Source organism: Caretta caretta, chromosome 8 (assembly GCF_965140235.1).
Source record: "Caretta caretta isolate rCarCar2 chromosome 8, rCarCar1.hap1, whole genome shotgun sequence".
Lineage (NCBI taxonomy): Eukaryota > Metazoa > Chordata > Testudines > Cheloniidae > Caretta > Caretta caretta.
In genome coordinates, this window is record NC_134213.1 from 23,628,627 (window position 1) to 23,748,762 (window position 120,136).

At 42.4% G+C, this 120,136-nt stretch overlaps 3 protein-coding genes across 11 annotated transcripts; 1 reads left to right on the plus strand and 2 right to left on the minus strand.

Moving 5' to 3' along the window:
• Nucleotides 1-11,423: 11,423 nt before the first annotated feature.
• C1QTNF2 (C1q and TNF related 2) lies at nt 11,424-26,498 on the minus strand. Of its 3 annotated transcripts, XM_075131359.1 has the most exons (5): nt 26,226-26,498; nt 18,828-18,898; nt 18,447-18,527; nt 16,118-16,369; nt 11,424-13,891 (listed from the first exon to the last, which is right to left on the minus strand). In XM_075131359.1, exons 4-5 carry the CDS (start codon nt 16,359-16,361, stop codon nt 13,278-13,280), a joined length of 858 nt encoding a protein of 285 aa, XP_074987460.1. In that variant the 5' UTR covers nt 16,362-16,369; nt 18,447-18,527; nt 18,828-18,898; nt 26,226-26,498; the 3' UTR covers nt 11,424-13,277. The 3 variants fall into 3 exon arrangements, with proteins under 3 accessions (XP_074987460.1, XP_048717869.1, XP_048717868.1); XM_048861912.2 differs by lacking the exon at nt 18,828-18,898; XM_048861911.2 differs by lacking the exons at nt 18,447-18,527; nt 18,828-18,898 and having other exon boundaries at nt 26,226-26,497.
• Nucleotides 26,499-41,778: 15,280 nt separating this feature from the next.
• SLU7 (spliceosome associated SLU7) lies at nt 41,779-58,649 on the minus strand. 2 transcript variants are annotated; one of them, XM_048860566.2, is made up of 16 exons: nt 58,512-58,649; nt 57,052-57,234; nt 56,229-56,382; nt 54,988-55,068; nt 52,980-53,144; nt 51,912-51,980; nt 49,361-49,408; nt 48,606-48,737; nt 48,042-48,139; nt 47,100-47,167; nt 46,389-46,528; nt 45,247-45,408; nt 44,677-44,781; nt 44,465-44,539; nt 44,023-44,136; nt 41,779-43,067 (listed from the first exon to the last, which is right to left on the minus strand). In XM_048860566.2, the coding sequence occupies exons 2-16, from the start codon at nt 57,219-57,221 to the stop codon at nt 42,888-42,890; spliced, it is 1,761 nt and encodes a 586-aa protein (XP_048716523.1). In that variant the 5' UTR covers nt 57,222-57,234; nt 58,512-58,649; the 3' UTR covers nt 41,779-42,887. The 2 variants fall into 2 exon arrangements, with proteins under 2 accessions (XP_048716523.1, XP_048716524.1); XM_048860567.2 differs by having other exon boundaries at nt 57,052-57,231; nt 58,512-58,604.
• Nucleotides 58,650-58,769: 120 nt separating this feature from the next.
• Nucleotides 58,770-66,546, plus strand: PTTG1 (PTTG1 regulator of sister chromatid separation, securin). 6 transcript variants are annotated; one of them, XM_048860568.2, is made up of 8 exons: nt 58,770-59,069; nt 59,669-59,820; nt 60,631-60,722; nt 61,883-61,989; nt 62,681-62,859; nt 63,511-63,604; nt 65,329-65,481; nt 66,371-66,546. In XM_048860568.2, exons 4-8 carry the CDS (start codon nt 61,893-61,895, stop codon nt 66,439-66,441), a joined length of 594 nt encoding a protein of 197 aa, XP_048716525.2. In that variant the 5' UTR covers nt 58,770-59,069; nt 59,669-59,820; nt 60,631-60,722; nt 61,883-61,892; the 3' UTR covers nt 66,442-66,546. The 6 variants fall into 6 exon arrangements, with proteins under 6 accessions (XP_048716525.2, XP_048716528.2, XP_048716527.2 ...); XM_048860571.2 differs by having other exon boundaries at nt 60,648-60,722; XM_048860570.2 differs by lacking the exon at nt 59,669-59,820.
• Nucleotides 66,547-120,136: the final 53,590 nt, after the last annotated feature.

The following is a 120,136-nucleotide window of genomic DNA, read 5'->3' on the forward strand; positions in this document are numbered from 1 at the left end:
AACTGTTGTTCTTATTAATGTAGGATTCTTTGTACTTGTTAAAGGATCATCAAGGTGATTCTCAGCTCCATAATATGAGTTAAATAACTCTTGAAATAGAACAGCATACAACTTGGCTTTAAATATTATCCGGTGTCTCAAAGTGTTTACAAATTAGAGCCATTGTGTGCTTGATACTAGTTCATGCCATTGCCTCGCCTTGAATGCTACAGCTGTTTTTAGTGGAAAAAGACAAGAGGCACTTGGGTAAAATAACAGAGAATTTGCTTAGATCTTTTGAAATATTGAGCAATCCCAGCAGTTCATTTCCATATGCTAGTAGTTTAGCCAGTCAAACAATATCCATGCATAGTATTTTGGTCCATGTTTTTTACTATAAATGTACTGCATTTATGGGATTATATTTTCCATCAGAGTGTTTAACTGAAAGAGTCATCAACTTTTTGTGTGTGGTCTAAGTAACATAAGACAACATGAATAGTTTGAATATTAAAAATGCCTTTGTTTTAACCCAAAGTTGAACTAGTTTAACTTTACATCAACTTAAAAATCGACTTGGTTGGTGCAAAACCCTGTGTGGACAGGCCTAAATGGATTTAAACCTGGGTTTTATTAATGTGTATTGCAGTGGTGTCTAGAAAACAGAATCATTGTATGCTAAGTCAGTATAAACCAGGTGAAAAGTGAATGAGTAGTGCCCACACTATCTTTAACAAATTTAACTAAATCAGGTTTTTTTTTTTTAAAAAAACAACAACATTGTTTAACCAGTGCAACTGAGAGCATAGACAAAACCAGCATTTTATATGGTGCTCTGGAAAGGCCCTTACAGCAACTCTTCCCCAAAGTTATTCTGAAACTTCCTTCAGTTCCCACTCTGAGAAATACAGGCTGCATCCACACAACAGTCCCCTGATCTTGCTCTCCCAGATCCCAACTTCCTTATTATTTCCTGTAAATGCTTCTCCTCAGACCATCCATTTTTTTTACTGATGTTGACTGACCAATCCTACTTTTACCATTGAAACAACACTTTATTTAAGTCAATGTGTCAGATTCCTGATATGCACATTGCTTTGCAAAGGTATTACAGGAAAACTTGTACTCAAAATGTGCTGAAAGCAGCAGAGAAGGAAAAAATGCTCATGCCTTGAGGATAGAGTACTGGACTGGGACTTTATTCCTGGCTCTGCAACTAGCCTTCTGGGTGGCCTTGGGCAAATCACTTCACCTCTCTGTGCCTCAGTTACACCATGTGTAAAAGGAGAATGATACTGACCTTGGTAAAGCACTATATAACAGCCAAGTGCAATCATCAAGAAAAGACCTGAGTTGTGCTGCGGATTCCCCATTGAATGAGCATACTTCATATTTGGCACAAAAAAGAATTATCTGTATTAATAGAACTGGCAGAATACTGCAAAACAACATGAACATAAAAATCAGTTTGGACATGCTAGCACAAATATTTATAGAAAGTGATTTTGCTTTCCCAGGACACTTGCACCAGAAACCTGATTCCAAGGCTGTCTACTCTGCACTGTCATTGGTAAAACTTTTGTCAGTAAGGGGCGTGGGGGGGAAAAAAACACATTCCTGATCAACAGAAGTTTTACCGATGACAAGCACCAGTGTGGCCAGCACCATGGTAGTAGGAGATGCTCTCCCGTCCACAAAGCTACCGCCCCTGTTTTATTTTGTCAGCAGGAGAGTGTGGGGGAAAATTAGGTTTAGGTTTTGGTTCATTTTGGTCATTACAAAACCTAAACCTAACTTCCCCCTGCTATTACTTCCCCCTACTATTACTTTTTGTCAACTGTTTGAAATGGGCCACTCTCATTACCTACAAAAATTATTTTTCCTTCCTACTGTTAATTCAATTGTCTTGTTAGATTGACCTCACACTTGGTAAGGCAACTCCCATCTTGTCATGTATTTATACCTGCTCCTGTATTTTCCACTTCATGCATCTGATGAAGTGGGTTCTAGCCCATGAAAGCTTATGCCCAAATAAATGTTAGTCTTGAAGGTGCCACAAGGACTCCTCTTTGTTTTTACCTCTCAGCTGAATGTGAGAGGGCGGCTGGGCACCAGAGAAAGAGACCAGAAAGGTGGCTGGGAGCTGCCTGAGAAGAAGAGACTAACCTCATCTAACTTACAAACATAGGTTGAGGCAAGGAGACTTGCATTGCCCTATTTGTTCATGTGCCTACACCCAAATCTGTCTCTGGGCATTTGTCAGCCATTATAGCAGTGCAGTAAAACTACCTCCCCGAATGGCATGGAGCCATAGTCAACCTATTGAGGTTAACACGGTTCATGCATAGACACTGCATGACTTGTTATTTCTATTAAACAACACCTTACTAGAATCTCCTGAAAGGCACTGCACCAGGTGGGAGTGTGTAGCACACTAGGATACCTTCCACCACACTTTGTATTGATGCAAGCTCTCCTGGTATGCTGAGCACTGATGCAAGCAGCCAACTACGCCTGCACCCCAGTGAGAGTCACATTTTGATAGCTATGTGCGCTGACAAAACTTGCATTGACCAAAGGCTGTAGTGTAGCCATGGCCACAGAGAGACAGAAAACTTCAGCAGAAGGATAGAGTGACTAGAGAGGGAGAACGGGTAAGTTTAGAGAGCTATTGAGAAGAACAGAAGCTGAAGAAAGTTGTTGGAGAGCTCTGGTCAGAGCTGGCGAACCCAGCTGGGGCCTGGTCTACACTACAGAGTTAGGTTGACATAAGGCAGCTTAAGTCAACCTAATTATGTCAGTGTCTATACTACATCCTTATTCCCGCCGACGTATGTGCCCTACTACCCCAACATATGCAAGAGGTGCAAGGCTTCTGTTGGCGCAATCAGAGTGATGCAGTGTCCATGTAGGCACTGTAAGTTACTACATTGGCTATTGGCTGTCATTCTTGTCAATTTCATGGCTACCTGCTGGAACCGTGAACCTCTCCTGGCTTCCCACTAAGAGCTGAAAGTCGGCAACTCATGGGAGGGACACTAAGGGGAGGACATGTGACCTCCCCATGTGACTCCTCCATGCCCCTCCCCCAGCCCAGGCCCCCTGCACTCTCCCTATTCCATGTTACCTACAGGGGGCTCTGTCCTCCTGCTGCGCCGGCTCCCCCCGGCACGTTCAGCTGCTCTTCCTGGCAGCCGGGCCCTGGAGCAGCTCCCGGATGCTGCCCAGTGCAGCACAGCAGCTGCCTGGGAGAGTGCCTGGCTGCGGCAGCAACGGGCTGCCTTGTGCTCGGGCTTGGCTTCTAGGACAGCAGCTGAACAAGTCAGAGCCCCCTAGGCTCCCCAGCATGCTCGGAGTCGGCTCCTGTCCTCAGAAGCTGAGCCTGGGGGCAGCCTGCTGCTGCAGCCACATGCTCTCCCAGTCAGCCACTGCGCCGTCCCAGGCAGCGTGGCTGGAAGAGGAAAGGCTCTTACCCCAGCCCTTCCTCTCCCTATCCAGGCATAGGCATGCCAACTGGGGGTGCTGCAGTATAAGGCTTAACTCTGCAGGGATGTTCCCTGAACAGGGTAGGACTCATGAGCAGGAGCCCTGAGGAGCAGAACCATGTGGGGAACTCTTCTGCAGGAGATGGGACTTGCTGTCTGCGGTAACAGAGTTGCACGAGAGAAGTGACTCTAGCAACCCTCTGGTCAGAGCTGGGAGAGAGGGGCCCTGGAGGAGCAGAAAGGAATTGGGAACAGCTGGACACTGACTCTCGAGTAGGTGACCTGGAAACTATGTCCCTGGAGGTGGCCTGGAAACCTGTTGTGACTGTACCTGTTGTACTCTGGGGGTTTGGGAGAATGCTTGTTTCATGGGGGTTTTACAGATTACTGTGCAAGTATATGAATAAATTATGCCAAAGACAGGTCTTTGAATAGGACACAGACTATTCCTTTCTGTAGGCAAATGAAGGGGAAACTGAGGCAGGCACACTGCTTTTTTTCCACAGCCTGCTGCAGGAGGGAGTTCCAGGAGGGGTGGCCCAGCCACTGGTAGGTTATGTGAAGTGCTTTGGTGTTCTCAGTGCAGTTGCTACCAGAGGAGAGTCCATCTCACATGAAAATATACCAACAGACCACTAGCAATCTCAATAGAGAAGCCAAGATATGGGTGGGAATGGAGAGTGAACCCACTCCTAGAAGTGGTGCCTATGGGTTACTGTGGAGGCTCGTGGATGGGGTTAGGATGGGAAGTTTGCATTGTTACTGCCCAAGCTATAAATTGCTCTGGGACTTAGTTGTCGGGGGGCTAACAAATAAACTAGACTACGTTTCCAACTTCATATTGCACACACTAAGGGCTTCTTACATCCATCTATTTCCCTCCCCCCCGCCCAACCACCCAGGGTGCCCCCTTCCCATCCCTTTCTTTCTCAGGGGCTTCATGCAATCCTCCCCCTGCCAGAGATTCTGTGTGCCCTCATTCTCCTGTACCAGGCCTCCCTTCTTCGCCATACAAGAGCTCTGTGCACCCCCATTCCTACTTCCCTCATGTCCTCCATTTCCCCAAGGAACGGACAAAATCATACTCTTGTAGACATTATCGTTCAGAAAGAACCACTCTCTATGAGCAGTGTAATACATTCCTCTCAGAGTTCAGGGGGCATTTTCCCATCACCCTCAGTTGTTTGTAACCATATCTATTTGACTTTCACCCCACTTTGCCATGCACCCTCATTGCCTGTGCATCACCTCTTGTGCAGAGTTTCTGATACGAGACACTGTTTTCCCTTGAACCTGTTGTTTGTGTTGTAGTGGAATCGCCTGGTTTGCATCAAACCTCTCCTTTTTACGTTGGCCGTTCAGTTAGAACAGACATTTGGCAGGAATCCAGTTGTCTAGTATGTTTGTCAGGATGCCAACTTGCAGGAGCTTTTAGCAATGACTGGACTGAGGGATTGCATACAGGCAGATAAAGATCCTTTTGTATCCGTTACTCAGGATTCCTGGGTTGCTCTCCTGCCTGTGCTAAGCTGTCAAGTGTTAAATAACTTACACTGAAGGTGCACTAACCCTGGTGCCTGTTAAATAATATATAAAGCATCACCCTTAGGCCTTGTCTACAAGGGCAAGTTTCTGCGCAGTAAAGCAGCTTTCTGCGCTGTAACTCCCGAGGTGCACACACTGCCAAGCCACTCAGTGTGTAGACACCGTGCAGCTGCAGCGCTGTAAAAAAACCCACCCTGACGAGAGGCATAGAGCTTCCTGGGCCAGGGCTACAGCGGCATGGTGCCAATGTAGAAACCCTGCTCGATTACAGCGCTGTGATTGGTCTCCGGGAGATGTCCCCCAATGCCTGTCCTTGCCTCTCTGGTCATCGGTTTGAACTCTAGCCCTGCCTGCAGGTGACCAACTGTGAGCCCCACTCCATAAATTCCTTGGGAATTTTCAAAGTTCCCCTTCCTGTTTGCTCCGTGATGTGTGCAGTGGTCTCAGTGCATATTTCCAGGTGACCATGTCTGCTCCATGCACCAGGTGATTTCCCCACTTGGAGCAATGCCGAGCTGCTGGACCTCATCAGTATTTGGGGAGAGGAGGCTGCCCAGTCCCAGCTGTGCTCCAGCCGTAGGAATTACAATACCGACGGACAGATTTCACGATGCATGACAGAAAGGGGCCATGACCGGAATGCACTGCAGTGCAGGGTCAGAGTGAAGGAGCTGCAGAACACCTACCACAAGATGCAGGAGGCAAACCGATTCTTGCCTCTGTCAAGGTGCCCCATTTATAGCTACATAAGCCAAAGCATTAAGGGGTAGTCAGGGTCTCTGAGGATCACAATGGGCACTTTGGCTTCCCCTATGGTAATCTTCTGATCCGGGAAGAAAATCCCGGCTTGCAGCTTCCTGAATAGGCCAGTGTAATGAAACATGCGTGCATCATGCACCTTTTCAGACCAGCCTGTGTTAATGTCTGTGAAATGCTCACAGTGATCCACAAGCACCTGGAAAACCATTGAGAAATATCCCTTCTGATTAATGTACTTGGTGGCTAGGTGGTCTTGTGCCAAAATTGGAATTGCCCCTCTGCAGTTAGGGAAGCCCATTTGTGCACAGCTGTCCAGAATTTCACGCACACTGCCCAGAGTCATGGTCTTTCGGAGCAGGATATGATTAATGGCCCTGCAGAGTGTGCAGTACTCAAAACATTGAAAGATGGTGTCAAATGCAGACAGAACCACAGGGATTGCTGGGATGCAAAGCAATGCATCACGGGGCATTGGGACAGGACCCAGGATGCCCTGTGACCCCCCCCCCCCCCCGCCTTCCCACAACTCTTAGCAGCAGAAGAGGAAGAGATGCTCTGTGGGATAGCTTCCCAGAGAGCACCACTCTGAATACCACTGCAAGTGTGAACATGCTATTATGCAGGCAGCTGACAGTGTGAACACACAACAGCAATTTCCCTTCAGCGCTCTCTGAGTGGCGATGTAACTTCCGGTGATTGTAACTCTGCCAGTGTAGACATACTCTTAGCGATCCATGTCCTTTTTTCTCTTGAAGGACGATTGTCCGAGATTGAGATAGTAAGTCCACACATCAACCTGTTAATTAGCAGCAACATTCTCTAGTGTGAAGTTTTAGTGCAGAGGTTCTCTGAATGTGGTGGACTGTGGAGACCTGACTGGCTGGGTTGCTCCAGTTTCCTCTTGTTTCCAGCTGTTACATTTCAACATTATGTTCAAAACTGCCAACATACATTAGATACTTAGCTTACATGCAAAAGTAATACTAGCAATCACTATAGTTTTTCATGTTTATTTCATATTTAAGTGAATAAGAGCATAACAAATAGACATTGAAATGTCAAAATCCTTTTGGTGTAGAATAGTTTTTGGGAGGAAGGGAGCATGGAACTTGGGGAGATGGGCTGAATATTAGGGTCACTGATTTGGGCTAGGCAATGGGGATGAGGACAGGTCTGCATTCCATTGGGTGTTGATCACCCTTAACTCCCATTCATGTCATGCTGCTTGTGGGTGTCAATACCACACAGGCTCAGACTCCAGGGGAGGCATCAGGAAGATCTGTTTTCCAGTCCTGCACCCCTATCAATCTCTCTACTTTCTAACCATCTAGGCCCTGGTCCTTGGAGATGTTAAGCTTCACAAGCAAGAGTCCAAGTCTCATAGAACTGCTAAGTCTTGTCAGACTGAGGCTCCCCCAGGTCACCAGATGGAGACACTACCTCTAGCAGAGGAGCGCTCTTCAGGCAACTCTGGGTCCAGGTATTCCCTACCTTTGCCCTCTGTGTGTTGCTGATAGGCGCTAGGATATGGTGGGAGGAGAAAGTTGAAGCCAAAGCTGTCTGAGAAGTGGAGTTTCTCTGGTGACCCTACTGTGGTCACCAGATGTGAATTGCCTTACCAAGTGTGAGGTTAGTCTAACAAGACAATTCAATTGACAGCAGGATACCAAGGGAGGAAAAATAACTTTTGTGGTGGTAATGAGTGGCCCATTTCAGAGAGTTGATAAGAAGGTGTGAGTAAGAGTAGGGGGACATTAATATTGGGCAAATTAGGTTTAGGTTTTACAATGACCCAACCACTCCCAGTCTTTATTCAGGCCTAATCTGATGGTGTCCATTTTGCAAATTAATTCCAGTTCTGTAGTTTCACGTTGGAGTCTGTTTTTTGAAGTTTTTTTTGTTGAAGAATTGCCACTTTTAGGTCTGTTATTGAGTGACCAGGGAGACAGAAGTGTTCTGCTACTGGTTTTTGAATGTTATGATTCCTGATGTCAGATTTGTGTCCATTTTATTCTTTTGTGTAGAGACTGTCCAGTTTGGCCAATGTACATGGCAGAGGGGCATTGCTGGCACATGATGGCATATATCACATTGGTAGATGTGCAGGTGAATGAGCCCCTGATGATGTGGCTGATGTGGTTAGGTCCTATGATGGTGTCCCTTGAATAGATATGTGGACAGAGTTGTCAACGGGCTTTGTTGCAGGGTTTGGTTCCTGGGTTAGTTTTTTTGTTATGTGGTGCGTAGTTGCTGATGAGTATTTGCTTCAGGTTGGGGGGCTGTCTGTAAGGGAGGCCTGGCCTGTCCCTCAAGGTCTGTGAGAGTGATGGATCATCCTTCAAGATAGGGTTGTAGATCGCTGATGATGCGCTGGAGAGGTTTTAATTGGGGGCTGAAGGTGATGGCTAGTGGCGTTCTGTTACCTTCTTTGTTGGGCCTGTCCTGTAGTAGGTGACTTCTGGGTACTCTTCTGGCTCTGTCAGACCAGGAAGCAGTGCATACAGCATTAGCAGCCAGGACCAGGGAAACTATGGAGCGGATAATAGTGAACCAGATGAGACTTTCATCAGGCGAGAACAGATCCTTATGGAGGCAAAAGTTGATCAGAGTAACTGACATGGATGGAGGCAAGGGTTACAACTCCCTCTCCAACTCCTTTCCCCCAGTGACAACATAAAAGCAGGACCCTCATCCACCCCAGAACTCAATTCAGAAGACTGGAGGGAGGGACATCTCTAACAGATGCAGCACTGCCAACTCTTGTGATTTTTATGTGTGTCTCATGATATTTGGTGTTTTTTCTTAAAGGTCCAGTGGCCAAAATCAAGAGATGGCATTGCAAATCTCAGGCTTCATTTATTATTTGGCCTGGCTCATGCCTTTTGAAATAATGGGGGTTGGCATTGCTGCAGGTACCTTTGCCACTATGCCAACTGCCTCTCCACGCCCAGTGACAGGTGGAAAAGTGAGGGGGGGAAGAACACCCCTGGTCAGCAGCCACTCCTTATTAAATGCTGCTGCCTATTGGTTTTTCTGTGTGTCTGAATCCCCTGTGACAAGCTTTGTAAATAAGTTTTTTCAACAGGTGAGATAGTATGATCATGCTTAAGCCATTGTAGGTAAAATTCTCCCTGTTAAGAGGAAACCACACAAGACCAATACAACACTGAAGTGCATGCATCTGTCTGTCTCAGGAACATTTCACAGAAACAATTAATGGTTCAAAGGCTTTTGGTGGACCCTCAGCCAAGGGGTGAATTTCCTCCTGTGTGAATAGATAATTTCTCCCATTTTGCCGTCTTCAGTTGGCTAGTTTCTGGGTTTTCCACTTCCCTTCTGTAACTCTCCAAGTTCCGTACTTGCCTTAAGTTCATTGAGCTGTGGCTTATGTCATTCAAACAAGCCCTGGAAATAACTTCTCTGTGGTATATAGCAGTGGTTCTCAAACATTTTTTTTCATGGACCACTTGAAAATTTCTGAGGGTCTCGGCGGACCATTTCATGATCTTTCCAAATGTTGTTTGTACTGTTAGCTAACTATTGTAAAGTGCTTTGGATAAAAGCACTATATAAAAAAAACTTAATAATAAACGTTTTTTGTTCTAAAAATAAAAGCACACAACTCATATTTTAATATCAGTAGTCTCACCTTTCTAAAGCGATGGATGTGTCCTCTCTTCCCCACCATGGCAGCCGTCAAGCTGGGGCTGGGAAGGTGGGGAGTCTTTCCCCTTCCACAGAGCTGAGGCTGGGAAGGAAGGAGGTCTCTTCCCCTGCAGCCACAGCCCTGGAGTTGGGGAAAGTTGCTGTGATGGGTTCAGTCAGAGAGATCCCCTTGGGAGTGTCACCTAATGTGCTGAAATGACCTCTGAGCCCATTTTCCCTGTCAGCTTGGGACTCCAGAACCCTGCCTTGTTGAGCCAGACACGCTAACCTGTGTGGCTCCACTAATTAGGTGGGTGGCCCTTCATTCTCTCATGTGCAGCCACCCAGGCATGCACCTTAGAGGGAACTATCCACGGACCACCTTAATGGAGCTCGTGGACTACTGGTGGTCCATGGACCACAGTTTGAGAACCTTTGGTATCTACGAAGGCCTGCAGACCTGAACTGGTGGGCATGGAATTGTTATTGAAACATGATTCTGTGCTATTTGAAAGAAAGAACTCCTGCTCCCATTCCTTGGATGAGAACATGGGAGCTCAAATTTGTTCTTAAAGTTGAAAGCAAAACCTAGAGTACTGTACTAATGCCATTGATCTGTCTTTCATTATAGATCAGGGATTGGCAACCTTTTGCACGTGGCCCGCCAGGGTAAGCCCCCTGGTGGGCCGGGCTGGTTTGTTTACCTGCCATGTCCTCAGGTTTGGCTGATTGCAGCTCCCACTGGTCGTGGTTCGCCGTCCCAGGCCAACGGGGGCTGTGGAAAGCGGCGGCTAGCACATCCCTTGGCCCGCGCCACGTCCCGCAGCCCCCCTTGGCTTGGAGCAGTGAACCGTGGCCAGTGGGAGTTGAGATTGGCCGAACCTGTGGACGCAGTAGGTAAACAAACTGGCCTGGCCCGCCAGGGGGCTTACCCTGGTGGGTTGAGTGCCAAAGTTTGCCGATCCCTGTTATAGATCAGTTGCACTTGGCGAGCCTGATCTAAATATTTGCATTCATTTTTCTCATTTTATTAGAGAAAAAATAATGAAGTACCTTACAGGTAATCTCCCATCTCTTCCACGCCAAAAGATGTAGAGATAGGTATGTATGAGATGTCCCAGGCAGAGTCACTGTTGTTTTGAGATGAGAGCTGGGGACTGGGAGTTAATTCTTAGATTGTGTATGACCTTGATCTAATCACTTTCTCTCTCCATGCCTTAGTCTCCCGCACATTAAACATAATACCTCCTACCTCACAGCAGTGTTAAGGCTTAAATAATTAGTGCCTGTAAAGCACTGCAAGATCGCAGATGAACGGCACTTGAGAAGCGAAAATTATTTGGGCACCCACTGAAAATATGAGTACACTGGCCCTTTAAGTGATAAGTCCCGGGGGGAAATATGAAGCTGTGTTCCCCTGCCTCACGAGAATTCCTGCATAGAGAATCGAAAACTTATAGAGTTATATACAATATATATATTGTATATATATGCATACAATATATTGTTTATAACTCTTATAAACAATAGAGTTTTCACTTGCAGAGTTTCCTGCTCTCTCTTCTGCTGAGGGAACCCTCCCTCTGCCTCCTACTGGAGAATGGGCAAGAGGTTCAACCACCTCAACGTATAGATCGCCCAAAATACCCAGGCCTCTGTGTGCCCTGAAATAAAGTGCTACCATTGGCACAGTCCCCTCAATGAGTGTACAGCAGCAAGTGTGGAAGGCAGCCTACAGGAATAGGTGCTTGCTTCAGGCAAATGGCTTTTCCTATGGGAATTCCACTGGGTGTGGAGGAGAAAATGCTAAACCCTCCTCTGCTCCATTTTATTTTTTTGCAAGGCTCCAGCCAGGTGGAAGAGACCAAGGAAAAGGGGGCGTGTGCTGTGGAGTCGGTATTCCCCCTTCCTTCCAGGTCTCCTCTTCTTCTTGTTCTCCACTCGGGGGATCCGATTGCCTATGGTCAGTGAGTCTGGTTCAGTGATTCAAGCTGCACACCAGTCCAGAGATACTTTCTAACTGGAAGACTTTATTATAAAACCAAGATAATTCCAGCAGTGTTTGAATTCAGTTTTATGTTTTTAAAAAGCAATGTAATGGTCTTGCAAGAGACAGCACAGTTACTGTAGTTAATAGTCATGCAAATATTCCGACTTCTAAAAGTAACATAAACATGTTTCCAGCCTTGTGGGATTTCCTTTCAATGCATGTAAATTAAAAGAACTGGAACTTCATGTGAATTTTCATCTAAAGTGATAGAATAAAGGAGACTAAAGAAATGACTGGGGAGACATGAGTACATATCTGAGAAAAGAATTTGGCCAACGTTTAATGGGAAAAAGGTGAAGGGTTTCTCTTATTTGGCTGTCAAGATAGATATCTATGTTAGGAGTGTTTTACAAAGGGGAGTTTGTAATAGACATTTCTGGGGCTCAGAGCCAGATTGCAGCAGCTTTATAGCAGGATTGCTTTGGACTCTGCTACAGTCCTTCTAACGTTAGAGAACCATACCTCTGTTATCACCAGCTGATAGGCTTAGATAAAGGAAGAATGCTAAAAAATATGTTATAACTCTTGACCTTTCTATCACCAATACAAAGCTGAATGTGGCTGATTCCAGAACATCAGTAATGTTTTACCATAGTACGCTGAAAACAAATATCTTGTAGCAGTGGGTCACCATGCTTAGGAATTGGATATGTGTGTATGCATTAAAGCCCTAGAAAAGAGCCTTAGCAGCAGCAGCACAGATCCTGCACAGCAAAAGCTAGGGAGAGAAGTTCATGGAATAAAAGTTTGTCCTCAGCTTGAGGCATGAGCCCAAATGCCAGATTTGGATCAGAATCTCACTGGGCCATTTGGCCCATGCAGTCCTGAGATGTGACACTTGGGTCCAGATCCAGATACCAACTTTACCAAAACTTGTGTGGAATCAGATCCAGGATTCCAGTTCAGGTCTCTCTTAAAATCTGATTTTGTGAATATTGGATGCATTCTGAAAGGTACTGAGTGCCATTAATTCCCATTGAATGGGAGTGGAGAGCAGCCAGCATCTTACAGGAAGCTGTACCATTGACTATGAAGGGGCTAAGATGAGGTCTTTGTACCAGTGCTTTTTTGGCCAGACCGCTTTGCCCATTGATAATGCACTTACGAAGCTGCTGTTAGAATCTTAACAGAGAACTGCCTGACTCTTTAGTGGTTACTGAACTTTGACTTTGCATTAATGAAGATCCTTTCTGCAGGGGGATAGATATTGTCTATAACAGTGCTTCCGATATGAGGCTGCAGAAAATGGATGTTTTGGCTCATTTTTTGTAATTTAAAAAAAATAAAGATATAGATTCTGCATTGGTGTTAAAGTTATAGTGATCTGACCACAGCGTATCTGCTTGGTAAAGGAAAATATAACAGACAACTTCAAGGACTGTAAAAAAACAATCATTAAGGGCACTTTAAAGTGGTCCGACTGATCCTACGTCTATTTGTATTACTGTAGCACCTCGGAGCCCATTATGCTATGGGCTGTACAAACCCAATAAAAGGACAATCCTGGTGGGAAACACCTGATATCAACCAAGTGATAATTGCTCCCCACCTCCAAGTAAACTGTATGCTGAGTATCTTCCCTTTATAGCTAGGTAAAGGTTCTAGGAAAGCACAGCAACTAAAGAGCTTCTGCTAAAACTTAAATGACATTCAAATACAATGCTTTAATGGTATGGGAGACTTCCAACTAGCCAATGCAGCGTTACAGCTCTAAGAATGCAGAGTCCTATGATTATCCCACACATACGCACTTAAAGCTGTACTTTGCTTGTATAAGCTCCCAAACTCGCTTCCTATTTTTTGACAGTCTCTTCTTATATTTCATTGAGATAATCCTGGTCAGCATATATAAGAAAGCCGGTAAATAAACTGTCTGTCCAGTAGGGATCATAAAAGAGCCCGTTTTGTTCCGAGTAGAAGATCTGCAACCACACCTCATCGTCCTGCTTCAGGGCAATAATGGTTGATCCAGAGGCCACATCATGGTTACCAGTATTGGCATCAAAAGTCTTTATTCGGTATTGCCCATTGTGGACCAACCCAATGGCCAAGTGTTTATTGGCCAAAGTGATGTCGTAAGTGAAGTAGTAAATACCAGGAATGCTGCATATAAATTTCCCACTGGAAGCATTGTAGTGCTCTCCTTCATTCATAAGGATCTTGTCAAATTTGATGGGCAGCCTTTCTCTCGGGTAGCTTTTGGTGACTGCGACGGAAAAGGCAGATTTGGCCTTTTTGGTGTCACAGCTGCATGGTCCTGGCATCCCAGTGTCACCCTTTTTCCCTTTGGGTCCTTTCTTTCCTTGCACTCCATTATTCCCATGATTCCCCTTAATGCCCTTTGGACCTCGTGGTCCTGCTTTGCCTATGGCGCCTGCTTTCCCCTTTGGTCCTGGTTTGCCTGGGTTTCCGGTTCTGCCTTGGGGACCTAGAAGACAAATTGCCTTCAGTGAGGTTTTTAGTGAAAAATGTGATCAGGTGTGAGGGTGGTGTTATCATTATAACATGAAATTATCGTATGGGAAGAAACCAGCCAGGATCTCCATCTACAGGCGATTTTAATGAAACAATACCTGAGGCTGGATGGGTCCTGAGATGACAATCATGTTGTCTTTTCTAACACGTACATTATGAATGTTTGTGTTAGAAAAGACATTATAACAAAGGAACCTCTGTCCTGCTTGCATTTTGCAACACATGCTGGAAGGGTGCAGAGTGAGCCTGACAGTGTTAGAAAGTGACTTCCTCCATTTATCCATGGACAACACAGACAGAAATAGTGCAAGTTTCTCCCCCGCCCCCCACCATCCTCTCTTGGTGCCTCGATCCTCAGTTGCAGGGACCACCTGGAGGAGCAGGAAGAGAGTTCAGTTCACATGTCCGTTTGCCCTTGGCATCTCTGCTGAAACTGCCAGTTAATCCTGACTGTGATGGGAGTTTATGTGCTATAGACATTTGTTCAAAGAAGCAGGATGTAAACCTCCAAACACCTGTCAGGGACGGTCTAGGTATACTTGGTCCTGCCTCAATGCAGGACTAGATGACTTTCAGGGTTACTCTCTAACTCTCAGGGTAGTTAAGCTCTGGAATACGCTTCCAAGGGAGGCTGCAGAATCCCCATCAGTAGAGGTTTTTAAGAACAGGTTGGACAAACCATTATCAGGGATGGTCCTGCCGCAGCATAGGGGGGCTGGACTTGATGACTTTTTGAGGTCCCTTCCAGCCCTACATTTCTATGATTCTATGAGAAGGGTCCTGCTGAGCAGATAATGTGAGAGAGCAGAGCCTAATTTTAAGACAGGATTTGCGATGTGGTGTAAGAAGCAAAAGGAAGTCGTGAAGGTGACAGTGAGAGACAAGAATCTGGCCTTCATTACCATAATATCTGAATACCTTGCAGTCGAATGTATTGATCCTCACAGCACACCTGTGAGGTAGGGCACTGCTATTATCCCCATTTTACAGATGGGGAACTGAGGCAGAGTAAGGCTAGGTGACTTGCCCAAGGTCACAGAGGAAGTCTGGCAGAGCAGGGAAATGAATATAGTCCTGAGTCCCACGCGAGCCCCTTAAACACTGGCCCATCCTTCCTCTCCAACCACTAAACATGCTGTCTCATGAAGAGAAGACTTTACAAAAATGAAATGCTCCTGCAGCCACTTGGCTATGTTGGAGTAATAACAAGCTATGAGATAATATAGCAAAATCTCACTTTGGGAAGGGTCAGCGATAAGAGATGTCACCGAGGACTTTCTAGGTAGGCATGAAAGAAAAGAATCATGGATCTAAATTACTGAGAATTAATTAGTGTGAAATAAAATTCCACCAGTTGTTTAACATGACCGGTTTGGAACAGGGTACCTCACTTAATTCAATCACAGTTTTATCTGTGCCTCCATTTGATTTGCTCAGAACCTGCGGAATCAGATCATCTGTATGTAACATAAAAAGAAAAGGAGTACTTGTGGCACCTTAGAGACTAACCAATTTATTTGAGCATGAGCTTTCGTGAGCTACAGCTCACTTCATCTGATGAAGTGAGCTGTAGCTCACGAAAGCTCATGCTCAAATAAATTGGTTAGTCTCTAAGGTGCCACAAGTACTCCTTTTCTTTTTGCGAATACAGACTAACACGGCTGTTCCTCTGAAACCTGTCTGTATGTAACATAGAATTACTTCCACCTTCACTGTGATCAGCTTTGATTGCTTTAGGCAGGAATGCCTGAATTACCCTGTCTCTGAGTACAGAAAGATAGTACCGAATTCGTGTCAGTCCTGGGCCCCATTTCTGGGGGCTGCTAGATGTGAGACTGAGCTGGGAGCAGGGCTGGAACTGCTAGACAAGACAGTTGCATGACAGGCGAGAAACTTCAGGTGAAACCCAGAACTGGGACAATGGCCCAAGTATGGGTTTGGGAGCATAGGTGCTGGAACTAGGGCTGCTGGGGGTGTGGCAGCACCCCATCGCTTGAAGTGGTTTCCATCGTATAGAAGGTTTACAGTTTGGTTCAATGGCTCTCAGCACCCCCACTATATGCTCAGCACCTATGTTTGGGAGCAGCTGCTTTGGATCTCTCTGTATTTTCTGAACCTCTACTCTTCACCAGGATAATCTGAAGTGTTAACAAATCTCTAAGAGGCAGTTCCCTCTTACCTTCCTCTCCATGCTCTCCTTTCTCCCCGTCCTCACCATCTTTTCCATCCTTTCCTGGAAACCCCATTCGCCCAATTGTTCCTGGAGACCCTGGTGCTCCAGGGGGACCAGGAGGGCCCTGTGGCCCTGGCATGCTGCATATGAGCTGGTGGGAACCTTTCTGAAATTCTCCTTTAACAAAGCCACTGAGAAGCTGATTAGCTACACAAGGCACGGTCCAGATGAGCAGAACCACAGAGATCATGGTGAAACCTGTCATAATGAAACAAAGGGATTTACTGACATGTACCATGGCAGGCCAGTATACACACAAAAGTATCCCTACCCTACCTTGGGATGGGGGGAGGCGGAGAGGGAGTGTTTCAGGTTCCTCTTCAAAAATTGGGGCTAGTTGTATTGTTTTGGTGGCTGGAGGAGTCAAGTGAACCACCCCATTTGAATCTGGGATCCTCTGTATTGGACAGTTGCATTTTCATCCTTACCTACACATCCACTTTCCTCTTCTCCTCATTGAGAATACCCCTGGCTTAACCCCTCTCTCTTGTTCTCTTATGATCTCTGCATTGAAATCAACTGGGCAGCTGAACCTTATCTACTCTAGGATCATCCTCAAATTGGGGTTTGCCAGTCTGGTTACCAGAAACAAAGAGGGGAGAAGCAAAGGGATGGGAAAGCAGGTTTGAGGATAACAAAAAGGGCCTTTGTTTCCTCAGACCCCTTTTTCCCCAACCCGTATCATTTTATCTCCTTCTTTCTTTGCTATTTCTTCTTTTTACTCTTGATCCCTGAAAGCTGTGAAATGCAGAGTAGAAGTAACGGTGGTGGGGTGCAGGGAGTGATTTGCTGCATATTAACAGAGCTAAAATCCTTACTGCTGGACTCCCATGTTTCTCATTACTCAGGGATCTAAAGAGGTAGCTCCTGAATACTCCCAGTGATTCCTGAACTGTCAGCAGCACTTGTCAAGTGTGGTTGAGAACTCTACCTACTTTCACGTGGAAACTGGTTTTTCAGATCCATTCATTTTCCAGTTTGCCAAAATCTCAGCTAAGATTTTTTTTTTTTTAAACTTGCTTTTGCCCAAGGGCTACAAAACCAACATCCACCTCTCTTCACTCTTAGACTTGCTGAGCAAAGATGTCTGTCTGCCCTTCTGATTCTTTATCATGTCTCCATCAATTCCAGTCCACAGCAAGCAGCACACTCTGCAGCCTAATAACACACATCAGAGTCTCTCTAACTCTGAATATAGGCTGCAGCTGTTATCTCCTCACAGCTGTCAGAGCTGGCAGGAGATCACTGACATTCTTCAGTACTTTCTTCTCTGCCTCTTCACTTCCCCCTCCAGGATCCCCCATCTTGCTTTGCCTCCGTTATACTGTATTCTCATCCCCTAATGTTTTCCTAACCTCACACCAAGTCAGCTCATTTTCCCTCCCTCTGGTTTTTGTGCCTCCGTGTTTTTTGGTTAAGAATTCTAGCTCAAGCCTTGCTGGAAATGTGTACAATTAACTAAATCCAAATCTTGTTGTGTCTGTTTCCTGTTGTAGTTCCTCTCTCTCCCTGACTGTTACACTGAGGCAAATTCTGCTCTTAGTTGCACCTCTGTAATCCCATTCACTTCCATGGTGTTTCATGGAAGTTAGCCCATTAGCATGTAAAATAAACTGATTTAAATGTAACCGCAGAGGAGACTATTTACTGATATACTTAATCTGGTTTCAGAGTATTCCAGATTCTGATACCCTTTACACCTATTCAGTGATACCACTCATGGAGTGAGGAGCAAGATACTGTGAGTGAGGGTGACAGAAGAGGGACCTAATCATATAATTTGGAGACAATTATGCCAATGTGTGAATTAGGGGACTGATCCTGAGAGGTGCAGAATGAGGGCATTGAGCATCATGTAGGACTGACTCCTTCATTGTGCTTATATCTCCCTCAGTAAAATTCTTTACATTAAAAAAAGTGGAAGCTGAATGAATATGTATATGCGGTGGGATTTGCAGAAGCATGTAAACCTCTGCAAAATTTCCAGCATGGTTGTGAGTTTAAATCTCTACAGAGGAGAGGAGTTAGACCATCCCTTATTCAAAAACTTTAGAAAATGTCATTTCACTGCATACTTATTGTCTCCTTCTGTGCTAAGAGTAGGTTGAATGTCACAGAAGTAGAACTGGGGACAAAATATCTACATTCAGCATGGTGTTTACAAGAGTGCCATCTGTAGTGACTGGGAGCTATGTCACAGGCCGTCAGAATCCACAGTACCTCATTTCAGAATGCCAATTTACCTCTGCCCCATACAAATCTCTAGTTATCTCACCTTTACCATTGCAGATTATTGACAGCAGAGAAGCCAAGCCTCAACGGTTGGTGTCTAACTCCCATTGAAATCAGGAGGTGCCTAAAAATTGAAGGCAGTTAGGTGCCTAAATATCTTTGTGAATCCTACCCAATGAAATTAAAAAGATATCACTTTAATAATCCTGAACTATGGTATTTCTTGTGTCTGCCAGGTTAAAAGGTTTAGTATGTTTAATTAATGGACAAAGAGAGAGGTACATATAAGAACCCGACCCCTTCCCTTATCAAAGAGCTTCCTTCCCCAGCTGTGACAGATACCCCTCTTTCTAAATATATATCAAATAAAAGATTCATCAATCATCCCACTTGGATTTTTATCAGATGTTTATGTTCTACTAACTTAATATAAGATGAGTTTTTGTTCAATCTAACCAGCTTCCAGACAGTTCTCTAGCACTCTTCTCTGAATATCTGTAGGTAGGCAAAGCAAGTGTAGTTAAATGAACACAGATACAAGGTAGAGCATTAATTGTGACAGTATGAACTCTGTTATCTGTTACCAGGCATTTCTAGTCCATAAGAACACAGCTGTCTCTGGGGCCTATATCCGAAGCCTACTGAAGTAAAGAGAAAGATTCTCATTGACTTAAAGGGGCTTTGGATCAGGTTACAGATGTTCTAATTAGCCCATACATTAGAAACTGAGATTATTAATAAAAGTATTGTGCAAAACACACATCTAACATCCTTCCCTGCTCACACTCTCTGAAGGGAATGGAATATGTAGTACTATGTCCTCCAAGAGCCACGTAACTTGCTATTTCAAATCCATTGGAAAAATATGCTACAAATTAACATTGTATCGAGTGCCCCACACTTTTTCAATGTATATAATTAAGAACATGCAGAGGAGCAAGAGACATAAAACAGATCTCGAGAAAGGGTTCAGTTCCTGAGCTATTTTGATCATCTCATTCCTGGGTTCTCTCTTGCTTTATACATATGTAAGTTAAATTATGGCTGGTGAAAAGTGTCAGTTTAATAGCGTTGGAGATCGAAACCACAGAACAGGTATCACTGTGGGCAGATGAATAAAGACCTTTGCTCAGTGTCCAGCAACAACAATAATAATAATAAAGGCAAATAGAATAGTAGGATACCTAAGGAATGCAATGGAGAATTATAATACTACTGGTATGCCCTGAAATTTTGTGTTCAGTTCTGTTCACCCATCACAAATAGGGCTTAATAGAAATAGAGGGCAGAGCAGAGCTGGGCAGTGAAATGGTTTTCCTATCTTGCAAAAGTTCCTGAGATTTCAAAAATGTTCTCATCCTATTTTGGGGCAACCCCAAAACTTTCTGAGAGAGAGAAACCCTCCCAAACAGCTGAGTCGTTAGGGAACTCACCAGGCCTGTGGGAGAGCCAAATTCAAGTCTCTGCTCTGCCTGATGCAGAACTTGAGGGCATGGCTACACTTGCAAATGTAGAGCGTTTTGAGTTAAACCACCCCTCGGAGAGCGCAGTAGGGAAAGCATTGCAGTCCACACTGACAGGAACAAGCGCAATGGCGTAGCCACATTTGAGGCACTTGCAGCAGCATTGGGAGCGGAGCATTATGGACAACTATCCCACAGAGCACCTCTTCCCATTCTGGTGCTGTGGCTTGTGGGAAGGGGGCAGGGGTTGTGGGGCATTCTGGGTCCTGTCCCAATACCCCGTGATGCATCGGTTCGCATCCCAGCAATCCCTGTGCTTCCGTCCACGCTTGGCGCCATCTTTCAACGTTTTTTGTACTGCACGCTCTATGTTCCCTTTCGGTCTGCGGGAATGGAGCCCAAACTGCTGAGGAGTATGCTGACAACTCTCGCCAGCACTTCACGTTTGGCAGTCGAGTTACTCCTTAAGATCCAAACTGACGGTGAAGACTCCGACTATGATATCAACTCAAGTAACTCATACGACACGAGATTGCTTGTGGCATTCACAGACATGCTCACCACCGTGGAACGCCATTTATGGGCTCGGGAAACAAGCACCGAGTGGTGGGATCACATCGTCATGCAAGTCTGGGATGACGAGCAGTGGCTGCAGAAATTTCGGATGAGGAAAGCTACTTTCATGGGACTGTGTGATGAGCTTGCCCCCACACTGCAGTGTAAGGACACAAGATTGAGAGCTGCCCTGGGGGTGGAGAAGTGGGTGGCTATTGCAATCTGGAAGCTGGCAACTCCAGACAGCTACCGATTGGTTGCTAACCAGTTTGGAGTGGGAAAATCGACTGTTGGAATCGTGTTGATGCAAGTTTGCAGGGCCATTAGTCGCATCCTGCTCAGAAGAGCCGTGACTCTGGGTAACGTGCATGACATTGTGGCCGGCTTTGCACAAATGGGTTTCCCTAACTGCGAGGGGCGATAGACGGCACATATTCCAATTCTGGCACCAGCCCACCTAGCCTCCAAGTATGTTAATCGGAAGGGGTATTTCTCTATGGTTCTCCAGGCGCTTGTGGATCACCGTAGGCGTTTCATTGACATTAACGCAGGCTGACCTGGAAAGGTGCATAATGCACACATCTTTCAGAACACTGGTCTGTTCAGGAAGCTGCAAGCTGGGACTTTTTTCCCAGACCAGAAGATCACCACAGGGGAAGTCGAAATGCCCACTGTGATCCTTGGAGACCCCGCTTACCCTTTAATGGCATGGCTCATGAAACCCTACACAGGGAGCCTTGACAGCAGCAAGGAGCAGTTCAACAACAGGCTGAGCCAGTGCAGAATGACTGTGGAGTGTGCTTTTGGCCATTTAAAGGGCCGCTGGAGTTGTCTGTATGGGAAGCTCGACCTGGCCGATGACAGCATCCCCGCGGTTATATCCGCGTGCTGTACCCTCCATAACATTTGTGAAAGAAAGGGTGAAAGATTCACTCAGGCATGGAACTTGGAGGTTCAACACCTGGAGGCTGAATTTGAACAGCCAGAGAGCAGGGCTATTAGAGGGGCCCAGCACGGGGCTGCAAGGATTAGGGATGCCTTGAGGGAGCAATTTGAGGCTGAAAGCCACCAGTAATGTCTGGTGCCCTGCACGGGAGTGGTTCCAATGTTAGTAGGAATCTGTGTTTGCTACACTGACTTGCAGTGCCTGTTGCTTTCCTGGGCTAAGGTATCTTTTACTTTATGCAATAATAAAGAACGTTTTCCAAGCCAAAAAAATCCATTTATTGAAAATAAAATTCATTTATTGCAAAGAAACACAACTACTTGGGAAACAGAAAGGGCAAGCGGGTGCGGTGGGGAATGGTACAACCAAAGATTTGCGTATGTCCTGTTATACTCAGCCTTCCTGTCTGGAGTGCTGTGCAATGAGTGCTGCACTTCAGGATGGCTACATTGCATGGTGATGGGGGTTGAGTGCAGGAGATCAGGGTCGTAGTTTTCAGGGCTGGGTGGTGAAGCTACAGGTGTTGGAGGCAGCTGGTGACGGTAAGAACCCGGATGTTGGGGAAAGTGGGTTGGAGGTGACATGGGGGCACAAGGGAAAGAGTTTTGGGACAAGGGCTGCAGGGGGGGGCGGGCTTGGTAGTGCTCCGCCTGCCTGGCTACGAGCGCCTGGATCGAGTTCGCATGGCGCTCCATGATGCTTATCAGCCACTCTGTGCTTTGCTGCCGGAGCACTGCGCTTTTGTGCTGGCATGCCTCATTCTGCTGGCAGATCCTCCTTTCACTCTCCCTCCATTCCTGCAATTTTAGATTCTTGTTAAGGGACTGCTGCATGACTTCATGTAGCATGTCATCTTTGCTTTTACGTGGCCTCTTCCTAATTCATTGAAGTTGATAACACGGACGGCTGAGATCTCAAGGTTGCATCTGTAAGGGCAAAATGCAACACTTAACAGAGGCAGCATTGTTCACACCAGACAGAGACAGGATTCCCCCATACATAAGGGCAAGCACAGTCTACACAATAGCATAATTTGCCCATCCCAAAGCGAGCACACATAACCCATGGGATCCCCAAAATGGTGAGTAAGCACAGGGTCAAGCGTGACTGATTGATTGTTTCATGGCTGTACTGTCCTCCAGGTTTCTGTGCATTGGGGAGAGCCAACAGCTGCAGGGGGCCCCTCTACTGAACACTGTCCCCACATTTTCCACAGGAGTTCGTCCTAGAAGATATCTCGCTGCTGAGGGTGACCTGGGAAGCAAGGGAGGGTCTTCTACTGCAAGACGGATTCCGCCCTGGCCCATATGCAGCTTGCCTGTGTGCAGCAATGGTCCCCTCGCCCCTCATGGCACAGTGGCGCTGACATGTTAGCCTTACTGGGACAAGGAACACAGTGGCTCTCCCAAGAAACCTGCACAAGTGCATTGCCCAAGTTCTGGATGAGACCTTCGAAGAGATCACTGAGGCCGATTACCGCAATTTGAGAGAGCACGTCAACGCCCTATTCCACATCTAGGCATGCATGCAGCCCTAACCCTCCTCACTCCAAGAGCCCGCACCGAATAACTTCCTTCCCAAAATAAAAGCCACTTACTGGGAACCTCCTCTGGTGTTTGTCCTTCCCCAAGCACCGGCCACTGCGACTGGCTACCTTCCTTCTGGCTTGAGAACAGCTCCTGGCTGCATGCATCTAGGGATGCCAGTGTATGTCCCTCCTCCTCAGCATCCTCGCTCCTCCTCCTCCTCCTGCCTTGTTGAACTGGGCTCTGAAGTGTCCAGGGTGGTACTTGGAATGGTGGTGGGGTTGCCCTCCAGTATTGTGTCCAGCTCTTTGTAGAAACGGCCGGTTGCAGGGGCAGCACCAGAGTGGCTGTTTGCCTTGCAGGCTTTGTGGTAGGCATTCCGCAGCTCCTTCACTTTAACCCTGTACTGCAGAGCATCCCAGTCATGGCCCCTTTCCATCATGTCCCTTGGTATCTGCCCGAAGGTATCGTAATTCCTATGGCTGGAGCGCAGTTTGGACTGGACCACTTCCTCCCCTCAAACCCTGATGAGGTCCAGCACCTCGCCATTGCTCCATACTGGGGATCGCCTGGCGCGTGGAGGTATGGTCACCTGGAAAGATTCGCTGCGAGCACTCCACGCCTGGCTGAGCAAACAGGAAGGGGATTTTCAAAATTCCCAGAGAATTTAAAGGGCGGGTCTGACGGTTGTCACCTGAGGGCAGGGCAGTAGAGTTCAACGTGATGAGCAAAGTGGCTAAAACAGGCATTGTGGGACACTTCTGGAGGCCGATCAGAGCGCACTAACAGACCAGGGTGTCCACACTGGTGCTGCGGCGCTCCAGCGGGGGTGCACAAAACGTTATTCCACTCGCTGAGGTGGAGTACCAGGAGCGCTCTAGCCACGGAGTCAGAGCGCTCTACGTGCCTTGTCAGTGTGGACTTGTCATGAGGTTGGGCGCCCGAGGCTGCTTTAATGTGCTCTAACTCTCAAATGTAGCCAAGCCCTGAGTCTTTCACATCCCAGATGCCCTAACCACCACGCTTTTGCTCAGATGGGGCAGGTATCTTGTTCAATAGATCCTAGACCCAAGAACTTTCTGTGAAAAGTTTCAGTTTTGTTGAAAAATTCCCAACCAGCCCTAATTCTCAGACCGGCAACAGAAATAGAGGCATGGATAAAATGCCTTATGAAGAGAGATTGAAAAGAGGAGGGCTGTTTGGTTTATAGAAGAGATGAATAAAAGGGAACAATATGGAGTTGTACAAAATAACAAATGGCATAGAGAAAGTAAATTGAACTCTTTGGTTTACTTTGTCATAATCCTAGAATAAGGGCACAGTGGATGATGAAAGGCAGCCAATTTAAAACTGATAAATGCTTAATTATCCTGTGGAACTCATTGCAACAAGGTATCCTTTATAGTAGTAATTAGGAAAGAAAAACAGAACTTTTGGAAGGGATATAATGCCTTGTGCTCCAGGACACAAGCCAGTCACTATCTTGTTAAGTTTAGGAAGAAAGCCTCCCTGGGGCGGGATAGATGCCCATTGTGGGATTCCAATTCTCTCTCTCTTGCTCTGGCTCTCTCAGCCTCAAAAAGCATATTGGAACCAGATCAGCATATGTCCCTGGCCTCTCCAAACTACAGGCAATGGTCCCAGTAGCAAAGGTCAGAAAGAAAAAGTTAGGCATACTGCAAGATTTCAGTGGAGATATTACAGTCTGAATAACATTCAATGAGAATGTTTTCTATATTCAGGGTGTTGTTGAATGTTTGATCAAAAATATATCCCTTGTGCAATAATACTCAGCACTTCCATAGTGTTTGACAAACATCAGCTAATTATTGTAAGCTCTTCAGGGCAGGGACTGTCTTTGTTCTGTGTTCACCCAGCACCGAGCACAAATGGGTCCTGGTCTGAGAGTGTGGCTCCCAGCTGTTCCCACAATATTGGTAGTAAATAATAATAATCCTCCCATTAGCCCTTCAGTTTAGTAATGTCATTTTAATACACTGACTTTTCTGGGGGAAAATGAGCAGTGACTTGCCTAAGACTCTGGAAGGGGTCAGTATCAGAACTCGGGTATTCTTGCTGTCTGTTGTGGGGCACACTGTTAGGGAATCCGATACGGCAAGTGTAAATTAAAATAAAAAATAGGACGGGAAAAGAGAATCCAGGCAAGGAAAAGGTTTGGCCAGGACACCACAAATGAGCCATGGATGAATGGTTGGAAGAGCACCCTTTTTGTTGTCATGTACCATAGTATACATTCTTTGTTGCATTTCAGCTGCCTTGGAAATGTAAAGTCAGAGTAAAAATCCTAGAGCGGTTTATCCAAGTAGGAAAGTGGTTGTGTGGTGACAGATGACCTGACTCAATGGTACATTTCCTTTAAGGAAGCTAAAAAGTACAAGCTGGAGGTGCGGGGTGTTTGAAGGGGATGAGTGGGAGGGAACCTTCACCACACAGTAATTGACAAATGAGGCTAAAAATATATGGTGTTCTGTATTGCCTGAATAGGGACTGTAAGCTTTGACCATGCAGTCTATTAACTGATGTTGCCTGAATTATATTTCCTCCCTGCTGCCTTATAACCTTACAGTGTTTTCTAACACCGATTTGCAAATTAAAGATTAGTTAAATCCTTGCATTCCAATGTTTCCCATAAATATTTGGACATCTGTTAAATAAAACAACAACCTCCTCACCCCAGATTCTTGCAGTATAATTCAAAAGGTCCTAATATTCTTAAAATGACGGATTTCCCTTTTATTATAATTAATAAAGTATCACCCTAATGATAGCAGCAAAGCACTTGTCCACACACAGCTAAACAATTATTTGATTTAAACAAGGTGTGCTATTAATAACTACAGTGGCATGTTTAAAATGGATGCATTTAATTGCTTGTGTAGCTCAGTGAAAGTCAATAGATTTACATCAGGTCTGAATTTGGCCCATTGTCTGTTGTTAGGCAAAATGCTGATAACATTACACTTCAAAAAAAGGAGAACAATATCTCTTACGCTTTGGGTTGCATTACTGTCCCTGCCATTAAGCAATCAGCTGATGCCCGTGCCAATCCCCCAGTAGCGTTGTGTAGAAAACCTTATTATACAAGTCACCAGTTAAAGAACAGAGAAAAAACTTCCCTGGGCTGACTGAGCCCAGAAAACTCTCTCTGATAAGCATTTTCTCACTGTAATATTTCTTTTAATTCAAGACTGTTGCCATTAAGGATTCCTTTGCGTAACTTGGAAACCTGAGTGCTCAGTAATTTAGACCTTATTTAGCCAGTGTTTCAAAGTTAAGGTTAAAAAAAAGGGGGGGGGGGGAATTCTACTTACCAGGACTAATCTCTTTCTTTCTTGACCCTGCACTGGAAAATCTACTGAATCTTAAGCAGATGTTTCATTGCAAATCGTTGTCACACAGTTTAGCATGAATCCCAGTTATTTCTGCAGACAACTTCCTTTCTGAGGGTAGCTTGAAAATTCAAGTCTTCAAACGGCGTTTTAAAAAGTTTATTCCTTTCGCTGCTGTTCCCAGCTTCCTGCAGCAGCTTCAGGTTTTGGCTCAACTTTGCCAAAGGCATATTTTTATGATTGTGTAATGGGTTTGAGCCTCTTCCTTGTGTCACGTGATATGGAAAGAGAATTTTTACACACATATGGCTGAAAAGCTCTTGATGCTTGGGATTGCCCCCACCCGCCTTTCCTCTCTCTGTTTCTCCTTTACAGACAAGTCTAAAAGGTTCAGACCTTGACTGATTCATGGGTAAATGGTTGAGAGTTGGCCTGATGCAGTCTGTCTGTCTGTGCAAGGAGTGTTTGTAGGGAGATAGATTAGCTTAGCTTGACCCAGGGGGAAAAAACCACACTTGATCCTTAGCCCGTTGGCAGAAGAGGAAGATCTTATCCTGGGGACTGAAACCGTTATCAATTCTAAAACGATTTAGGCAGATTGGTGGCAGAAGATTAGTCCCAAGCCTGAAAGTGAAATAAGTTATTCCATTGCCATCATTAATCATTGACATCATCGTTAACCAGACAGTACAACTCAACAGCTCTACAAACCTTACTTTAGTTGTGTAGACTCATGTTCTCTTACTCACCTCTGCTGCATATACACACATGCTACAAGAACGATGACACTAATTCTCTAATGATAGGTTTCAGAGTAGCAGCCCTGTTAGTCTGTAACAGCAAAAAGAACAGAATTACTTGTGGCACCTTAAAGACTAACAAATTTATTTGAGCATAAGCTTTCGTGGGCTACAGCTCACTTCATTGGATGCATAGAATGGACCATATAGGAAGAAGATATTTATACATACAGAGAACATGAAAAGGTGGAATGTTCTCTGTATGTATAAATATCTCATTACCAACTGTAAGAGGCTAATTAATTAAGAAGAGCTATTATCAGCAGGAGGAAAAAAAACTTTTGAAGTGATAATCAAGATGGATACTTCCACCTTTTCATGTTCTCTGTATGTATAAATATCTTCTTACTATATGGTCCATTCTATGCATCCGATGAAGTGGGCTGTAGCCCACGAAAGCTTATGCTCAAATAAATTTGTTAGTCTCTAAGGTGCCACAAATACTCCTGTTCTTTTTACTAATTCTCTAGTTATTACTGTATGATGTATTCATATTTTGAAGTTGATACAGTGATTATAGGATTGGAATTTTCTTGGCAACTCTCTCTCTCTCTCTCTCTCTCTCTCTGAAAATTAGAAAGCAAAAATAAACTTTTAAAAGTATTCACAAGGAAAAGAAAACAGAAACTGTATGGTGGATAAGGAAGAAAATACTAACAGCAGTGTAGCTTCCTTAATTTATAGATCTCAAAATGCATTACAGAGGTAAGTATTTTCATCATCCATTTGTTTCACTAAAGAGAGGTGAAGTGACTTACTTATGGTCACACAACAAGTCAATAACAGGCAAGAATAGAATAGTTGGACCTCAAGTATCTGCCAGTGGCCAGTGTCTGGAATGACTAGGGCTGGTCTACACATAAAACTTAAGTCAACCTAGCTATGTTGCTCAGGGGTGTGAAAATTTTTGCACCTTGAGCACTGTAATTAGGTTAGGTCAACCTAGCCCATGGTGTAGTCACAGCTAGACTGACTAAAGGATTTTTCTGTTGACCTTGTGACTGCCTCTCAGAGAGATGGAATAACTGCAATGATGTTTCAAGAGCTTTTTTGCTGGAATCAGGGTGAGTAAGATGTTCCTCCCCAGTGAACACGGTAATCTCATGCATCCGATGGCAGGAGCTGACACTCAACCTTTAAACAGGCATCGGATATGAATTATTTTCTGGCTTGTTCATCTTTAGCATGGAGACAGAAGGGTGGCTTTAAGGGAAAGCATATGAAGACCTTTTTCTCATCCATGCATCCTAGGTACTTATATGGCACACATTACCAGAGTAACTGAGCACCTCACACTATTTGATGTATAGATTGACCCAACAATCCTGTGAGGCACGGCAGTGCTAGAGACCCTATTTTACAGATGGGGAACTGAGGCACAGAGAGACTAAGTGACTTCCCCAAGGAAGTGTGTTACAGAGTAGAGACTTGAATCCAGGTCTCCTAAAGTACCAGGCTGACACCCTAGCCACTGGGCTATAAGCCCAATGCAGCTTCCTAGTACGTCATGTGTGTCGAGAAATTCCTCTCCCCAAGCAGCTGGAATTCCATGTTTTGTCTAATACAGGACTTTCCGAGTCTTCTGCTGGTGGCCATTGATAGAATGACACTCCATAGCGACAGCTGGCAGCATGTGTACCCACAAGTATCAGACTTGTTTCATTGCTTCCCAGTGTTGATTTAACAAATCAGGAAAACGGAACTGTTTACATTTCACAGGCAACTGGGGCCCTTCTTCCGGGGTGATAATGTGAAACTGATGTTCAAGATGAAGATAAGAGTGAAAAAGGAAATCCACAAACACAATCTGTTCTTTGCTTTCAGCCTCTTTCTCCCTTTGACCCCATTGCTCAAAGTTAATCATCTGGTGGACATATGGTGTGCAATAATACTATTAAATTTTGGTATGAGTCCATCAAATACTGTTTGTGATGAGGACCTAGGTTTGCTAGGGACAATGAGGGAAATTCATATAGCCACGTAGATAGCTTGACTAATTATTTGATTTTTTTTCATGATAAAGAGAAAATATAGCCTTTTGATCTTACACAGGAACTGATCTTTCTCCCTAGCCTCCGTTTGCCAGAAGCTGGGAATGGGTGACAGGGGATGGATCACTTGATGATTACCTGTTCTGTTCATTCCCTCTGGGGCATCTGATGTTGGCCATTGTCGGAAGACAGGATACTGGGCTAGATGGACCTTTGGTCTGACCCAGTATGGCCGTTCTTATGGTGTTATGTGAGCATTTTCAATTCGAGGAAAACAGAGCTGAGCAATTATGGCAGCTAAACTGGGCTGGTGGGAGTCCTTTTATTTAATAAGATGTGATCCACAACCTGTATGAATTGATTCCGATTCATATGGGGCAGGGGGATGTGTCACCTTATAGTTTTCATTTAATGGGAACCACACATGACAGCCCCTCTAATAAGTATTCAAGAATCCCATGAATGTTCCATGCCCATACAGTACCTTTTTCTGCAATCAAATGCCTTTTTTAAAAAGTAAGGATTTTTTTTTTTAATGGAAGGGATCATCGTCTAGCATCTAGAAAACATGGAGCCAGGACTCTTGGGTTATAGTCCAAGTTTCCCTTGTGTGACCTTCAGCAACTTCTGGGGACATTTCTGTGCCTTTTCTGTAAAATACTTGCATACCCAGGGATGTCATGAGCCTTCGTTAATTAAGGTTAGTAAGGTTTCCTTAGAAGTGCAAAATATAACTGTTTTCTTTTTGTAAAGAAAATAAACACAGCTGGACCAAATCTCAGTGTGTTCCAAGAGCAGTAGGAGGTGAAAGTTATGAAAAGTTATGAAAATCAGAGCGCTTTGGGGAAAATGATTCTAGCCAAGGGCTCACAACTCACTGATAATCTCCACTGGGTAGAAAACATCTCAAGGTTAATCATACAAACAGAAAAGTGCAGCAGATTTACCCCAATGTTTTGACTGAAGTGATTTCAAGTAAATGAGACACATTTGTCTGAAGTAAACAGATTCCTCCACCATCAAGCTAAAACTGAGAAGTGTGGGTCCACCAAACTAGGGACATAGATATTATGACACTGACAAGCTAAAGTCCCCTGAAATACAAAAGCCTTCATTCTGCCATTAAAGAACAGGTTTCAAGCACTTGCAGATCTTGATGAAGAGGAATGAAGATGAGGAGATCAACAAGAAGTGGGACAAAGTAACAGCAATTTATAAACAGAGCAGTGAAGCTTGTCTAGGCTACAGGCAAAAGAGAAGGAAGAAGTGGATTACATCCAGCACATGGAATGCCTTAGAAACCAGACAAGCCCTGAAGAAAAAAGTTTTTAGACAGAAAATCCCAGAAGCTAAAGGACAAATACTGCAAGCAGTATAGCAAGGCACACTGGGAGGTCAAATGATGACTTGTGAGAGCGGATAAATGACATTATATTGATAATCTGGCAACACAAGCAGAGGATGCTGCTGCTCGTGGTGAACAAGGAACCATGTACAAAATGACGTGGCTTATCAGTGGTAAACAGCGGACACCAAGAAACACTCTCATCAGGGGCAAACAAGGCCACCTACTAACAACAGAAAAAGAACAAGAAATGTGCTAGACAAAGCATTTCAAAGAATTGCTGAACAGGGAGCTACCTAAAGAGGAAGCAAACGTCCAGGAGGCAGAAGAAGATCTTGATATCAACACAGACACCCCAGCTAAGAAAGAGATCACTGAAGCCATCAAATCTTTAAAAAATGGGAAAGCTCCTGACAAGGATAACTTGAATGCAGAATTGTTCAAGGTAAATCCTGAGTTAGCAGCATCTATCCTGGCCCCTCTAGTTACATCAATCTGGGAAAGGGAAAAAGTGCCAGATGAGTGAACCGATGAGGTTATAGTGAAGATAACAAAAAAAGGAACTCTCAGTGACTGTAATAACTGGCGTGGTATAACACCTTTGTTAAGGTGCCAAGCAAAGTATTGTGTAAGATCATAGTCCAGTGTATATCAGAGGCAGTTGATAGCGTTCTCAGAAAAGAGCAAGCTGGTTTTCGGAAAGGGTGTGGATGCACAGACCAGATATCCACTCTATGAAATATAATAGAACAATGCTTAGAATGGCAACGGCAACTCTACATAAATAGACTTTAAGAAGGCTTTTGATAGCATTGACAGGACCAGCCTCTGGCGCATTCTGTGGGCATATGGAATCTCTCTCCGTATAATTAACATCATCAAAAGCTTTTATTTCAACTTTACATGCAGTGTTGATCACAGTGAGCTCAGTTTTGAAGTCAAAATAGGAGTACGTCAGGGGTGTATCATGTCTACAATCCTCTTCAACATTGCCGTCGACTGGGTAATGCAGCGTACAACAGAAGACATGCCAAGAGGCATTAAAAGGACACCCTTCTCATTCCTTGAAGACCTGGACTTTGCAGATGATCTCGCTCTCTTAATACACACCCTATGCCATATACAAGAAAAAACAACTCAACTCAATGCATTCAGCCAGCAAATTGGATTGAAAATCAACCACAATAAGACAGATATCATGACCTTTAATATTGCCTCACCATCACCAGTACGGATAGAGGATTATGTTCTCACCAATGTAGAAACATTCACATACTTGGGCAGCAACCATCAACCAGGACAGTGGAACAAGCCAGGACATCCGGAACAAAATCAATAAAGCTAGGAACACCTTCAGGAGCTTAAATACAGTCTGGAAATCATCAAGATACAAAACCAAAACCAAACTCAAGATTTATCAGAGTTGCGTACTTTCAACATTACTTTATAGTGCAGAATGCTCGGGAATGAGAAAGTCCCACATGTCAAACTATCTTCATTCTATACAACCTGCCTCAGAAAAATCCTCAATATCTTTTGGCACAGAACAATCTCAAATGAAGATCTATTGACACAGTGCAGCCAAGAGGATATGATATTGCCAGGAGGCGTTGGAGATGAATTGGCCATGTGCTTCGGATGGAAACTGATTCCATCACCAGAGTAGCAATAAGATGGGCACCTGAAGGCAAGTGAAAATGAGGCCATCCAAAAACAACATGGCGAAGAGCTGTGGAAGCCAAGCTGAAATACCTGAGCTGGGGAACTATTGAAAGACTTGCCAGAAACAGACAGGAATGGAGGAGCTTCGTCACTGCCCTAAACGCCAGAGGTGTAATGGGAACATGATGACGATGCTCCTTTCTATTTTCCTCACTAGGATTTAACTTCCACTTTTTAAAATATACCTTTTTGCCTCTCACTGCTTCTTTTACTTTGTTGTTTAGCCACAGTGGCTCTTTTTTGGTTCTCTTACTATGTTGTTTTAATTTGGAGTATACATTTAAGTTGAGCCTCTATTATGGTCTCTTTAAAAAGTTTCCATGCAGCTTGCAGGGATTTCACTTTTGGTGCTGTACCTTTTTAATTTCTGTTTAACTAACCTCCTCATTTTTGTGTTTGTTCCCCTTTCTGAAATTAAATGCTACAGTGTTGAGCTGCAGTGGTGTTTTCCCTGCCACAGGGATGTTAAATTTAATTATATTATGGTCACTATTACCAAGCGGTCCAGCTATATTCATCTCTTGGACCAGATCCTGTGCTCCACTTAGAACTAAATCAAGAATTGCCTCTCCTCTTGTGGGTTCCGGGACTAGCTGCTCCAAGAAGCAGTGATTTAAGGTGTCAAGAAACTTTATCTCTGCATCCTGTCCTGAAGTGACATGTACCCCATCAATATGGGGATAATTGAAATCCCCCATTATTGTTGAGTTTTTTATTTTAATAGCCTCTCTAATCTCTCTGAGCATTTTGCAGTCACTATCACCATCCTGGTCAGGTGATTGGTAATATATCCCCACTGCTAACGTCTTATTATTAGAGCATGGGGTTACTAATCATAGAGATTCTATGATACAGTTTGGTTCATTTAAGATTTTTACTTCATTTGATTCTACACTTTCTTTCACATATAGTGCCACTCCCCCACCAGCACGACCTGTTCTGTCCTTCCGATATCATTACTTCAAGGCTCAGAAGACCCATGCCAAGCTCTTGCTTTGTGGGTGGGATTTGTACGTATGGCTCAGGAGCATGAATGTGGCTGCTTTATGAACTAAAAGTCGTCTTTGGAATGAGGAAAGTGATCCCTTGTGTTAATTAATTAAGGTGAGAATGCACATTTATAACCTGCTTTGAAGTCACTTAGACTTGAGTCAGGCACTAAAATACCACAGCGATGTATGTGGAATAGATGTCTGCATAGATAGCACCTCCTGAAGAGATCAAGGCAGTGAAATAAAGCTGAGAAGGTAAAAAGATAAAGCTAAAGACATCTTCACAGAGCCAGATGAGACAGAGAATTTCAGTCTGCCTTGTCGTTGTCTAGGACTAAAACACTGGGTTTCTGTGCACACCTGAGATGGATTCCAACTACTTATTACCCACTTTTCTTTGACTGCTGTAGCTCAGGGTTCCTTCTCAGAAAGGACTTCGAAAAAAATGCTATATACGAAGACGGTTTCTAGATTGTACTAATAACACTGAGTTTGTAAGCTCTTAGGGGCAGGGACCAATCAACCATTTTTCTATTCTGCGTTTGTATAGCACCTAGTACAGTGGGCCACTGCAGCATGACTGAAGCTATTAGGTGCCATCACAATACAAATAAATCATAATAAAATGCTAAGGGATATTAAAAAGCCATTAAAATGATATAATTTTTTGTGGGGATCATTTTTTCTCCTAAAATCCAAATTAAAAGATGTCCCCACTGTAAACTACTTTGAAAGTCCTTATTCTTCTTGACCTTCCTCCAAATATTGCATCGATGCAGAGGGTGTCAAAATGTTGTAAACTATTTATTTCTAAAACATGCCTTAACTCACGCCCCTCCCCGCAGCAATTGTGAGCTCATACCAGATGTGAGCTAACGATCAAGGCAGCAGAGTATATTTGGCTATTCCGACTGGATAATTATTATAGCTAAAGCCTTCCACTTTGTTCCAAGCATGAAGCAGGCCAAGGGCACAGTGTACAAGGGAGGTAGAAACATACACAAAGGAGATAAAAGTAATTCTGGATAATTCAAAATGCTCAACTTGAGGAAAAAGTAAAGTACAGTGTGGAGATGGGTGCTGTAATATTTGACCCAGGATATTGTTAACTATCAGTAGTTGATTAGTTCATGTTCAGATCTGCTGTACATCAGATGCAGACAGCGAGAGAGAGAGAGTTGAATTCTGCCCTACTTAGACTATGTGCATAGAAAGGAAACCGTTTTGAGTAGTCATGCCTTTCTCTAGTGCTTTTATCTGCAGATGGAAAATATGTCTGTACTGTAATGCTGAGCCTAGGATCACCGCATTTTGACTTACAGGATTTCAGAAAGTTCTGCTGGAGCACATATTTGGCAATGTCCTTGTATTAAATAAATAAACTAGCCTTTCATAATATGAAACAGAATAAACATGAGAGTTAGTTTTATGAATTTTTAGCCAAAGTTGTTGTTTAACAGTTACATGGGGAGATCAAGGCTTTGTCTATGCAAGGGACATTTTAGAAAAAAATCCCACCACTGCTAATACTGGTTCAGTTGGTGGGGCTTTGGCTGCTGACACAGTTTTCAACACCGTATCACTGAGAGCAAATCTAATTCATACAGAGCTGAAAATTGCATCAACAGCTAAGACCCCATCTACACTAGGGTTCCCAATACAGTTAACTTTGCAACATTGCTAAAGAAGTGTTAGCAAGGCTGGTAAATATCCCTAGTGTAGACAGTGCCCTAGAGACCAGTAACCTTGAATTTGTAACTTTTTAGTGAGATTACAACTTTTAATGTGTATACAGACTAAGTGTATGACAAGAAGCAGGGACGCAACCTGGGGCAGGGTTAACTCTAATTCAGTTTAAACATACTCAGGGGAAGGGCTAGAAGTGGCTGCTTGGGAGACAGATGTGATAGAATTCTGGGCTCCCTACCCAGAGAGAATAGGATTGGACTGAGTTGGGGTGTTTTTTGCTTTGTTTTTTCCCTATTTGCTCTATGATTGTTAATATATTTTACTGTCTTGTTAGAAACACCCGCATGGTGGGAAAGACCGTGTTGACTGCCGTTCTTTTTCTTCTGCTGAGTCATTTCACTAGCTTACAGATGGATTGCAGCTAGCCTAACATATAGATGCATGGCATAGAATGGGAAACAGAAAAGGAAGTGGGGAAGTGTGTGTGTGTTTTCAGAGATAAATGATGGGATGTGGGAGACTGACTTTTTAACTGCAGGACTCAGCATTGAGTCATTTTTATTGCCCTAACTAAAAGGAGTTTAGAGGTCCCTGAGCTGTCTTTAGTGAATGATTGTCTCTGTCCAAAAACCGCGACAAAGTGAGCTGACTCTCTGCTTTAACTTAAAAGATGCCACTGACAATAGTATCAGCTCTGCTATTTAAGAACTGCAATCTTAACACATACAGGCTATGTCTACACCACTAGCGAGGGATGTGTGGTTCCCAGCTCAAGCAAACACACCTGCGCTCGCTCTCAGTGAGCAAGCATGCTGAAAATAGCAGGGTAGCCGTGGTAGCATGGACAGCCGCCGTGGCAGTACTGGCTTGCCACCCCAAGTACATACCGACAATGTTGAGGTGGGTTCGTACTCGGGGTGGCTAGTCTGTGCTGCCCCTGCCTGTGCTATTGTGACTACACTCCTACTCTTAGAGTGCTTGCTCGATGACAGCTAGTGCGAGTATGTCTACCCAAGTGGGAATCACACCCCTCGCTCCTAGTGTAGACACAATCTGTAGTCGCAAAATACAGACTTGTGAATACAGACTAACACGGCTGCTACTCTGAAAATAATCTGTAGTGTAGACAAGCATTTAGGCTATGTTTGTGTAACTTGTGCCATTCGGGGGTGTGCATAAGCCACCCCTGAGCGGCGTAAGTTATGCCGACCTAAGCGCTGGTGTGCGGACAGTGCTATGTTGGCAGGAGAGCTTTTCCCGCCAACATAACTATTGCCTCTTGGAGAGGTGGTTTTATTACGCTGACGGGAGAGTTCTCTCCCGTCGGCAGACAGCATCTTCTCCAGATGCACGACAGCAGCACAGCTGCATCAGTGGAGAAATGATAGTGGGGGAGAAATGGTAGTGGAAAACCAGACCAACAAATGAGTGAGACAAGGCAAGCAGGGAATGCAGAGGAAAATGAGCGTTAGGTGTGTATTTTTTAAATTGTCTCTCTATGCCTTTTCTCTATACTTCAAAGTGATTAAAATGATTTATTGCCACCTGCCAAGGTGAGGCACATATCAGATATCTAATCAAACAACTAAAGACAAAGCTGTAAGAAAATGCCCACATTCTCCGCCCTCGCTTCGAAAAGATTGTTGAAAATTGGAAAACATTCAAAAATTGCTACAAGAATGATTCAAGGTCTGGAATATCTGCTTGATAGTGAGAGACTAAAGAAGCTCAGTCTATTTAGTTTATCCAAGAAAAGGTAGATTGTCATTAAGTCATATTTTAACAAGTACCTATATGGGAATAGGTCTGCTAACTCTTTAATCTAACAGAAAAAGGCATAATGGGATCTAGTAGAAGGAAACTGAAGCTAGACAAATTCAGATTAGCAATAAGGTGCAAGTCTTTAATAGTGAGGATAATTGGCTAGAGGAATAAATTTAGTTAAGGATGTGGTAGATTCTCCATCATTCAACATCCTTAAATCAAGACTGGATGTCCTTCCAAAAGATATTCTATAGCTCAAACAAGTTATGGGCTTAATGCAGAAATTACTGGGTGAGGTTCTATGGCTTGTGTTATGCAGTAGGTCAGATTAGATGATCATAACGGTCCCTTCTGGACTTAAAATCTATGAAGACGAAATTTGTTTGGAGTGAATTAGGGATGTTTGTCCCTGTTGTGTCACCATCACGGTGTTTATGGAGAGATGGTACAAATAAAGTCAGCTGCAAAACTCTGTAGGGAAATTAGTTCTATAGGGTGCCACACTTCAACTAAATAGTCGCTGCTGAGCAGAGGCACAATATTATTTTTTAAAGATAATTTTTGTACCGTATTCCATACCATCCCCTAAATGTCAGGAGTTGGGATGACCTCAGACTGGCTGCTAATGCAAATTTAATCATCAACTGCTGATGTAAATAGAAAAGGGTCAGTTTTTCCTTGTAGTACTCAAGGAGTTTTATAAACAGCTCCCAGTATTATCAGAGAGTTACACATTCCAGTGGGAAAACAGATGTCTTATAGTGAAGTGGAGCCAAAGTTAAGAAACGTATAAACCTATTAACTAGAGCATTTGACGTGGCTGGTGAAAACTCAGTCAGTTGTAGAAAGATGAAGAATTCCTCAATACACGGTGTGGATGAGTCCAGTTACAATGGTAGCATTTGCCCAGGCCAGTAAACCCTGTTAACTCATGTCACTAGTCCAATGTTATGGTAGAATCTCTCGGCCCTTCAGGCAACAGTGGAGTCTCCAGATTTCAAGAAGACATTTGAAAAGTCCCAGTTAAACAGGTAAAGGAAGGCCTGACAGATAATAAATGGACAGTCACAAGTGGAAGGTCTTTGCTCCAGTTGCTGTTCTCTCTCTGTGGAACTCCGCACTCCCCTCAAGTTCATCACAACCCTGATTTCATTTAGGGGCACTCCGCTGTTTGTCCTGACACAGAGGCTAAAAGGCCAGAACCCTCTCCAGACTAAGCTTACACTGTGACCACTGTTGTATGTAGATAAAGCCTAGGAGACTCCCTCTCTTCCTGCACTACTATGACAGCTGACAAGGGCCTCGGTTTGCATATGCATTGCAGGGGGAATTTTCAGTCAAAGGTCTTTGACTCTGGCACTAATTTTTCTTGGTCTGACAGACCTCTGCAGACAGTGTAAAGGCTTTTGATTAAAGAGTGATTGTGGGTTACATCGCTACCTCTAGTTGTTTGTGGAATCCAATCTCTGTATTCATTTGAAATTGGCTAATTTTGTATTTGTTAAATATAAACTTTCATACATGTAATACTGATACAGACAAGTCTGAAAATAGCCTAATTAGGAGTAAAGCTGTGTGTGGTTACAGAGCTGTAAGCCAATGACTATGTTCAGATATTAAATGCACAGTATAAATAAGAATCTGGGTGGCTGTTTCTGAGGGTTGTTGTGAGCTACCAGAGAGTCCTAGTGGCTGGATGTGTTTGGTCTCCTTAATCTGCCCACAAAAACTTTAGTCAGCTATCATTAGGCAGAGTGAGGTTTTTACAGTTCCACTGAGGCTTAAACTGTGGTAATATTTGGCACCACCAAGAAAACATCTGTGCCTAATATTTCTAGTGGGATTTCTGGTTGGATTATGTAAGGGAAGTGTAAAAATAAAAAATAGAATACAACTATTTCCCTCTATTTCATAGAATCATAGAATATAAGGGTTGGAAGGGACCCCAGAAGGTCATCTAGTCCAACCCCCTGCTCGAAGCAGGACCAATTCCCAGTTAAATCATCACCAGTTAAATCATTTCTCTACGTTACGTCTAACAAAACTAATCCAAAAGGAAGTGTTAATGCAGCAAAATGGCAATTCTTGCTTCAAAGCCCAGACCAAGATGTCGTGGCTTGCCCCCAACCTAATAATGCAGATAATTAAAGCAGTAGCAAGAAGGGTATAGAGAATTGGAGCAATAGAGTTAAGCTAGAGAAATCTCTTGCTTTATAAGGCAGAGAAAGGAATGCTTTTGCAGGCTTTGTGTACTTTTGTTTCTCTCTTTCTTAGGGCTTGTCTACATTACCGGCAGGATTGATGGGCAGCGATCGATGCAGTGGGGGGAGGAGGGGGGTCGATTTATCGCATCTAGTCTAGACACGATAAGTCGACTGCCGAGTGCTCTCGTCGACTCCAGTATGCAGGCAGAGTTGATGGAGGAGCGTCAGCTGTCAACTCACTGCAGTTAAGACACCGTGGTGAGTATATCTAAGTACTTGCATAACTTAGATCGATCTTCCCCCACCCCCCAGTGTAGACCAGACCTTAGAGGGCTAACCCCATTTCATCATTAATTATCCTACTACTCCCTTTCCTGGTACCAAGGCTCTCATGGCTTACCCAGAACTGGGTTTCACCCATCCAGCTCTGACTGATTAGATATCATATGAAGATCACCACACCTCATACTTTAATTTCAAAGCAACATGGGACACTGTTATCTGGTGACCCTCACTGAAGGCTTTGAAGAGGTTCCACATTGTACTAGATTCTGCAGTTTTGTTTTGGCAAAAAATTAATCCAACAACATTTTTGCCTGGGTGTTATGCATTCCCCTTTAAACGAACCAGCAAGCTTCCTATCTCCAGCATTAAATCTGGCAGACTAAAGAGAAGGAAATTGACAGAATGTATCTGTGACACTGGCAGACCAGGTGCTAGCTCTTGCCAAGATTGAAGGCACTAGCTAAGAACTGACAAACTCATAGTTGGACACCAGACCAGTATTAAACCAGTAGGTATTAGTCTTATAAGAATGTATTTAGTGTTTAGACTCTATGAAATGCTTGTAAATTGCTGCATCCATTACTTGTAATGTCTGTATTCCAGGCTATAAGGAAATATGTAAGTTTTGCTTTATAACTTGATGGGAAGAGTGTTGCTCCTCCCCCTCCACCTCCAAGAACTATCAAAATCAGATGGGCCTCAAGGAACATTGCAATATAAAGGATTGGTTAATAGCCCTATTACACCCATGAAGAAGTGCAGAATGCCTTGTTCTATCACTCTGAATGATGGCAGAAGAAAATAAAAATAGTTGAAGATTGTTCATCTCTTTGCTGTTTGAACTCTAATGGGGCCAGAGAAGCCAAGCTAAAGCCAGAGGTCTCCAGGGGTTACCCCCTGGGTCTACCTTGAAAGACACTTTAAATTGACAGATCACAACTGTTGTGCTTCAGATTTAGATGGTAACTCATTTGTGTGTATGTTTGCTTGCTTTAACCTGCAAATAACTCATTTCTCTTTCCTACTTTATACTTTAGTGTATTACAAGATTAGTTACAGATCTGCTCAAAGATCTAGGACAGCGGTGGGCAGCCTGCCAGGGTAATCCACTGGCAGGCTGTGAGACAGTTTGTTTATATTGACCGTCCACAGGCATGGGTGCCCGCAGCTCCTAGGGGCTGTGGTTTGCCATTCCTGGCCAATGGGAGCTGCAGGAAGCGGCATGGGCCATAGGGATGTGCTGGCCACTGCTTCCTGCAGCTCCCATGCGATGGGAACAGTGAACCGCGGCCCCTGGCAGCTGCAGGCAGCCATGCCAATGTAAACGAACTGTCTCTTGGCTCGCCAGCAGATTACCCTGACGGGCCACGTGCAATCCCTAGGCCACAGGTAGCCCAACACTGATCTAGGATATTAACTGATCTGGGGTAAGTGACTGGTGTCTTGGGATTAGAAGTAGCCTGAACATAGTGATAAATAGTCACACCAAAAATCACACCAAGTCCAGTCTGTCTGGATGGCAATGTAGACTGGAGCCTCTAAGGGGACCTTCTGTGCCTCCATGATGAGACTATCACAATGAGCCAGGACTTCACATTTCTTACCAGTGTAGTAAAATTGAATTATAGAATCTACTACCAGTTTAGGTATATGCACTGTTTCTGACAGTCTGCCCAAAGGCAGGCACTCACAATCATGACTCACTCCTGGACCCACACCAGACAGTATTACAGTATCAAAGGAAATTGAGGGAGGTGGTCCAAAGGGAATTGAGAAATTATGCTGCTAGTCTTAAGAGTTTTGTGTAGAGCCACATTCTATTCTGATAGGTGCATCTTACTCTAAACTCTAGCTGATGTGCTAAATCAGTGTTGTGTTTTTTTTTAAATTAAACAACTCACAAAACCAGAACACTAGTCGTTAAAGCTTTTCTTTTCTCTTGCGTGCATTATGTGGTAGATAGATGTAGCTTATTTTATTTTTTATTGAAGTTTTTGTATTAGTCAGAATGGTCTGAAAGTAAAAGATGCTCCAGAGCAGACAGGAGCGTTAAAAACAGGGACAAGACAAATGCAATACAAAATGGAGGGACAAGAAATCAACTTAACTGTATACTGTAACATGCTGGATTTTAACTGATAATGATACCATACCATTTCAAATAACTAGGAAAGTTATGTCAGTATTTTTTCCACATTGAAATTGGGCTTCTATTTATAAAAGATTTAAAAAAATAAGAAAAATATGGTTATGGTAGAAAAAATATTAGCATAGGAGGAGGACTCCCAGCTGTATGACTTTGCTGTTCAGGGATGACCTGCATAACTCAAACAAGCTAATAAAGCTTCCTATATCACACCACTAGAAATTGATATCCCATATATTTAAGAGAAAAAAAATTACATGTTTTAAAAACACTATTAGGACTACTTTCTTAATCCTTCTAGCTGTAAAGCTAGGTTCTGTTAATATTAATTCACCCATACAGCCTTTTGAGGGGGAGAGAGAGAGAGTTTATAATATTTCTTATAAATGTTTAGAAGTTTATACTGAAAGTGTCATATCCAATATCTCAGCCATCCAGGGACAGAACCAAAAGCTGCATCTCTGCCTCTTTGGAAATCTGGGAATCACAACTTTCCAATGGTGTAGACAGCATGTTTTTAACTAAGATACCATAAGATATTGGACCTTAAACTTGTCACTTAATATTGCAAGATGGAGTTTTGGTAGGAGCAAAGGGTTAAAGAAATATGGTAATTTTTTATTTTTAAAATACATAATTGTAATGTTGGCTGTTTAAACTGCTCAAATGTTTAGATTATGAGATTGAATTTTGTTGGACATGTATGAGTACGGACAGAGCAGGTAAACCAGTCAAACTTTCATGATAAATGCAATTTATCTCACTGGATGTCAGCATTGCATATCGGGGTGTATGCATAAGGCTACACTGTTAGCTAAAACACAGGAAGAATTTCAAAGCTCTGTGTAGCATATCAACTTCTTGCAACCTCTTCAGGACAAGAGTAAAATATTCCCAGTTACCAGACAGCATTAACATTTATATTACATTCAACCAAGTCTGTCCATCAAATCACATCAGTTTTTACACATTTTTGCATTCCTAAAATTACCAAAATGATAAAGAATGACTATTTCCCTCCTACTAAGCCACACATAAGAGAAGTCTTAAGATCTTAGTCATCCAACCCTACCACTTTTAAGGCTTTGTTTACATAAGCACTTTTGTCGGTCAGGAGTGTGAAAAAAAATACCCCCCCCCCCCACCAACCAACAGAAGTTTCACTGACAAAAGTGCCTCCCCCCAACATAGCTACCACTGCTTGTTGGGGGTGATTTAGTTTATGCCATCTGTAGAGCTTTCTCCTGCTGGCAGAGAGCGGCTACACAGGAGATCTTACAGTGGCGCAGCTGCGCCACTGTAAGGTCCCTAGTGTAGACAGAGTCTGTGTTACATTCATCAGTTTTTACATAACAGTGACACCTGCTGGCCAACTGGTTTAGATGCAGTTTGTTTTCCTGAATTTATAGGTTCCTCTCTCCCGTTACTTGTTACGATGAATTTTAGAAGGTATCAACTTACCCTTTCAGTAATACAAGTCTGTACCAAGTATACTTTTCAAAAAAAGGAAAGCGCTACTATGCTTATAGCACCAGCCGTTAACTTCATTCATAGACTTCTTTTCCCTGGCAAAAGCCAGGCCATTTCTGCAAAGCAGACTTGTGCAGTTTTTTTACAGAAACGTGGAAAGAAAAGCTCCAGTTACTGGTTTACCAAGTATCATATACAATAGCCAAGAACTGTATGCTGGAATGTCTTTCACATAATTACTGTCCAAGAAAGGAGGCCATAGGATCATCAGGTCTTTGGCGTTTCATTCTATAAGCCTCCATTTCCTCTTCTGTAGGCTCCCTTGTTTCATACATGCTGTTATATGGCCTCTTCCTCTCATCTAACTGCATGATTTCTTTAACCTGGAGGAGACGAGCCTCTTCTGCATTTAATGCCTGAAGTAAAAGCAAAAATGAGGTTAAGAATCAGGACAGATTCTAGTACTTTAACTAAAAGCACCAGCAGCAGACAGAACAGTGGGATTCTATAATCCACACAAAACAGCCAATGCTAGCTCTCATTTTACACATACAAGCCTTAAGTGTTTAACCTCCAACTACTGTGCCACATTAGAATTTGTCACGCTTAATGTTTTAATTTTGCTGTCAGTTTTCTCTGTTCACACTATTATTTAATTTAGCCATTTTAAAATTTGTGTAAATGTAGGATGTTAGGGTGTGGTAATTTTAAGGATTCCTGAATTTTCAGCTAAGTTTACATAAAGGGTGAAATTCTCTAATGCGTTTTAGTGACTTAAGAACTTTTGAGAATTTCATCCAGACTGAATAAGGATAGCTTTTCCCGCCCCCTTTTGTTTTTTAAAAGACATTAAATATTCCTTCCCTACTGTAATGCTACTGTTTGCTATTCAGCAGAAGCTGTGGTTTATCCAAAAGATCGCTAAAGTATATCAGTGTAAGACTCCCATGCTGTAACTGATAGTACACGGGCAGACTGCTGTACTTCTGTGGAGCCCCATTCAATTACTTCATTGGGACTTTGTACAGTTGCCATAATCTACTCATGCACACCATCAATTGCAGGATAGGGCCAGTTTTCTCCTTGGGATAAAAGGCACTTTAAGGAGAGAGGAGTTTTGCTGGTTTGTTCCCCACCTCGCTTCACACAATTAATTAGTTTGGTGTTCCATTTTTCTGCTATCACCCACTGTTCTAACCATTTACTTCAAAGCAGCTATACAACTCTGTCTAAAAGTCACTTCAACTCAGAGTCAACAGCAGAGAAACCCTATATACAACACCACAAGAACCATGATTTTGGGACCTTCATACTACTGACCAAATATTTCTTAAGAAGAACAAGAACTCTGTTTGAAAAAGCACAGTGCACCTTTTTCAGTTTTTCATGTTTCTTTTTCTCTTCACCCTCACTATCTGAATTTGGACTCTTCTTTTGCTTCTTCTTTTTCTTCTTTTTCTCATCTTTCTGTTTTTCTTGATGTATCTGGAGGTAGGAAAGCAGGAGTTTTAGACATATGCCATGGGTTATGAACATGCATGTCCAAGGAACTTATCTCTAGGGTCTATCAACTCTGTATCTCAGGAGTTTAGTTTGGGAACATTGAGAGATGAGACATTAATGATCCAATACTTTATAAATCTCCTAGTCAAGCTCAGAAGAGTTGGCCCATGCATCTTTGTAGTACAGTCACTACACCACTCCACCTTTTAAAACTCCAGATTAACAGAATGCAAAAATCTTCCTTCCCATAATCTTTTAAAGTAGTTATCCTTTTCTAAAGGGAAGACACGTGGGAGGGGAGGTAACCTACCTCCATCAATGTTTTGGATTTTGCCATATACTCTTCCTCTGTAGGTTTTTCCTCTGGTAAGTCTAATGCAGTATTCTGCGCAATGAAGATAAAAGAAAAGGCATGAAAACTCACTATGCATGTACCAAAATGGAAAGACAAGTTGAATTATTAGCCTTATTTTTATAGCAGCATCCCATTGTTCTAATGTCTAAAAATGAAGTGATACTTACAGCGATTTCTTTCCCAGCTTCTCCTGTACAATAGGAATACTTGACAAATGAGTGGCAGCATTTATATCCCCATCTGCCTTCCTTCCAATATGAACCCCATATACACTGCAAGACAGACACAGTACTGAAGCAATCACATAATAGGAACATTGCAAATCATACATGATTTTTGTTTAACTCTTTTCAGAAAAGTAGTAGTTCATCCAAAAATCTTCAAAGTTCATCAGTTTTCCCTCCTAAGATCTACAAGAATTAGCACATGGGGGAGATTTTCAAAGGCAAAGGACAGCTAGGTGCCCAACTCCCATTACAACTCAAGGGGAGTTGGAAGCATGACTGCCATTTGTGCCTTTGAAAGTTCCCCACATACGCTCCACTTGATTCACACACAGCTCCTATTAGCAATAAATTCTCCTGCTTGGAGGGAGAGACTTAAGCAAGCAACTTATCCAAAAAGATAAGTTCACTACTTTAGTGACAGTGCATCAGTTCCCATGGCACTTTGTCATATTTCCTCTGCTTTACCAGGAAATTTAGCTCTTGCTATTGTTTTTCAACTTAGGTGCTTACTGTGTGGTTGTTGATAGTTACATCCTCTTCATACTTAGAACGGACAATAGCTTTTTCTTGTCCTTTGATGACTGTTCCATGCCTAGAATACTCCACATAGTCTTCTGTCTGGGCTAACAGCAGTTCAGCTGGTGGAGCATCTAGATGTTCTTGTCCTCCATACTACAACAACAATACAAGCAACATTTTTGAAGATCTATAGCAAAAAAAAAAGTCATTTAGACTTGCAACTGCATTTCAAACTCATCACCTCACTACCTTCCCTGGGCTTTGGGTGCTATGCAAGCACTTAGAACATTAAAATGTAAACTGTGATCCATTTTTTGTGCTTCTGATTTACTAGCTAAAGATTCAAATTTCTGCTACAGCGGTAACACTTCATATTTTTTTTGTTTGAAGAAATATTACCAGCTCCAGTGCTATATCCCAATTTACATATAGAACATCTCGTTTAACCCACTACAAGTTTTCAAAGCAAAACAAAGTTAGAAAAACAATCCAAGTATAGAACAATTAGACAATATAGTTTGTCAACAACTTGTGCTTAACAAATGTTAGCACCTTTATGATTTATTTTTACCACGTGGTCTAAGTAAAACTGATCGTAATACAGCAAAATAGAAAAATGTTTATCTAAAAAACTGCACTAATTATGGCAATCCCAAAGTCTGAAAATTAAGATTTTGAAAAGCACTTATGTTGTGTGTGTTGTGAAATGTTTGCAAATACTTAGTCTAAACTATCCCAAGTTATCTTCTTCCTAAAAGATCAATTTTAACAATGCAAAAACTATTTTCCACCACTTGTATGTATTTTAAAACATAAATCCAGACCCCCACATTTTGCACTGCCAAGTTTTCACCAGAGGTACATTCTGACAGCTGAGGGATGAGGCTCGTGACCACGGAAAATGCTAACAGACCTTCAGCTATACTAATGTGTCTATATTAAATAACTTACCAGACACAACAGGTATAAAGACTACATAATTTTAGAGTTTGATCAGAAAGGTTAACAGGTGGTTTGGCCCGCACTAATAATGTGGGTTTTTTTGTTTGTTTTTTTTAAATGAAAAAAGAAAAAACCCAAGCTGGACCCGCTCTTAACAGCATTCTTGTTCGTTGGGCATTTGTTTTTGTTACCTTCTCTAGGATGCTTTCTTTCTGCTGTTCCTTAAAATCTTCTTTTTTCACCTTGAAGGATTTGTACAGGAGTTCCAGTTTTGTAGGGTCTGCTTGAAGATGAACTTCGGAGCCTTTGTCATAAGCCTCCCAAGCAAACACTATATATAAAACAAAGAGCCATCACTTAATTAAAATGATCATTTTGAATCCTATACATGCTTTTCAAATAGCACCTTTAACCTATTCTTTGTCTAAGAGTCATCATGCAGTCAAAAAGAAAAGGAGTACTTGTGGCACCTTAGAGACTAACCAATTTATTTGAGCATGAGCTTTCGTGAGCTACAGCTCACTTCATCAGATGTTTACCGTGGAAACTGCAGCAGACTTTATATACACACAGAAATCATGAAACAATACCTCCTCCCACCCCACTGAGGAGGTATTGTTTCATGATTTCTGTGTGTATATAAAGTCTGCTGCAGTTTCCACGGTAAACATCTGATGAAGTGAGCTGTAGCTCACGAAAGCTCATGCTCAAATAAATTGGTTAGTCTCTAAGGTGCCACAAGTACTCCTTTTCTTTTTGCGAATACAGACTAACACGGCTGTTCCTCTGAAACCTATCATGCAGTCAAGTTTACCTGTAACAAGAGACCTTTCTTCCTTGGCACAGAAATATGGAACTTCAATTTTTAAGGTATGGTTTTTCTGATTTAATGAAATACTTACACTGAGTTTGTGCCATTGAAATGGTATCACCAGTGTAACGAACAAAGTTGTCACCTGCATAACCAACTCTACAAAAAAAAACAACCCAAAAAACAATTATTTAAGTGATGTGCAACACCCTTACTCTCTGTTAAGCACATAAATTCCTTCATCCATTTTTGGCATCGTTACTTTTGTTAACTGTGAATCTCTCTTGCTTGAAAAGAACAGTCACCCCAAGACTCCCAAAATGGTAAGACCCTCCTGCAACATTGTTTCTATTCCCTACCTGGGCCACAGAAAAACATACACAAATGTAATTCACATCACTACTCCTCTGCTTTCTCCCTGAGAGTTAACCCATTAGCTCTGCAACATTCTGAATGCTTGCTGGTTTGGGGAGCAAGAGGCCAACCTATGGATTCTAACAAGTATTTGACAGGGAAGCATGAAGTTCAAATTCTGGACAGTGGGCTATCTGAATTTGGCAGTTATTTCTGGTGTGATAATTGCAGGTAAAGAGGAGAATAGCTGCAAACATCCAACTACTGAAATACATTTACATATACATCACTGTGGTCTAGAGATACCATCTCTACTATAGAGGGGTTCTGCTGTAACCTGCAATTTGCTGTTCTGCCCACTTTACAATTTGTACTCAAAAAATTAGTATCAATCCTATGGTAATTATATTGACAAGATCACTTTAAAGTATCAACTCTCAACAAAATGATCCTCATCAGCACTGTGTGTGCTTCTTGTAAGTTAGAAGAAAAAAACAAAATAAGCAGAAGAATGTAACCAAGAAAGTATTAAAAGGTTCCCTCCTCCATAACTGACTAGTCGCTCATTGGTAGCAAGATACACAGGACAGCAAAGAGAAACAAGGTTAATATTAAGACAATTTTAACTCTATCTAGTTTTGTTATAGATGTGTAGCCAAAATCCCAGTTTCAAACTTACTCATCTGGATTCTTGCCTGCATTGGCATATGGGTTCTCCCTCATTGCTCTCGTTTTGGGATCATAGTAGGCAGAATTTGGATCTAGATTCCTCAAGTACTAAAATAAGGAGACATACAAAATGTTTACTTAGAAATTTGGGATGCTAACAGAACTGAAAATATTACTGTAATCCCTTCATAGATACTTTAAAGTGTTAGCTGACATGCCTCCAACTGGTATTACAACAGCTTCCTTTAAGTTGGGATAACCATGATAGGTTGCCTACCTTTGTAAAGCACTTGACGCTCTGTAGGTGAAAAGCGCTATCTAAAGGTCAGAATTTTTATATTTTGACAAAAGGGAAATGGGTAAAGGAAGGTCATGAGTTACCCAAGGTGCCATACGAAGATCAGTGGCAAAGCTAGGAACAGAAACTAAGTCTACAGGCTCCAAGCCCCATACTGAATCCACTAGTCAGAACTACTAGTTAAGAGAACACAACCTTAGAAACAACAGGTAATAAACTTTTTTTTTTATTAAGAGAAAAGTCATAATATAACCCAGTTCATTTGTTGTGGCTTACTTTAGCAATGTCTTCCCGAATACGCAAGTTTCGGACTGTAATACGTCTTTTGGAGTCAAAGTTCTGTCCAGGCATGTCAATATCATCTGCATATTTATCTTCATCCTCACCTTCACTGTTATGATCTCTTTCCTGAAAACAGAGTCAGAAAACTACTAAGTAAAATGATGGGCGTTCAATCTAGAAATAAATACAACAACCCGATTATTCGTTTAAATTGATTAGTTAAAAAAAAAATCTTTTAAGAACCCCTCAGCCCATCCCCCAGTCTCTCTAATTAGGCATTTGCAATGTAAATTCTGGGTTAAGTGTTAGAATCTATTCTACAGTTACACTGAAAAAAATTAGAAATAAATCTGTTAGAGGATTTCCATTTCTACTTATGAAACCCAAGAGTTAAAATACACTTAAAATAAAACTGCAATTAAAAAAATATGGCCACTGTTCTTGATATGGCCTGGATTTTCTTTAAAAGTCAGTTATTCTCCAGCCTGACAACTTGTTTCTAAGAGTTAGTACCACAATAAGATTCAAAGACAAAGAGCCAGATCCTGGAACCCAACTCCAGCTACTTTGCACCACTCTGGCAGCACAAAGCAGCTGCAAAGCCAGTAACTCCAGGCCTTGCCCCTGCTGAGCTTCCATTGCTCAGGGAATCCATAGATGGCATGAAGCCACCACAGCAGGTCCTATGCCAACCCCATCCAGCATCTGGTTTTCCTTCCTTTGAGTGAATCATTTGGTAAGTGTCTTACGGTCTGTGAATTTGATTCCTCCTCTTCCCAGTGGTGTCTTGGGGAGTTCTACAGCAAAAAAAAAGAGCACGTGAGCAGAGAATACAAAACTTTAGGGTGGGAAGATATTTGGGAGGGGAAAGTAGAGGAAATTGTTGGACAATCAAAGCAGGGCTTACCCCAAAAGCAGTGGAAGACAAATGTGATAACCATGGAACAAACTGCAGAACAGATCATTGTGATATACATTTTTTGCTTGAAAGTTTACAAGCCTCTCACAGCACAGAAACCTTTTTGAGAAATATTTTAATTATTTTCACATCAAACCACTATATATCTCGCAAGAGTGATGAGTCCCTGAACTGTGAGAGTGTTGCATAAAGTCAGTTCTACTGTCTATCAACACGGATAGTTCCAAATTAATGTCTCATTAGACCTTAACATTTCAGAAGTATTTTGGAATTGATGATTTAACAGGGTTGCAAAGTACCTTAGTCATTTTTGTTTAGAGACCAGAACCCTTGGTTTAACCCAGAGGAAGTCAGCTGAAGTGTTTTAAGAGGGACCAATTAATTTCCAGGTTGAGGTGACCTCTGGAGTGGAGGAGAAGGGAAGATCCACGGGGACACTGGAGGAAGGACAAGGAGTCCTAGGAGAAACTCATCTAATCCCACTCCACATTCTCTCTCCCAGAAATCTTTCCCTGCATTCTTCACATGCTCCAAGTCTGCCACCTCCCTCATGCCCAGAGTCACCGGGGGAGGCTGAAGGTGATCTGGCATTTGGATGAAACTATGGAGAGAGTGTCTGACCACTTAATGAAGGGAAATAAAGAGCATGAAGTTCTTCACCCCCAGAGAATGGCTTGTTGTGGAGAGCGAAAGGGCCTTCCTTTTGGCTCTGGGAGGGAGATGGAGGTTCCTGCTGGGGCAGGTAGAAGGAAAGAGATGGGTGCTATCTTTAATTAGCTCTGATTGTTCTGTTTAGTCCTTAGGAAGAAGAGTATATCCTGTGTCAGGATTAGAGACCAAGTTTACTCGGCCATCTAGGGACAAAATTTGTGGTTACATTCCCTAGAAAATAGAGGACAAATGGCATAAATTCTTTGTTTTGTTGTTGATCAGAGTAAACACAGTATACTATATTCTGAGAACTACCCCTCACTTATAGCCATCTCTTTATGTTTAATTTTTTTGAAGACATGCAAAGTTACCATTAAACCCTCTTACAAGAATATTTAGTTAATTTAATTACTAAGGCCCTAATTATAATCCAAGAGCCACTAGTGAGAAGGAAAATGAAAACTACAGCCACAGCAAAGAGATCTGCAAGCCAAGAGGAATGTGTGTTGATATTCCCCAACCTCAAAATAAAGGTTAACCAAGAAACGACAAATAGTAGCACAAAAATCTGAACAAGATGTGAAGTGTGGAATTCAGATATTGAACCAAGTTCATACTAACCATTGACAAATCAATCCATGGGAAGATTTCATAGTTAGAAAGTTAGTAAAAAGAAAAGGAGTACTTGTGGCACCTTAGAGACTAACCAGTTTATTTGAGCATAAGCTTTTGTGAGCTACAGCTCACTTCATCGGATGCATACTGTGGAAAGTGTAGAAGATCTTTTTATACACACAAAGCATGAAAAAATGGGTGTTTACCACTACAAAAGGTTCTCTCTCCCCCCACCCCACTCTCCTGCTGGTAATAGCTTATCTAAAGTGATCACTTTAGATAAGCTATTACCAGCAGGAGAGCGGGGTGGGGGGAGAGAAAACCTTTTGTAGTGGTAAACACCCATTTTTTCATGCTTTGTGTGTATAAAAAGATCTTCTACACTTTCCACAGTATGCATCCGATGAAGTGAGCTGTAGCTCACAAAAGCTTATGCTCAAATAAACTGGTTAGTCTCTAAGGTGCCACAAGTACTCCTTTTCTTTTTGCGAATACAGACTAACACGGCTGTTACTCTGAAAGTTAGTAAAATTATACAAAACCTCTCAAGCCTAAGTATTTCACTCCCTGAATAAAAATTACTAACAGACAGCATGATTCTCTAAACGCTGTTTTCCATGCCTTGGCAAGGCCATCAATTGTCAGGACTGGAAAATGGGAGCCTAACTATGAAGCAAAGATTAACCCCTTTTCACTTAATTCAGAGTATTTTAAAGTACTTCCTGATACAAGTACATTTTTCTTGTTACTGTACTTACTTTATAAAAAGGATTAGAGTACTGGACAATATAGGATAAACAGGCTTTATAAAAATGCCCAACAGACAAAAAAAAAAAAAAAATCACTGCTCTACCACTTGCCCCAGTGCTAGGTGCTACTCCTATCAACGGCATGTGCTGAAAAGCAAGCAGTTGCAAAACAGAAGCTTCAGATCTGCACACACAAAAAAAAGATAAGACAGCAAATGAAGCACATATATGTTAAAATGTCCTCTACTAGTTATTTGGGCTACCAGCATCTGAAGGCAGAGATGACCTGTTCTATTCAGAAAAGGAAAAAAGGCACTTTTTTTGTTTCAGTTTGAAGTAAAATATGCCAGGTTTTAGCTTACTTACCACCTGCTCCATCAGTTTTCCTGAAGCCAACTCTTCCTGCAACTTCTGGGCTTTCAGAGTACGTTTAGCCTAAATATAGAAAGACGGTGTTTTTATTTTATTTTGCTAAATAAAAGTGATCTATCAAAAACACTCATCATAAGCACCTCTGGGTGCATTTAGAACTTTAAATGCACTAGTTAGGACCCGAATTTGTTGCTACCAACCAACTGCTACCACTCAAGGTATGCCTACACTGCAACGAAACACAAGCTGACTCAGGCTTGCAGGGCTTGGCTTGTGGGGCTAAAAAATTGCAATGCAGATGTTAACAGTTTAGGCTGGAGCAGAGGCTCTGAGACCTGAAAAGGAAAAGGGTCTCAGAGCCCAGGGTCCAGCCGGAGCCCAAAACCTCCACTGCAGTTTTATAGCCCCGCAAGCCTGAGTCAACTGACTCGGGCCAGCCTTAGGTGTTTGATTGCAGTGTAGACTTATCCAACGGACCCAGTGCCCCAATGTCCGTTTTTATACTGCTCTTCCAAATCCCTACCTACTGGCTACATCACGCTAGTCTCTTGATTACTAGAGGGAGGGAAGAGTACCTAAAGGCTATCTTCCTGTCAGAACCAGTTTACTTAATATGAGCAAGTTTACAGGTCCATACTCTCTAAAATACTCTGGCTCATTGGGCTGACACAGTAAGGCATGTCAGTTTCACTGAGTTAAAATTTGAAGTGTCTGCTTTCAGCATTGGCATTCATATCTGCTATAGAAAACATTAAAAGTCCAGCTAAGCTCAAATATTTTAATTCCGTGGTCAATCATTATCAATATTTACTGTTGGTGATTATACATACAGAAAAATTAAGTCAATTTAAGAAGTGCTTGCAATAGTGTGTATGCAACTCTGATCTGCAGTTCATTTAAAGGGTGAATCCTTCTGCAATTCCATTTTTATTTTTTAGTTTTTAGTTCAACAAGTAAAGAAATCTAAATAACCAAAGAGAAAATCCACATATCTTTTGCATTATGAATACAGCACATGTTGAAGAATGTTTAGTAAGTCTATTCACCTAAATACCTACATACCAAGTCAACTTTGGAATATTCTTCTACAATCTTCATGTGCTCTTCCGGGTTATAACCATTCCAACGATCTCTCTTCCCATCGTAATCAAACATTAGCGTAGGCTGCATATGTTCATCTGGTGCAATATTAAGGCCTGTGAATTTTGCTCCAACTTTCCTAGGTCTCTGAAAAAGGGAAGCCACCGTTACCTTTGCATTATTTTAGTCTAAAGGACAGCCACATTACTCACTTATACACATCTCTTTAAAAAAATGAATTCCTCTTAGATACCTTGACAATACAGCAACCTACAGCTCTACATATATGTCCACTGTTACTTCTAGATTTTATATACTGAAGTCAGCTTAAAAAGACATTGACTTAAAACAACTAACAAAAGCGTAGCTGCTTTTATTTTATCTACTGCTGCCAACACCACCTAAAACAGAGGCAGGCAACCTATGGCATGCGTGCCAAAGGCGGCATGCGAGCTGATTTTCAGTGGCACTCATGCTGCCCAGGTCTTGGCCACCGGTCTAGGGGGCTCTGCATTTTAATTTAATTTTAAATGAAGCTTCTTAAACATTTTAAAAACCTTATTTACTTTACATACAACAATAGTTTGGTTATATATTATAGGCTTATGGAAAGAGACCTTCTAAAAATGTTAAAATGAATTACTGGCATGCAAAACCTTAAATTAGAGTGAATAAATGAAGACTCGGCACACTACTTCTGAAAGGCTGCTGACCACTGACCTAAAAGAACTCTTTACTGGAAGATTAGTTTTTAGTTCCTTCATTGTGCATTTCCCTGTTTAGACAGTTAGGCTGCATCAACAGAGGTAGTTTTGGGGAATTCTCCCACTATTGGATCACTTCTAGAAATGGCAAGAATGCTAGTATAAATTAACAATGGTGTTTTTGACTACTAATCCTAATCAGAGGAGATCTGGAGAACACAAGTAGTGTAGAACAATGCTGGTCTACACTAGAGTTGGTGGAGCTGTACCAGTGCTAGAACAAAGATGAGAGGATTTCTGCAAAGTCATACATGTGAGCAAAGCCTGTGTTAGTTTCCCCTGTTTTTGTGGGTCATACACGCAAGGGAGAGAGAAAAAAAGTTTTGTTTTTTTTAAATAAAGTGTGATTGTAAAAACCACCAAAAAAAAGTTGACACAAAGACTCAGAGGCAAATGCAGTACATGAAGACAGGTTTCAGTGGTAGCTGTGTTAGTCTGTATCAGCAAAAAAAAAAAAAAGAGGAGTCTTTGTGGCACCTTAGAGACTAACAAATGTATTTGGGCATAAGCTTTCGTGGGCTAGAACCCACTTCATCAGATGTATGAAGTAAAAGATACAGGAGCAGGTATAAACACTTGGTAAAGCAACCCACATCCTTTCATGTATTTATACCTGCTCCTGTATCTTTTACTTCATACATCTGATGAAGTGGGTTCTAGCCCACGAAAGCTTATGCCCAAATACATTTGTTAGTCTTTAAGATGCCACAAGGACTCCTCGGTTTTTTTGCAGTACATGGAGTTACTTTTTAAACTGAACAGATTCAAGTTGGTGTCTCATCGTCAGACATTTAAGAATACTTTTAAGAAATCCCATTTTAACAGATTTGGAGCTGAAAAAGGCATCCTGGGCTGTGCTTGACCCAAAGCAGTGTAAGACAATTACTTCAATAAATTATACAATGAAAAGAAAAGCGTGGGTGAGATGTGGTAGTCTGACGTGCCCGTTTTCTTATCCCAATTGGTAAATGTTTTTATATTTGACCCATAATACCATGAAAAGATAAGTCTTTTGATATGCTAACAGTTTTTTCCTTATGTATTCCTCCTACATAAAACTGGTTTGGATGAACAGCCTTCAAACATCTCAAACTGTATTTGAGAGATTGATTAAAATCACTCTGAAGAGCTAGTTTAGATGTGTCAAACTACATATTTTCCACCAATGCAAATTCACAGTAATATTTTCCAAGAAACAGTCAGACACCAAAAGTAGTCAGGTTTACCTCCAGGCAGTCTTTCTTTGTATGTGTCATTGCACCACAGTTCTCACAGGCTCCTTTGCGGTACTTAGTTGCAACAGCATTCTAAATATAAGGGGGAACAAACACTGTGATATAACACTGACCCACACATTTCCAATAAGCAGCTTTGGCTGATGTGCATTTTTCATTAGCCTGATTAAGTGAAGGTGAATCTGTGCACACAAAATTAGCTCTACAAAGCCAAAACACACAGTTTCAGTTGTTTCCCAAATGCTCTGGAAAGCCTATGGCAAAGGTTTCCACTTTCACTCTGCCCCTCCCCCCAGTCAGTACAGAAACTAGAGGGAATAGATATTTCAGAAGAATTGATCATAGGAATCTATAAACTCCCAAACTTAATAGTGCTGGATTGAGCTGTCAGATTTTCTCCTCTAGACTAGATTATTCATTTAAATACATTCACCTTAGCATGTAAACTAAAGTAATTTAATTTGATTGCTATTTAATAACCTATTTTAAAACAGTGGTCTCATTTCAGTTATTAGTAGCAGTTTCTACATTACCAAGAAAAGAAAAAGCAATTCCACCCTTGTTGGACGCAGATACAGAGAATCAAAATAGTAATAAAGACTGAACTATACTCACAGACACAGTCCCTTTAGAAAAGATCTGAAACCTATTAGTGGAGCACTGTGTCTAAATAAACTAAGAAATTAAATCTCTGGATTACAATCCAACACCATTTTATGGTTAGTGAGAGATTATAAGACATTTTACATTGCTTTAATACAGTTAAGGAAACCACTGGATATCAAAGGAAAACCACGATCAAACTTGTTGGGAGCCCTTCTTGGCAATTCTTACACTAAAATACACTCCACATCCCCAATTTTTCTCTACGAAGAGAAAAACTAATATTCTGCTTCAATTTTTTTCAGTAGTCAGAAAAGATCACAACAGAAAAAAAAAACAGACTAAATATACTGTTATTGTTCTTCAGTCTTGGTGTGTAGGGGTGCAGCTCTTCCAGCAAGTGAAAAAGAAGGAAAAAATATTTCCATGTGGGGTAAGTGAGGACAAAACTGAACACTGGAGTTACCAAAACTTAGATTAGTTATAGTGAAACACTTTTCATAATAAAATCATCACAAAGAAAAATCAATTTCATTCAAAGAAGATTCTCCTATATTTATCACAATTCTTCCCTTCCCAAAACAATGTTCCACACGTCTCATCTTTGCTACACCATAAAGATATTTTACCTCTTGAACACCTCGTTTGTACCATTCCACAGAGGAGGTAAACTCTTTCTGCTTCTCTGGCTGAGGTCTCTGGTGCTTTAATGTAGGTCTTTTTGAAGGATCTATGTACCATGGCACTGAAGAGATGTACTGAGGAATATGAGGGTTGATATCTCTGTAAGAAGATATCAAAAATATTTAGACACATGCAAATGATGTAAACAAGCTGAGCTGTAGTAAACATTATCTTAATGAATTTAAACTAACTATAATTGTCAAAATAAGTAAACAATGATTTTCCTTTCTTTTGTTGCAGTCAGTTCACATAGGCTCACATCTTGCCTCCAAATCAAGTAACTTGGCTTGGTGCTACAGTATACTGGGGATACAGAGACAGAGCAATCCCCCTTTCTGAGATGCAAAACTGACTACTACACCATGACTACTACTCCTGCCAAAGTTAGTGAAATAGCCTTTGGTACAGATCAGAGGTAGAGGAAAAGAAATGGAGAATCTCCATAACAGGCTCTCCAGTCCCACCCTCTGCCTAACACCATAATCCCATTGTACTCAACCACAAGAGCCCCCATCTACAATTGGCAGCTCCACCCACTGTATACCAGATTAGTACCAGTTGTTTGTTTGTTAAAGGAAACTCTAACTTGCAGAAGAGTGGGGATGATTTACGCCTGAGCAGCTAATTCACAAAGTTCAGCTTTCACAAAAAGTCTCCCCAGCATTACTGGAATTTAGCCATTTTCCTCAACGTTTTCTTTAGTAATGAGCAGGGCAAGTGTATTTTATCTGAAACAGAAAATCAAGCATAATCTTAGATGAAACTTACTTTCCTTCCTCATCCACTTCAGCTGGAGCATTACCCAACTTTCTCTGTTCTTCTAGTTCCTTCTTTTTCCTCCAGTCTTCTCTTGTCATCTTCTTTGGTTCCTCCAAGCTTACATCATTCGACCCTCCCGCAGGGGTAGAGTTAATTATTTCAACAGTCCCAGATGCCATTGTCTTTTTCCTTCTGACACGAACACATATGGGGATATTGAAAAGGACAATAGATTTAACACTCTAAAGAATTATTAAAAATTAAAGGAAAATCAATGTTTAATATATTAGTTATTTTTATTTGACATCACAATCCTTTACAATTTTTTCACATCACTTAGTTCCTTCCAGTTTTTTGTTAAGCATATTGGCTTAACTAGAAATCACTGGCATTTATGGTTTATAACCATGTTAAACAGTTAAATAAGTACTGAAAAATACACAGTCAATACACTTTCTTATCCCTTGCAAATGAAGTAGGAAATTGTACATTTTTTTTTTTAATAAAAAACAGCATGAGTAGTTTCAGGACTATCAATAACATGTCAATGTGGACAAGCAGATCATAGGTCTGTATTAACAAAATACATTTCTTGTAAAGAACGAGATATACTTTTGAGACAAGTTGGGTGAGGTAATATATCTTTTATTGGACCAACTTCTGTTCCGGGATGCGAGCAGACACCGTGCCCTTATGCAGTACTTTTGCAAAGACTTCAGGGCGTTTTATGACCATGCATAAAAAAGGCTTCACAAAAAGTCAAGGAAATAAAGTTGATAAGTATTATCCCAACCTTACAGACAGAAAAACAGCAATGCACAGCAAGGTCAGATACTTCACCCAAGAGGACAAGTAGGGGCAAAGCTGGCTATAAATCTCAGGAATCCTGTCTCAAATCACACAAGCCTTCTATGAAAACCCACGAGACAGTCAGCTGGTTTCGTTACCAGCTAGTCACTGGCCCTTGGACGGACCAGGGTCGCGAACCTTTCAGAGAGCCCAAGTTGCAGCCCTTGACACCTGCCTCAGCCACTTCCCCGTGTCTGCTACTCTCCCGCAGCGCACCGGGACTAACGGCTGGGGGCAGGGACCCGACGCCGGTTCTTGTCTACACGGCCTGGCCTGCGCAGTTATTTGGGGACTCGTGATCCGGGAGGGCCCGGGGAATCGCGCGCAGCCGGAGGTCTAGCGGCTCCCAGCACCGAGGCAGGCGGACACGCATCCAGGGAGCCCCTTCCCAGGCGGGTGGGTCTCTAGTCAGGGAAACTCCGAGCGGGGGAGTTACGCTGTGCCTAGCCCGGCAACACCGCTGCCGCCCCAGTGCCTCGGCCTAGCCCCGCTGCCCCACGTCCAGGCGGCAGCTGCCTCCATTCTGTCCCCCCACGCGACCGCAGCGCCTCAGGCTGGAGAATCGGGCCGGGCCGGGCCGGGCCGGGCCTAGCCAGCAGGCGGGACGCAGCCGGACTTACCCGGAGAGCGCAGACGACGCAAGACAGGCCCCGGCTCCGTGTTTACCAACTAGGCCTCAGCTCCCCTCCACTGTCCCATAATGCACCGCGCCGCCGGCTCTGGCGCCGCCTCTTAAAGGAACCCGTGGGGGTGCTGCTGCTTCTGCCAACCCCCGGCAGACGCCGCCCGCCCCCGAGACTTGGCAGCCGCACCCCGAAGGGCTTCTCCTGGGCTGCAGGCCCCGCGCCCAGCACCCGCGTGTGACTGTGCTGCGTGTGCGGCGGGCTGGGGCCTCTGAGATCGGTCCGAAACGCCGCGGGACGCTGCAGAGCCCTGCCCCGCGCCAGCCATCTCCGCCAGGCACCCGGCCGCCCCTTCTGCTCCTCGGCCGCAGAATAACCTCATTCTGGGCAGCGTTTCCTTCACCACATCCCTCAGGGCGCAATCTTACGCAGCTTCTCCGGGCAGTAAAACACTTCTGAATGGCACCGAATTAAATGCGTCCACACGCTCTTTGTGCCAATCCCAACCCAAACGAGTCCGGCCTGGATTTAGATACTTCCCGCCGCGTTTATGAAGTAAGGGCGGTAGTGCTGTGGTACTGTGCCCGGGGTAGTGTTTTGATGCGAGTGTTATAAATAGATGTCGGTGTGGCCAAGGTAGGCCTGATTTTAGGGCCCGCCCGGGGCTGAGCTTCTTCTGGGAGGGGCTGAACTCGCTCGCCTCCAGGAGAGGAGCCCATTCAGTGCCTCTCAGGAGTTGCTCAGCGCTTGGCAGGATTGGGCCTCCCGGCCGTAGCCTGTCAACGCCTGGGGGCAGGGGTTGCTTGTTTTCTGTGGCCAGGACAGCTCCAGCAGGCAGCTTGTCTGTGCTTAACAAATAAGCAATACATATAGAATAGCACCACAGTTAGCAGCGGGCTAGATGATGCGCTAAATAGCTCATGAGACCCAGAAAGCCGAACGGCCCAGCCTCAGTGAAATGCAAAGCAATAAACAGCCTCCAGGGGCCAAAGCGTTTAAAGCCCAGTCTCGGGCCCAGCGACTTCACGCGTGGTGGGCTGCGCCTTGCGCGCAAGGCTGACGGCTCAGTAGCTCAGGCAGTGACAGACGTGCCTGCGGCCAGCCCCACCCCCACCCCTGATTGACAGCGGCTCTTCCTTTCCCTATTGGTGGAGAGCGGCCCAGAACCATCCCGTCACCCATTGGCGCAGCCGGAACGTTAGTCGCCGTGTCAAGCAGCCTATGGGAGGGGCGGTTGATGTTTAAAAACGGCCCCGCGAGCGGGGGGAGAGGAGGGGGCGCGCGTGGTGTCTGCGCTACGCGGCTGGTGAGTGCGCTGGGTAGGGGGTGCGCTTGCCTCTTGCGCGCTGGGGCTGTTTGGGAGCTGCTCTGGCTGGGTTTGTTGCAGGGGCTCTGGCGCTGTCTGTGCTTTTCCTTCTCTCTACGTGCGGCTGCCTCCTCCAGTGAGCTGTCTCCTTGCAGGGGGAGCAGGGCTGGGGTTGGCTTTCCCTTCCCGCCTTGTGTTAATCTCCACTACTTCTGGTTTTCCCTGGGCGTGGTATGGAGGCGTCTAGGATGAGGCTGTGGCTAAGCTCTGTTGGGTGCCAGGTTTGTATAATTTTTGGTGGTGCCCAGAATGGGTCCAAGCAGAGCTGTCCCGTCCATGGGATGGACTGGAGACACTGCCCTGGGCTTTGAGGGGCCCTGTGCTTCAGGGGGATGTGGGGTCCTGGGGGCCTGGTGCTGGCAGCAGTGAGTGACCTGGCTCCAGCCTGTTGGCTCCTAGTGCCTCTTGGGGGAGGGTGTTGAAACTGGAATGAGGCAGGGTGGGAGTTTGGGGGAAGGGGTGGGGAGTGGAGTGCGGCTGGGAAAAGGTGGGGCAGAGTGGGGTGGGCTGGGGCCAGGTTGCTTGCTGGGGCTAGGTCCCCTGCTAATGCCTGGTGTCCTCCTGAACCCCATGTCTCCCTGAAGTGTGGGGGCCCCCAAAGTGTGAGACCTGGGGCAGTTGCCCCAGTCTATCCTGTGGATGGGATGGCTCTGAAAACATAAGCCCAAACATTGGTGGAGGTGAGCCCATGTTCCTGAATATTGGTGGAGCAGAGGCACCATGGGCCCATATAACTTGCCACCTATGCAGTCTGTTCCCCTCTGCAGGTTGGAGTCTTGCTGTCTCCTCTAAGAATTGCGTTGTTCCGGCTCCTCCTAGCGCCTCCTGGGGACTCTGGCCAGGTAAGTGCAGGCTCCTTTGACAGTGTGGGGGTGGGGACTGTTCAAAGTGTCTGATAGCCTCAAACTACTATCTACTTCAGTGTAATCCCTTGCAAATAACCTCATTCTGGGCAATGTTTCCTTCATCACATCCCTCAGGGCACAATCTTCACCCTCTCATCTCTTGATGTAAATGGTACAAGTACTACCTTGGCTTGCTGTTCAGAGCTTCTTCCTCCGTTCCCTTTTACGCTTAACAAGATGTAAAGTGCTAACACTAGTGGTAGTCTAGTTACTGCCATCTCATTGCATGAGTTGTTCTCGTGCAGTAACACTAATCTGAGTTTAACAGTCTTCCAGAAATGTTTCCCCTTCATTATATTTCCACAATCTACTGACTAAACCCAAGGTTGAGGAAACAGACTTGTCTTGTCTCAGCTCCTTAAATTATAGTAAGACTAGGTGTGCTGACCAGGCACAAATGATGCTCATGTGGGAAGTTTTCAAGTTGATGCCCCTTTGAGGTTCTCTTGCCTACTTTAAAGTCTCTGTTGAAAACTGCCTCTTTCTGACCCTTTACCTTAATTAGGAGCTGACTGCAGACTACTAAAGCAGGCTGGGAAATCATGTGATTGAGTTTCCAAATTTGGCAGTCATTTCTGACATTATAGTGGAAACATTAATTTGCACTTGCAAGTAGTAGTCTTTTCATCTGAATGTGTTCTGTTTATTCTCTTATAATTAGTCAACTTGTCTAATGTTGACTGGTAAATTAGAATAAATGTATGTGTTCTGTAAAAGTAATCCAGATCAGGCAGTGAGACTTCCTACAATAATATGTCCAGCTCAAAGCTTGGCAAGAATATGGTGCCCAAAATAAGGTGGGTGTATGTATGCCTCTGTAATCTAAACTCAGATACCACTTAACTTGAAGTTTTATAGTTGAATACATAGCCATTGCTAAGTATGGCTGTGCAAAATGAGGACAGGTCTCACTTAAATCAACTCTTATCCAGGAAACATCAAATGACAGCATAGTCATAAATGCTCCCTCTTAAAGACAGAATCCCCAATGTATGCTTGTATTAGGAGAGTCACTAAAGTCATGACTGTCTTCGGTGCTTGTGTTCCCTGAGGACCTGGTTATAACTTAACAGACAAATGTAACTTTTTTCTTGCAGCGATCTCATTATGCTGAAGATGGCAACCCTTATATTCACAGACAAAGAGAATGAAGGAGATATTGGTGCTGCTCCTAAGGATCGGCTAAGGTTGTCCTCAGTATCTTGTGAGTATATGTTGCTATAGAAATTAAATTTTGAATCTGTGAACCAAAACAAGATGTCTAGTGACATAAACCAGGAACATGCCTGGTTCATTGCTTCTTCAGAACTGAAGAATAGCATAAAAGTTGTGGCAAAGATTCAGTGTGGTAAACTATTCTCAGAACACCATTTAAGCTACTTTTACCTGTCCTGTTCTCCCTTTTAAGGGATATATTGAGAACCTGTAACTGAGTTCAGAGACCACTTCCTCTGTGACCACTGGAGTGGGTGTGACTATAGAGAGGCATTTAAGACTATGGCTATATTGGCATGGCCCTAGTGCAGACACAGGTTACACTAACGGAAGGAGCCTTTCTGGTGGTATAGGAACAGTACCTCCCCAAACAAAGTTAGCTATATGAACAGAAGTTCTCTTGTCTGTGTAGCTGTATAAACACTGGGGTTGTTTTGTTAGCATTGTTGTCAGTCTGGGTATGGGGTTTTTCACACAGCTATGCCAATATCTGGTCTAAATGTAGACCACACCTTTGATTCTTAACTCTGTCTGGAAGCATTTGACTGCACCTAGGTCATGAAGTCCTCTTACTAGGCAGAAAACTTGAAATAGCTAAAAGTAGCCTGTCTCAAGCACTTGCAAAGCTATGTACTGACTTTTTCTAAGTAAAACTCAAAAAAAAAATTTTCTCCCTGCAGCAAAAGTCTTATTTGAAAGATCACAGACCCAGACTCCACTTGTTGGAAGAACAGCTAATGCAACTCCAGCCCGGTCTCAGTCTGTCAGAAAGGCTCTGGGAAATGTAAACAGGACTTTGGGAACCACAAACAAGAAGGAAATTTGGAAACAGAAAAAACAGGTTTCGCCTGCCAAGAAAGTACGTACCTAAAGGTTTCAGCAAGAACTGAACATACACTATAGCTCTCTACCCAGTTAGTTCCTGGAAACAAGAGCAGAGGCTGGATACTGGTATTTCTGTACGGGGAAATGGTGTCTGAGTGCAGGAAGACTCAATGTTTATGGAAACCAAATACTATTACTAATAATATCTTCCCCAGATTGGAAGAAGCAGATGTTGCCTTCTATGTGGAATGTTAGCTTTTCTGGTAGAAAAGCAGTTAGGCAGGGAGTGACCTAACCCAAATCCCAAGTAATGGGATACAGCGTACTGCTTATGTTGAGGTCTACCTGGTCAGATAGACCCTGCCCAGCAACCCTCCAAATTTGTCTGCCCTGTGTAAAATGAGCTGGTCTGTCTTAATATCTAGTGAACTACATGTTGTCTGACAGATATGGAGTCCTTTGCATCAAGTATGGTCTTGTAGGAATTCCCAACAATCGAACTGGAACATTAATATTTTATTAAAAGCAAAACTAGCTTAAGGAGTCTTGCTTATGTGCACAAATTCTGGGACTCAAGTCTTTTCCAGAAACTGCTTTTGATCTTGCTAGCAAATGACTCTGCAGTATAGAGGATGAACACTTTGTTAGACTACTGGAGGATGACTAATCATGTACTCTTTCTTAGACTACTGGAAAGTCCACTCAAGTGGAAAGTTGCAATGTGGCCACTGAAGAAGCCTATCCAGAAATTGAAAACTTCTTTCCCTTCAATCCTCTCGGTGAGAACTAACTGATGTAAATATAAGACCTATTTGTCTTTGAACTTGTCTTAGCCTCTTAAGTAGACCTAAAGAGAGCCTGAAAGTCAAGGCCCCACCTTGCTTTCCATAGGTGGGTTTTAGCTAGGATGTTGTAGAGCTAGCTTTGGATGTAACTCTTGAAATCCCTTGGCTATTATCTTAGACCTTGGTCCATCTCATGCTTTGCTGCACAGTGCACTTGCCATCCTTGCCTGTCAACTGCCCTTCTCTCCAGATCTTCCCATCTCATATTGAGGTGCTTGATGTCATTCCGAACTGTTAATTTCCATGTTGTTCAGTCTTCCTCTTCTTGCATTTTCTGGCTTCTGTTCAAGGGCAGTATTTGGTAAGCGTTCTTTTTCCATTCTCTGCACATGTCCCAGCCAATGATGTTGTTGTCTTTTGTAGATTATTTGTGAGAGGGTGCCTTGTCCAGTAATTTTTGTGACTACTTCATTAGTCTTCCTATCTGTTATTCCCAATAATCTTCTCAAATGTTTGTGATAGAATGCATCCAGCTTTTGCATATCTTTCTTGGTAAGTTGCCATGTCTCACTGTTATATGTTGTGATGGTGATAATTGCTTTGTAGACATCTAGTTTCATCTTGAGGGAGATGCTGCATTTGCCTTCCAGAGTCTTTCTTCCTCCTTTCCTCAGAACTAGTACCATCTTGGCTGATGGTACTTCTATTAAGGCTTACTAAAACAAATATAAGGGAACCTTGGTAGATATTGGTACTACTTCTGAAGTACTTTGAAGGGTATCACAAGAGAGAATGAGATCATGTTAAAAAAACTTGAAGTGGTTCATGTCTTGATGGCAGGTATTCTTGAGCTTTCATGCCAGCTCTGAATAAATGCTTAACTTATTCACTGTGGGGTGAGCATTTGTAGCAAGCACTAAAATCTCTAGCAGGCTGGGCACTGAGTGGTGGCTCATGCCTTATGCTAAATTGCATTTAAATAATGAGATCCTACCAGGATGTTGTGTAAACACTAATGAAGTTGCAGGCCTTCAGTGGGAAGGTGGTCCTGACATTCTTGTGTACTACACTTTAGTTATGAACATAACACCTCCCCTTAATCCAAAATAACAAATTGTTTGTGTTTAAATTGTCATTGTAGGTGCTTGATTACTAAAAGCTGTCTTTTCAGTATATTTGAAAAGAAACTAAATCATTTTGAAAAACTCAGTGCTCCCTTAAGGTAAACCTTCAAGGTAACATGCCCTTTCTTGGAAGCATATAGTCTAGTAATTATGACACTTACCACAGGGGCTATTTGCAACAAGTAACTATCTCTTAAACACACACGCCTCAACACACACAGGTCCATCAAATGCCAGGCAGCCTAATAGGAGGGGGATCCCTTACTGCCTCTGTCAGTTTCTACACTACCTGATCTAGCAGATTTAATGTTCTAGTTCCTAGTAGAACTTCACTTCTAACAGTTCTGTATTCTCTAATCAAGAGGCAAATGGATTGCACAGCCTTTGCCTACATGATTCCATATGCTGGCAAGTTCTTAGTACCTGCTATCTTGAATTTATTGAGTAAACATACTTGTAGCATTTAGCTGCCTGTGAACTGTCAGCCTTTCAACACATGTTCAGGTCTAAGGGGACAGCCTTCACACAAACAGCAGTCTGGTGGAAAGTCATTTAGCTCTCTCAAACCTGAAATAAACTAATTTCTCTGAACAGACTTTGAGAGTTTGGAAGTTCCTGAAGAACACAGACTAAGCCACATGTCCCTGACTGGGGTTCCTCTATTGATATTTGACAAAAATATACCTGACAGATGTATAAACATGGTCCCATCACCTGTGAAGCTGTCCCAGATTTCATGGGAATGTGGTAAGGCCTGGGCTGGATTTCCGTGTGACTTGTTTTGTTGGCTGGTGGGGTGGTGGTGGGTGGATAAGAGGACAGGGAACTTATGGGTAACAACCACTGTTCCTTCTAAGCTATGCGTGTGCATGTACACACAGATCCTAAACCCCATGCACATGGCAAAACACCACATGCACAACAATTTGCACAGAAATTTTTTTGCACATACAGCCTGTCAAAAATTAGAGGGAACATTGGTAACAACCCTTAACAGTTATTGGGAGTCTAACCTACTGAAATAATACTTTAGCACTGATAAAACTAGTTCTGGGATACATGACCAAGCCTACTCTTCATTCAAATGAATGCATAATGTGGCCCTTAAACCAACATAATTACAAAGGCCTGGCCTAGACTTAAATCTATGCCCCTGGGTGCTATAGCTATGCCAACCTAATCTACTGTGTAGACCCAGATAAGTTAAGAATCCTACATTCATTCAAGGAGCTGACTGCGTGGATGGGGAACAACCATTTCTCTTGCTGTCAGCTGCATCTACCTACTGTGTTTTGCAACCATACCAGTGTCTTATGTATGCCACTAGAGTCCTTGTCGTATATACATGAGATTATTGTAACAACAACTCACAATAACTGAGCAATCTAACTTCCTCAACACGAGGCATCCAGCAACAGGGTTTGTCACTATAGTCTACGCAGACTAAACTGGTCTGTAAGTGGTCTTGTGCATAATTCTATTGCTAATTCAAGAGCACTAAACCACCAGCTAAAGGATTTAGATCTTTGAAACCTCTAATTGCCAACTCTTAAATCATTAAACTCTGAAATATAAGACATAATAGAATGTGGGGTTTCATGAGAAATTGACTTACTCCCTTTTTTAACTCTTTCAGAATTGCTACAATCAACTGCCAACTTTCTCTCTACCTTGGATGAAATCATTGACTTGCCACCTTTTGAGTGACTTTTAAAGTGAATTTGGAAGCTTTTTTTAATTGAGCACTGAATAGCTTTGAATCTTTTTTGTATCTTCTAATAATAAAGAACTAGGTTAACTTGCATAACCAAAGACTTGGGTCTGATCTATGTAGAAACGATCTTGCCTATAGCAGATGGTTGGTTACCAGAAACTAGACAGTGACAGAATATTAGTTTGATGACAAAGGATTGCAGCAAAACTAGAGTCCTGCTCTTCAATTCAGCAATACCTGAAATCTAACCAAAACTAGGCTTCTGTCTTAGCAAAGGAAAATTTTTTAGCCAAAATCTCTACTTGAGTGCCTAACTGAAGTGGCTTTATTCCTGGGTTGTGGTGGAGACCTCCTACTGCCTTCATTGTAACCTTCAGGTCTGTAGCACAGGTGACCTTTTTTTGGGGTAGGCAGTTTGATACCTGATAAGATTAGAAACTGTCCTTGGTAATTGCTGCATTAGATGCTACTTCATGCATTAAGCATCCAGTTTCTAGTTTTCTGTAGAAATACTAGCCAAAAACAACTGGATGAGCTGAGTAGAGATGAGTGCATAGATTTTTTTTTTGCCCTTTTTTCTCTGTCCTTCACTTAAATTGAACACCACTCTCCTCCCTGCAGTGAATATCCAGCCTAGTGGATTGGGAATCAGGAAACCTGGGTTCTACTCCTGGCTCTCTGCCATGGGCCTCCTGGGTAACCTTGATGTCTTTTCACTTCTGTTCTTCAGTTTACTCACCTGTAGTGGTGGTCTTGAGCTTCATAATTGGCTAAATGAGCACTAGGTATTAGAGCAACTGCACTGCATTCAAGCTCCAATATTGGCCATGATCCATCTAGTTCAGTAGCCTGCCTGAATAGTGGCCAGCACCAGACCAGGTACAAGAAACCCTGCAGTTAACAGATGCTGGACAGCTTGTTCCAGCCCTGGTGTCCACCTCCAGGGTGGTGACCAGCTAAAGCTAGTAAGCAATTCTCACATTGCTTCCAAAAGGCTTAACTTCTGAAGGATAAAAACATGAGCTGTAAATGTCCAGTCACTTACCAAGTCCAGATGAGTTCTTGGCCTCTACATTCTGAATTACATAAACCATTTCCTACTGTCTATTCTGAATTTGTCACCTAATTCAATTTTTTTTTCCCCCTTGCTGTTGCTTTAAGGAGTGTCTTGCCTCCGGTCTCTCATCTACCTTTTAATATACATTTTCCTTAGCCACTTTTCAATCTTCTCTCATTTGTGCCCCATCATTCTTATTACCCTTTGAGCCTCCTGATTGTGCAGTCTCTCTTTTTGTGAGATGCAGTAATCATACTATTCCAGCTGAGAGCATAACCTTGTTTTGCGGAAAATATTTATTAAGCAATTACTACTCCCCTTTTTAAAAAATCCTGAGATTTTTAAACCAATAACATAAAATCAAATGATGGTGAAGGATGGACTCTGCTGAGCTGAACTTCAGGCAAAGTCTGTAAGTGACAGCAATACGTACAGGCTACACTAGCCAGTGAAAACAATGAGGTGATTCACAACATGGTTATTTCTTCAATAACCATTTAAGTTAACCCTCTGACTAATTGGCACGGGGGAGACTTCAGCAACTAGTGCAATATCAAAGGATAGCTACAATTGAAACCAAACTCAGTCTTGCTACTAATTGATTTAAAAGTAAAATTGTATGATAATGATTGACACTTTCCTCTTCAGAGCATGAGGAATCATAAAAGGAGTGGGCTGTTTGCCCACCCACGTTTTTTTTTCCTAGGAGGAGCAGTCTTAGAGGAGGGCTGCAGAAAGCTGACTTGAATTAAACAAGACTGCTTACTTGTCTGAGGAGCTCCTCTTGGTGCTTGCTTTTTGGAGGTCTTGGTATAGGTTCCCATGTTAAGTGGTAAGTCTCTAATTTGTTACTTTCACTCTTTTGTTAATGGCCAGTAAATGCCAACTTAATAGGTGGAGCAAGGTTCTTAGTGTCATTTAACTGAAATGGAAATGAGCTGCAGTCAGCAGTAGGGTAATGACTGTAGTACTATCAGACTCTGCTTAAAAGAAGAGCAAATGACCTGGAGATACAAAGCCCTATCCCATCTGACACATGCCAGAGGCTTGGAGTTGATGTCAAGTGAGTAAGTGATTAATCTGATTTTGATTACCTTTGATTTCTCCATGTGAAAATAACTCATGCTGTAAGGACAGAAAACAATCAAGCTGGGCTAAGACCTTGTTTTATAAACAACTTATACAATGAAATTCGCTAATTCCTGCCAAGCAGAGGAAAAGCTTTGCTTTTCCTGGTAGCTTGTCATATAAGCATTTCTTAAACTTATGTAAAGTAATATAGAGAGCTGGCTTGCTCTAAGAGTGAAAGAGGTACACTTTCAATCTAAAATTAGTGGTCATTCTTCACTAAAGTTTAATAACCCTATTTAGGGGTTGAACAGTTCTCTCCTGCTAGGATCTACTGTAACATTTACTTGAAATATACATGCAAACTGCCTTTCTCCTTGCCCCCCTGTGTGGGGAGAGATGCTTAGTGGGAAAGAGGCACACTGTTCCAGAAATCCTAACTGATGCTACACAATCACACTAAAATAATAAGGGAGTATGTAGCAGTGGGCTAATAAACTTCAGTTTTATTGCTCACTCTTTCCTATCCTGTCAAGTTCATTCAAATCAGCAATGGTTCCCACAGCCAAACAAATGTAGCAGCCTTTGTGATAGGGCTGTAAAGCTACCTTTTCAGAAGCTGTAGCATGTTGACAATAAAACAACCTTTTGCCATTGATATGACTTTGTTCAGTAACATACTGCTTGCAATAACACTTAGTTCAGTGGAATCTTCCACAACAGAAGGATTTGACAGGTGTAATAGCAGAATATAAAATTAGCCTAGCTTTTCCCAGCATATTGGTCAAATAACTCTTTCCTGAAAGAATCAGGGTAGGTAGGTATATTCTGGTTGTGTAGAATGACTTCAGGATGAATATTATTCTGAAGCTGTTTGTTCATTTACGTTTTTAGTATAGCTTACAGCGCATTAACTAGAGCAGCTTGGAACCTTTTCTGACCACATGTGTTTTTTTTTTTTGTCAAAATGTTTCACCAAAGCAAAATGTTTTGCAGAGACTTACTGAGTTAGAGGGAAAGTTTTCTGAAATCCCAGGCTCTTTGATTAAAGACTCAAATTGAAAACTTGACTTTATTGATCAGAAAACAGACTACTTCACCACAAGTTCGTTTAGCAAAAATTGCTTGAAAGGTTTTGTTTGTATCCATGCAGAACAAAAACAACCTCAAGTTATTGTAAGACACCCTCTGGCTACTGTAGTGTTTAAAATTAGCTGCCTTGCTGCTTTTGCCTATTCCCAATTTTAAGTAGAATTTGTCTTTTTAAATCAAATAGGATGGGCTCACACATACTTGGAGGCAGCTCAAATATTATCTAGTTAGTCCATAGAAATTAGAGCCTAACAACCAATTTCATAAATCACTGTGCTGAGGGAATCCCACAATCTCTTACAAAGCAAAGAGCCAACATTCTCCATGGGGATAGAACAAGGCCTTCAGGTGCTATTACAATACAAACAGGATCAGTACCATATTGTACTTTGTGCACAAATGATAAACAATAGTCCCTCTGCTGCACAACTAGCTTGTTTCACTCAATTTTGAGTGAGTGCTCAACAATAGGAGGGAGCAAGAAGAAACAACCCAAAATCTTATATTTAATAGGTAGCAATTGTAACCATCAAAACGGTCATTTTGCAATTGTATTTTTCTTTGGATTTTGTTAGTGCAGGATGTGTCAGCAATATCATTTACTTGAGTCATCCAAACGAGTGTTGAGACAGAAGTGGGTGAGGAGAGATGTGAAGGTCAGTGGCTTTACAGATTGAGGCTGGAATTTTCAGAAGATAGCCGCCTAGCTCACCTGGGCTAACTCCGTTAGCTCTAACTCCCCTTAACTCAATTTTCTCTGGTTGGCAAAATGAAGGAGATGGGATGGGCATGTATGGTGTGACTAAGATATAAAAAGCCTTAAACACAAAGACTAGAAACTTGATGTGGTGAAATGGTGGGAGCCTGTGTAGGCTTTTGAAGCTCTGCCCATGTGGTCTGAGAGCTAAGATAGTCATAGTGGCCTATCATGTACACTTTAAATGGATCAGATGGGGTGGTACTGGTTGGTATTACAGAAGCTGCAAATGAGGAGCATGTGAAGATGAGGCCTTCAACTAGTTTTAGCTGAGTGGATGGAAAGGTCATTTCTGGAAATCTTACAGATAAAGAAACGAGAATTTAAATGCAACCTGGATGTGTTGCTTAAGAAAGGGAACAGTCAAAAATGAACCCTAGGTTACAGGCCTGAGGGGAGGATTAGCACTGGTAACAGTGAGAGGGCAAGAAGTGCTTCCTGTATTACAACTGAAAGACAGAGTATGAGATGCATTATCAGTTTAGATTATGGGGTTTTCCCTAGGTTGTGTGCACATATAGATCACAGCATTTGAGGCCCCCATTCTCCAAACAAGCACAGGACTTTAAAATCCACATTACAAGGCTTATTGCATTTATGTGGAGTAAATGCTTACATCAGCAGTAAGGCACGCTTGAATCAAGTAGTGGTTAACTTTCTGATCACAGTTGTTCAGTCAAAAGCTTTAACAACCCAGTATTCCTGACCTTAAATCAGTATTACATTTAACTTTTGGAGGTTTGGACTGTGACTATTCTGCATATGTCCCTAAAACGGACAACTTCATTATAATTAGCCTGCGTTGTTTTTAGCTATTAAAATGGGTTTAGGCAATTCTGGGAGACAGTATTTGATTTTAATTTGTAAAGGAAAAATCTTTAGGTTAAATAACTATTATCAGAATTTAAACCCCACACAGTCCAAGTAATCAGATGAACATTACTTCTCCCTCCTGCACCAACTGCAGCTGCTGCCAGGGAATAGAGCTGCAGCAGAAATGCTGACACAGCCTATGGATTAAAATAGTAGGTTCAGCACTTCCTAGGGTGTTAAGGCCACAGGTTTTGTGTAATGAATACTGTGGTTTGCTCCAGTCATTCTTTGCAAAAGGCTGGCAACAGGTCCTGCAGCGCAGCAGATTTCCTTAAAAGCCAACCAAAGAACTTGCAAGTAGTTTTAGAAAATGTAAAATCCATTGCTCGGAGAAAAAGGTGAAGTTGTCAGGATGCTGCCTGCCCTCTGTAGACATGACTTTTTTTTCTTCTTTAATTTGTCCAGAATCAGAGCTTCATCATAACAATTTCTCTCTTTCTCTCCCTTCTCCCCCCAGCATTCCTATTTGATTTGGTCTCCCAGCAGTGACCCCCAAGAAGCATCTTTACTTTGACCAAATCCCAAAAGGGTCACTTGTATCAGCAATAATGGACCAGTGACAGTGTTAAGGATACCAGAAATGAGTGAATATTTAGGATTTTCATCTCCCTCAATCCTGCCATTGCTATACCTAGTAGAAATATGGGTGACTTCTCAAAGCCTTTCTGAAAGGAAAGGAATTATCACCCTCTATCTATTCCCTTTGCCACTTCTAAAACTTCTCTTAGTAGTTCCTCCTAAGTTAAGGAAAAGTGGGGATCAGCAGTTGAAACTGACCTAATCACATAAATGCAAGAGCCATAGTCACAACATGGCCACTGGATGGATAGTAGCCATAACATTTTGTTCAGACTTTCCAGACCTATTTCAGGAACAATAGACTGCACAATAAATGGATCTCATACAAATTAAATGTTTGGCATATTTTAAGTTTTGTAACTAGAGTTTATATGCACACTTAACAATTAGAAGCACCAGAAAAGCAAAACCTCTTCAGGGGAATCAGATTGTTAATACTTTCACTATATGTGGCTAAGAAGGGGTGTCATGGCTGTTTATTGCTTGTTCAGCTGATTCAGTATGTCATAGTAATGCCTTACGTATAAGGAATTATATATCTCAAGAACTTAAACTGGACAAACATTCCTTTATCGTCACAAGCCCTCCCCCTGCCCCAGGAGGTTCTATTTCATTTTACAGATGAAATGCAGGCCTAAAGAGTTTACTTTAGCTACACCCACTCCCACCCTTGACATATCCCATAAAACCCTCTGAACTGAGGTTCTTATGTGCATGATATCCATAGTGGAAGAAAGCCCTCTGTATCCCAGCGTGGGGCATGCAGCTTCTTTGTAGTCTATTTGTGACCGCAGAAACAGGCCCCAGAAACCATGAAGTGGGCTTTTTTTTTTAAAAGATTCAGGATGTGCTTAATACATATGTAATTTGTTTTCAAATCACTACACTATTAACCAAGAGGTTACTATTTGCCCCTCCTCTGCCATCTTCCCCTATCCTGCAAATTAAGAGGTAGGCAAGTATCCCTATTTTAGAGGATAGGAATGTAGAGCCTCAGAGGGATTTTGACTTTGCCCATGATTACAAATCATGATCCGTGTCTGAGCCAGCATTAGAACCCAGGTCTTCTGACTTCCATTTGCTCATTGACTCATCTATGTTTCCTCTGAAACGTGAGTGGGGCAAAGTGACAATTGAAAGTTCCAGGTATGTGTCCATGAATTACCTTATGATCAGTGTTTGACCTCTCCCCCCCCCCCAGATTTGTAAGTCCTACAGAATACAACACTGATAGTTACTGACTTATAGCATATTGGGCAGACTCAGCATATTAAGAATGATTGAAAAATTACCCTGCTGATGGCTCCAGGGGTGAGTGCACTGAAAAGCTATTGAATATCACAAGTTTTGTAGGGGATAAAAATAAGACTGTTTTCTGGCAACTTGTTAGCACGTTCTGGGTAGTGGTACCAGTGGGTGGTGGTAGATCCCACATTTGATTCAAAACCAGTCACAGGAGCATTATTTATCCTACACCCATAAAAAGGGATACAATGCAAAAAATCATATCAAATATATTTGTAATGAAAAGCATATTGTAGCATAGTAGTACGGCAGGGAGAGCATACCTACTTATAACAATTCTTAGGATGCAATAGATCTGCTGTCCCAGTAGAGAAATCAAGTACATTTGGATAACTAAGATGTCACAAAGGCACACTCAAGTTTGTCACATGCAGAGCATTTCTGACTACTACTCTGACCTTTCCTAGTAAGAATGGGAAGAATATCCAAGAGGTTGAGAGAGCTACTCAGTATATAACAGCTGTTGTGTTTACCTGTGCAGTTCATTGTTCTAGGAATCTCCGTATCATATAGAGGGTGAAAGACACTCTAGAAAAACAGTTCTGTTCTTACAACAGTATATTTATAGGCACTAAGATATCTGAAAAGTTAAATTTAAAACATGAACAAATACATTTTTTTCCATAACTCCTCCAAGCTACGTTGGCAGATTTATCTTCCCAGGCTGGGCGGGAGGAAACCCCTTTAAAATAAATACAACCTCTGCATTTGTCCAAGGTGAGCAAAGTTTTTTAAAGATAAAGCTGCTAAGGTAATAAGAAACGAACCCTCCTTGGATGACATGCCTGCACAGCAAGAATCCCCTTTACAAACCCCTAAATAAGCTACCCAGACCTTGGGCCTGGACACACAGGAATAAGCAGGTGCTGCATATACTCTCTTCCTGGCATAGGTGGTTACAGAGGGGTGGGTAATGGTGGAACCTTTGTTCCACACCCCATTTCTACTCACTGGCCAGCACATCTGAGCTGGTGCAGGGGTATTGCGGTTTACTGCTGGGTAATAAATAACTACCCCTGCACCTGGAGCAAGGAGGAAGCAGAGAGGAAATTGTGACTCAAAAGGAAGTCTCCAGGGCCAACTAATGGTGTGTAAACTGTACCACTCCATCCTTTGTTCAGGGCTGTGCCTAAAGGCATATTCTAACCCACAGTGAAAGCAGAAACTGCCAGGGCATGCAGACAGAGACTTTTAGATAATATTAGTCTCATTTTTTCAACGTTACCTGAAAACCTGTGCGTCTCTCAATGAGTTTTCCATACACAGATCCTTTAATATGGTTAGTTTCTAACCAACGCAGAAGAGAGACTTTTCCTTATGTTCTCTCATGAAAGGACTCCCGCACTGGGAATAACTTTGAACAGGGATTTCAAAGCAAGGTGAGCTGCTGTTAGTCACAGGTGTATGCTGTATACCCTGGGAGTAACCAGACAAAAGCCATGGACAATGGGGTTTGTGTTTCATGTATCTATTGGATTATTTTAAACTAGCAAGAAGTATTCAGGATTGGGATTTTCTAAGGGACCTAAAAGAGTCAGGATGCCAATATCTCTTGTCACATTACATAATATGTTATAGTAAATGTCCTTGTATGTAGCTATTTAAATAATTTTAAATGAATGGTTCATTTGCTTTGTGAGTGGTTAGTCTATTGTATCAAAGAGCAGTTCCACTCTGAAAAGTAGCTCTGTGTGATAATGGCATTGTGGGGTGCAATGTTCATTGGGTGTCAGTGAATCAATTTCAGCACTTTTCAAAGGTGGGTAAACATCATTATCCCCATTTTACACAGACACAGCGGACATGTTGTTGTGTCTTGTCCAAACACATGTAACCAAGCTAGTTTTCAATGGGTTTGTTCAGGTGTGAATGAGGTTATAATTTGACCTGTAAAGCCTTATGACTGGTGATGAGCTCTGAGCGAAGAGGAAAAAGCAGCTTGACTTTTAGATCCCATCAGCCTTGACCTGTAAACTGATCAAATGTGATGTGGCATCTAAGACCTTTTCAGAGAGGAACCTTTTAAAATGTACATCTTGCAAACATTTATCCAACACAACTTCCCTTGGAGATCTAAGTATATTTTATGTAAGTTGGTTGAGATGGCTCATCAAAATGGGCGCAGTTTTCTGTAGTTTAACACCTTCAGGCCAGAAAAGTGCTGAATTTTGGCTGGACATTTTGTAATGTGTAGCATCAGTCCAGACTGCAATAGGACCAGGTTTTTAGTCCATGTTGCTATATAATGCAATGCCTACAGCAACCAGACATGTTACTTACTGACCACCAGTTGAATGAAATGTCAAAATCCTGAAGGAGCAGGCTGAATATGGGGCTTGAAATGGTAGTCAAACATGAAGACTGGCTTTGGACTTGAATGGGGTGGCAGAAGGAGCTAAAAGGAAGTCTGTTTTCATTGTTACCAGATGTTGGATGTTTACTGAACGTGTCTTTAAACTCCTCTTAGATTTTTCAGGAGATCCTTGAGGTCTTTATCTACGTTCCCTGCTGCAGTCTCAGACCACCATCTTGGTTTTTTTCCAGAGCATCTTCTGTGGCATCAATTCTATTTTCTGGTTCATTCTCTCAGGTGTCTGGTCTTTCAAATATTCATTCTGTTTCTCCCCAAGGTTTGTCAGGAAAATATCCAATGATTCTGACTTGCTAGAAATTGAACTTAAGGATGTTTTTATACCTGCTTTACCTGGGATTTCTTGTATCTGACTTTCCAGCGAGTAATTTTGTCTTAAAGTTTCAAATCAAACTAGCCAGGAGAAACAATGCAGATATGGCAAAGGCACACTGTTCTTCACCCTTAATTGCCTTTTCATAGCTGTTGGTACTGAAATAAATTGTCTGAAGCTAATTAATGTTGCAATTTGCTTCAGGCAATACAAAGAAAGCCCATAATTAATTTTAACCAAGTGCAATGAAATGAGTCAGACAATATCTTAAATAACAACTTTTCATTTAGGTTTTGAATTTTAACTTGGGAGGCGATGCATAGGTTAGAGGTGACTTGGGAACCAAGCCAAGCAAAGAGGTGTTAAACCTTTGAAAATTTCTTCAAAAGGCTGTCTGCAGTGCCCTAAAGCCCAAAATGCTGAGCCTTCCCATATAAAAATAATCAAAGAAGCAGGATTCTAAGACTCCATCTAGAGTAACTAGAGTCTGCTTTTATCCCTGCCCGTCAGTGAGCAAGAAATAAAAAATAAATCACATTGCAACACAGTGAAGTGAGACAATTCATACGTTGCATTGCAAAAGATACTACACTGTAGATTCGGGGTTTAATTCAAATAATCAAATCTACAAGGTGAAGGTTTTGTATTAATCAATCAAGTGATGTTTTAACCCTTTAGAATGAATTTACTGTTTATTCTAGCAATCATCTTTTACAGTATGAGTAACTTATCTTTTCTCCTGAAGAGGTTAGAATTACAACTCTTGGTCCCACTTCTCCCATGGCCTGTAATGGCATAGAGCTGATGTAATGGTTCTACGTAAATTCCCCTCATACACACGTTAATTGCAGCCCTTGGTGCAGGGATTTGACCAAGGAAAAGGTGACATGGCTGAAGTGTCACTGCATTCTGCACTCTTGATTTATCGAACAGCCCTTCAAGGCTGTGGGCAGCTGAGTGTTAGACAGAGTAGCCCACCCTAGAATAAAGGGAGATGTAAAGATCATTCTTCCAGACGCTGCTCCAAGTGAAGCTTGGGAAGAAATGACAGCTGGGCCCTTAGCATCTGTGTATTCCACTAAATAAGTCTAATCTGGACTATAAAGTTAGAAGTTCTGCTATTTATTCCATCTAGGTTTGATGCTTAATGATATGAAGGTATTTAGCGTAGCTTTATACGAATGTAGTCTTTCCAGATGTTGGTCATCATCACGAAGCAAATGGCGGCTAGAGATTATGGGCTGACAAACAGCTTCTCTTCTACCTCTAGGTCACAGTTTGGTTTCCCCTCCACAGTCTAGTTTTGCCTGAGCCGCGGGGTCAAGCAGCTTCCCCTTTAGATTTGTTAACTCGATCAGTAGAAATAAATGGAACACTCATGTGTCCAAATTATCTTCTTACTGTGGAGAGAGCATTCTAATATAGGAGTAATCTTGCCCCTCACTGAAATACTGAGTTAACAGCTCTCTGCTTCTGGGAGGAAGTTTTCTGTTTCCCAGTCTAGACATTATCACTCTGGATTTTCCTTAATAGCTACATGCAGAATAGTTTAGCTCTGCTGTAGGTCTACATATTGTTTTACTCAGCCAAACATCTTCACAATTCTACTTTCCTTCTTCTGACTTTTTCACCCTCTGTCAGAGTCCTGTTTTCCTTCAGATGGAAAGAACACTAACTAGTTTAGTCTACTATAAGTTTTTGCCATTAGTCGGCAGACAGGAGCCAATATGAATTCAAGTCTTGGCAGAGTTCTGGCTGCATGAGATATGAAAACTTCTAGTCTTGCCTTATTATAAAGGCTGATCTTGTTGATTAACAGTCAACATTTCAGTGTTTCAAAAGAGCCCTAGAACAAGTTACTCATGCAACACCCCTAGCTAAAGGTGCATATAGAGGGTAACATGAAAAGTATATTTTTTTTATGCTGTGTTCTTAAAATTTCCCATACTTACAGGAAGCATTTCAAATATTAAATCTCACAGTAAAGCTAGCTGTTATAGAAGTAAATATTACTTTTTTTAATGGCATGTCTACACCAGCAATTAAAAAAAAAAAAGTCTGAGGAGTACCCCATCAACTTGAAATCAGGGTTGGAAGTGTGAAAGTAGAATGAATTATATTGAAATTATAATTCATTAAAGAAATGCTGCTTGAAGAGTTTGTTGAAATATAGTTTTCAGGAAAAGAAACAGATATTTTTCAGGACGAACTCCTGTGGAAAATGTGGGGACAGTGTTCAGTAGAGGGGCCTCCTGCCGCTGTTGGCTCTCCCCAAGGCACAGAAACCCAGAGGACAGTACAGCTGTGAAACAATCATTCACGCTTGACCCTGTGCTTACTCACCATTTTGGGGCTCCCAGAGGTTGTGTGTGCTCTCTTTGGGATGGGTAAATTATGCTGTGTAGACTGTGCTTGCCCTTATGTATGGGGGAATCCTGTCTCTGTCTGGTGTGAACAATGCTGCCTCTGTTAAGTGTTGCATTTTGCCTTTACAGATGCAATCTTGAGATCTCAGTCATTCGTGTTATTACCGCCTGAAAGACTCCAAAGAATCAGAAAGAGGCCATGTAGAAGCAAGGAAGACATGTTGCATGAAGTAATGCAGCATTCAAGTAATGAAAATCAAAAAGTGCAGGAGTGGCGGGACAGTGAAAGGGGGATCTACTAGTAGAATGAGGAGCCCCGGCACAAAAGTGCAGTGCTCTGGCAGCAAAGCACAGATCAGCTGATAAGCATAATGGAGCGCCAAGCGGACTCGATCCAGGCGCTCGTAGCCATGCAGGTATAGCACTACTGTGCCCGACTCCCCCTTCAGCCCTTGTCACAAAACTCTTTCCCTTGTGCCCCCATGTCACCTCCAACCCACTTTCCCCAACATCTGGGTCCTTACTGCCACCAGCTGCCTCCAACACCTGTAGTTTCACCACCCAGCCCTGAAAACTACAATCCTTACCCCCTGCACTCAACCCCCATCACCATGCAGTATAGCCATCCTGAAGTGCACCACTCATTGCACAGAACTCTAGATAGGAAGGCTGAGTATGATAACAGGACATACGCAAATCTGTGATTGTACTGTTCCCCACCCTTGCCCTTTCTGTTTCCCAAGCAGTTTGTTTCTTTTCAGTAAATGAATTTTTTTTTCAATAAATGGATTTTTTGGCTTTGAAAACATTCTTTATTATTACATAAACTAAAAGATACCTTAACCCAGGAAAGGAACAGGCACTGAAAGTCAGTGTAGCAAACACAGATTCCTACTAACATTGGAACCACTGCACTTCACTCCCATGCAGGGCACTAAACATTCCTGGTGGCTTTCAGCCTCAAATTACTCCCTCAAGGCATCCATAATCCTTGCAGCCCTGCGCTGGGCCCCTCTAATAGCCCTGCTCTCTGGCTGTTCAAATTCAGCCTCCAGGTGTTGAACCTCCAAGTTTCAAGCCTGAGTGAATCGTTCACCATTCCCTTCACAAATGTTATGGAGGGTGCAGCATGTGCATATAACCGCGGGGATGCTGTCATCAGCCAGGTCGAGCTTCCCATACAGAGAGTGCCAGCAGCCCTTTAAATGGCCAAAAGCACACTCCACAGTCATTCTGCACCGGCTCCGCCTGTTGTTGAACCGCTCCTTGCTGCTGTCAAGGTTCCCTGTGTAGGGTTTCATGAGCCACAGCATTAAAGGGTAAGCGGGATCTCCAAGGATCACAATTGGCATTTCGACTTCTCTTACGATGATATGGTCTGGGGAAAAAAGTCCTGGCTTGCAGCTTCCTGAACAGACCAGTGTTCCGAAAGATGCGTGCGTCACGCACCTTTCCTGGCCAGCCTGCGTTAATGTCAATGAAATGCCCACAGTGATCCATAAGTGCCTGGAGAACCACAGAGAAATACCACTTCCGATTAACATATGCGGAGGCTAGGTGGGCTGGTGCCAGAATTGGAATATGTCATCTATTGCCCCTCCACAGTTAGGGAGACACATTTGTGGAAAGCCATCCACAATGTCATGCATGTTACCTGGAGTAACGGTTCTTCTGAGCAGGATGCAATTAATGGCCCTGCAAACTTGCATCAACACAATTCCAACAGTCAACTTTCCCACTCCAAACTGGTTAGCAACAGATCAGTAGCTGTCTGGAGTTGCCAGCTTCCAGATTGCAATAGCCACCCGCTTCACCACCGTTAGGGCAGCTCTCAATCTCATGTCCTTGTGCCACAGGGTGGGGGTGAGCTCCTCGCACAGTCCCATGAAAGTGGCTTTTCTCATCCAAAAGTTCTGCAGCCACTGCTTGTCATCCCAGACTTGCATGATGATGTGATCCCATCACTCAGTACTTGTTTTCCGAGCCCAAAAGCAGTGTTCCACGGTGGTGAGCATGTCTGTGAAAGCCACAAGCAAACTCGTGTCATATGCGTTACTCGAGTCGATATCGTTGTCGGAACCCTCACTGTCACTTTGGATCATAACGAATAACTTGACTTTCAGACGTGACGTGCTGGCGAGAGTCGTCAGCATACTCCTCAGCAGTTTGGGCTCCATTCCCGCAGACCGAAAGGGAAGACAGAACGTGCAGTATAAAAAACGTTGAAAGATGGTGCCAGATGTGGACGGATGCACAGGGATTGCTGGGATGCAAACCGATGCATCATGGGGCATTGGGACAGGACCCAGAATTCCCCACACCCCCTTCCCACAAGCCACAGCGCCAGAATGGGAAGAGGTGCTCTGTGGGATAGCTGCCCATAATGCACCACTCCCAATGCCGCTGCAAGTGCCACAAATGTGGCCACGCCAGTGCGGTTGTTCCTGTCAGTGTGGACAGACTGCAGCGCTTTCCTTAGTGCGTTCTCCAAAGGCGAGTTTAACTCAAAGCTCTCTACATCGGCAAGTGTAGTCATGCCATAACTCAATACCATACAACAAATTGTTGTTTTCACTTCTGCTGCTTATAAAACTTACCTTCTAAAACACCTTCTTCAGAATTTAGCCTTTGAAATCTAAATCTTCCTACAGGATGCTTCTCTGTCTGCATGTAAGAACTTTATGATCCATCACAAGTAGAACAAAGGCTTTTCTGTGCGATATCTCATGCATCTGGTATGAAGTGCTGTACCTATGAATTCAGTGTTTGAAGCAGGGTGGTGTCACTGGCTGAACCTACTTGTTTCTAATAGGATGAACCTGACTTCCTGAGGCCATTTCATTGTTCAGAGTAACAAAGTTGAGACTTCCTGACTGCAGAACAAAAATAATAATTTACTATCTAAAGCCATAGATTGAGTTTGATTTGTTAAGTCTGATGTGAGAAGATAGTTCAAGTCAAACCCCAAAACCTTGTGTTCATGATAAATAATCATTTCCTGTGAATTCTAACTCTGTCAAAAGGTGAGTTGGATCTGGTATTGGTGACCTCTGCAAAGAATCTATTCTTTTTTTAGTTACCCCCCTGTCCCCCACTCCTCCATCTGGGTCAAAAGGAGAGGTCTGTTATCTCTTACCTTTTCTGATTCTCTAAATCTCTTCTTAACTCTTGCCCCTCACCCCCAGCCTTCTCATCTCTCTCTTTGCTTCTAGGATAGTGAATTGTTTTCAGACTGTCCGCTCACAGTCCATGGCCCTTAGGATGCAGGCACAGAACACAATGACTTAGCTCCTAGAGATGAACAGGAGACTTGAGGGGAAACATCTCGTAGGAGACACATCCCTGCCCAATTGCTTTTACAGATTCAATCCGTTGTGGTAATGTTGTGATGGTTTTGATAAGTAGACAAGTTTTTGTCAAGTAAAAAGAAAATATTTTCTCCCTTAGTGAGATGTGGGGTGAAGAGAGACAAATAGCTAGTAAAAGCCAAGGTAAGAGAATGAATGATAGCGTGTGTATGACGTGTGATCAATAAAGCAGTGCAAACTGTGTCAGTAGAGGTTCTCAGGTTTAGTGAATCTTTCTTCTGGGTTCAACTGTCATGGGCTTGAACTCAGTGACATTGGTGTTGGGTTTGCTAAAGGACTAGTAGCAGAGCCGCAGCACCTGATGAGCTCAGATTTTCATGTAAAGCGAACTTCATACCTGCTCCTGAGAAAATTTGCTGTGTGCAAGGAACATTGTGGAGGTTTTGAATTGGAACCCAGCTCCACCTGCAGGAAGGCATAGGGTTGCTTCATGGCTGGTATTCCAGCTTCTAGGCTAGAATCAGAACCACATACTGTGCACCTCTGTGTAGAGGTTTATGGCCACTGAATACATGTAATTATGAACTCAGGTGCTCTGCTCCTTCCACAGACTGGCTCCACAACCCAACCTTCACACTGGATTTTGTGCAACTACTAGGAAGGTCACTAACCCACAGGCCAGTGCATGAAGTCACTCTTCCAGTCTTCTCCATGGTCACCAACCTCCCCAAAGAGTGGTTTTGCCATGTTTGTTTTTTCTGCATACTGTTCTACTTATTATTAGGGCTGTCGATTAATCACAGTTAACTCATGCAATTAACTTAAAAAAATTAATCTCGATTAATCGCAGTTTTAATTGCACTGTTAAGCAATAGACTACCAAATGAAATATATTAAATATTTTGGATGTTTTTCTACATTTTCATATATATTGATTTAAATTACAGCACAGAATACAAAGTGTATATTATTTTTTATTAAAAATATTTGCACTGTAAAAATGATAAAAGAAATAGTATTTTTCAATTCACCTCATACAAGTACTGTAGTGCAATCTCTTTGTTGTGAAAGTGCAACTTACAAATGGAGATTTTTTTTTGGTTACATAATTGTACTCAAAAACAAAACAATGTAAAATTTTAGAGCCTGCAAGTCTACTCAGTCCTACTTCTTGTTCAGTCAATCACTAGGACAAACACTTGTTTACATTTACAGGAGATAATGCTTCCCTCTTATTTGCAAAGTCACCAGAAAGTGAGAACAGGCATTTGCATGCCACTTTTGTAGCTGGCATTGCAAGGTATTTGTGTGCCAGATCTGCTAAACTTTGGTATGCCCCTTTATGCTTCGGCCATCATTCCAGAGGACATGCTTCCATGCTGATGATGCTCATTAAAAAAAAATACATTAATTAAATTTGTGACTGAACTCCTTGGGGGAGTATTGTATGTCCCCTGCTCTGTTTTACTTGTATTCTGCCATATATTTCATGTTATAGTAGTGTCAGATGATGAGAGAGCACATATTGTTCATTTTAAGAACACTTTCCCTGCAGATTTGACAAATCACAAAGAAGGTACCAAACTGAGATTTCTAAAGATAGCTACAACACTAGACCCAAGGTTTAAGAACTTGAAGTGCCTTCTAAAATCTGAGAGGGACAAGGGGTGGAGCATGTGTTACACTAATAAAAATGATACCAACAGGATCTTGTAAGAGGGACAAGGCAAATTTCCACGTTTATTGTAAACACAACAAAATATTCCTATATGCAATTTCTATATAGCTCCATTCACACACAAGTTCTACATAAAGGTTGTTATAGTTACCAGCCTAGATGTTGCTCGTGCCAAGTCACTGGTCAGGTGGCCTGGACACGAGAGTGGAGCCGAGTAGTTGTCAGATGCGCATCCGATGCTCCTGGAGGGTGGTCGTAGAACCAGACTCAAACAACACAGTCCCTGGATCCAATTTTTATAGGTCTCTGGTTCAATACAAGTCTATGGAAGTTGCTTCATCATGCTGAATTTACAATTGAGATGACCATCAATCAGCAGGTGGTACATCCATGATGGCTAGGTGTTATCTTCTTGTTCTTCCTTGATGCGTTTTGGGTGGATTCCGGTTTTCCCTTCGGGGGTCATCCGGTTATCTCCACTTTGCATATTCTTTGGCCCATCGATACCAAGGTTGAAATTCTTAGGATTAGGCTGGCACCATTTACTAACCAATTATTTCCCTGTTCAGGCTCTCAATTCCATGCACTCATCATTCATTCTTTTACTTAACAACGCACTCTATGATTCTTGATTCATTTAACAAGTTTTATCCCACTATCTATTTTTCCCTCTTTGGATACCAAGATTTACATAGGCATGACAATGGGCCCCCGCGGCAGAAGAGCATCAGGGTGTTGTTTTAAAGAACAGCATTGTTTCCTCAAAGTTCTTATCACTTTCTAGCACAGACTCTTTGTCCTGTACTGGCCTGAAATAATTAGCCTGAAATAATAATTAAACTTTGGCCTTGCATTTGTTACAGAGTGAAATTCAACAGCATGGAACTGATGTTCATACCTTTTTACAATACCTATATACTCTTTTGTCTATCTTTATTTTTACTACTACATAATTATAATTCTATCATACTTCTATAACTTTGAGGGTGACCCAACACATGGTTTCAGAAGTCTTAAAAGAGCAACACTCCAATGCGGAAACTACAGAACCCAAGCCACCAAAAAAGAAAATCAATCTTCTGCTGGTGGCATCTGACTCAGATAATGAAAATGAACATGTGTCTGGCCGCACTGCTTTGGATTGTTATCGAGCAGAACCCATCATTAGCATGGATGCGTGTCCTCTGGAATGGTGGTTGAAGCACGAAGGGACATATGAATCTTTAGCATATCTGGCACGTAAATATCTTGCAACGCTGGCTACAACAGTTCCATGAGAACACCTGTTCTCACTTTCAGGTGACGTGAATAAGAAGCAGACAGCATTATCTCCTGTAAATGTAAACAAGTTTGTTTGAATGATCAGCTGAACAAGAAGTAGGACTGAGTAGACTTGCAGGCTCTAAAATTTTACATTGTTTTATTTTTTTGTACATAATTATACATTTGTTAGTTCAACCTTAATGATAAAGAGATTTCACTACAGTACTTGTGTTAGGTGGATTGAAAAATACAATTTTTTTTGTTTTTATAGTGCAAATACTTGTGATCAAAAATAAATATAAAGTGAGCACTGTACACGTTGCATTCTGTGTTGCAATTGAAGTCAATATATTTGAAAATGTAGAAAACATCAAAAATATTTAAATAAATGGTATTCTATTATTGTTTAACAGTGCAATTAATTTTTTTTATCGCACGATTAGTCAGGGTTAATTTTTTTAATCACTTGACAGCCCTACTTACTATGGATCGCTTTCACCCAATATGGGGCTACAGTAACTTGCTTTTACTAAAAGAGCACTGCTCTAAAAATTGTTGGCTTTACCTTCAGAAAATGAGCTTCCATTCCATGGATGATGAAGGAACAAAGAGCTGATGTCATAGATGGTAGTTTTTAATCTGCCACTAAAAAAAATAATGTTCTCTGACAGGTCATTTTTGAAAAAACTTGAAACTCAGGTGATTTTCACTGGGAAAAAAGAATGAAAAATAATTATTTATGCTAATGAGGATTTTCAAAAAAATCTTTACACATGAAGAAAAGGAGTATTTGTGGCACCTTAGAGACTAATCAATTTATTTGAGCATAAGCTTTCGTGAGCTACAGCTCACATTGTTACTAAGCTTGTGAGGTAGTACGTAAAAGTAATTTCTATTTTGTTCTCCATTTGCATGCACTGCCTTAGTATTGTCTTTTTTTGCTCTGTACACAATAAAAACAATGTGAAGAAATCACAGACACGGTGGATCCCAAGTAACTCTGTTTACTAACATACACACACATCTCAGGGCTAGTTACTGCTCTGACTGGTTTGTGGTTGCTCCTAAAACATAGACCGTGATGAACACCACTAGAGGGCTCTCAAACTCTCTGAAGAGATACTACCCTAATATCATATACCCTAATATCATATACATGTGGTTTTCAACCTTTTTGCATTTGTGGACCCCTACAAAATTTCAAATGGCTGTGCCAGACCCCTTTGGAAATCTTAGACATAGTCTGTGGACCCTCAGGCATCCGCAGATCACAGGCTGAAAACCATTGCTAAATGCTACACTTAATTTACTGAGGAATATGGATTTGCAGATCTGAAGTTTGGGAACAGGAGCTGTCTTCCAATGTGCACATCCTGAATTAGATCATAGAAGATGGCACAAGGGGTCCAGCCTCTGATCTTAACTCTTATTAATTTATGGGAATTACATTCTATAAAGTTGTGGGCAGTCCACTTGAGATCTCAATTTGGTGAATCTGATCTTACATGTGGGTGGAAAGACTGGTTATAAAATGGATATTTCTAAGGAAACAAACAAGTAGATTATTATTTCCCGTCTTCCCGCCCCCCACCCTTTTATTTATTTATTTTTTTTGCAGAAGGTGTGAGAAGGGAAAAACTTTTAATGCCTTCTTTATACATTGAAAAAAAACAAAAAACCCAAACCTTAACGTATTTAACTTAGAAGCTAGTTACACAGTACCATCATGTGGCCATGTTTATGCATTACAGCTTCCTGGTTTTCAAATAATCAGTATCAAGTGTGACATGTAATTGTGCCAGGATGTCATATGAACAACCTGCCCAATATTTACAATTTATACAAAAAATAAATTAGTGTAACAGACTAGCAGGTCCAATCAGATTTGTGTCATGAAACTCATCTACCAGGGCCTTGGACACCCTAAAGAAACTTATCCTTCTAAAAACAGTGGTCTTAAAAGATTGAAAAACTCATGAGGCCTGAGTTTCAGAGGTGCTGAGCACCCACAAATCCAATTGACTTCATGTCCATACACACTCATGCTCCTGTTGGTTTACCATGTGCTTTTCAGCATTGGACTAGACTTTGCTTTCAGCAGAACTCAATACTGATTTAATTGGAAGCAGTTCAGCCTGAATCTGCTTAATGCTCATATAGATGATTCTGATAGGTCTTTTGCTACTGTCCCACAAATCTTTGAAATCTTCCAGAAGCCACTGCTTTTGGAAACTGTGGGGTACCAGAGAGCATTGCAAAGGCAATGATTAGATACATTGCTGAGGTGGATGTGTGGGACAAAACTGCAGCATTTCAGAATATGAGTCAGCAAGTCTAGACTGGAGCCAATGTGTTTAAACTGGTGCAATCTCTCTGGTCATTTAGGAAGGATTTAATTACCTAGTAGACCAGGATTGAGAGAAACCAGAATCTATTTTGTAAATTCTGGTGATTGTTCCCACCTTTCTAGGAATTTCATCCCTGAAACTTTCTTGAAAGGCATAGTTGGTCTGGAATTATTGCAAAGGAACTTTTCCTCTGGGATTCCTTTCTGGATTTTTCACCCTGTTTTTCTGGAAATGCTGTCACCTTACAGCTGTCTGCAGGATATATAGTTTTGTGAGAGTAACGACTGAGTAAAATGCAACAAAGGATTTTAGGATTTTGCCCATAGAAATTTGAGATGAAAAAGTCGTATTACATTATCTAGCTAGTTTCTATGCAAACGCTATGGAGTGTTGCAATATAATTCAGATGTGGAGTTTAAATTGACATTCAATAGCACACCTGATGCAAAATGAGACTTATTATTAGTAATGATTGGCAATTCCTAATCACTAGCTTTTTAATCTTAGCCATGACTATTTTCGGTCAAGATATCCTCCACCAGCCATCCTTAAAGAGGCAACATTGTACAACAAATGAAAATGAAGTTCTTTTCAGTTTAGATGTCATCAGCTGATTTGTAATGGTTATATTATCAAAGCCAAGTTCCAGATAATTCAAATTTTCTTTAGCATGATCTTCCCTAGGGAATTTTACCTCCAATGCAACTTCTAGTTTTCACTGAAGTTTCTACTAGATCTGGTCAAAATGTTTTGCTTTTCCAAAATTTTGACAAAAATGTTAATTTTAAAACTATTGCCCCCTCCCTGAATTTTATCCAATTTTCACCTGAATTTTATCCAGTTTTCACCTGGGTTGGCTGAGGTAAAAGAGATCAGTTGTTTGCCCAAGGTCACAGAGCAAGTTAGGAGCTAGATCTGATTATAATAATGGGTTGAACTGAGCCAAATTCTGGTGACTTGGTTAGAAGGTACTTTCCTGGAGGCTGCCATCTTGTGCTCCAGCATCAAATTTTTCACTTAAAAACCACACCCCAAAATCTCTAGCATCTATGCAGGAGTGCATTTCCAATGAAACAAACTGCAGTGGCACGGGGTCCCCAACAACAGGGGGCCCCCCAAAATGCAGGACAAATCTCATCTGATAACCTGCTCCTGAGTCCTGGCTGGTGGTGCAGCAGGGCTCAGACAGGCTGCCTGCATGCCGTGGCCAGTGGCCCCTTACCACTCCCGGAAGTGGCTGGCTGCTGGCATGTCTCTATGCCCCCCTGGTGGAGGGGAGGCGGCTCCGCACACTGCCTCTTTCCCTCCTAGGGGTGCACAGAGACATACCAGCGGCAGGGCTAAGGCGGCTCCCTATCCGCTCTGCCTCCCTCCCTCCACGCTGCGCTGCTCCTGGAAGCGGCCGGCATGTCTCTGCAGCCTTTGGGGGGAAGGGGGGGGTGGGAGCGGTATCTCTATGGGCTGCCCCTGCCCTGAGTGCCGACTCCGCAGCTCCTATTGGCTGGGAACTGTGGCCAATAGGAGCTGCAGGGGCGGCGCCTGCGGGCAGCGGTGCACGGAGATCCCCTAGCACCCCCCGCTTAGGAGCTGCTGCCAGAGGGGTGTGTGTGCCAGTCACTTTGGGAGCCGCGCTGCCCGAGCTTAGGGCTGCTACCCTGCACTCCTCCCGCACCCCAACCCCCTGCCCTAGCCCAGAGGCTGCACCCCGCACCCTAACTTCCTCCCCTCCCCTTCCCCCTCCTGCACCCCAACTCCTTGCCTCCGTCCAGAGCCCACTCCCAACACCCAAACTCCATCCCAGAGCCTGCTGCTCACACCCCCTCCTGCACCCCAACCCCCTGCCCCAATCAAGGTACCCCACTTTATTATCATTTACTTTCCATTGCTTATAATATAGGAGGAGGAGGAATTAAAAAAGAATGAAAAATGGAGAGAGAAGAGAGAATCTTTTTCTTGGCTGGGTCTTGAGGGAAGCTACGAACAGGGCCCCACTAACTCTAAATCTGCTACTGCATGTATGGCTGCAAAGATAAACTGTAGCTTGAAGCTGAGTGTAAACAGATACAGTATTTTCTCCCTGAGTTTGCAGAGAGAACTCCCATATATTGTAAATTGAGTTAAAACTCTGAATCCTAAGGATGTTAAAATGTCAAGTTTCCAAACTTTATTCACTGCTGAAAAGCACACAATAAAGAGTGATTATCATATTAGGAAGCTCCAATTAATCTACTGTGAGTAATGTCTCATGTGGGTGTTGCTTGGATGTAAAGGGTGGCTATTCCCCAACTACCACAATTCGATCTCAGATCAGCATTCTCTTGGTTTCTATTTTTTGTTCTGATTGCTTGATCACTTTTTTTATGTTTTCCTTTAGAAAATATGATCCAACCCCTTTAAAATTACAGCTTCTGGCTGTTAAACATTTAAGAACATGAATCTGACAGTTCAAGCTGTTGGTTAAATGTTTTCTCTTTCCATTGACATCTCTCTGATAAAGGCCTCTGACAAAGTTTGGTGAGGCTAGGAAGTCCATGGATGCTTGATTGTAACATAAGTACATATTCCACATGCTTTCTTAGTTAGTTATCTACATGTAAAGTGTCTACATCTGACAGTATTTTTGACAGCGAGAATCACTTTAAGTAATTACCAGGATTTCTCTACCAGGAATCCACAACTGCATACAAAAACAATCTCTCTTGGGGACTCAATAAAATTGCCCCATTGTACATCACATAACTCATCTAACTTGTAATGTTCTGGATAGTGGGAGGAAAAGCACCATGGTAACAGCATGTGCTATGACTTCTCACTCCCCCAGTCAAACTACTGTGGTGTGATCATCTTTGCCTTTGTATGTCACGCACATTACAAGCGTCTGTAATGGGTTTCAGTGCTTCATTAGTGTGGGATGGTGGATGATAACTGTCAGCACTTAGGAATGCATTCTACTTTCACCCACTGGCTACAGTAAACAGTATACCAGGCAAAGGCATTTATGTCTCTTCATAGTGAAACAGAGGAGCACAAATTTAATTGTTAGAGGCAATAGATCTCTTTAGGGTTAGTGAGGCACTGAGTCTTGAAGGCTTTAGTTTCACTGTAGAATCATTAGTGTTAGTACTAATATATAGGAATATGATAATATAATATTATCATATATTATAATGATATATATGATAATAATATAATATTATCATATATTATAATAATATATAGGAATATGATATGATATGCTTATCTTTGGGATGATCTGAGTCAAACTCCCAAATATGAACAACTTGGTGGAAGTTTAAATTGGGATCTGGATCTGAGCTTTGCAGCTTGGCCCCATTGCTGCTATTAACAATGACTGTTTAGTTACAACTGTAACTATGTCCAATTTGCCCAATTCTGTGAGATGCTAAGCAACTCTGGGGAGCTGCTGACTGTCCTCACCTTGAAATAGTACTTGGGTAGCATAGATGATAGAGATGAGGCAAGAACAGGTTCAAGAGTTCCATCCTGAGCATCTGCAATGTATGATACAGAGGCTAGCACTGCAAAGGAAAGGGCATCTCCTCAGTGATAAGATCAGAGTTTGGGGAGCTTTACACAAAAAAATAATTTTATTAGCGGAATTTGAAGGCGGGAAAGAGAGGGACTCTGCTGCAAGAGATGTTGGAGGGTGTTCTAAGCATGACATGATACTGACGTTGGGGGATATTTACATAGGTCCAAGTCTTGGTCAGTTGGAGCATCCCTCTAACTGTACATAAAATATCAGAATTTTTCTGCAGGCATTATAGATTTTTAAATAGCCAAGGTCACGTTCCCACATTCCCTTTGATAATACGGTCATTTCTGTTATAATTGAATGTATTTAAATTCTATTACCTGGATCATAGGGCTGAGGAGCCTCCTGGCAGCAATGTCCTACTTAAAGCTGAGATGACACTTCCATTCAAAACCTTGGTTTTTAGATGCTTGTAACTTTTTCAGGAAATTGACTCCTACACAGCCTCAGGCAGAAGGGGAATATTAGTGAAATTTTTGTGACAAGCACTCAGCTACTTTTGAGCTATCGGTGAACATTTAGAAAAACCATCTATTTCTTCTCAGGTGCTCTTCTTTGCCTCGGAGATAATTTAAACCTGGCTTTGGTTTAACACTTCGCCCAGTGTAGTCCCAATGTGCCTCTATTGGAGCTGCTTTGTCAGGGACTACTTCTACATGGCTACTTCCTTAAATAGGGGATTTGCCCCAGTGTGGGTGGCTGTTCCCCACGAAAGGCACACCCTGGCTGTATTACCTTTCCCCCCTGATCTTTGTGGAGGTGGTTGTGAGGATGATGCACATTGTCCCCTCAGCATGGATTCTGACCTGACAAAGAAAATTCGTTAGGTTGTTGAGACTGGAAGGGGCAGTACTGGAGAGGCAGTTGATGCCATCCTCTCTCCTCAGGCCTAGATCTGTAGGTAAATCAGCAGAGCATCAGGTGGCCCCAGTTATGGTATTTATAAATAGTGCTCTGTACATGCATAGTCTATGCTCAGGGCTGAACCCTCCTGAGAGGGACTGAGTGCTCTCCACTGCCCCTGACATCTCTTTGGGGACACTCAACACTTTGTGGAAAATCAGGCTCTATGTTTACCTCCTTAAATCTAAAAAATTGAGGGCCAGATCCTGAATCCCTTACTCATTCTTTACTCAGAATTGTTATAATTGGTATCAGCAAGAGTTAAGTAAACACTGAGTTAAAAACTGACTCTGGTATTTCAGGATTTGTGGATGGATTTTCAGAAGAGCCTAAGTGAATTAGGAGCATGATCCCTTTGGAAGTCGGTGTGACTTGTGCGCCTAAATCACTTGGACACTTCTGAAAATCCCACTTTTTGCTTGTGAATGGGGCTGGGTTGACAGCCCTGGAAACAGAAGTCCTTTACTTATCCTCAGAATGGGCACAGCACAGGCAGTGACAATGCAAGCTGCCCCTTTCCCGCAGTGTGCCTCCCCTTTGACCTCTAGGGGTGACAATCTAGTTCAGCTTTTACATTTCATTACTACCTGACTAGTGGGAGAGCTCTGCAGTGGTATGTGAGGAACTGGATCTTGATTCATTTACTCATCAGGGCTACACTAATCCAGCCGTATGGGCCCACCGGGTCTAAGAACAGAAGCATTCATGGAGCTATTAAGTGCCTGGATGAGAACCCTTCAAGGAGAAAAAGGACTCTCTGTGTATACCTTGGGTAACAGAATGGGGTCACAATTTCATCACCAGCACAGCTTTCTCCAGCCAGTGCCTTTCCTCCAACTTATTTATTCATGAAAAATATTTTTCACCATTTGTTTTTCCTTTAAAAATTAACAAAGCAATGAAAATAATAGGCAAAAATGACTTGTAGTGTTACAAAAGCAAGGATGGGCTAAGGCAGTGGTTCTCAGCCAGGAGTCTGGGGTCCCCTGGGTGGGGGCCATGAGCAGGGCTAGCATTAGATTTGCTGGGCCCAGGGCAGAAAACTGAAGACCCATGGCATGGGGCTGAAGCCCAGGGCCCTGAGCCCCACCACCCAGGGCTGAAGCCAAAGCCTGAGCAATGTAGCTTCTCAGGGCCCCATATGCCATGGGGCCCGGGCAGTTGCCCGGCTTGCTACCCCCTAACATTGGCCCTGGCTTTTATATGCAGAAAAACAATTGTTGTGTCAGAGGTGGGCTGTGATGTTTTTATAGTATGTTGGGGGGGGCTCAGAGAGAAAAAGGTTGAGAATCCCTAAGGTTCCCACAGCAGCTTTAACTTTGCTTCTTGTGTGTATGTATGCATTAGCAGGGTCTTTTGTTTCATGATCAGATAATGCTGAACGAGGTTGCAAAATACCCGGCATATAATGCAGTGGAACACACTGGAAAGGAACTACACTTTTTTCTGTAACTGCAGTTTTGTAAATAGCATTTGTATTGCTGTACCGTCATCAGTACTATTTCTTTAAGCGTGGAGAAGGTGCTTGGTGCTGTAGAAGATGCACAAAATAGCAGTCCTTGCCCCAAAGAGGTTGTGGTCCAAGGTGGTTTGAATTGTGCATATGTTTGTTCATTGTGCTCATAATATTTATAATGCTGCATAGTTGCCTAGCACCTTACAAAGCGTAAGAAAGGACATGTTTCCTTCCTCAAAGGGCTTGCAGTCTAAGGGCTTCATCTTGCCAAGTGTCGAGCATCCTCAACTTTCATTAGAGCAAATGAGAGATGAGAGCAAACAGATGCTTTCAGGATCAGACTCTGAAAGAGACAGAAGAAGCCAAGGACCTGGAAGATGGAGGACAAGGGGCCTGATTCTTTACTCTCTTATTCCAGTGAAGTCAATGGAATTACATCAGTGTAACACTGGTTAATCAGTGTGGGGAGTTTGCACATGTGTGTGTGCGTGTGTGTGTGTGGGGAGTTAGCAGGCCCAAGGAGCTTGAATATTGGAGGGAGGAATCAAGTGAAGGTATTCAGAGAGAGCAATGATGTATTCAGTGTCGTGGGCAGGACGACTCTCGTGGTGGTATTTTGGAAAGACTGGAGTGGATGAAGGTGAGAAGCAAGGAGGCCTGAGGTGACAAGGGCACTCTAATAAGGGAGAGACATGGCCCAGGGTTTTAGCAGTGAGGCAGGACATAGAGCGAGCTTGTGTGGGATGATGAAGCGTGAGGAGTTGAAGGGCATTCTAAGGTTCTGAGCCTTGTAGATGAGTAGAATACCAGCACCCCATATCCCCTCCTACACCCCGAACCCTCTCCTGCACCCCAAGCCCCACCCTGAGCCCCCTCCCAGAGCCAGCACCGCATATCCCCTCCTGCACCCCAACACTCTGTCCCAGCCCTGACCCCCCTCCCAGAGCCAGCACCTGTGCCCCCTCCTGCACCCAGACTACCTCCTAGAGCTTGCAGCCCTCACCCCCTCCTGCACCCTAACCTCCTGCCCCAGGCTCAGCCCAGAGCCCCCTCCTACAATGTGAACCCCTCAGCCGCAGCCCAGAGCCCACACCCCCTCCCAAACTCCAACCTCTTGCCCCAGCCTGATGAAAGTGAGTGAGGGTGGGGGAGAGCGAGCAACAGAGAGAGGAGGGGATGGAGTGAGTGGGGCAGGGCCTTGGGGAAGAGGCGGGATAGATCCTGGGTTGCCCTTAGATTCAAAAAGTGATCTTGGGCATAAAAAGGTTGGAGACCGCTGACCTAGAGGATAATAGGGTAGCCAGCATGGATTGGTCAAGAACAAATCACACCAAACCAAACTAATTCCTTCTTTGATGGGGTTGCTGGCCTAATGAATAGGGAGAAAAAGTAGACATGATAGATCTTGATTTTAATAAGGCTTCTGACATTGTCCTAGGAGACATTTTCATAAGCAAACTACAGAAATGTGGTCTAGATAAAATTAGTATAAAGTACAACTGGTTGAAAGACCATACTGAAAGAGTAGTTATCATATCAATGGTTCACTGTCGAATTGGAAGGACGTATCTAGTGGGGTCCCACAGGAATCAGTTCTGAGTTTGGTACTAGTCAATATTTTCATTAATGACTTGAATAATGGAGTAGAGAGTATGTTTATATAATCTGTGGATGACACCACGCTAGGAGGGGTTGCAAGCACTTTGGAGGACAAGAGTAGAATTCAAAACAACCTTGATAACTTAAAGAATTGGTTTGAAATCAACAAGCTGAAAGTCAATAAAGACAAGTGCAAAGTACTATATTGTGGAAGGAAAATCAAATACATAACTACAAAATGGCCTATGTATACTGCTGAAAAGGATTTGGGGGTTATAGCGGATCACAAATTAAACATGTCAACAGTGTGATGCAGTTGCGAAAAAGGCTAATATCATTCCGGTGTGCGTACGAGATGGGGGATAATTGTTCTGCACTACTCAACACTGGTGAGGCCTTAGCTGTAGTATTCTGTCCAACTGCGGGTATCACACTTTCGGAAATATGTTGATAAACTGGAAAGAGAGTCCAGAGGAGAGCAACAAAAATGATAAAAGCTTTAGAAAACCTGACCTATGAGGAAAGGAAACAAACAAACTGGGCATGTTTAGTTTTTAGAAAATAAGACTGATGGGGGACTGATAATAATCTTCCAATATGTTATAAGGAGGACTGTGATGGGTAGGATGGCAGAAAGCTGAAGACCCACTGCATGTCACCTGAAGGTAGGTGAAGAAGTAATGGGCTTAATCTGCAGCAAGGGAGATTTAAGTTAGATATTAGGAAAAGCTTTCAAACTAAAAGGGTAATTAAGCTCTGGAATAGACTTCTAAAGGGAGGTTGTAGAATCCCCATTGCTGGAGGTTTTTACGAACAGGTTAGACAAACACCTGTCACGGATGGTCAAGGTTTACTTAGTCCTGCCTCAGTGCCGGGAGCTAGACTACATGTCCTTTCGACATCCCATCCAGCCCTACACTTCTATGATTCTATAATTAAAGATCACATGAGATTTGTCAGAAACATAGGGATATTAGCCCTGGTATTCTTTGCAGGTAAATCCTCCCTACTTAAAATCCCTCTGCAGTTTCAGTTGGATACAATATTTTCCTTTATTTCCTGTCCTAAATTCTTGTGCAGTAGTAGGCAGCTGCCACCCCCACATTGGCTTCAACTTTGGCTGTACTTTCAGGGTTTGTGGGCCCTTGCAGGTGTTCAGCATTGGTATTGCTTTTGCTTTGCATACTCTCTACTCCACTATTCAAGTCATTAATGAAAATATTGACTAGTACCAAACTCAGAACTGATTCCTGTGGGACCCCACTAGATACGTCCTTCCGGTTCGACAGTGAACCATTGATATGATAACTATGGTCTTTCAGTATGGTCTTTCAACCAGTTGTACACCCACTTTATACTAATTTTATCTAGACCACATTTGTTCAGACTGTCAACAGAACTAACACCCTCCAGTTCTCCTGATCGATAAATACAGCCAGATTAGCAGCTGTGCGACCTACTAGCTGAGCCTTAACAGCAGGGTGCATCAGAGACTGAGGAGCTCAGTGTAGTACTTGTAGCAGTGATTAATACGCTTTCACTGTTTTAATGGTTTTCTCCCACCAAGGAGCCTATAGTAGGGAGTGGGAGATGTCAACAATTTAGGGCCCATCTATGTGCTGACATGGTTGTCTACCATGCTTAGGGATGTCTGTGTTCTAATGTGTTCTTTTTATTGTTCATGTGGAGAGAACAACATGGTTCCACAACAGTTCTATGTGTCAGGCAATATTTTTCTCAGGTAAAATTTTCAAATGAGTCTGTGTGATGTAGGATTTAAGTTCCATTTTAAAAAGTGACTTAGGTCCAGATCCTCAAAGGTATTGAGGCACCTAACTTCCATTGGTTTCTATGTTTCCGGGCTACAGGAAGATGCCAGATGGTTGAAGTGGGGGAGATCTTAGGTTAAATAAAGCATTGCTGGCCACCTTAAGTCTTTCAATGGGAGTTAGACTGCTAAGTCACTTGGGCTCTCTTGAAAATGTTATCCCTAGGGTCTAACTGTTATAGAATTGTGTCCCATCCACATCAGGAATAAATATACATGTTTAGAACACAGGCCTCTCTAACTGTAGTAGAGAACTGGGCTAGAACATGACTGTAGTTGTAGTAAGAACAAGCGCATAGTGGAATGGGATCCCTTTCAGCATTGCCAACCCCAAGCATTCAACAACCATGAATCAGACCGCCCAAAATCATGACACTGGCTTAAAAATCATGAGATTTGTATAACATAGTAAATGTTGGGCCCTTTTGTTTTGTGTTCTGGTGTCTGAGCCCTTAGGGTACTGGGATCATGTGTTCAAGCTTTTCTCTGCAACCGTTAGGGTGAGAAATTTGCATTTTTTAAGAACGTGAGATGAGATTCTCATGCAAACTCTTGTTTCTGGCAGCTGGAGCTTTAAGAAAAACACGAAATTGAGAGATCTGTGTGAGTTGGCAACAGTGTGCTTCTGTTTGCACCCAGGCAATATGAGCACCTGCTTGTGCGGAGCTTCCAGGAAGACACTCCTCTGCCACCACTATTTAGGTCCTGTCTAATTAAGAATTCCCCTTTCCCTCCAATTTCCTCTCCCAACGATGCACTTTACAATGCCTCTTTTATCTGATCTCCATCTATTCACTTCAACAGCCCACTCATTCCATTCCTCCAGTCCTGGCATCCTCTTCCTTCTCTTCCCCCTTGACTCTATGCAGTTGAAGGGGTTCCAGTTAGCTGCCCCCTCTACTTAGAACTGCTTTCCACTGAGTCACTTCCTGTCTTCGCTTTTCAACCTTCCTGTTTTCTTTAGCTTATGACTATAAAATATTCAGTGAAGCCATGTCTGAAGGATGTTCTATAAATTATATTGTGCTAGCAGAAATGTGCTGCCCATTGCAAAAAACTGTGTTTCTCTCATGCTGGCTAAGAAAGAGGATAGGTGGATTCATGGATCTATTTTGTGCACCACTTGACCTACTGTATTAGTCTCTATTTCAAAGAGCCATTTTTCGACATCACAAACCAATGCACACCACAGTCAGTAGCAGCCTCCAGGCAGGAGTGAAATAGCAAAGGTGCAGGTCAGGACTCAGGTTTGTGGGCAGGTCTCTCTGGGCATGGTAGATTGCACGGACCTTGGCTGCACTATGCCTGGTTCATTCCAATGCTATTAGCAGCATACTGCTTTCATAGATATTAAATCCACACATGTATTTTTCACAGTAGAATAACTGAGATAATTTTTATAAACCTAAGCAGGATGCCATTGGCAGGGGTTTAAGTTCATAGGGCCGGATAGTTGACTTTCCTCCAATGGAAAGGGCAAAACTTGGCTGGAAAATCCACAGACTACAATTATATGGGTCCTTGGCATGACCCTCTGTGTTACTGACACCCTCTCTTCCCTCCCCCCGCTGCAACCCTCTCCTACCCATGGCAACATGCCTCCCTTAGGGCTGGCCAGAGATACACCCATGCCTGGGAAGGTAGAAGGTATGGAAGAGGGTTAAGGCTGTTTCTGCATTAATCCTGTGGTAATTTCCTAATGAAAACATTTCTCATTTTAGGAGGAGAAGATGCCATAGAGAACAGCTACTCTCCATCTTCTCCTCACCTGTCTTGCCATAATCCTCCTCTCATTTATGGATCCGTATCTATGTGCAATGAAGTGGGGCTTTTGTGGGCTGAAAAGGGAGAGGGGAGTATGCAACAAGGTTATTTTCCTCTCCAGTTCTGCACTCTGCTCCCCAGACATGCCTGCTGTCTGCTTTTCTAAGAGATGGGAGCACTGGGTCTTAATTTATAAATCTGTGACAAATGCCAAGTAACAATTTGCAAACCAAATCTTAACTGATTTATGACTTGATTGTAGGTTTTTTAATTGTGCAGTAGGATCTGCAGGAGGTGCATGATTTGCAAATAATTTCCCAGGCTAAATCAACAGAATGTCTTTTGAATCAGCTTTTAAATTTAATATTAAAGCAATGGCCTATAAATCAACAACAGAGCTCTTATGATTCGTAAATCAAAAGGGAGGTTTATAAATTCAGTGCTAAAATAAATTGACTAGTAAATAAACTTCTAAATCAGGGGTTCTCAAACTTCATTGCACCATGACCCCCTTCTGACAATAAAAATTACTACACGACTCCAGGACGGGGGACCGAAGTCTGAGCTCGCCCGAGCCCCACTGACCTGGGCGGGGGGGAGGGGGGAGGCGGGGAGGAGGAGGCAAAGCTGAAATCTAAGGGCTTCATCCCCAGCAGGGGGCCTGTTACCTGAGCCCCAACATGCAGGGCTGAAACCCTCAGGCTTTGGTCTTGGGTGGTGGGGCTCAGGCTTTGGCTCTGGGCTCCAGCAAAGCTAAGCAAGCCCTGGGGTCATGACCCACAGCTTGAGAACTGCTGCTCGAAATAATCATATGGCATCACATATCTTAGGATGGAAGGATATAGGGCTCAATTCCTATGGAAAGGAAGCAAGAAAATTTTTTTTAACAATGTGATTAGGGAGAAATTCCAGTTGCATTGAAGATAATGGGAATTTTGTCATCCACTTCACAGGGATCAGGCTTTGGCCCTTAGTACTATTCATAACTCTATCTCATGGCGTTATCTCCCAGTACATCTCAGCAAAACATTGTAGGCAGCAATAGGAGATTTATGAAACTACCAGAGAACTGTCAGCATGTTCACTGTTCTTTACTGAAGATATATTTTTGTGAAAGATATTTGAGATATTGGGTCTGATTTACCTTTTGCTTGTACACATTTTATACACTGTGTAACTCCATTGGCTTTTGTAGCATTACTCTTGAGAGATTCCCCTAAAAGTAAGAGGAGAATCAGATCCATTATGCTCAGACAGAGTGCAGTATATAATCTGGCGGAGCTAGTACTAGCTGACGATGACATAACTATTATCACTTGGATTATGATGTGTTGCCTTTGCAAAGCATTGGGTGGTCATCCATTGTCTTTCTGATAGTGCTTCAAACAGGGCTGTAATGTTATCTTGTTTGGCGTAGCATAACATAATGTTGTCTCAAGAGCTTCCATTCTCCGAATAAGGTAAAACCTAGACTTCCTGTCAAAAAATAAACCCTGTAAGTCAAAACTTTCCAGATGAGATGGCAAGTTGATAATAACCATCCTGACTGATGTAACCTATTGAGAACAATGCATAATGTTTATCTTTTGTTTTCCCACTCAGTCATCTCGTGCATGCAATCCTTCTTTTCCTTGTATCTTTGCCTCAGTTGCATGAGGCAAACTCATGCTGTCATCCTTATTTTCTAAGAGCTTGCCAAAATGCTCAGGTTTACTGGGTACTTTCCAGCTCATGTATAGTGGTGGTAGGTGTGCTTAGAGGAGGAAAATGGGGAATTCTGGCTCTCACACTGTGTACCCTGGATGAGTGGCTTAAATACTTGGTGCCTCAGTTTATCCATTTGTCAAATGGGGATGATGATAATACCTGACTCAGAGAGTTGCCACGAAGCTTAAATAATCAGTATTTTTAAAGCAGATAAAATGAATGATACTAGAGAACTGCAAAGTATTTAATATTTTTTATATACTGCAATGTAATAATTGTTATATTGAATGGAGCAGGCTAATGGTTCTTCATCCTGTTTCTAACAGAGCAGCTAGTGCTGGATGCTTCCGTGGAAGATGTAAATAATTTATGACAGTGCATTGAACTGCATTTAATTATGGAGCTCTACACTGTAGTGGGAATTTCTTCCTGACCTCACTGGTGATACTTTTATGTCCTGAAGCATGAGAACTCATATTGTTCCCTTATCAAAATGATCTGTATAAATCAGAGCAGTCTGAGAGTCGCATTAACACTTTGTGGGCCATGGGCATGCATTTCCCTCCCCTAACTTGCCTCCAGCATGGATCATATACTTACCTTAAAGCACTCCTAGTAGCTTTGTGCTGCCCAGGGAAGCCTATTATGCTGCAGGCTTGTTTTGTCAGTGATAGGGTATGTTGTGCGGTTGGAGTGGAACACTAAATCTATCCCCTTATTTCCATCTACAATGAACTAAACCAAAATCCTAGATCCAAACTCTTCCCAAACTTTGGGACACTTCAGATCTGGATTTGAATTTTAAGGCATTGGGATCATCTCTAATTAATATTAATTACTGTTGTTATTTATGTATTTTAATACAGACCATTTTAAACATCTGAGTTTGGGCTGGTGGTTTGTCTGCACTCTCTGTTGTGTCTCTGCAATGTGCAGCTATGTATAAACCAGCTATGATAAAGCAAGAGACAACACAAACCTTTGTCCAAAATATGAACCAAACTGACCTGAATTCAAAAGAATTTGGTCAACTTTTAAAAAATTTTCTCTTAATTTTCCCTTCTCTTTGAAGTGCCTGAATCAACTCAGGACCAGAAGTGTTTTTAAAATACGGTGCGTAAGCTTGTTCTTGTGGTAAACCTAGACCCAACCAATGTAGGAAAGAGCAGAGTTCTGGTGAGAGAGAGCTCATTTTTGTATGGTTTATGACCTGGGAGCTGCGGGGGCTCAGTACCTTTTAAAATCAAGCCATTACTGCTTGATTTTGCAGGTTGAAGGGTTTTAAATATGTTCCCAGATGCGTCCAAACTTTTAGGTGCCTCTCTGAACTTTTTCTGAGGTTTTCCACCATTTGTACTAACAAGTGAATGTGCTGTGAAACATCAGTGAAAAAGTCCCTGACCTGGTAAGATCTAGAGGAGCCACTGGCTATGGATTAAGAGAAATATCCTGTGCATTATCATTGATTTCGTACTGATTTCAAGTAGGCAGTTTTGGTGAGGGACTACCTAGCTCATGGGATCAATACTAGGGATATATAATCTTTCACTCTAGATGTCTGGGTCAAATCCATGTCAGTAGTAACTGACAACTGTTACCATATGACTGCTGTATGTGAAATAGACTTGGTGGACTTTGTCCAATAGATAAGTGTCCACATCACTCAAACCAGCACCACCACAACTGTGAGCCATAGCAGAAAGACTGATGGGGACAGGCCACAGAGGCTCAAGTAATCTCTTTTCTCTAGAAATGATCTCTCCCAAGTCAGTGCTTTCAGAGTGCAGTAAGGAAAGTACACTACTACTGCTTACACTATACCTGATAAATAAAGGCCTTTATTTAAGCAGGGTTGTTAACGCAGCATCTTTTACAAGCATTAAATTCATACACATGCACACAGAGCAACGAATACTGGTATGGAAAAATAATTTTTTATGTCAATTTTAAATAACAAGTGAATTGTTTTGGTGACCAACTGTATTAGACTCAACGTCTAATCTCTTCCTGATCAGAGTCTAACTTTTTATTTATTTGTTTAAACTTATTCAAATGAGGTTTTGGCCGAAACTGAATTACTAGGTACTTGAAAGCTAAGGAGCTTATCAGGCATCTGATGTTTTCAGGATTTCCCCAGATTAGACCGCGGAGTGTACAGACAGGAAGCTGAAGTATCAAGCTCCTGACCAGACCTTCCTCCTGTGCAAAAGTGGGGCTTTCTCTAACTTGAATTTTTAGCTCTGAATGCATGGTCTGAACCCTGAAATCTGCAGGAAAAAAAAGCACCCTAGCCTCCCAGTTGGATCTTGGATAGAAGGAGAATGGAACAATTTAGTTTAGCTCCATTTGCAAGGTCAGCAGAACATTTCTCACCTCTCCCCCTTGTTTGTGTTACCTTCCTGGCTCTTTATCAACCAAGGAATCAAAAAGGGACTTTCCAGAGCTATAAACATATGAGGTGAATAAATGGAATGAACCCTTATGCAAATGAGTTTTGATTCTCTTCCCTTTACAAAGTTAAAATGTGTTTGAGAGTGAAACAGATCCTCCAGAATGTGGATATTTGAGATTTTTACCTGGGACATCTTTCTTTCTTTCTTTCTTTCTTTCTTTCTTGTCAGGCTGTGTTGTACAGCACAGAGTGGAGTGGTGTCAAATAGAATATAAGAAATGCACTGAAGAGGAGGAAAGAAAATGAAAGCGAAAAAGCTGAAGAGTGGGGAAAAGATAAAGTAATATGAATATTAGGATTCCACTGTGAGTAAGATCTGGAAAAAATTCTAAGTTGATTTATTACATGCTTATCTTCTATCTGAGAGCCAGGAAGAGCTGTATATAAGAAATTTGAAGAGTAAACTGCACATTAAAGATAGAATCAAGAAGCCTGATTGTCCTCTCAATTCTACCAGTTTAAACTGGTGTAAATCTATTGGTTTCACTGGATTTAAACTTGTTTAAATGGGAAGAAATTCAATCCAAAGAGGTTTAAGACACACTGAATTTTATTTGAGCTAAAGCAGATAAGACTTTTGGACTGATTTTATAAATATAAATAAGTCAGGGAAGCTGCACATTTTCTAGTACCTCTGTCACCATGTATGAGTAGGCTGCATAGTCACAATGGTACAATGATTATTTTTTTCTGCCTACAATTATAGTATAAGCAAGGCTAGGTGATACATTATTAGCTTGAATATTTTCCTTGAGATGTGATTTATGTGCATTCATTTAGATATTAAAATTATATCTTCAATAGCAATGTAAGTCTAAAGTGTGTATATATATGTGTGTATAATGTCCCTAAAATGCATAAAGAAATGTTTAAATATTTCACTATATAATATTTAAACATTTCTTTATGCATTTGAGGGACATTTATTAATGTAGCAAACGTTTTTGCCTTTCATTCCTTTTTTCTTATGATTTCTAATTAGGAGCAGCGAAGTGACATTAGTTAATGATTGCTATGTATTTACCTATGGCATTTTAATTTTGCCTCTCCAACAAACGTCACTGATTTTTGAAGGGGTACAGAATAGTTGCAACCAGTGGGTCATAGCTGGTTTTACAGGGTTTTCTTTGTCATCGGACTTGCTATTGTTTGGAGTCGATTCATTTGTTTGTTCTTTCTCTGGTTTCTAGGGTGGTTGTACTGACATCTAAAAATTTGTCTTAAGTTATGAAATGAGCAACAAAGCTGGCAAGAGGAGGTCAGGGATCTCAGGAAAATCCACAAAGTTCACCTTGTGGCATTTCTAACACATCTGTAGTAGGCCAGGAAGGAGACAAAGGATACATCTTCTGGGGGTCTGGGGCATCAGGAAGCTGCAGCTGTCCAGGCAGCACCAATCTTCCTCAGTAGTACAGATCCCTTAGAAGATGTGTTGCCACTGGATCTTGGGTCCAAGCCTGCTTATTAACCTCCTCTTTTTGATGGGGAGGCAGCCCCCTACATACACACCTCTTTCACTGTCAAGATGTGATGGAATACTGGGCCTATTGAAGTCAATGGCAAAACTTCCATTGACTTCAGTGAGACCAGGATTTCATCCATGGTGTGGAAGTTAATATTGCTGGGAGTAGCATTAAATTCTGCATAGATGTCCAGAGGAACTGGAGGGGAGCATATGGTGTACAATGGCTGCTATCTGGCCCTTCACAGACCTCACACACTGCGGAATTACACACAGAAGTGATCCCCTGGAGACCTGGTAAATAATGTAATTTATTTTCTGCAGAAAATGTAGAAGAAAATGAAAATTATTTTGATTGTCAGATTTTTTTAAAAGTTTTGTCAAAAATTCAAATACCAACTCTATTTTCATTTTTGTTGTCAGAAACCAAAGTATTTCCATCCTTTTAATACCCCTCCCCTGCCGGCTAAGATTTTTCTAGGAAAATTTGCATTTAATCAAAAGGGTCATTTTTTAATCAAAATGAAAGTTTAAAAAAATTTTTTTGGACCCACTCTACTTTCCTGGTGCTTCATTGCCTCTGCTCTCCCTATTCTGCTACCTTCAAGTCTTCCCCACCCCATTTAATTCTGAGTTGCCTTTCTGTGCCTCAAAATGGGGAGGAGTAGTAATAGGGCTATAGTTCTGAGAAAAGTAGGGCTGTGAACTCCTAGGATTGCAGGGTTTTCAGGAACGCAGGACTGGGCCTTAGGACCGCAGAATGAAATCTTCATGTAAAGTAAAGATTTTGATTATGACAATAGTTTTCTGTGCCCTCGGTGAGGAGACTAACTTAGGATGTGGAGCAAATTTTGGATTCTTGACTTGGTGGAGGGCACTTTGCTGACTATGTCAATGTATGCTGAATTTACACTGATAGAACTGGCAAGATCCGTACAAACTGGAACTGTGGTGTAGGCACCCCAGCTGTTACTGTATGCCAAGAAGCAATGCCTCCTGTGTTAGTAAGGACATTGGAGCTAGATGTACAGTCCCAGTAAAACTAGTGTGCGAAGGCCCACAGCTTTTGTATGAGTATATATAGAGTAAGGGTGGGCTTTTCAAAGCTTTGAAAATCTCTATGAAATGTCTGTCTGCATATAGTCAGATATGTGCATGTGTTAATGGGCATATTTGCTTCTTGTCATCAAAGACAGCTAATTTTTCCGACTTAGAAGCATACTTTACTGGACTCTAAATTAGGCCACACTTATTCACAACATTTGGCTAAACTGATAAGCTTTAACGCCTGATCTGCAAAAGGGGGACGCTGCCCTTTAAAGTTATATTTCCTAGTGACAGGAAAATCTGCCTCAGTGGAAGACTGCTGCAGGCCCCACCTTAGTCTGCCTACATGATTTGGAATGACTAGCAGGTCCCTTCATATGAGTTACAACTTATCATTTTAACTCCACTTCACTGAATGTAGTTTAACTGTATCTGACTTCACTACAGTTTCCCCGGTATTTGAGCTCAAAGAATTAAACAAGCTGCATATGTGTGTGCACATGTGCATGCGTTGTGTAAGACAGATAGACACACACACACACACAGGTTTATTTATAAAGGAGTCATCTATATATATTTTTAATAAGCACATTTTGAACCTGTTTTAAGAAAAATATTTCTCTGTCCTATGATGAATTCTACAGTTAGAATTCTAATTCTACAGTTATTTACTATATGGTGCTGGGTTAAAGTAAAATACTTCCGGGGTTAAAGCAAATTCAATGAGAGGGCTGGAATCAATTATTAAACTATGGTTTGTTTGTTTAAACTAAACATATTGAACTTAATAATTTTAACAGAGCTAATGAGATAGAATGCAGTAAAACTGTGCAATGATGAGTACTGTAATTATTTTGTAACTTTCAACAAGTAAAAAACCAACAGTTCTTCTGAATTATAAAAGAAATATTGGAAGCTAGAAGGGAGGCAGAAAAGGACATCATCTAGCCTGGGTTGTTGGGCAGTTTTTCCTTCCTGTATTCTAATATATGTAGATCAGTTCTGATAGATACTCATCAAGCAATGATTTTGAGGGCTTTTGATTCCATCTTTATAGGAAGTTGGTTCAAATTGTGGTTAATCTTACCATTCTATATCGTTACATAATAATAGAGAGTACATATACCATTTTTAGTATATATGCGTATGTTGTGATCAGAGGTCCAAGTGAGTGAGAAGGTTTCACTAGAACTGGAAATTACTCTATATTCTACCAGGTAAATCTTTTCCTTGTTGTATATTTTTACAGTCAGTTGACATGAGATTTTTTGTTTAGTTAGATTAGAAGTTTATTGCTGAAAATATAAGAAAAACTGAGAAGTGCATTTTCATAGAATTGTATGGGCTTTTTTGGCTTCTCAACTCTCATTAACTTTAATGGGAATTGCTTGCTAAATCCTTTATTAGCACTTTGAAAATTAGTCTCCCAATTCTCCTTGCTGTTTCTTGCAGCACCAGTATTAACACAGCTAACTGTTTCTGTGAGTGTTTCAAGATGCAAAATCCTTGTCTTTTAGACTACCTAAAATGTGTTCATATACCTTCGTGTGTGGCGGCTGGATTATATCCTGTCATCCAAACATGTATAACATATATCAGCAGTGCATAGATACCTGAATGTGTGCATAAGAAACCCCCTGCTAAAGTTGCCTCTCCAGATTTTCTATTGACGTAATATAATATTGTGACTTAATGTAAATGAATGAGTCTACACACAATGCTCTAAAAATGAATATTACTAGAGGCCTTTGGGACTACTGATAGACAGCTGGTCAGAACATTCTGATGAAAACTAAATGCTGATGAAAAATGAAACTTTTTAAAGATTTTTTTGGCAACTCCATTCTCCCACCCCCATTTTCAACCAGCTGTAATGTATAGGCATATGCGTCTATGTACAAATATCTTTGTGTGCTACCTATTAATTTAGATGCAGTCTGTATATCTCTGTGTGATTTTATTCATAATGTGCAATACCAGTGAAAAACAAAAAACTACCAAAAAGTCTTAGGTGGAACAAAAATCAAACACTATTTGCAATTTCTTAATCTCTACTGAAGACAAATAATCTGTTGCATAAAATATATTATTACAAAAATGTGATTAAAAATGGGATCATAAGGATTTTGAGCCTCCTGGTAAACAGAGTAGAAAATACTACATGGGAGGAAATTGAACCTTCACTGTAGATGACATTGGCAGTGAAAATAGAATTGCCCATTGGAAATAAATGGCCAGCGTGCTTGAGTGCTTTGATTGATTTTGCATATAACATAATGCGAATAAACAGTCATCTATGCCATGTCCAAAATTAGTGCTTAATCCAGTGACGGATCATGGGGTATGATGCGTTTTTCAGATGCAAATAATATATTTCTGTCTTCCCCCGCCACCTCCCCCAAGACTGTTGAAAGGTTTTACTTAGTTCCTGGGCTAGGAGTGTTATGGAGGTGGCATGTTAAGCTTATGGGAGAGTTGAGGAGGGAGGGTACCTAAAGGCTGTTTCTACACTGGCAAAAGCAGATAAGTAATCCAGTGGGAGTTGTAATGTAGGTGGGGGTGTAGGCAGTTTTAGCACCATGTTATCTAACTCTGGTCTGAGCCAGAGGAGACATTACAAGTGGGTGGAGCTTGGGAGCATCATTTCTCCCCAATTCAAACCTTAATCTTATTTTGTTTGCCAAGTGGTGTTGCCTCCTTTGTTGGTTATGAAAAAGCATTTTTGTTTAAATAGGAAAAGAGACTAATAGATTTCCTAGTTGTTCTCTGCAAGCACACACCGTTGGCCACAACATGGGGGTTATCACTGGCTTAAATAAATAAGTAAATGAGTGAGAACTCTGTGTTAAAATATCGGCAGCACTTTGCTGGTCACTAGACAGCCATATCAGCCCGATAATGTGTTCTGTTCTGTGGTGTCACCTTTCAGTAGAATCCCATCTGATAATTTAATGAGATGCGTGTAGCTAGGAAACCATGCAGACTATTCCAGTGTTTTTCAAACCGTGGGTCACGACCCAGTAGTGGGTCACGGCATGTTAGGCACTGGGTCACCTTGCTCTGGTTAGCACCGACGACCGGGATATTAAAAGCCAGCAGCGGGTCCGGTTTCTAGGCAGGGGGGTCATGGGGCTCTGCGCGCTGCCCCCGCCCTGAGCACCGGCCAATGGGAATGGGGTGGGGGTTGGGGGTGGTGCCTGTGGGTGAGAGTCCCAGGAAGCCACTTGCGTGCTTCTGCCTAGGAGCTGGACCTGCTGCTGGCTGCTTCCGGGGTGCAGCGCGGTTTGTGGTGCCAGGACAGACAGGAAGCCTGCCTCTGCACCCGAGCTATGCCACTGACCAGGAGCTGCCGGAGGTAAGTCCACACCTCAAGCCCATGCCCCAATCCCCTGCCTCTGCCCTGAGTCCCCCCAAACCTGGAACCCCTTCCTGCACCCCAGACCCCTCATACCCTGCCCCACCCCAGAACCTGCACCCCCAGCCCAGAGCCCTGACCCCCTCCCACACCCTAACCCCCTGCCCCAGCCCCCTCCCACAGCCTGAACCCCTCATTCCCGGCCCCACCCTGTAGCCCTCACCCCCGCACTCCAACCCTCTGCCCCAGCCCTGAGCCCTTCCCACACCCCAAACCCCTCGTCCCCAGCTCCGTTGTGTCGCAGGCATCAACAATTTTCTTCAGCTGGGTCCCCAGAAAAAAAAGTTTGAAAAACACTGCTGTAAACCGTACAGTACAGCATGGTGTCACTTCTAAAAACTCAGCTAGTCCAGTTCCCAGGGCCTGTAACCGTTCCATGCAGTGGTCATGCTTTAAATCCACAAACTTTAAGCAGGTTGAAAAGGTACAAATGTCCAGCTGCCTCTTCTAATCTTTTTCATGCTGTGCTCCTGTCTGAAGCCAACATTCCTTTGCTAACAATCAAGAGCTGTGAAATGACTCTTTCATTTTGTCCTCCAGCTTCCACTGACCAGATGTCATTATAGTTGCGATATATTTTTTTCCCCACCTACTGTGAAAACAATGCATTTAAATAAAGATGTGTGAAGAAGTTACATTATGTTCCTAATGGAATGTAACCATATTTTATTGCAAGTGTCCCATCACTGCTAATTAATTACCACCAAATAAGCTCATTTAGATAGTGTCTGAATCTTACATGAAGTTGCGGTAGAACAATAAACACAGGTTAGTTAGGAAGGATTTCATTTATAATCTCACTCCTCGCTATATGTTCAGCAGTATATAAACCTCCCATTTATATCCAAAAGCCAGGTAGTAATGAGGACAGCACAGTGGATAAAAATATGGGGTGAAAAGGAAAATGTTGAGAATTTACATGTATCATTAACTGGATGGCTTTGGGATCATTAAGTTCATTTACTATTAAAACATATAATCATATTTTAATTCAAAAGGAGCCTTATGGAAGAATAGTCTTCAGACCCTTAACATTACTGAGTCACTCTAAAAAGATTTGCCTTTTGATGTAGCAGTTTATGTAAAACTGTTAAATTTTATAGGATGATTGCCTGTTAAGTATCTGTCCTGTAGGGATAGTTATTTTCAGTGTAATAAGATCTCTAAGCTATAAGTTACTAAGTGGCCCTGGTGGAATATGAAACAAATGTCTACAGAGAGTAGATTTATGGTTTCACAGCCTGTTGAAGACTGCAAAGAAAGATTCACCTCCTTATGGATCTTGCAAAGGCAGGACAATATTATTTTATTCTTTTTTTTCCTTGTTAGCAAATGCACAAGTCTGAGCGTTTAATAAATGAGCACTATAAGGAAAAGGAGATACTGAGAATGCATTCAAGGGGTGTGCATGTGGAGGTGACAGTGCAGGGTCACTACATAATACATCTTTAAGACAGACGAGAATTAATGCACAGAGACTGCATTAAACTCAATCAGCAAATTGAAGGAAACATTTTGGCCTTTCCTTGTGCTTGGTTTAGAAACCTCCAAGTGCAAGAAAATAAGTGTGGGGATGCAAAGACACACCAGTCAATATTTGCCCTTAAAGAATTTCACACTTAAAGCAATAGCTGCACTTATTAGAAACCCATCAGTGCACTCTTCCCCAAAGCCTGTGTTCATGTCATCAAATCATGCCCTCATTGAAGAGAATTTGTTTTATTTTTTCTGCTCTTAATAGGGGGAAAAAGGTCATGATGAGGGTGCGGGGGGAAGCCCTGAAAGGAGCACATTCCTGACAACTGGAGACCATGCTGTTTTACTAAAAACGAATACCGATCTTCTCGTGAACAATACAATACCGACTAAATCAGCATATAAGATGTGTCTTAGGGGGTGGTTCTTTTCAAGGATCAGTTTCCCATTTCAAAAACAAGATTCTGATAAAGTTCTTGATAAAGTGTTCAGTTGCTTATTGATTTACAGAAACCACAGTTTTTGAAAAATATTTGCTTGAGAGACTCAGTGACAAATGCTGCCTTTAAAACTGACAAATGAAGAAGGGAGGTTGTTAAAAGGAATTTTATTAGGCCCCCTTTTTTTAATTTTCCTTGCATACGAATCTTACAGAGTCAGCAGACAGATCAGTAGCGTGGAGTTAGTACTGGGTAGCTCAGGGCTATTATTTTGCAAGGTTGTACGTTCTGAAGTCTGCTTCGCAGCAAGACAGATTGTGAAAGAAGTATATTTTTAAATTCCGTTGTTAGCTTGACTGGTTCAATAGCCCAAAATAACAATTACCGCAATAAAGACACAAATACATTGTTGGATACTATAGCAGTTGAGCTGTTGGACAGAGTGCCAAGTAATGCATTCTGTGCTGCATACTTCACTGTTTAGGCTGCATGCTTTGCTAATTAAGCTGCAAATTACAGTGACTGCTATTAAATACAGTATATTTTACTTTTCATATGGTATTTGTTGTTAATTTGAGGTTCAGGTGTTAGAAAGCATCTTTAAATGATATCTCCAGCTAAATAAAATTAATTAGAAAAACATCCTATAATTGCTACCGCTGTAGAATAGGATGTATAATGGGCTCTATTGCCATGTCCTGTTTTGGGCCCCATACTACAAGAAGGATGTGGAAAAATTGGAAAACGTCCAGCGGAGGGCAACAAAAATGATTAGGGGACTGGAACACATGACTTATGTGGAGAGGCTGAGGGAACCGGGATTGTTTAGTCTGCGGAAGGGAAGAATGAGGGGGGATTTGATAGCTGCTTTCAACTACCTGAAAGGGGGTTCCAAAGAGGATGGATCTAGACTGTTCTCACTGGTACCAGATGACAGAACAAGGAGTAATGGTCTCAAGTTGCAGTGGGGGAGGTTTAGGTTGGATATTAGGAAAAATTTTTTCACTAGGAGGGTGGTGAAACACTGGAATGGGTTACCTAGGGAGGTGGTGGAATCTCCTTCCTTAGAAGTTTTTAAGGTCAGGCTTGACAAAGCCCTGGCTGGAATGATTTAATTGGGGATTGGTCCTGCTTTGAGCAGGGGGTTGGACTAGATGACCTCCTGAGGTCCCTTCCAACCCTGATATTCTATGATTCTATGTACACTCCATCCCATAATGGCTCTAAATGGGGTTCCTTTCACGGTGTTTCCTGATATCATCGCCTTCAGTTTTCCTCGTCAGTGCTTACGTCGTCATGAGCGAGCTTTGAACGCTGACAGATGGGCAGATTATTATGTGCCATGTAATTGATAGTGGTGCCTAGGTGTCCCAGTCACGAGAAGGGTCTTCTTGCAAGAAGTTCTGTCCAGACACAATACCTAATCCACTGACTCTAAACAGGTGCTTATATAATTTCCTTTCCCTGTAGGAAGAGGATGCTTTCAAAGAGCCCAGGCTCCTGGATATGAACCTTAAGGAAGGTAGTGTCTTCTCCTATGTCTGTAAAGGCCTAATTGGGTGTCACTTGGACAAGACACAACCTCTGTGGCCTAGATCCTCAAAGATATTTAGGAGCCTAACTCCCATTGATTTCAATAGGAATAAGGAACCTAAGTACCTTGGAGGATTAGAGCCTCTGTGTCTAGGTGTCCCTATCTAAAAACGGGAATAGTAATGACTGCCCAGGTCTTTGAAATCCTCTGATGAATGATAAGATGTAAGTGCAAGTATTGTAATGACTGTATTACTTTTTATTACTGAGAATAATAATGCAAATTGAGGCACCTCTAGTGAATGGGTGAGGCCGGCTCTTGTGTAAAAAAAAAAAAAAATGTAAACTAGCCCTTTTCCCAGTACTTATGTCCCACAGCCATAATTGCATCTGTGACCCATAGTCTGGATGGAGTTGCTTTGGCTGCAGTGAAGATTTCACTCTTATATTTTACAGCCCTTGGAAGACTGCCAGGCAGCAGAGAGAGAAAACAGGAGTGAGAAATACTACTGTGCATCAGAACATCCTTAAAATGAACATCATGTATTCTCAGCTTTGAGAACTGAATTCCATGGGTTGTAATTGAATCTCTGTCAGACCCATGGGGCTCAGTTCTTCAGCTTGGATATCTGTGTCTTCACATACACAGGAAATCAAAGAACCACTTGATCATTCATTGACTCTTCTGGATGGAAATAGCAGAAAATGGGAAAGAAAAAGAATAAATGATGTGACACTTTTTGTCAGAGAGGTTTCATTTCAGGAGCCAGTTTCTTTTATGATAAATAATTATGTAAAGGGTGAATCTTCCAAAAGAAACCTCTACCTCATTGCGTCTTTATTGCTGTTCACCATTTCACCCCCATTCCATCTTATTTAGAGATCTATGTTTATCTTTTCTGATTGATTCTATTATAGTCCTTACTTCATGTCTTAAAATGTGAATTAGGGTGTTGTGCTCTTTAAAACAGCTGCCATGTTCTGCATGAGAAGTGGCAGCGTTTCTGTGGTGAAGTCGATGAATGTATAGCATCTACAGGCTTGGTACTGCAACCACTTCCTTACAAGTAGCTCCACTGAAGTCACTGGGTTGGATGCCATTGGTCATGGCCTTTCCTCTCTGGAGATGTGAGCTCAGATTATGATTTTGGTCACAAGTGAAAATGAATTTGGTAGCCTGATCCAAATCTATCTTGCAGCTCACCCCCCACCCCCACCAAATTATACTTTCTCTGCAGTGGATCATGAGATTCCTTTTGTCACCATGCTGCAACATTCTTAAAAGTACAGATGCATAAAGTCAGTGGTGTCAGAAACCTAAATGTTCAGAATTTGGGATAGGTTCAGATAAGCATCCTAAAGCATATTATCCAGTTGCATTCTTTTTCTTTTAATGGATCATATTTACACTAAAAATGAAAAGAGGCTGTAACTTAGAGGTGGGCAAACTACGGCCTGCGGGCCACATCCAGCCCGTGGGACCATCCTGCCTGGCCTCTGAGGTCTCGGCCCCTCCTCTTCTGTCCTTCCTCCCCTGCAGCCACGGGCAGTGTGGCGGCGTGGCTGGCTCCGACATGATAAGGGGGCAGGGAGCGAGATGGTTGGATAAGGGGCAGGGGATCCTGAGGGGCAGTCAGGGAGCAGGGGGCAGTTGGATGGGGCGGAGGTTCTGGGGTGGGGGCAGTCATGGGACAGGGAGCAGTGGGGGTTGGATAGGGGGTGGTGTCCCGGAAGGAGGTTAAGGGTAGGAGGTCCTGGGAGGGGGCAGTCAGGGGTCAAGGAGCAGGGGTGGGGTTGGATGAGTCAGGAGTTCTGAGGGGGCCAGGAAGTGGGAGGGGGTGGATAGGGGGTGGGGGCCAGGCTGTTTGGGGAGGCACAGCCTTCCCTACCCAGCCCTCCTTACAGTTGAGCAGCCTCAATGTGGCCCTCGGGCCAAAAAGTTTGCCCACCCCCGCTGTCACTGCTGTCACGGAAACATGCACGAATTCAAACTGATGCCCTTTTCACAGAGATTTATATTCTAAGGATGGATGTGTTTCTCAGTGACTGAAGTGTACCGTAGTTACTAGTTTAAAGACACACACACACATACTGAAGTTTCATTTCCTGCCTGGCAGAGGAGCTGAAATTTTAGGTCAGTTGTATGAGAAGATTCTACAAAAGCAGAGGAGGAAAGAAATGATTAACTCAATATCTAATGTGCCAGCAACACTTAAATTAAACTTTTTTTTTTAAAGCTGAAGGCACAAAATGACTGGACTTCGTTCACTAACAGGCACAGCTTTGAGTGCCAAGCCAGATCAGCTGACATACTGTGTAATGCTAAGCCACACAGGCTGGTTGACGAAGTCAAGATCGTCTTTGATGCAGAAAAGTTGTTGCAGTCATGTTTCTTCAAGTGCAGTTGCTGGCGTGTAGCTTAAGTGACATTGTTTTCACCAGAAAACAAAAAGTAAGTGCATGGATTAAAGCTGACACTATGGAAATTAGCCCAAACTGTACATGAAGGATTTAGCATATTGTAAGTGGGATACAGGCCACCAAAAATTGGGATCATTTCCTGCACATTTGTATAGCCCCTTCCTACCAAAGGCCTCCATCTTCTTTACAGATGTTAAAGTGAAGTATTGCTGGATAGGATCATACAGATTAAAACTCACTATCAGGCATCACACTCTAGTAGTGTACTCACCTTGTAGTACACTCCCTCTACTCCTCCACCCACACCATGACCTTACTACTACCAAGAGTGCTATCTACCACGGACAATGCACCACAACATTATGTCTGCCCCACAGAGAGACCAGCCTTCCATCACCTTGCAGTGTTAAGGTACATATCAGCGGGGGGAGTAATACAGGATACACCCTGTCAAGTGGCGTACCTTTTAATTTACATAGGTTTGTGCCAGATATATTATGGGTGTGGCAAACAAAGTTATTGTTGGAGTGTGTGTATTAATTTAAAACAACAATTCACCCACTCTGTACACAAAGCAATAAACAGCCAGGGGCCAAGGGATTTATGGCCTTCAAACCTGCAACACTTTTGAAGAATTATCCCTGGAAAGTACGCTTAAATGTTGGTAATGGCCACTCCCTTACACCTATGAGGAAAGGGAAGGTTAACCTGTATATGTGTTACTCAAGCTCATGTGTGCTACCTGCTGATGTTTACTAACCACTACAGAGGCTCTGCTTACGTAATGCTCTACACATACAAAGCTCTTTAACGAATCCTCCCAACAGCCCCGTGATAGACAGGCCAACTACGATTGTCCACTCTTTACAGATAGGCAAACAGAGAGACATGGGTTAAGTAACTTGCCTAAGGTCAAACAGCAAGTCAGTAGCTGGTCTGGGAGAAGAATCCAAATATCTAACCATTAGACAAAGTTGCCATGGGCTCATAATCTACTGAAGGGCTATAAAAACCAAGGAATCTGAGCAGAGCAAATGCCACAGTAAACCCAAGATGGAGCAGACAGCTTTGTTAAGGTCAATTATACACTTGCTATTTTCATTATAAATGGCTTCTCAGTTATTATACACCACAAATAAGAGGCCAAGCATCCTCACCACTCTGGCTGCATACTCGGTCTCCTTACAACAACATCTGTTACTGTGTACACCACGCAGCATTTCTTAGTATGCTGCCTCTCCTGTCTCCATTGACTAAGGCTTTCTCCCCATATTTTGTGTCTGTCTCTTCTCTCCCCATTTTGCATCTCCCTTTGCCCTCTCGCTAGGCTCCTTCCCCATAACCTGCTCTGCCTCTCCATCGCTCATGCTTCTCTCCCCTGCCTCGTGTAGCTCTGTTTCCCCCCTTCCGTCACCAGCTCCTGTAGCTCTCTCCCTTGTCTTGCCAACTAAACTTTCTGAAGACTAAAAAAGTGTGATATAGTATATGGCTGCAAAAAGTTAGGAGTTCTCTTCAGAATGTACTCATTCAGCCATTGTAGGAAGAAGTTTAAAGAAGAATAGAAATGAGAGGAACGTGAAGGGCTTTGGAAAAGCTTACATGTTCTTCCAAACAGACCAGAGATAATTTCCTACTCATAGTAAGGTGGTGTGTTCCAATTCTTTATCCATTGCCAATGCCACAGGAAATGAGTGGTGGGGCTGAGGGACAGCTACTCGCTTGACAACAGCATCACGGTTCAAGTTTTTAGTTCACTTTTCAGTGCAGGATAGACAGTGCTTGAATTTGACGAAAACAAACCAACATAAGGGATTGGAAGGGCTTGGACACTGCAGTAATCTGGGCCATATAAGTACCTAGATAGATAATAAGGAGAAGGAGGAAGGAAGTGTAATGGGTGAATGAGCAAAGCCAGTTGGATGAGGAGGAGTTGGTATAGCAGCAATAATACAGATCTCCAGGCACTTTTTTTTGCACTGCAGGAGAGTGAGGTGAGGACATTCCTTCTCTGTCTCATGCCCCGTAGTTCTCTCCTCCTTATGCCTGTGTTTTTTCTCCTCCATGCTGTGCCAGTGTTGCCCAATGAGTGTTTATAAGACAATATTTGGTGCAGGCAGGCAGCTGTTTTAGGCAGATGATCTTGAGCCCTTAAAATTAATATTTGTGCATTGGGTAATTCTCTAGAGAGGGCTGCATTTTTATTATCCATCAGTATCCTATGGCAGCATGCCTTTTCCCCTATGTCCATCTTTTCAGAGACCATTCTCTTTGCTTCCAGGAAAATGGTGAGTTTATTTCAGATTTGCCTGTACAGTCGACGGAAATAGCACTTTAGGGCATGTTCATCGATATATTTCTTTATTAATGGAAACCACAGCGTTGACAAGTCTGGGCATCTGCCTTGGAAAAGGAACAGCAGGGTTTTACAGCTATGGAGTCACAGTTTGCTGACTGAGGTCACCAGCTTTCAGTGACTCGCAATCTGTCTTTCTGGCAACCCAACTATAGAACATGTTGGACTTGTTTTGTTTCTTTAAAAAATAGTCTGTCAGAAATGCTAATTCCTAGCTACATCTTGGAATATCTCACGATTCCCTCTATTTGACATTGTACATGTACTGAGCTGTATAATTCTCTCTAACCACAGCCCTCCCTGGATTTGCTGTACCAGTGGATCTTTGTACTGTAAAAGACAGCATATTTTAATTTACATTAAAGCATATTCATTCTGAGGAGCTTAGGTAGCACTGCACCCTGGATGCCATCTTCTCCCTCCCTTGTCTGAAAGCTCCCAGCCCCCTGCTTTCTCTTCCTAAAGAACTGTTGGCTCAGATTGTGACCAAATACACTCCTATATTTACACCCTATACACTATTGCAATAATCTTTGTACAAAATATGCCTTGTGAGGTATCATTTGAGAACTAATAACTTGCTGGTGAATAATATCATGGTGAAATGTATGTAAAACATTCTATGTAAAGTTATGAACATAAGCTGCAGTCATGACTGAAGTGTGTTTACTAGACCAGGTTTATAGTGGGTAAACCTGTTTCTCAAAGATAAAGGACAAGCTGATGCCTCTAGCCAGGTGTCATCAAAGCTTATGGGCTGCCAACTGGCCATTCTTTGGCAAGAAAGTGAGGTAGGAACAGATTGATATGCATTTTTAGCAAACAACAGCGTGGAACCTTTTTATCACCAGAGTTGTCTCTGTCCTCACAGAGGGAATGAACTTTATCTAGGGGTAATCCTTAGGAAAATGCATTTCAGAGGGTTGCTGAACTATCAAAGTGAGGGGCAAAACATCCCAAGTTATCTCTCCCTAACCATCTCTCACCTAAGACGACAAAAGAAACAGCTGTTTGACTTTGGGATCTGAGAATTTGGTCAGCAAGTTACTGGAAATATGTGGTAAGGGATTTAGCCTTGAACGAAGTCTAGTTTGTTACATTTTAGTACTAGGAAGTGTTTATCTTTATTTCTCTTGTAACCATTCCTGACTTTAATGCCTTATACTTGTACTCACTTAAAATCTAGCTCTTTGTAGTTAAATAAGCTTGTTTTATTCTTCAACCAAAGTTAATCCAGTGTTGTGAACTGTGTGGATAACTCCATTTAGGGAAGCAAACTGTTGTATGTTGACTCCCTTACCAGGCAAACTGGACCTAATTATCAGGACTCTCCAGAAGAGGGCTGCACAGTGCAGAACACGTGTTTTTGGGACAAACCCAAGACTGGCAGTGTGCTGGGGTCACCCTGCAAGTGGTAATCAAGGCTGGTGGAAGCCAGAGTGTAACTGATGTGTGGCTGGCAGGCTGAAGCTATACACAGATACTTAGGGTGTGACCTCCATGCAGTTTGGTTGTTTGTGCGTGGCCCGGGTGAGAGCTACAGCAGCAATGCATTGTGAGGCATCCAAGTTTGCAGGGCAGGTGGTGACATAGCTCCTCACTGATCTGGATTGCACCCAGGAATGTCATAGAGACTCAACAAAAACAGGTTGTATTCATTACCTCATTTAAACATTCAAGCATCGCTGGTTGCCAAGAGAAAGCTCTGCATGTGGTCTCTATAGTGCGGAATGGCTTGTTCTAGCTTTAGCCCTTCTCTGTGTAGGGATCTGGAGCATTACAGCACCCTAAGTCAATAATAAGAAATGGAGCTGGTCAAAAATGCCTTTTGGGGGGGGGGGGGGAAGGAGAGAATGTTGAAATAAACGAGAATTTTAAAAAAAATGAAGTTATTCTTTTCAGTTTCAACAAAAAAATAACCCACTATTTTTTCTCTCCTTTCCCCTAGAAACATTATTTCTTTCCCACTATTTTATTGAGAAATCAATAGGTTTTAAAACAAAATTTTTCATTTAGGGAAAAAAAGGCCATTTTCTGTCAAAATGTGGTGGGACATTTCCAGCCAGCTCTATGAACAAGAATACTTCACTCTTGACTTGCTTATATGTACCCTTTACTTGTACACAGTAATCTAGGCACAGTGGAGACCACTGACAATCCATGCATGGGTCTTAATATATTGTTCCCAAATAGGTTCAGCAGCAGTCCTGGAAGCAATGGCTCAGGCTAATCATAACATTTGGTACTTGGTGGTAGGTGATAGGTAACTGAACCAGACTGGGTAAGAACTGAATCAAACTTTCAACAATAATAATTAGTTTGTTGTTAAACTTTCCACTTCTATGGTGAGTTTCCTACACTGATCCAGAACACCTTACACATATTAATTAAGCCTCCTAGCACTCCTTGAGCTGGGCATTGTTACACTTATTTTACTGATTAGGACACAGAGGTACCTATTAGGAAGCAGGTTTCTTGGCCTCAGTCACAAAAAGGTCACTGGATGGGCAGTGTGGGAAATTTCACCAGTCAAAGGGCTAATGTAGACTGGTGACCAGCATTTTAACCACCATATTGTTTAAATTTGCTCTGAACAGGTATAGATAATATGGAGTAGAAATTCCCATGCTATGCCCTAAGCTAGTGCTCCAACCAGTGCATTTGTAATGGTGGGAGATTTTAAGAAAAATGCTAGTGGTGATTGAGTCAGTGAGCTGAATAGAACCTAGATCTCCTAATTTATGTCCCTTGTGCAAAAGACTCCAGAAAACTTTTTACAACTGTAATTATGTTTCATGTTGGCTCATCTCTGGGCTTTCTAGCTCCAGCTCAGACTGGAAGGAGATATACCTGAATACCACCATAGAAGCTGCTCTTGTGGTATTTTTGGCCCAACACTGCAAATCAACAGATTCAGATAAGAAGTCCTGAAGAGAGGGAACTAAGGCCAAAGAACATCACTTAGCAGTCAACATTTTGGGCAATGAAACCATTTTAGATGGTTGTCAATGGAAATTTTTAACTTCTGCATCATGAACAAAAAACTCTCCTCTTGTCTTAGACAGTATGCAGTGTAGGCATGTTCTGGGTCATTGCCAAGGACTGAAAGCCAATTTCCCCCCCAAAAAATGTGTTAGAAGTTCTCAAATACATTCATGAAGCTGACTCCATCCTCTGATTGAACAATTCCAGGCCTCTAATCTTCTCCTGACTCCCCATTCCTCCCTGGTTGTATATGATGATATTGCAGCTGTTTTGATGAAATGCAGTTATTTAAAAAATTGCCTGTAACCATGGCAACCTGCATGCAGAGTATTTCAATTTAAAATTTAAAACAGAAGCAGAAGCTAAAGTTTCTTAATAGGATATTTATGATCCCTTAGCCTTTGTGCATTTTTAATGAAAATGTTCCATTTAAATGGGCTTATCAAAATGTCATTAATTTTAGGGTCAGGTTTAAGCTGTCTGGGCTTGTGCCCGGGATGATTTTTTTTTAACGTTTCTCATACCTGCTTCAGCTCTCTGAGAATCTGGGATCTCACTTCCCCTTCCAAATGATTGCTGCTCCTGCTCTGATCAATGCATGACCTGATCTAGCTACCTCTGGGGGAATGCTGATTTTAAAATGGGCTATAGTGGCTAACCATCTTTTGTCTTGTAGGTAGATCTGGCCTGAACTGAACTCTCAAACATACTTTGACCGCTCAAGCAATAAGGGCTATATTTAGAAAGGCCTCCTTAAGGGTCTGATCCAACTCCCATTGACTTCAATGAGGTTTGGATCAGGCCTCACTTGTGTCTGCAAAACTGTCAGGCACCTCTAGTTGCATGTCTCAAACCCTGCACTTGCTCATGCAAGCTGGATAATTACACATGAAAGTAGGTAGCTAGGTGCCCA

Bases quoted from the DNA above. Each gene is read 5' to 3' on its own strand.
- C1QTNF2 (XM_048861912.2), bottom strand. From the start codon at position 16,361: ATGATCTCTGTGGTTCTGCTCATCTGGACCGTGCCTTGTGTAGCTAAT. The intron at 13,892-16,117 runs GTAAGAGGGAAC...TTTGTCTTCTAG, and splicing joins AGGAGAGCATGGAGAGGAAG to GTCCCCAAGGCAGAACCGGA.
- SLU7 (XM_048860566.2), bottom strand. From the start codon at position 57,221: ATGGCATCTGGGACTGTTGAAATAATTAACTCTACCCCTGCGGGAGGG. The intron at 49,409-51,911 runs GTAAGTAAGCTA...TTTTTGCTGTAG, and splicing joins GAAAACTGATGGAGCAGGTG to AACTCCCCAAGACACCACTG. The intron at 44,782-45,246 runs GTAAGCACCTAA...TCTGTCTTGCAG, and splicing joins TAACTATCAACAACCACACA to TGTATATGGGGTTCATATTG.
- PTTG1 (XM_048860568.2), top strand. From the start codon at position 61,893: ATGCTGAAGATGGCAACCCTTATATTCACAGACAAAGAGAATGAAGGA. The intron at 63,605-65,328 runs GTGAGAACTAAC...TTCTCTGAACAG, and splicing joins CTTTCCCTTCAATCCTCTCG to ACTTTGAGAGTTTGGAAGTT. The intron at 65,482-66,370 runs GTAAGGCCTGGG...TAACTCTTTCAG, and splicing joins CCAGATTTCATGGGAATGTG to AATTGCTACAATCAACTGCC.